The sequence below is a fragment of the Rhizophagus irregularis genome, chromosome 13 (genome assembly GCF_026210795.1).
Source record: "Rhizophagus irregularis chromosome 13, complete sequence".
Taxonomy (NCBI): domain Eukaryota; kingdom Fungi; phylum Glomeromycota; class Glomeromycetes; order Glomerales; family Glomeraceae; genus Rhizophagus; species Rhizophagus irregularis.
In genome coordinates this window covers 4,028,741-4,172,919 of record NC_089441.1, presented here as the reverse complement: position 1 = coordinate 4,172,919, position 144,179 = coordinate 4,028,741, and the positions used below count along the sequence as shown (strand labels likewise).

The following is a 144,179-nucleotide window of genomic DNA, read 5'->3' as shown; positions in this document are numbered from 1 at the left end:
TTTTTCAATTAAAAGATTTAATAAGTCACCACCAGGCATATATTCCAAAACTAAATATAAATGATCAGCATCTTGAAAAGAGTAAATTAATTTAACAATCCATTGAGCAGTTTCAGCGGCAGCAGTTAAAAGATCCCTTTCAGCTCTAACATGACCTTCTTGACCTTTCTTTAACATATCGGCTTTTCTCATAATTTTCATAGCATACACAACACCGGTTGAAATATCACGAACTAATTTAACGACACCGAAAGCTCCATGACCAACAGTTTTGATCATTTGAAACGAATTAACCGTAATTTTTTTACGTAATAAGCGCATATAATCAGATTCCAAATTAACCCATTCTTGTCTTATTTCTCTTTTATCTTGGTCGGAAATTTTCATATTCTCAAGTTCTGTCTCTAATTGCATACGACGTTTGGACCTTCCCGATGGTTTTTTTAGTATTCCATAAAAATAGTTTTCAAAATAAACTTTCGCAGCAACTGATTTTTCAATTGTGGCTAATGAAAGAACTATTTCTTGATCATTATCATTATTATTATTAAGGAATTCGGTTTTAACATTCTTTTTAATCACAACTGTTCCACTTTTATTTGTCTCAATATCAGGAACTAATGTTCCATCAAATTTCGAAAGAGTTTTATAATGTTTACGATTATCTAGAACAAAAAAAAAAAATGAATAAAAATTAAGTAAAATTCTTTTAAATGATTAAAAGAGTCTTATATTTTATTTCTTACCTGGATTTTGACCCCAGTTAATTAAAACTTCTTCAGCTTGTTCTCCACTTTCAGCATGAATAAGATGTCTATATGTGACGTAAGCAAAAAGAATTTTTTTTTTAAATTTAACCTAAATTGACTTAATACAATGAAAGTCAGCCATGATATCATTTAAAAATGTCCTTACTCAAAATCTTGAGGTGCTGATATATCATCTTTATTAAAGCGTTTTTTCATAAATGTGCCAAATTGTACTGGAACTTTATATTGAATGAAAAATGTATATTAGGTTATGTAATATAAAAAAAACTTCTTTATTTTCAAACCAATTTTCGAAATAATCATTTTTATTATCACTTTACCATTCATTCTATTAGCAACATAATCAAGAATTTCATAAAATCTTGGAGAATTTATCGAATTACGTTTATTTCCTCCGTTTGGAGATTTTGCTCTCCGTGTTGGAGAAGGAATATTCATAGCGGCTGACTTTCTTTTAAACATTATAAATCGTTAATTATTAAATTATATTATAGGTTGACGTTAATTAATTATCGTTAGAAAGCTCAACGTAACGTAATTAAATAAGAAAAAATTTTAAACATTTTGAATTAAGATAATGCTGTGCGACTCATATATGTAATAGGGGAATTAAGGGGATAAAAAAAAACAAAAATATGAAATCACAACGGATTCTGAGATCCGAGGGGGAAGCTTTTTTTACCGTGATAATCGGACATTGGATTTGGCTTATTACAGACTTTCATTATGGTAATGTTACCGAAAATGATAAAAATGATAGCATACGAAGGAGTTGGACCCCTTTTTTGTCCGTCATGTACACGTTAACTATGCATACATACTTAATGTTGGGGATTTATTACAAATTCACATTATAAATTTGGTCATGTGTCAGACTTATTTATTTTTAGAAAATCATGGTGACACAAAATTTGACACAAATTGATTTTATTTCCCAAGAAACCCCAACGCTAAATACTTTTATTTATAAATAAAAAAAAATTTTTATATTACAAAAGGAATAATTAAATAAAGGGAAATATTAAATGGTGTACAAAGAAAGAGTTTATGAAATGAATTAATTTAAGAGAAAAAAAGAAAATTATGTAAATAAATAAATTAATTATGAAACAAGTTCGATTTGCCACTGTATAACAAAAAAAAATTAGTTTAATATAAAAAATTTCCAAAAACAATTTCAATTTTTCATTACCTGATGAAGATCTTCTTGTCCATCACCATGTATAATGACTTCTTGATGCCCAGCGGAATTTTTAAATTCATGACTTTTTAAAGTCATTTTATTAAGATTATGACGTAAATTAATTATATCACAATCCATAACGTAACCCGGACTATCATAATATAAAGTACTATGACGTTGGATGATCCAATTAGTCCTTGGATCTGTTAATGTCCAAACCCATGCTGAAGAAAATTTAGTGTAAATTTTTAATTAATTCCTCCTGCAAATAATAATTTAATTCATGATCCATTTTACTCACCTCCCGATAAATTTAACTGACCTTCATCACCAAACAATGATTCTCGTGTTACTTCATGAACTAGTTGAATCATAGAATTTGATGAAATAGGATCCCCGGGTGCTTTATTCTGTCCATAAGCAGCTGTGATTACCCAAACATCATTACCACCTCGTTTCCAACCACTACAAAATACCTATTATTAAAGATAAATTTTTTTAGAATATTTTTTTTTAAAAAAAAATTACATTAAATTAATTAATTAGTTACCTCAGATAAATTTGATCTTAGTATATCAGGTTTATGTTTGTTTCCGTGTGATAAATATTGTCCAGTAACAACATGTTTTAATGCTATCCTTGATCCATATCTAATTTGACCTTTATGTTCTATCATAGTATCATGAAAAATTTCAATAATTTCATGCATGGAAGTTTTTTTTTTAATTTTATTCCTAAAAACATTCCTAGAAATATCATCGGGACAAGCTTGAATTAAACAAGTTTTTTGATCTTGAACATTTAAAACGAGAGAATTATCACAAAGTGAAAGAAATTTCGCAATAAATTCCACTACACTCATTTCTGTATCATATTTAATATTCTTTAATTCTTCAAATGCTACTTTACATTGTAAGGTATAAGTTATATGATCTTTTAAATGGTCCGATAATTCAGCGAATGAAGATATACCTTCTTCAGGTATAGGAATTGTATTATCGATTTTTAACATTGCTAATTCTAACATGGTATGTTCATCATGAATCCCACGAAGTAAACAGAAAAAGCGAAATTCTTTTAACCATTCTTCAGGATTTTGTGTCCCATTATATTTCGATGGACAGTCCATTTAAATAAAAAAAAAAACCAAAAACAAAGAAAAAGGAAAGAAAATAAATATTAGAAAAATAAAAAAAATTAAAAAAAAACAAATGATTAAAAAAGGTATGAGTTAAGCTTTTTTTTTATATGCAAATTCATTAGCCATTAAACAGGTATGATCTGGTAAAAGAAGTGACATTATTGACTTTGTACTCGAACACAAAAATTTATTATTGGTATCTCATTAATCTCCCAATAGTTTACAAATATTTTCACCCTTAAAGTAAACAGTTTCAAAATTTCGTATTGACCTACAAAAATAATTTTTTAAATAAAAGAACATTAAGTCTTCATTATAATTATAATAAATATTTTTAAAATCTTCGAAAAGAATTTCGAATATTTAAATTTTTCATAATTTTTCATTTTAAAAATATAATGAAAAATATACTCTTTATTTAAACTCGGTTATCCGGTTTGTACAACTGATTGGCCAACAAAGCATTTTGTTTATTTATTCTTGCATTCTTGCAGATTGAAGTAAATAATAAATATAATAAATTTTGAATTTTACTTTACCAAAGTTAGAAAAAATCTTTAAAAGTATGAATTATTTTTTTTCACAAAAACTATTTTGGGCACTTAATGCTTAATAAATATCCTATTTTGGATATTTACAATACTTAATAATAAAATATTTTTAGCTCAAATTAAATAAATAATTGCCGTTCTTATTATTAGACGGGATCTCTTAATCGTAACTTTATTATACAATTAAGTATTAAATATTACTTAAGCATTTAAGATTATTCCAAGCTAATGCTAATTGGAATTTTCATCGGATACCAGAATATTTAGAATATTTGTAGAATCGTTGTGTGCAAGTTAAACTGTACTGTACTGTCAGCTGATCAAAAAACTTGTACAGTACAGTAACATTATTGTACTTTGTATTGTGCTGAATATGCATAATAATTACGTGTTTAACTCAATTTTATTGGCTAAATTTTGCCACACTGACTGGAGACAGTAGCATCAAGGACACAAATACTAGAGAATGTATGAACCTGTAAAGAGAAAATCGGAAGTAAAAACTATATTATTGGATAATAACAATAATTACATTTGAACAAAAAAAATTATAAAAGTTAACATTATTGTAGTAATGAGTAGAAAATGAGTAAAATTATAGTTGAAAAAAGATTTAAAAAGGAAAATTAAAAAATTAATATTAATTATTAGTTATATCATTATGAAAAATTAGCTATAAATAGAATAGAAAACTTTATTGAATAAAGGTAATTTGAATAGCAATTACAAATAATTTTTATAGAAAAAATAAATTTATTAAATATCAACTAAATATATAAAAGTATAAATATAAATACTAAGAATTAAAATGAAAATAATTAGATACTGCAAAAATCATTTTAAATATAGCTATATTTTAATTTTTAAATGCATCAATATTTATTAATATCAAATTTTTATTACATTTAATTGGTTTAATAAAAAGAATTAAATAGTATAATAAAATTTATTAAAATCTAATTATTAAATAAAGTTTTGCAATCAATAATTTTTATAAATATTTTAATTTCTATTATATAATTATTTTAATATAAATATTTTTCTAGCTTTTAAATTTATAATATACTGGTTAAAATAATATTAATAGGAATAAAAATCAGATAATTTGATTTGATTTTTATTTTATTGGTATTTTATTTTTATTTTTATTTCAGTTATTTATTAATTAAAAAATTTAATTATTAAAAAATATTGTACAAAAAATACAATTAAAATGCCCATTTTAAATACAATCAAATTATATTATATTTTTACTTGCTAATATATTAACTATTACCTTATTTTTTCAAAATTAAGTATTTTTTCTTACAAGAATTTTAAATGAAAAGTTTAGGAGAATGTTTAATTTTAAAAGTTTTTTATTAGTATCTCATTTTTAAAATAAATATATATCTGTATAATATTTAAATCTTACATTTTATAACAAAAAAACAACATATAACTTTTTTTAAAATTTGTATAATATAATTGGGATCTTTGCAATAGAAAGGTACGAAACTCAAAAAAAAAATTTAATTTTACTTTATATGCTAATTATGTTTTTTTTACCGAAATAAATGCAAATTTAATATTAATTCAATTTTTAATTTTTTTTGAGTTTCATACCTTTCTATTACAAAGATCCCATATGTATTTTTGCATTAAAAATGGTTTTAAATATCATTTTTAATTTATTTGATATATATGTGACCCAAATTATTTTGGACTGCCGTAATTATAAATAAAATCTCAAATTCAATTATGGCATCCCAAATTATTTTGATACTTTATATAGTAAATTATATATAAACTGAATGAATTACGGCATCTCAAATTATAATTATGGCATCCCAAAATAATTTGAGCAGCATGTATAATTTTTATATTAGTATTTTTCTCATCATTAGTAATATTATTGCAAATTAATAATTTACATTTTTTTGTAATTCAATAATTAAAAATAAAGTTATTAAATATTAAAAAGAATATGTATTATTACGTTTAATTAATTCAAAAGTCTATACATCAATTAATACTTTAAGATTTACAAGATGCTTATATATCATAAATCTATTTGTAAGAAAATAGGGATGCTCACAAATCTAATTTTTAATGTTTGTATTATAAATATTTAAATTACTAGTTTTACAAAGTAATACCGTATATAGCGGGTCACAGTACCCCGGGTATCTTGCAAAAATCGGGAGTTTGACCCTGTACCCCCGGGTACTAAACAAAGCCTAAAAATTCTGTTTTTTGCGAATATCTCACGATCTACCAGTCCAATTTGAACGATTATTTTTTTATTTTGAAGAGCTCAATGAGAGTTATCAAACAAAAAAAGATGGCTCAAATCTGATTACTAGATCACGAGATAATTGTAAAATATCCCCCTGGGTACTATACAATTCTATGAAATTTTTCAAGGAGATATGATAGTACTATGGCCCGTAATATACAGTAATTTTTTCTATTTAGTTTTAATTGATTTCTACCACTTTAATGTTTTCCAACCAAAAAGTATTTGTTGAAATTTGCATTACTGTAAAGGAATAAGTTTTTCTAAAATAATAGATCTAAACAGGAATGGAAAAACTTATATAAAAATTTCTGTTTTATATACATGCTACCCAAATTATTTTAAAATGCCATAATTATAATTTGAAATACCATAATTCATTTAGTTTATATATAATTTACTATGTAAAGTGCCAAAATAATTTGGAATGCCATAATTGAATTTGGAATTTTACTTATAATTATGGCAGTTTAAAATAATTTGGGTAATATATATACTGTTTTAGCACTTTTTAGTGATCTAATATTATTGTTTTTAAATAAATAAAATACTACAAGCTAATCATATTCAAAGAATTCAATGATCTTTACAATACTATTTCTGCTATAGATATGACTACATTCATACAAGTAAATTTTTTTTACAATAGAAATACATTTTAAAAACTGCATTTTTTCAGATTTTATAAGTAGTTATATATAAGAGAATTAAAGAGTATTGATACATATATTTATTCATTAAATTTCATATTTTCTCATGGTGTTCTTTTGAATAAAATCTTATTGCTTTGTATATATTATTAAAAAGATTGAAGTTAATATTAATAAATAAAAATTTATAATTTGCTGCAATTGGTTCATAATTGTCACGTTAATTTTTCTAACCTGTATACACATTTTGATGGTCTTCTCAAGGATATGAAAAAAAAGAGTATTAGTGAAACAAAATCTACAAATGGATTATCAACAGATGAAATTCGTCATATCATTCAACATGAAACCTTGAATCCTAATATCCCTTTAGGTTTGCTAAAGTGGGTTTTCTTTTAGATTTGTATATTAGATGTGCCAAGGGGTGGTGAACATGTTAATTTGCGTGCTTCCCAGTTAGTTGATACTCTAAATGGAATTATTTTCAAAAAAGGATAACAAAAAAATGATTAAGGTGGTATTGATGGCAATTAATTTGATTTAATTATTCCTTTTCCTTCTGATCCTACCGGGATTGCTGGTCTAAATCATGATATCAAAAAATACCTTTCCCTTCGATCGACCTTAAAAAGGAAAATGCCTATACTTTTATTTATCAGTTAGCCGAAATGTTAATGGTATTTATTACTTTTATATATTTTACGTGTATTAATTTTATTAATTTTTAAACATTAATAATATTGTATTTATTAGCTATAGTTCAAGAAAAATGGTATGCTGACAAGCAATTGTCTGATCGTACTATTCGTTCAATATTTAAAAACATATGTGTTGAATGTGAAATTGATATAAAAGGAAGAAATATTTGCAATCACTCTGAAAGAAAAACATGTATTTTTGAATTGTTTGATCTTGGAATTCCTGAAAATACTGGTATGGCAATTACTGGATATAACTTTATTGGCGGATATCGTGCATATGCCATGCCAAACCAAATAATAATCATAAAAGAGAGGCACTTTCTGAAATTGTTAATCGACTTGAGGGACTTCCTTTATTACCATCTTCTTCCAATACAATTGTAAATTATTTTTTTATATTCTGATATATTGTTTAGATGTACAATATCATATTAACTAATTTTGTATTTAGAAACGAAAAAATTCAATTGCTTCTCAATCTTCTTTAATGTCTGACAGTAATTCAAATTTTGATGTAGAAAATGAACTTCAGGTAATAATATTAAAATTATTAATATTGTTTGTTAGATACTTTTATGCAATAATTTTTTTTATAGGGAAATTCTGTTTTGGGCTTTTGCACTGCTAAGGAAATTATGCAAAAAGATAATTATTTGCAAAGTAATCGTAACTCTGCTGAACTTGATGAAGATTATACTTTCAAGAAAAGAAAAAACTACAAATACAAGAGGATAAAAATAGTCAAGAAATACTATAAAAATTGTACTTTTAATAAATAAACTAGTTATTAATATAAATAAAAATAATGATATCTAGTAATAAATAATAATTGCATAGTAACTAAATAAATTGCATAGTAACTAGTTGTACACGCATAAATCATCGATAGTAAATTACTGATAAATTTATATACGTGATAATGAGTATTTCTAATCATCTCAAAATACTATATTTGATTCAATTATCCTGTCAGTTGGCCAGTGATCTTAGCAAAGTCCAAATTTCAGCTAAAATAATTAGTTTATCTTTGCTATCAAAACTTTTGTTAGTCAAAGTAGATTGCTTCTTGTTTTAAAAAGACATCTCCTTCTTATTCTGTTTACCATCATCCTTCTATGTAACTTTCAGATTCTTGTTTTGATTTTGCTTCTAAGTAAAATCTGTCTTTTTTGATGATCTATTTTTAGGCTAATTCAAGGTAGGCAAAAAGTATTTAATCCAAATACTTTTAAATTCTTCAAAGTTAAATTTCATATTGAGTGCTTTATCCAAACTTGCCCAGATATTGAAATACATAATTAACTTTTTTTGCCTATAATCTTGAATGATTTTAAAAGTTAAAGCATCATCTAGTTATAATAGCATGAATTGGATAAGACTCTCTATATTGTAAACAACATTGTTAATAACAGATTTAGATATATTTATTACAACAGCTTGAAATCTCTCACGTTCTTTACACTACTTCAAAGTTCAAGATGCAGGGAACTATCATACAAACATTCTTTCAAATAGAGCAATTTAGACTCCATTATTCTAATTCAATAAAGCTCACTTATTGAAGTTAATAAACATAGTTACAGTTAAATACTTTATTTATATTTTGATTTTAAATGCAATTACTTAACCCCTATTTCCTTAAGTTTGTAAGTTGTGATATGGTAAAGGGAATATCATAAATAACTATTTTGCAAATATTGGTTATATTTCCTGACATATATCTGATCATAATAGTCAATATAGTTTTTCTAATATAAACTTAGACTTCTTTATCTTTTGCTATTATAATGTTTTAGTTGTACTACTCTTTTTAAAAATTTATTGAGTATTCCATTTATTCTTAGAAGATGATGACCTATCTTTTGTTAATAATACAAAAATACGTAGATATTTGTCAATCTTATTGAAATTTGATAGATCTACTTTTTAAGATTCATTTTTGATTGCTATAAGATTATGAATATATGCTAGATCTGTTAATTTCATCTTTTGCAATACCCTTATAATTTTAATATGTATTCTATTTATTTAAATAACTTTTCAAATTTTAATAAATAGTTTTATTTAATTGGTGAATTCATCTGATAATCATAATAGAACTTTAATAAGATTATAAAGAATGCTGGATATTTAAAGAATTTGTGCATAATGATTAACTGTATATCGATCTGAATGATTTCGTTAAAAAATTTACTGTATAAATAGAAGAGTTTATTCAACTCTTCAGTTGTAAAGAATGGCATTGGGATGAAAGTGGTTTTGTTATAAGAAAAACCTAATGGATTATTATTATTCAACAAATCTACGATTTTAAAGATACTTATATAAATATAAGTTATATTTTTGAAATAGAGTAACTAACCTGAAGAAATCACTTGATGCATTGTAAAAATCCTTAGATTCAAATATATATTGGAATTGATCTACTAGAAAATACAAATGATCTTTAAGTTCATTCAAATATTTGTTAAAATATAATTTGCCAACAGTTTCTTTAAAAAGATAACGTAACAAATAATGGAAAAATTTAGCTCGTGCTTTATACTGAAGTATATATCCTTTTATATTTATCATGTCAAATGCATAACATTTAAGTGATGATCACATAGTATCTTTCAAATGCAATTAGGAAAGACGTTTTTTCTACTTTGATATGGACTATATATTACAAATAGTGTTCTGAACGGGTCAGGTTAGATCGGGTAATCTGTCTTACCTGATCTGACAAAAAAAATCAGGTCAGATTGGGTCAGGTAACCCATCTTACCTGATTTGACCCATTTGACCTGTTTGACCCATGTATCAAAAATGACTAAAAAATAAAAAAAAACCTGGTTTTTTAATTGAAAACATCAAACCCAACATTTTTAGTTAAAGAAAAGTTTTTTTTAATGAAAAATGTTAAATCTGACATTTTTTAGTTAAAAAAAAATAAAAAAATGCCAAACTTGACATTTTTCTGTTAAAAAAGTAATGTTTTAGCATTTTTTTAATAATATAAAAAAATGCTGAAACATTTTTTCTTAATAATTAATACAAAAAAAAAATGGTTTGACATTTTTTTTGATATTATTATATGAAAAAATGCCAAAATGTTTTTTCTTAACAACTAATACAAAAAAAATATTTTCAGCATTTTTTTTTTAATATAATTTACCAAAACGTTTTTTCTTAATAATTAATATAAAAAAAACGGTTTGCATTTTTTTTTTAAATTTTATATAAAAAAACGCTGAAACGTTTTTTCTTAATAATAATGCAAATAAAAAACATTTTACATTTTTTTTTAATAATTTTATATGAAAAAACGCTGAAACGTTCTTTCTATAATAATTAATACAAAAAAAATGTTTCAGCGTTTTTTTTCTAATATTATTGTATGAAAAAATGCCAAAACGATTTTTTAATAGTAATGCAATAAAAAACGTTTCAGCATTTTTTTTCTAATAATTTTATATGAAAAAATGCTAAAAAATTTTTTTTAATAATAATGCAAAAAAACGGTTCGCATTTTTTTTTAATAATTTTATATGAAAAATGCCAAAACGTTTTTTCTATAATAATTAATACAAAAAAAAACGTTTCAGCATTTTTTTTCTAATAATTTTATATGAAAAAATGCCAAAATATTTTTTCTTAATAATACAATAAAAAAACGTTTTCAGAGTTTTTTTTACATATTTGATCCATCTGACCAGAAATATTATGTCAGGTTAAACAGGTTAACGGGTCGGATCACCTGAATTGATCTGACCCATTCAGAACACTAATTACAAATGATTTTTCTTCATGAATTTTAATATTTACTGTATTGAATATTTCTTGTTCATATATTGGAAAAACTAGCCTACTACTAAAATGAAATCAGTCTTTCAGTTAATATAAATGAATTATTAAATTTTCTCTTTCTAAATAATTTTTGATTTAATTGTGTATAATAAAAAAAATATGATAGGTTATGTATCAATGTATCATATTTAAATTTACCAATCATTACTAAGGTTGCTTGCCAAAACCTAGGGGTTTAGGCAAGATGGCGTTTTGACGAAAAGTGAAATTTTGCTGAAACTATATTAAAGTTATATTAAAAAACTGGCGAAACTTTGGAGAAAGGTGAAACTGCCAAAACTTATTATAAATGCTGAAACTGCCAAAACTCTGCCAAAACTATAATAAATCTATAGTAAAATTTTGATGAAACTAATCGTAAGATTTTAAAGAGGTTTAGACAAGCAACCTTAATTATTACAGTGCAAAAGCTTATCTGAATATTCATCTAAATTGAATTAAAAGAATTATGATGTGTCATGACCAATTATTACAGCATAAAGTTGATTTAACACATAGGCACTTTGCAGTAAAAAGAGACGAAATTACTAAAACAAATAAAAAATGAGTTAATATAAAATCTGAACAAATTATAATATTTAGAATATTTTTGATATATAAAAGAAAATTTGAATTTTTTTAGTAGTTTCATCCTTTTTTACTGCAAAGTATTCATATATCCTTAAATATTTAGCTTTAATCTCCACAAGTCGAAAAGTGAAAAATCAGGCAACCAATTAGTGACTGATTGGCATTTTTGCCAAATACTATCATCAATCAGTAACCTGACAATCATCTTCTAATTCCTGGACAAAAACGCATCTTTGTTTTTGATATATATATATAAAAGAAGTTTTATATCCTGTTCCAGCAAAATTCCATTCATTTTTATTAGATTTTCCAATTCCCAATACCCATATATTTAATTTTCCTAAAGAAAATATAAAAGCACGAAATGGTAAATCTTTTAGCAGTACTTCAGAAATAACTGGTATATCAAACCCATTACTGCAGGTCCTGAATATTTGGCATTTGTGTGAAAAATTTTTTTGTATACGCTATTAACTGCAGCAGTAAGTGATTCACAAAGTTCACCCTGAATACCATCACATTTGCAAATATATCCAGGTATTTGACCATAATTTGAAAAGATTTTAACAACCTCAATAATAAAATCTTGGCCTTTTAAAGTAACCAGAGTTTTCATATTTAATCTAATAGGGTGGAGAAATATCAGATTTTCACGTTTTTCAGAAGGTCTAGAAATCCACCAACTATAACAAGAAGGTCCATAATGTAAAGTGTCCACTATTAGACCTGGAGAAATAAGTGTAACTGCGTATTCCTTATGTTTAGGCATAAAGTTGAGAAATATAACAGAGAAGTGAAAGATTCTGAAACGCGCTATATTGTATAAGCTCAATTATCCCCAAATGTATATTGATTATCTACGGATTTTCACTGATCGACATCTGGATCACGAATTAATTTTTTAATGTGAATATATTGTGGTTTAGAGTATTTATCTATAGTACCTTTTTGAGCAAAATACAACAATCTATTTTCACTGATAATGTAAAATCTCAAAAATAGCTGATTTTCTTTCTATACCCTTTCCACCATCTTTTATTGTTTTTTGAAAAAATACAGAAACTTGATCGTGATTTTTTTTTTTCAATAGGAGCACATGAAAAAGCATTTAATTCAAATTTCTGATGTTATTCCATAAATTCAGGTAAATGGTAAACTAAAACATGCATGTAAGGTATTACATCTTTTGGACAATATAAACCTATTTTGAAAGTAATAGTATTGGGCTTATCTTAAAAGAAAGTAAAAAACAAATCTAACCATTACTTTGCCTGGTTTGCAAAGTGACTTGGATTAATATTTTGAGATTTCATATCATTATAAAGTTCATAAAAATTTCTTCATAATTGGTTGATTAAAAATGCATATTCTTTAGTAAAAACAACTCAAAAATTAAAGCTTTTTCCTTATCTCCTTCCATTAGAGATGTATAAGACCAATTTTGCGTTTTCTGTTTCTACCAAAAATTGAATGAAATTAAAATTCTACGCATTTTGGCAAGAATTTTTGCTCTTGCTAAATTATTAAATTGATTTTGTATTTTGAGTTCTTGTAGTACTAAATCCCATAACCTATCCCAAATTTGCAACATTATGTGTAACTCGTACGGAACATAGTGACTTAAAGGAATCATTTGAAGTAAAAAAGATTTAATATGTCCTGGTGGTAGTTTTAACTTAATTTGATCCATAGTTTTTTCAATAACACAAACTTTGTATTTATTTCCAATATTCTCTTTTGTACAAAAGCACCAAGGGCAAAAATGTTTTGAATTGAAAGCATTAAAACCAAGTACAATTCCATAAATTTCCAATCACTACTAAAATATGGATTGATTGTCCATATTGTATCATTTGAATCTCTTAATCCATTCAATACCAAATCATTTAATTCATTAGATATTAGTTCTATCATTCTTTGTAGTAATTCATAATTTTCAGTTTCTGAATATAAAATAATTGTATAATGATAATCAGATTTATGCAGGTTCACAATATCATTTAATATTACACATGTAATAATCACATGTTTAACTTTATGTCCTACGTTTCTCCCATCATCAGATATTTGTAAATTAATAATTGGATTATCAGAATTAATAACACGTCGATTTATAAGATCTGGAAGTATAAAAAGTAAAATATCTGTAATTTTGCGATATTCAGCTTTACCAATACAGTCGACTTTGGTTATAATGAACTTGTTTGTACTGAAACTTCGTTATACTGAATCATAATTTCCAGAACTGATTTTTTATAAATAATTTCACTGGATATAACGAACTTTTATAATAAAACACTATATAACGCATCTGAACTAAACTTAACCAGCCCCTATATATCAGCTATATAATAACTTTATACTTTCTATAACGAACAGTCATATGATTATATAGTAATCCAGATAGTGCTGGCCAGAATTACTAGTAATTTTTTTGAAAATTTATGTTAAAAGAAATTATAATTTTGGCCAGCATTACAAATTTGGCCTAAATTACCTATAAAGAAAACTAGTTCGGTATATTATATAACGAATTCACTATATACTGAACTAAACCTCCTGGAACGGAAGGTTTATTATATTCAGAGTTGACTGTATACTTCAAAACTTTCTCTACGATTTCTGGATCATTAATATCTGGATTTTCATTAATTGGAGTAGGAGATGGTTGGTTTGATATATTTAAAATTGATATAGGAATTGTATTATTCATTTCCTCATTAATTTTTTTTTTGTTTTGTAGATAGTAGTTTCACATGGTAATTCAGGCTATAATGCAGCTAAGTTTCGATATGAATCTTGTGCAATAGGTCCCTGATCTATTACTTTAGTAAATACCTCATTTCGTTAATTTTCTTTTTCTTTATTTTGATTTTCAAAATTAGCTTAAAAGTTTTTGTCTTGAACGGTAAAGCAAATTTTTTGAAGTATTGGACAATCATCAGAATAAAAATATTTAGCTGCTGTATTTGTGAAGTTAACTGCCAATTGTTCATTAAATATATATACTCTTTTAGTTTTTATAGAATTGCTCAACTTATCAAAAGGTTTAAGCATATAAGATTTACATTTTCTTTCACGCTCTCTTTCTAGCTTCTGACTATTAAAACAAAATACATGTATCCCAGAAAGACAAGCTTGAGTATTAGGTTTCTTTATCTATTTAAAAGTTAACATTAATTTAAATATAAAATAGCATCAATATATTTAATTTAATACAACTTGTAAATAAGCATTTGCTGCCTTTATTGCTAAATGTATGGATTCTACACTTGCTTGAAAATTTTCTCCAAATAAAATTTTAAAAACTGGTATTTTCTCTATATAAATAATTTCGCATTGTATTATATGTTTAGAAGAACTTCTGCCCCAATTTGTTTGTATTAAATAGTCGTTTAGAATCTTAAACTGTGTGTTATTACATGAACAAGCAGAAGTGTAATAAAGTATATCATTTTGAGGATAATATCTTTCTTTAATAATTGTATAAGTATATTTAGTACTATTTTGATTAAGTACAATAATATTAGAGGTAAGGTAAGTAGACATTTTAAGCTAGTTAAGTAGAAGAAGTGCGTGTAAATTTATTTACGTTATTATCGTAATTATTAAAGATATAGCGTACTATGTGATAATTTTATATGATCAGTATGGCTAATCGAAACACAAATTTTTTGTATAATATAAACTTTTGTAATACTTAACGCAAAGAGGTAAATTTTATATGAATAAAAAGGATAACATTTTACAATAAAATTTTATTAAATAAAAACTTTTTGAAAAAATATCGTATAAAGTTGCGAATGGATTTTTTTTTGTGAATGGGCAAATAGGAATTTTATTGGTTTCCTATTTACTGGCATTGACTCAATAAAAGAACTTGGTAACGCTTATAATAGTCTTATAATATATAATACTGTTTACTATATATAAACTTATTTTTCTTAGAAGTTTTTATTGTTAAGCTTTAGTTTATTTACATCAGGAAATTTGTTTAGGCGTAATTTAGTGTAATATTTCAGAGGTGGTGTAAAATTTCGAAATATTACACTAAAAACGTAATATTACAAAAGTTTACGCTTTTAAATTTAAATAATTATAGTAATTTAAGAATATCTCACTATCTACTGATCCAATCAAGACGATCTATAGCTCATTGGAATCAGCTCATCAAGACGATTTGAATGGTAGTAAAATCGCATTTCTACAGTTGATAGAACGCTTTATAGTATGCAATAAAGTTTTAAATTAATAGAAAGTCATCTATCAAACGTAGAGATATGATTTTACTACCATTCGAATCGTCTTAATGAGCTAATTCCAATGAGCTATAGATCATCATGATTGGATCAGTAGATAGCAAGATATTTATAAATTACTATAATTATTCAAATTTAAAAGCATAAACTTTTGTAATATTACGTTTTTAGTGTAATATTTCGAAATTTTACACCACCTCTGAAATACAGTCAACTCCCTCTATAGTCACTCCCGTTATAGTCACATTCTACTATATAGTCACACCAGTTGAATGTTCAAAACACTTTATTATTAAAATTTATCCTATATAGTCACAATCTATCTATAGTCACTATCACACCTATCCTCAAAAATCTTATATTAAAAAGAACCGTTTATAATCACAGTTATATAAAGAATATATTAAATAACTTGGCATCTAATAATCGTACAAAGATGTATCATAGCTTGTTAGAATCGTCTCACTGAGACGAATCGAATGGTGGTAGTTTTATCCTTTTCCGATCACTGGCTGACGAGTTATTCAACAAAATGTTGAACATCGGCATTATAATATTTCTTGATTTACGTTTACTGCGCCATTTAACATTTTGCTAGATTTCTCAGTACCTAGTGATTGTAAAAAGACGATTTATAGCTCGTTGGAATCGCCTCATCGAGACGAATCGAATGGTGGTAAGCTCATCTCTCTGTGATCAATATTGACGGAGTTATTACTTAAAACCCATTTAATATTTTTTAATTTCGGAAATTGATCTAGTGATTGGATTTCGATGTATCTTATACCATTAGAACCGTCTCATCAAGACGAATCGAATGGCGGTAAGATCATCTCTCTACGATTAATATTGGCAGAGTTATTACACAAAAACCATTAATATTTTTTTAATTTCGGAAATTAATCTAGTGATTGGATTTCGACATATTTTATACCATTAGAACCGTCTCATCAAGACGAATCGAATGGCGGTAAGATCATCTCTCTACGATTAATATTGGCGAAGTTATGATACAATAAAGTTTTAAGTATAATTCTGGCTAAAATTATGTTAATTTTTGGCAGGAATTATGATATACAAATATAAGAAATTTTTTATATAGTCACATCTCTTTATAATCACCAAATATGAGGATCATCGCAACTCTTTCCTGAATTTTTGAAAATACTAATAAAAATTTATTTTTGAAATTTTCGTTCGAAAATTTCTAAGTGCTCGTTCAAAATACTAATATTTCCACAGTTGCTTTCCTCTTTCTTTGCTGAAATCTTCAAATTTGCCACAATATTTTAATGATACATTTTCAACATCTTCACGACGACATCACGATTTTTTTGAAGATATCGCGACGATATAGTTATGATAGTCTTAACGATACCTTTCCAACATCTTCGCGATATTAAAATCGGTAACATTTTGATATCAGAACGATATCATATTGATTTCGTAATTTAATATCGCGAAGATGTTGGAAAGGTATCGTTAAGACTATCATAACTATATCGTCGCGATATCTTCAAAAAAATCGTGATGTCGTCGTGAAGATGTTACGATGATGTTGAAAATGTATCGTTATGATTATCAAACCGTATTGTTATGATATCATTTAAAAATCGTGATGTTATCGTGAAGATGTTGCGATGATGTTGAAAATGTATCGATATAATTATCAAACCGTATTGTTACGATATCATTTAAAAATCATGATGTTATCGTGAAGATGTTGCGATGATGTTGAAAATGTATCGATATAATTATCAAACCGTATTGTTACGATATCATTTAAAAATCGTGATGTTATCGTGAAGATGTTGCGATGATGTTGAAAATGTATCGATATAATTATCAAACCGTACTGTTACGATATCATTTAAAAATATTATTTCATTTAAAAATATTATTAAGATATCAGGACGACATTTACACAGTATCAAGATGATATTTGACAAGAATTTTGGGTCATGAAAAAATTGTGAACCGTAGGTACTAGTACATTCAATAATTTTTATTAATTGATAATGCCGTATATATTATTAATATGCAATTATGATGGTCAAAATGAAAAATAAAAACAACGTATCGATATCATTGTTATTACAGCTTGAAGTAGTCACGTTCCGTCATTATTGATTCACAATTGTTGAATTGATAAGTATTGCGAAGTTTAATCGTACTTGGTAAATTATGTAGGCGCATCCCTCTCTAGTAACATAAAACAATGCGACAATATCGGTATGACAATAATATTATAAATGTTGAATTGATGTAAGTTTCCTGATTACGACGCACCTGGTAAATTACTTCTCTCTCCGACGGTTAACATAAGACACTAATATTATACCAAATACTGAATTGACAAGAGTCTGTATTACATACAACGCAAGTTTCTGCGAAATTAAAGATAAGTACCTGGTAAATTAGACATCTCTCTCTCCAGATGGTTAACTGTTATGACACTAATATTGTATCGAAACTTTGTGACAATTGTTAAATTAATAAGTACGACGGATTATGGTGCAAGTTTCTGCGAAATTAAAGATACGATCGTACCTGGTAAATTAGACGCATCTCTCTCTCCCCGGATGGTTAACATAAACCAACGTGACAATATCGTTATAACATAATGGAGTAGTTACGCACAACATTATCGGATTTCGTCACAAATATTAAATACTACTAGGATTCACCTGTTAACTACATTAGCAGTTAATGGTTAAAACCTAAACTTGAAATAAAGTAAAAATTTAATTATTTAAATTTTTTCTTGATGTTATTCTTGAACATGCAACATATAGTTGTCCATGAGAAAATACAGGAGTTGAAGATACAAACCAACCTAATTAAATGATAGTTCTTAAGATTTATTAAAGTCATTGCAAATGCTGGTTGTTAATCCTAAAAAAGATGCGTAAATTAAAGTACTGCATTTATAGAAATCAAACGAAATTTTTTTTTAAAATAAAAATTGGTCTCGGATATCTTGACAAGATTTTCAACCTTAAGAATCAAAAAATGCAATAAGTGGGTTGAGCTCATCCGGCGGGGCCTACCTCATTAGAGTGTCCCTTAGGTCGTCAGCCATTAGCACCCAACTGCCTATGACCAATGATACATCACCACTACCTTCTGATACCACAAGATCCCAAGTATTACATAGGAGCACGGCGCTTTCGCTATGTGCATACCCTGCCTCCATGATACGGCCTACCATATAGAGGTCTTAAAAATGGTGCATTTCATCAGCGGCCAAAAAAAAACCCTCGAATGATCCCCCAAGTACAATAGTACCTTTTGTGAAAAAATTTCAGGATAATCTCTCTTTCTTTTCGTTCCTTTGTTTTCTCTTTTTCGTTTTTTCACAATGGTTTTTTTCTTTTTTCTTCTTCTTTCCCTTTATTCTTTTTCTTTGGGTATTGATATGAAAAAAAAATTATTATAAAAAGGTAAAAACTATTAAAACTGAATGCGTAATTATTTTTGACGCGTTATATAAATGTCAAAGATAGTTTAACATAACCCAGCGAGAGCAGAATATGTACCTGTCATACGCCGGAATAAAAATAGACGCGCATATACAGTGGTCTGACTGTAATTGTTAATATGAATATATTTTTTTGAATAAATTATACTGTTGATAACAAAAACTGTCAAAATGTTTTTCGGTATTAAAAAAAAATTTAAAAAAATTGAATAGAGAGATGTAGACGTAAACATAATCGTGCGAATGTTTAACATGTCTAACAAACAATGATTTGATTGGATAAAAATTGCAAAGTCACGTGCCTAATAAATTCATGAATACGATATCAAACGATATCGTAACGATATCGTTATCTTTATTTATTTAATAAATCACGTTATCATAAATAAATATACCGAAAAGAATCATTGTACTGCATAATAAAGCTATATAGCCGTAAAATAATAATTATTTTTTATCCACAAATCAATTTTCGTATCATAGACAAAGTGAACTTTCTGTACGTGGTCAATTATTGATATCGGGAAGATTCTTCTCCAGCGAATGTCTTGGCTTGTCTGAATGCGAAAAAGAGGACATTTCAATACGTTGTGAATTCTGTTAATATTGTCAAACCAATCAATAGTAATAAAGGCATAATATTTATCATCATTGCCTTTGTATTTGAAGATCCCTTTTATAATCGCATAACATTCACCACTGTCTTCCTCGTGTATTGTTACGACGTCACCAATATGAAGATGTACTTTGGAAAATACGCCATCGCTTTCTTCCATAGTGTATGTCGCCAATTCAAACCAGCTCATTTGAGAATATATAAGAGCTGACTTTTGTCCAATGTCCATAAATGAAAGAAGCAGCTCAGATTTGAAATTTGGCAAATTTTTCATGATATTTTCGCGATCCTGACGGGATAAGCTCCTCTTTAAGATAATATTTGTAATAAAATCCACTGGAGATGAAATCGCTATATAAAATAAAAATACGTTAATAATTGCGGAAATATTATTATTATAAAATTGTAATACAAACCTTCTTCATTTCCTTCCGGTTCTTGTTCATTTGATACCTTGTCTTCAGTAATATACCAATTAGTCAATAAATTTCTAAAATTTGAGGACATAGTAGCGAAACCTCTACAAGGTTGTGATAATCTTTGATCTGCGCCTCCATCTACTAAATGACGAATTGCAAAGAGCGTAGTATACCGCTTTAACAAGTCTAGCTCGACATTCTTGCAATTTGTTTGTGGTACCATTGCTTTAAAGATCCGATGCACCATCTCTTTGATACCAACTTGAGTGTTTATAAGAGTACCATAAGTCCTTGCATGCACCAGCAAGTGGATATTGATATGCAGGTTTGGTAAGTTAGCAAATTCAGGGAAAACCTAAAGCCACATTATTAAATAATATTTTATATATTGATAAATAAAAAATAAAAAATTATATAAGAATTATGAATAATTGTACCTTTGGAAGAATTTTCATTTCTTCTTCAAGGCATTTTTGTAATTCGTCATACGAATCTAATGTAAACTTGCTTTCAAAAACTATCCTCATTGTTTTTGTTACATATACCCAACAAGCAATTATTACATTTTTCGCCATGTTAATGCGTGATTCTTGAATTCGTCGCAGAATGCTTCTGGATTCATTTTCCTTTAAGCTTGATGATTCTAAAAAACTATTAAGTATAAAAGGCATTATCATAGCGAGGGCCTAAGATAGTCAGACATCATGAAACTAGCATTGTGGCTAATTGGATTTGGCAAACGAGACCATTTTTTTGGTTTCTCTAAGTTCTTCCAGGCTTTGATAAACTCGTCCTCTCCTTTTTGTGAAAATAATTCGCACCTGTGGAAATCAAAAAGCTTTATTAAAAGATTTTGTTCGTTACATATCTAGCTAAAGTTAATTAAATTCTAAGATCATACGTTAATTTAAGAAGTCGTCCAATCTTCCCAGCAGTTGCATGATATACATCTTGAGGTGTCTGTAGATGCCTTTCTCTTAGCAGCCTATCCAAAATGCTAGGCCTTGTTCTTAGTCCGAACTCAGTACAAAGTCGTCTTTGCCTTGTGGTAGCAGGTTCATCAAATATCTCTTTAAATTGATCGTCAGTGATGTGATGATATCTTGATGTTGCTGGTACATCCTGAGAGAAGTTGGTAAGTGATTCTCGAGAGGCTGTACAAGTGCGGCAACCTTTATTGGCATTATGTCGTAATACACCACACATGTCATTCCCTTGTGGTAAATCAGCAGTTACGACACCTAAACCGGCTATCACCCAAGCATCTTGGCCATTCACTTCCATTAATTTTCCTTGTTCGAATTCTTTCATTTCAGAAATGAATGGCAAATATGAATTCATTGAAATTACCACCGAAAGGAACAAACCCGAGAACAAAGTGATTTTTGAGCAACTTTCTTGACGGGCAGGCATATTTCCAAACTGCACATAAACACCTCCTAACGAATGATAAACATTCCTAAATGTTCCAAAATCATCGTAGTATATGTCCAAAAACAGCTTATAAACCGGAATTGTTGGAGATGGTGGCTGCCTTATGGAAATATATTCTGAAGGATGTTGATAAGAGAACGTTGCATCACGAATGCGCCAGTGTGTATGATGTTTATAAAGTATTTCGGTAATTCGTAGTGTATCTGCAGCAACCTTTTTGGAAATTTGTGATGTTGTTATTGTCAAGAATGGTTCATCTTGTAACCAAACTTCTCCAGAAAGAGAGCGATTTTGTCTTAATTCTCCCTTAAAATTTCCAGGCAAGTCACTATAATCTAGAACTTTTTGGATTCTCAGCCGATACTGTTGGTTCTCTTCATTTAATAATATCGCTCTCAATCTGCCAAGTTTTCGCTCATTATCGTAATAGTAAACAAAATCGCCGCATTGGTATATCTCTATTATATACATATGAAAAAAGTGTTAGTCTCTTGTACTTTATTGCTTCGCCTCTCTACCATCAGCTTGCATTTAATAAATAATTACCCCCTGATATCATTAATTGTTCGACCGAAAAGAGGCTGACTCTGCCCATAAGGTACATGTCAGTACTCGGATTTTGTTTTTGAATCGACACCAGCACCAAAATACATTTCCTTTAATAGTGATGGGTTGTTAAGAACATTCCAAATGATATCACTTATTGAAAGTTGATATGCCATCTTTGAATCCTTTAAAGTTGATGGTGTTTTTTTTGATGAAATTGAGATAGATTTTGCTGATATTGAGGGAAGAGGAAGACGCTCCCTCCATGATCGAAATCTCCGAATATTCTTTACAATATGATCTCTATTAAATTCTGGTCTCATGATAATGTCAACAAGATCTTCATATGCATTTGTTGAAATATTATGTTTATAAATCCAACAAAATAAGGCAGCAGTAGTTAAATTTTGAAAATATGGAGCAAAATCACCATCAAAAGATGGTAACTTATCTTTAGCCAATGCTTCATCAACGAATAGCTTTTCTTCTGAGATATCAGAATCATGTCTTTCTTCATTATCTGACGACATTGTTTCATAATCTTCATCACTTTCTAAGGACATTATATAATCGCTTTCTGTTTCATTCTCTGATGATGTTGAAATCATGTTGGTATCACCTTCTTCATTATTGCTTCGTTGTTCTAAATCATCATCATTATCGTTTCGTTGTTCTAAATGATCATTATCGCTTCGTTGTTCTAAATGATCATCATTGCTTCGTTGTTCTAAATCATCACCATTATCGCTTCGCTGTTCTATATGATCATCATCACTTCGTTGTTCTAAATCATCATCTCCGTCGCCATATTCATTATACTCTTCGCCACTAATATTATCATCTTCAAAATCTTTTTGTACCATTTTTTCATTGTCATCATTATCCGATAATAAAAATCTGTTGGGCAACCTTCTAAAATTATTACGGATACGAAAAGGTATTGCAGCAATATTCGCTTTTCGAGGTTTATTTTGTAACATGGCTATGACAATAATTATAATAAGGAATAATAAAATGAAATAAAATCATAAATTTAAAAAATGTCCATGCGCGTTTGTGTATTTAATTCATTAACTGCTTTTATAATATTTTCAATTGGATATCATAGTATCGTGACCATAGCACATAAACGGAAATTTTGGGTTAACAAATTTCTTAACGGTTACATTAGTTCCTTGTCCGTGGTGCATTAACGGAAATTTTGGGCAATGATCTGGTTACATGTAAAGAAATTTTGTATGAAATCGTGACCGCAGGACATAAACGGAAATTTATATTACGAATTTCACGAAATTTCGAGAAAAAAAAATGTCAATGGTTACATTAGTTCTTGGATCGCAGTACATTAATGGAAATCTTGGAGAAAATGATCTAAAATTGACGTGTTAACAACAGTTACATGCAAAGAAATTTTGTATGAATATCGTGCGCGACTGCAGAACATAAACGGAAATTTAGATTACTAATTTCTTAAATTTTGGGAAAATCGATCAGAAAAAAATGTCAATGGTTACATTCGTTAGTTCTTTGTCCACAGTACATTTTGGTAAAATGATCTAAAATTGACGTGCAAAGAAATTTTGTATGAATATTGTGACCGCGGGACATAAACGGAAATTTGAATTGATCGGGAAATTTTCTTAATGGCTACATTGGTTCTTTACTTACAATGCATTGACGAAATTTTGAGGCAATGATCTGATGAGTTGACTTCTTTAACGGTTATATATAAAGGAATTTATATGAATATTGTGACCGCAAGATATAAGCGGAAATTTAGATCATCAAATTTTGGGATAATTGATCGGAAAAAAAATTCGTTAATAGTTAGTTACATTAACTGTTAATGAATTATATAATGAACAACATCGTAACTATAGAAATTTGGGTTAACAAAGCTCTTGATTGATGTTTTGACGATTACATGTAAAGAAATTTATATAGGCTGCTGGACATAACGGAAATTGGGTTAACAAAGCTTTTCTGAAAAATTGACATTACATTTTAAGAATATCATGATCGCAGCACATTTAGACAAGACAAATGATCAGAAAAAAATTGTTAGCAATTCGTGTTCCGGTTTATATGAAATTTTGATTTTTATGATTTTAAATTATTACGATCAATTATTATGATAAAATCACTAGTGGTGAGCTTTACGGATATATACAATTATAAAATTACATAAGATTTATTTTTTTATTGAAATAAATTGAAAAGAAGGTGAATATAGTAATATTGTGCGGTATTGTAATGAGATATAACTTCATATAATGGCAATATCAATTCTAACAAATAATTTTAAAGTGTTAAATATTTCAAATTATCACAAAATATTAAAGAATCAAATGATCATACTTTTTTCACCATCTGAGCCCAGTCTTCCATGGTCTTCGTTCGGTTGTTACGAGACGGACGTTGCCGTTTCTTTTTAATGTTGGTTTGGCGAAGATCGTTCAATCGGGTTTGTTCTTTTATTAGATCGTCTAGCGAGATCAATATCGTATTATCTATATATGAAAGAAATTATATGAATATTATCATACGTTATTTAATGAATTAATATGAGGTATTTTTTTTTTATACCTGTTTCTTCTCTACTAGGTTTGGGAGAGGACATTTTCTTTCTAACTTTTTTTTATTAGAAATCTAAAAACTCTGATCTGAGATGTGGTATTTTTATATGTAACTGATAAGATATGGACAGTCAAACTTTAAAAAAATATCAATTGAATTCTTTGGGAAAAAAGTACAAAGTAATTTTTTTTATAATATTACGACTGTGATATCGTGACTGCACTACATAAAAGGAAATTTGGGTCAACAACTTGTAAAAGTTTTTTTTTAAAATAATTCCGAGATAGAGAATTAATGTAACAAATTCTGTCAATGCGCTGCAGATAAAAATCAATGTAATCATTAACAATTTTTTCCGATCAATTATTGATCTAAATTTCTATTTATTTATTGCGACCACGATATTCATGCCAAATTTTTCAGATCATTACCTAGATTCCACCAATGTGCTGCAGATAAAGATCTTTTGCAGATAAAGAATCAACAGAACTGTTGACAAAATTTTTTTCCGATCAGTTTTTTGATCTAAATTTCTGTTTATGTCCTGCGATCACCTTACATGTAACCGCAATTTTTCCATTGCCCAAAATTCATCAATTTACTGTATACATTGCACTAATATTGCACTGTTAAATATTTAATATAATATTTTTTCTATTAAGATTAAAAGAATAGTTAATAATTTATTATCAATCCTAATTATTAAAATAAATATATAATATATTAAACATATAAAAAATGTACTCTATTTAAGTATTAGGACAGCATAATATAGTACGTACAGTATAATTCTTCAACCCTGATTATGTAACCATTAACAAATTTTTTCTCCTGATCAATTATCCCGAAAATCCGTTTATGTCCTGCGATCACGATATTTCTGTCAAATTTTTCAGATTACCCCTGAATTCTATCAATGCGCTGCGATAAAAAATCAATGTAACCATTAATAATTTTTTCTGATCAATTATTGACCTAAAGTTCTATTTATTTATTGCGACTACGATATTCATGTCAAATTTTTCAGATCATTACCCTAGATTCCACCAATGTGCTGCAGATAAAGATCTTTTGCAGATAAAGAATCAACAGAACTGTTGACAAATATTTTTCTGATCAATTTTTTGATCTAAATTTCTGTTTATGTCCTGCGATCACGATATTTCTGTCAAATTTTTCAGATTACCCCTGAATTCTATCAATGCGCTGCAGATAAAAATCAATGTGTAACCATTAATAATTTTTATTATCCCCAAATCTGAATCTAAATTTCCTTTTATGTCCTGCGATCACCTTACATGTAACCGCAATTTTTCCATTGCCCATTAATATTGCACTGTTAAATATTTAATATAATATTTTTTCTATTAAGATTAAAAGAATAGTTAATAATTTATTATCAATCCTAATTATTAAAATAAATATATAATATATTAAACATATAAAAAATGTACTCTATTTAAGTATTAGGACAGCATAATATAGTACGTACAGTATACATGGCCTGGTAAATCATTGGCCAAAAACGTAATTCGTAATTCGAAATACGTAAATAATTACGTATTTCGTAAATAATTACGTTTACCGTAAATAATTACGTATTTCGTAAATAATTACGTTTACCGTAAATAATTACGTTTAACGTAATTATTTATGACTTCGTAATTAATCAAATGTACCCGTAAATAATTTACGTTTACCGTAATTATTTACGATGTACGTAATTACGTAATTGATCGGAATAGATTTGATTAGATTATCAATTCCAATCATTAAAAATGTACTCTTTTTTTTTAGATTGTATTTTTTTTATTTAATAAATAAATAAGTTTCGGCTTCCAGGAATCTGCGGGTAAGTATATGGAGGCGGGCTCTTTGAAATTTACTTTGAAGAAACGTACTAACGTTTCTTTCTTTTTATTTTTTGTAGATTTCGGTTTCTATAAAGAACACGGGTACGTGTATGCGCGGATTCTTTTGAAATTTACTTTGAAGAAACGTACTAACGTTTCTTTCTTTTTATTTTTTTGTAGATTTCGGTTTTTTATAACACGGGTACGTGTAGAGGGGCGGGTTCTTTTGAAATTTACTTTGAAGAAACGTACTAACGTTTTCTTTCTTTTTTATTTTTTGTAGATTTCGGTTTTTTATAACACAGGTACATATATAGGGACGAGTTCTTTTGAAATTTATTTTGAAGAAACGTACTAACGTTTCTTTTTTATTTTTTGTAGATTTCGGTTTCTAAGAACACGGGTACATATATAGGGGCGGGTTCTTTCGAAATTTACTTTGAAGAAACGTACTAACGTTTCTTTCTTTTTATTTTTTTGTAGATTTCGGTTTAGAACACAAGACACAAGTACGTGTATGCGGGATTCTTTCGAAATTTACTTTGAAGAAACGTCTAACGTTTCTTTCTTTTTATTTTTTTGTAGATTTCGGTTTCTAAGAACACGGGTACGTGTATAGGGGCGGGTTCTTTCGAAATTAACTTTGAAGAAACGTACTAACGTTTCTTTCCTTTTATTTTTTTGTAGATTTCGGTTTAGAACACAAGACACAAGTACGTGTATGCGGGATTCTTTCGAAATTTACTTTGAAGAAACGTCTAACGTTTCTTTCTTTTTATTTTTTTTTGTAGATTTCAGTTTCTAAGAACACGGGTACGTGTATAGGGGCGGGTTCTTTTGAAATTTATTTTGAAGAAACGCGGGTACGTGTATAGGGGCGGGTTCTTTTGAAATTTACTTTGAAGAAACGTACTAACGTTTCTTATTTTTTGTAGATTCGGTTTCTTAGAACACAAGTACGTGTATGAGAGCAGATTCTTTTGAAATTTGAAGAAACGTACGTTTCTTTCTTTTTATTTTTTTGTAGATTTCAGTTTCTGAAAATCTTAAGCATTATTAAAGTAAATTGTTAAATTAGATCATTAAATATTATTAATCTATTTCGTTAAGCATTAAATAAAAACTGTTAAACATTAGTAAAATTATACAAAATTGTTAAAAATAAATTAAATGAAATAATGTATTAAATTATTGTCTTTAAAATAAATTAAGAAGAAATTCTTCATGTTAGAACGCAAAATTGTTAGAAGCTTTTATTCAAAATTTTGAAAGAAATAAAACAAATCAAAATATACAACAAATGAATATGAGTTATGGACTATCTAAACGTTAACATCATCATCTTCACTAAATTGTTGGTCTAATAATTTCTCTATATCGAAATTTTCGTTACCGTGGTCAACAATATGATCAACATTTACGGGTTCAATAACTACTCGCGGCTCCCTGAAGTTTTAATAATTCCACTAGCTCCTTTGATACAAAATTAAAATAGTTTTCACTTTGTAAAACACTATCGTTACTTTTATGCCCAAATTTTTCATACTCTTCTATGTCAACAAGTTCGTCTTCTGTATCACCATAATCTTCGTCTTCATTATCTAATTCTTCCTCTCCAATTTCATCATTAATATTTTGATATATACCATTTCTTACCAATTGATAAAACTCTTCATCATTCTTGACATTCATATCTCTAGCCGTATACTTTAATTCAGTTTTCGCGTTTGAAACATAATATGTGTGAAGTTTCGTAAGATTTTGTAAATGATTCACACTTAATCTAATTGAAAGGAATTACTTAAAATTTAAAATTCAAAAAAAAAATTAATAACTAGCAACAATAAAATAAATATTTACCGTGTTCTCCTTTTATTCATATACCAACCCATCACGGAAAATATTCTCTCACATCCTGCATTGTGTGGAGTTATTGAAAATATTTTTAATGCAAGTTGTTGGATAAAATTTTCTTCTCCTTCATCTTGTTCTACATAACTCCACCAACGCTCAACTGTATAATATTTAGGAACAAATTCATCATTATAAGGAGGAAGATTATCACGAAAAGCAGCAATTTGCCCAATTAATTTGGAACTGGAATTTTCTCCGCCTCCCATTTTTATCCATATATTTTCAATTGCCCAATAAACTACTTTACGGCATACTTGATTTCGGAATCCTTTACCTATGATATTTTAATTAATTAATAATTAATTAATTGTTAAATAAGGTAAAAATCATCATTTTATTTTATCAAATACGTACCACGGTATAGTGGGTGAAGTAAATAGGCTAACATATATAACCTAAAATCGAACTGCATCCACCTTTTATTAAATGCTTTAATGCATTGTTGTCGAAAAGTAGTATGAGTTTCTGATAAGCTTTTGATTGAATATGACAATTTTATTAATTGTAAGAAACAATCTGCTAACGTTGCATTTTTCATTTCTAAATATTTGATGGCTTCTTTTATTGGCTTAAGAATTAATTGTAATTCTTCAATATCCATAAAAAAACGCCTCGTAATAATTTCTTTGATATTTTGCTTTAGGTAATTCGGGTTATTATTTGCTATCTAAAATTAGATAAATTTATTAAAATTAATTAAAAATAAATAATTAAAAATAATCAATAAATACCAACATTTTTTAGAGCTTCTTCGCATCTTAAAACTGAAGAAACACAATCACATGCAGTCATCCATCTCGTTTGACAATACCCCTTTAATTTACCACCTTTAACCATATTTTCCTTTATTTCATCTGTTAATTCTGCACCTGCCCGATGAGATGCTTTAAAAAAATGAACTAATTTCATACATTTTTTTAATATTGATTGGGCAAACTCTAATTTACAAATATCATTGGTTAATAGATTTATATGATGTGCAATGCACCGAATTGGCATTATAAATCCATATCGATCGTTAACTAGCTTTTTTGCCATGACCATTGTAGATGCATTATCTGATACTATTCCTGCAAATTTTGTAACTCCAACATTTTCAATTACCTCAATTATTTTATTTGCTAAAAACTCTCCCGTATGTGAATAGTTTGATAAATTTTGAACTGAGTGAATATATTCTTTTCTTTCACCAGTAATAATAACAAATGCATAAAGTGATTGTCCACTAGTACTCGTCCAACCATCTACTCCTTTAAAAATTAAGAAATTACAATTAATAATTTAATTTATTATATTTTATAATAAATTATTATTACGTACCCAATGTAAGATTTTTTTCATTATTTAATTTAAGATTTATTTCAGTAATAACATGTGAAATTTCCGCATTAAGCATATCTTCTGTAAGAGTTTGTCTACATGGTGGATTATATCCCGGACATAATGTACGAAGAAGATCAATGAAAAAAGGGTTTTCAATTATATGAAAAGGGATACCGCAGCAAGCAAAAAATTTTACAATAGCACGATTTGCCATTTCAATTTTAAGCTTGATCAATTTTGGTTGAATCAAATATCTCATCTATTTTTGGCTGATTGTGGCTAATTTTAATTTTTTTTATTATAACCGAGATGTCCATTATTTTTTACTTTTTCCAGGAATAAAGACTTTACTTCAGGTGATACCTTTAAACAATTTAAAGCAATATGTCCTTGCATTTCAATAGGCTGACCTACTTGTTGTTTCCAGCCACAAAAATTACATTCTGCTGAACAATGCCCTCTATTTCTTGGCCCTTCCTTAAAATAATCCCAAATATCAGTTTTTGGACGACCACGTTTTTTTTTATTTTGATTAATAATTGTATTTTGATTATCATTACTGTCATCCATATTTAAAATATCTTAAAAAGATTTAAAAGAAGTATATTATAACGCGAAAGAATTATAAATTCTTTTTTAAATGTTAAAAAAAAAATGAATGATTACTTTTTATAGTTTTTTTACTTAATAAATAAATTACTATTTATGGTTTAGATAGTTTTATTAATTTGGAAGTTGATCAAAATAATTTCGCACTATATTATCTATTAATTATATATATATATTTATATTAATTTAATTACGTCATATATAAATAATTACGTTATACGTAAATAATTACGTATTTACGTATTTTTCAAGTAATCTGGTAATTAATTACCAGGATTACGAATTACGTATTTATACGAAAATACTGAATTACCAGGCCATGTATAACGTACAGTATAATTCTTCAACCCTGATTATGTAACCATTAACAAATTTTTTCTCCTGATCAATTATCCCGAAAATCCGTTTATGTCCTGCGATCACGATATTCATATATAGCTTCTTTACTTGTAACCGTTAATATTGCTCGAAATTACCATTAATGTTCTGCGGACAAAGAGCTAATATACCCATTAAGGATTTTCCCGATCAATTATTCCAATAATTTGAAAATTTTGTTGGCCAAATTTCCGTTTATGTCCTACAGTTACGATACTCATATATAATTTCTTTACATGTAACCGTTAAGACATCAAATTTTCCCAAAATTTTCTTCATAAAGAATCGATGTAACCATTAACAAATTCTTCCGATCAACTATCCAAGATTTAATGTAACCATGAACATTTTTTTTAAGAATGCTAACCCAATTTCCTTTTATGTCTTTGCGGTCGCGATGTAATTTTTCTTAATATTAGGAGAAATCTCTATAAATAAATAAAGATAATGCTGTATTCGTTTCGTCAGGAATCACCTATTTCTTTACGTTGCTACTAGCACAATACCAATAAGTACCATCTTGTTTGTTTATCGTGACAAACGCAGAGGAGTAACAGGAAAAGGTAATAAAATTATATTTTTGATTTGAAATTTTATATAGTAATTGCGCCTAATACTATTATAATGATACCTAAAAGACAAGGCAACAAAAGCTGCAAAGACTACAAAAACTATTCGTACATATGTTGCCAACTCTTCACGTGATTATAATAAGGAAAGAGATGAAAGGAGAGAGGAAGGAAGTGAACATGAACAAGATAATTTACATGGACAAGATGTAGATATTGGAGAAGGTAATAATAGACAAGATGATGATATTGAAAGAATTATTTTGGGTAAATACCTTATAATAATTGTTTTATTATTCAATTGAAATGATATTTCTGCGAATTTATTTAAAAATAAATTTACTTCGTTATAATGAAGATATGCTTCCAGAGCAAGAAGAAAGAAATATTGAAAAAGAAAGAAGAGAAAATGAGAAGAAAGAGATGGAGAGGAGAGATAAAGAGAGAAGAGAAAAAGAAAAGAAAGAAAAGAAAGAAAGAAAGAAAAAGAAAGAAAGAAAGAAAAAGAAAAAGAAAGAAGAAAAAGAAAGAAGAGAGAAAGAAGAGAGGGAGAGAGATAGGAGAGAGCAAGATAAAGAACAAGAAGAAAATGAAAATGATGAAAGCGGTAAAACATAAAATCTGAACATAATTAATGAATATAATTTTATTCTCATTTAATATTACTTCTAGAGAGTGAAGAAGAAATTCCGGTTCAGTTTGGCGCAATGACCAATCAATTGCAAATTTGCAATTGGTTGGTCTTACATCCAAGTGTGCTACATTTGGCAAACAAAATGCTTGATGCCTCGACGAAGCAGCCATCAACAAATTTGCCACTAACCACCTCGACTTCGTCATCATCTGACAACGTAAAGTCCATTTCTTATTTTGGTTGTTACATTCTTACCAATTAAGAACAATCGTTATTACACAGCAGAATTACTGATGTATTATGTATTATTGATATTATTACTATTTAGGATAATTATCGTCTTATTGACGAAGAAATGAAATGTCTTTTTTTGCGAACTAGAAATCCGCCCGATCATGCGTTTGATAAAATAACACAAAAAATTTTTGGGCATGATGCTTATCAAAGCGTGGCGAAGTCAATTAACGAACGATATCGTAAATCATTTTCCGACTATCGATATCAATTGAAAAATGTACTTTCAACATTAGTAAAAGAATTTCGACAAATTGTAGAAAGGTGATCGATACGTTCATATCGTTATGTTGTTTTTACTACAATGATTTAATGATTTAAAATTTTTTTCTATTAAAGTGAATATACGGAAAGTTCAGATCCTACCGACGAGGAAGTAAACAACTTCATATCACGTGAGGTGGTTTTAAAGAGAATCTTAAGCCGATACGTTTCAGCCATCGATTTTACAAAATTATCGGAAACTTCACTAGATAAATTAATAGAATTCTCCAGAAAATGCTTCAAAATAGTCTGGGTTGAAACTGAAAGCGCAAATATCAAAGAAAAGGTTAAGGAGTTAGATGTTATTACAGAAGATCTAGAAATTCCTTCCCGTAGCGGAAGAAACATTGCTAGCTCTTTAAAACTCCATCTTTTTTCATAAATACAGTACATATCACATAAAAGACCGTGATAACATTGATATGTTTTTTATTCCTTTATTATAATAAAGATTACAATATATCATATTGTTTTAAAAGTTTATAGAATGTGACTTCACAAGTTAATAAGTTAATGTCGTAATAACTTCACTAACACAATTTGACGCTAAAATATAACTATTAATCTGTTATTTATGTCATTCTCTAAAAATTATTTTTTTATCGTAACCTTGACCTTATAATCATCAATTATCATAACTGTAATCGTTTTCTCATTTAATTTTTGATAAAAAAAAAATTAACAATCTCTTAACGCAGTAACAATTAACATGTATATATACATACATAACAGGTCTTACAGTGATCGTACAAACCTTATTAGGGAATAGCACAATCAATAATCCAGTAATTTAGTAATAAAGAGTAATCAATAAATATCCCTTAAACAGATAATCGCATGTGGTAGAGTAGTTTGAGATAGGAAATCCGCATCGCAGCGGGTCTCTGGTTCGATTACTATGTATACCTTATGGCGATTATTATCGTAGAGTTCTAGCGGGCGAAAATTTCCCCATATCCTCCTGATAGGCGAAAATTTCCCAGTTAAACCTTTACAAATATTTTTTTTTATTATTTACTGGCAAATAAAACATATTTTACACGATATATTATTAATACGAATTTGATTATTTTATGTATTTATTTCAATATTACAAAAATTTCTTTTATTTAAAAAAAATGAGAATAGTAAAAAAAAATAATGAACTACTAGATTTCTTTTACTAAAAAATGAGAACAATTCATTAATTATAAAAATAAAAATCATTAAAAATTGCACAATACCTAAAAAATTACTAACTTGATTATGTTTAAAGTACTCATCCATGCTTTTAAAAGATGTCGGTGACAATTGTGATGATGATGATGATGATGGTGGCTGTGGTGGAGATGACAGAGACGATGATGATTGTGCTAAATAACTCTTTAATTCAAGCTTATATATCTCTTCTTCCTGACTTGAGATTTGATTTGAAAAAATATCGATCCACTTCAATAGATTTGCGTTTTCACGCTCAGTTTTGTCTAGCTTGGAAATCACTTGTTCACCGGCTGTCTCAACAGCTTTTTGGAAATCCTGGAGCTGTATCTGGAGATCAGATATTTCAATTTCTTTTTGTTTAAATTTTTTATATTGTCGTTTTTTTTGTCTACGCCAGGCCGTTTTCCTAGAATGTAATGATGGTTTTCCCATTATTAAATGAAAAGAAAATTACCTTTTTTTTTTATCGAAAAAAGATGTTATTTATTATTGGGATTCAACAATTTTGGAAATTGTCCAATTGTACTGTCGTCAAAATTAGTTTAGTACAACGTAAAGATCTCGTGTATAATTCCTGTTTCAGTAACTACAGTAGTTCAGGGTTTTTTCCCTTCGGGAAAAAACCATCCCATGAAATTATACCCAGGAGCGTGTGACTTATGGCCACTGTATTATCACGTGTATGATTATTATTATTTAAAGACTACATAAAAATTTGATAAATCCATAGAAGCCGCAATATTATATCTCGAAGAGCTTGGAAAATCACAAGTAACTGTGAAAAGGCTTCCGTAAAATGAGAAAAATTTGTCGTGCGCATCTTATAAATTCTCAATACAATAAAACCCAAAGATGATGAGATTTTAAGTGCGCTCTTATTCTCCTCCGTTAGTATTTTCCTTAATTTGTCGATTCTTTAGATTTACATTCGGCTTAATCTTCTCTTTACTATTTTTATATTTAATGTACCTTTCTACTAATTTCTTCCAAAGGACGTTATGCAAATTATTATAAATTTGTAACACGTCAGCGTATCCTTAAAAAGAATTCATCGATCCACACAATTCAGGCAGCATTACTCAAGCTCAAATGGCACGTTTGCTTTTTGAGTCGTACAAATCACTACCGAAGTGGATTAGAAAGATAATTTTCGGCGAATTGAAGCCATTATTTAGGAACGATGTACTTGAACGATTCGTCAAATCAAATTTTGAAAAATGATCAAATTTCCAGATATTTTAATGGTAACGATAATCCAGCTTCAACAAGCTTTTTTCAATATCATCCCTAATAAATAAAATGTTAGCGTTTTTATGATATTAGGTACTATAATAAAAAAATTATCTTTTATCACATTTTATTTACATTGGAGTGAAGAAGCGCAATTATGCAAGACGGGTCACAATTTTTTTTTATGATAATAATAATATAATAAACTTATAATACACTATAATATAAAATAAAAAAAATATGCTATAAATTTTCGTATAAGTATTATACTTAAATTATTGAAGAATCAGATTTCCGATCATGTGTTCCAACATTCAGTTGCTAATATCAAAATAATATTTTGATGATCTTAAAAAAATTTTGTTAAAAAGACAATATACTTATTTTGGTCATGTAGAAAATAATCAAAATTATATAACGATTGTTACCATCATAAAAAGTTATTGTGGCGAAGCAAAATTATAATTATACTGTTTATTTCCACCTCCTGAATTTTCTACTAACATAGTAATTTCATCTGAAGGATTCATGTGTTAAAATCCATTTCAGTTTGTTGATCCCCAAAATTTAATTTTTCGTTCTCACTACTAAGCATATTTAGTATTCATGTCATATTAAGGTAAGTTGCGCTCTCTGTGTTTATGAGAGAGTTTAACTTTAGATGCTTGAGAGGGTTCAAAGGAACCCGTAGTGTTATTAGGAAACCAATATCAATACAATTTTTTTTTGCAAAAAAAAGTTTTTTGCTAATAGGTGTATAAACACGATATGGAATTTTATTCGATCACAAAGAAAAAAAAGAAAAATTGAAAAAAGATTCTACTCGATCATGATTTAATTACAATATCCGTAATCATATGATGAGATTAATTTCGAAAAAAAGAAAAGTCTAATTATTGACTCAATCTAATCTATTTAATTTCGAAAAAGAAAAAAAAAATTCTTTTTTCCATTGTTTTTATTGTACCGTATGATTTTTTTAAGGAAAAAAAGTAATATAATCACGATATGAAAAAATTACTTGTTCATGATTTAATCACAATATCCATCATTATATTAAATAATTAATCAGATTTTTTTTCCCTTAAAAAAATCTGTATTACACGATGTAATAGATCAATGGCAAAAAATAATTTTTATTTTCAAAATTAACCGTATTTTTACTCGATCATGATGTGGTAAGATTAAAATTATTTAAATAAAAAAAAAAATTCAATTGAAAAATTTTTGACCCACATTTTTTAACTCATAAACCATTATCAAAAAATGTCTTCTCAAGATCGTAATAAGCCTGTACAAGAAAAAGAAAGTCATAGACGGAGCTCTCTTATTAAGCATTGGGAACCTTCGCAACCGCCTTCGCAATCGCCTTCGCAATCGCAATCTCAACCTCAATGGTCACAACAATATTTATCTCAATCATCTCAACTTTTACCTTCCTTACGTTCGTCACAGCAACAGTATCCATATCCCTCTCAACGTTTTTCGTCACGGCAACATTCTCCATACCCCTTGTACCCATACCCCTCGTCACAACAACAGTCTCCATACCCCTCGTCACAACAACAGTCTCCATACCCCTCGTCACAACAACAGTCTCCATACCCCTCGTCACAACAACAGCTTCCATACCCCTCGTATTCCTCACAACACTTGCAGCATCCTTCAACACAATTACTTTCAGATGAAGAAATTGGTCTGTATTATTATAATATTCGGTATTTGAAGAAATCTTCAATAACAGAACAATAACTTGTAACGTTATTTCTATCATATAGATAATTTACTCGCTACACTATTTCTACAAATCGAGGACATCATGTCCACCAGCCGTTAATCCTGTTTATGTCCGACAATCTATTGCAGAACGCTTTGCCATGACGCTCCCTGAACATTTACATGATCAAATCGAGCAGATGATCCACAGAGGCAAGCGTTCTAGTGAAGAACGAAGCCGCACTTCCTCATCGTCTACACCTATTATGACAACCCCAACTCTCACACGGACGGATTCAATGTAATGAATATGATTTTTTCATATTTATAATCTTATAATCTTCATATTAACATAATGTTTTTTAAAATTAGGGATACCTTGGAAGAAATTCCTCTTATAACTCAAAGTAGTACTAGTACTTCTTCTCTTGGTATTGCTATACCTTCTGTTACATCTTCAACTCTCCCTCGGATGAATCCAATGTAACAAATATATTTTTTTCATATTTATCATCTTGTAATCTTCATATAACAATGTTTTCTTTAAAAATTAGGGATGATATGGAAGAAGAACTCTTAAGCTCAGGCTTACAGCTGCCAAAATTCTATCTCAAGAATCGAAGATATCCAACATCGATTCGCCCTTATGCAAATTCTCCTGAAAAGTTCACAGATCGTGATACAAATATATCATATAACCAGAAGAGAATTTCTAATATTATATCGTTGCAAAACTCTATCCCAAAGTGGTTAAGAATAATAGTGATTAACGAATTAAAATCATTATTCCTAAGAACAAGAAACTTAGATAAAAGCAACAATAATCAAATTATAGAAGATTTCTTAGCGTCATTGTTACCAACTTTTATGAACGATCATCCTGACATATTACATAATGTAGCAAAAAGTTTTCGTAAAACCTGGTCGTACTGGAGAAATACATTATGGGATAACATCAAGCTTAGATACGAAACTTATCAAAAACGTAAAGAAAAAGACGAAAGTCTTGATTTCAAGCCGTACTTAAAAGGTCGTCATATTGAAGAAATATTCAACCTTTGGTTGAAATTTTCGAACAAGCCGATATCTCAAGAAAATGAAAATTCGCTTAAAAATTTAATTCTTTTTGGATTCCACTGTTTAGAAATTTATAACAGTGATGCACGTGACCGTTTTTTTACTCACACCGGAAACCTTTATACGGTTAATAATATTTTTAACAATTTATCTGGATATAATATTGGTTCTTCGATTGATTTATCAAAGTATGAAATTGAAAATAATGATGATGATGATTCAAATTCCAGCTCCGAGGATGAACCAAAGCCGAAATCAAAGAAATCTACTAAAAAGCGAAAAAAATAATATATATTATGTAGATTTTTTTCAATTTAAATTTTTAGCGTAGAAAAGTAAAGTATCTGGTCGTGTGTTGAAGTTTGATGAGAGGTTCGTATGTAAATTTATAAAACAAATTTTTCTTTTTTTTTTAAAAAAAAAAATTCTATGTAAAAAACCATCATTTTAAAAACCAGGTCAAATAATTATAATTATCATTGTTACTACAACAATAATTTTTTTCTTTGTATCTATATATATATATATATATATATTTTTTTACTTTCACAATCTAAAAGAAGACGGGTAGATAGTATATTCTTTATCATTTTTATTTCTATTGTATAACATTATTGCCAAAATAAAACTTCAAATTTGCAACCAAAATTAACGAACATTCATTCGCATTCTTTAACTGAATTGAACACGGCGATATCATTTAGATTTTTTTTGGTACAATTATGAAACATCACGGCGATATCATTTAGATAATTTTTTTACAATTACAAACCGATATCACGAAGATATTATGCAGTGTTTTTTTAAAATAAATCAAATCATTTTTATTAGTATATTGGATTTTATAATACAATAATAAAATATTAAATTGAGTTAATCGTGAAGGTTATTTTTAAAAACAGCAACAGCAACATCAACATCAACTTCACTAACAACATCTACAACAACATCATCAGCAATATCAACGGCAACAACAATCCATTTATAAACCTCAATCACAATATTATCCTGAATTTGGACGTAATTACAGACCATTTCGATTGCAATATCCTTATGAGGATGAACAACTACCTCGTTTACAATATTGCCCAGGTGTCCACATTTTGAAGAGGAGACAACAATCTCAATCAACCAGACAAGCAGAAATCATTAATTTGGAAGAGGAGCAATGACGCAGCACATGAAAAATTTTTCTCGTTTAATGGAAGCCTCTACACAGTTAACTGCGATTTTCCAAGTACTTCTGGTTATAACGTCGCGACATCAATAAATTTATCAAAATACGACGTGATCTTTCAATATGTACTTCTGATGTTGATTCTGACATCACTGATCCATCAAATTACTGACTTCCATATTGAACAATTTTTTTTTATATTTTCTGCAATATGAATTTAACATTATCACCATATCAATTTGGCATTCAAGATGATATTCAAAAAATGTCCGTTAACTCTTTATTAGGTTGTAAAAATTGAAAAATATTTCATACAATAAAAGTATAAAAAAAAAAGTTCACCCTGCCACCACGGCCCAGATAAACTTTCGAAATTTGCCACTTTGCTACCAGCAAACTCATGGTAAATTTCGTAAGAAAAAAAAAATTTCAAAATTTTTTTTTAAAAAAAATAAACTATTTATAAATCAAAAAATTTACAATTTCTTCTGGAGAACGAAACTCTTCGTTGAACGGCACGACCTCCAGTTCATTTTTACATTCACTACTGTTGTGCCCAGCTTTCCAGCAGCGTATACAATAATTACCCCATCAAAACTGCGATTTTAAATTGGGGCAACTTTTTACAGAATGGCCAAAATACTTACAAATTTTACAGGCCTCTTTATACTGGATGGTTGTAAGGAATTAGCCAATTGTTGTTCGTCATAGATATTAACACATCTCTCGAAGAATATAATATTCTTGGTGAAGAAGGTGTTGACAGCGGGAGGTAGGGTATAATTTTCGTCACATTGCTTAAAGGCTAAAGCCAATAGTGTTACCGTACCGTTTAAATATAATCTCGTGTTATGCCTGTTCAAAATCCGGTTTATTTATTTTTGATTGGACTGATAAGTGACACGAAAAGTTTTTTTGTAATTAAGATGTGTAATTATGACGTATAGTGCAATATAATTGGGTTTGTGAAACTTGAGTATGACTAAAAAAAATATTTGATTTCACATGATGATTAACATTAACTGACCAATAAAATTTATCGAATTTTGCATTCGAATTACAATAAGAATGTGGGTTTCGTAAGATTTAGTAAACAAAGAAAAATGGGTAAGTAAATTTGCTTGCTATTCCGCTTTGTCACAAAGGCTGAATTAAAATATTCCTTTCGTCATGAAAGGCTAAATCCTTGGTTAAAATAATCGATATTCCTTTTGTCACGAAAGGCTAAAATAAGATTCCTTTTGTCACGAAAGGCTAAAATAAGATTCCTTTTGTCACGAAAGGCTAAAATAAGATTCCTTTCGTCACGAAAGGCTAAAATAAGATTCCTTTCGTCCCGAAAGGCTAAAATATGTTTCCTTTCATCTTTAACATTCCCATTCCTTTGTTAAAATATGATATTTAATATTCCTTTATTGAAATCAAATATATTATATGAAAAAGTATATATCAAGAATGAATCATTTTTCTTTTTTTTAATATAAAGTATTAATTTATTATTTTTAATTTTATTTAATAATAATATAGGTAAGAAAAGACATGAATGTTGTCGTGATCATAAATTATCAGTTTTCTTCGGTGGTAAGAACACGAAAGAGTTAAAAGGGATAAAATCGAAAGACGTTAAGGGATGGTTAAAGAATAGATTTTCTTACAATTTTGTACATATCAGAAAGGATCCTGATTGGGGGTAATGAAATAAAATAATTAATATATACAATTTTTAATTAATAATTTAATTAAATGAACATTTGTTATATTTAGGCATGGATTTGTGCACTTCGAAAATGATGATGATAAAACTAGATTTTACAATTATGTGAGAAACAAAAAATTTATCGGACCTCTAAGTAAAACAATCATGTTCGCAGAAGCACGTCAAAAGGAGGAGATGATGATGATTATGATGATGATGATGATGATGATGACGACGATGATGATGGACGATCTGTAAGCACTATTATTACATTAATGAAATATAAATTAATGAAGGAATTATTACTTATTAAAATTTTTTATAAAAAATTAGAATACACAAAACCAATCACTACAATCCCGGTACAGCCGTCCCTATCACAACCATCACCACAATCATCACCGTTACAACTCCCACCACCACAATCACCACAATCATCACCGGTACAACTCCCACCACCACAATCACCACAACCATCACAATCACAATTACCAGCTTACAATATTTTTGAAGTCGAAATTAATATCACAATTACCAGCTTACAATATTTTTGAAGTCGAAATTAATAGGTATTAATATTAGTTTATTTATATTAATATTAATTGTTTTTATTAATATTTTATTTACTTTTTTTTGGTAAAGCTGTTTAATTGTAGATATTTTTATTTTTAATGTGAAAAATCTCTCTGTTGATGTAAATATTAATAATACGAAACTCATATTTGTCAAATTTGAGTACGATTTGCCAAAAGATCCTGAGGGATCCAATTGCCTATTAAGAGAAGCAGTTTTTCCGGACAAGGAAGTTATTCTAAATCTGGAATTACCCAAAAGGCAAGTTTATATATTAAATTAGTAAAATTGTAATTTAATTTATAATTTAAAAACTAATAATTAATTTTTTTCGATCATGATGTGGTAAGATCAACGCAAAAAAAAAGGGATAAAAAAAATTTTTTTTTTTTATTCAATTAATTATTTCTTTTTTTTTTTATATTTAGATATTTGTTTTTTTTTGACTTGCATTTTTTAACTATCATTAAAATGTCTTCTCAAGATTTTGATAAAGAACAAGGAATTCGTAAAAAAGGCTCGCTTATTAAACATTGGCAGCCATCGCAACCGCAATATCAACAACCTCAGTCTCAACAACCGCAACAATCTCAACCCCAAACTCTATTTCAGTGGCCGCGACAACCTCAACAATTTCAACAATCTCAACCTCAACAATTTCAATGGCCGCAACCACCTCAATCTCAATGGCCTCAACAACCTCAACAACCTCAACAACCTTCAACGGTCGCAACAACTTCAACAATCTCAACCTTAATGGTCGCAACACCTCAATAGCTATAAGAGTATCAATCGTCGCCGCTACCTCAATCATCGCTCTATCGTCTATCATCGCCTCAAATTGGTCAAGAAGAAATAGGTGACTTATAGTTGATATTCAGTATTCTTTCTTTTTATGATATGAATAATTCACTTACCTTGATATCTATCTAATAATTGTAGACGAAATATTAAAAAAGAAAGAATTGAGAACATAACGAGTAAAGCGTCAGATCATCTTGCAATTAAGTAGTCGGTTTGGGCTTGTTTTCCTGAATACGTCAATATGGTTGCCGGAAGGCAATATAAGAAAAGCCAAAGTCCTATATTATCAACAACTCCGATGGAATCTTCTCCGGCTAGTTCTCCATATTGTTCTCCGCGTTTGAAAAATGCACAAACACGTACTCCCAAGGTAAATATATTTACGTATCATTATAATAAATCTGTAATATTTATAATTCATATATTTCGAACCTATTTTAATTTTTATTATAGAGACGAATTTGAACAACTACTATTAATTAATAATTGGAGTTACTTTGTTAAAGACCGTCACTACCCAGAAGTCCTTCCCAAGAGCAAAGATCTAGTGAATAAAGTCAGAAATAGATGAGCGAATTATTAGAAAGCAACGTTATAGTTCCCTCCCAAATGGGGATCGAAACATCATATACGTTGAATTAAGAGCATTATTTTTTCGTACAGCATCTTGACCATTCTGCTAGGAATTTAAGAGGAGTGAATTGTGGCCGAATATAGGTAGCGCGTATCAAAATAGTAGTAGTATTGGCGCTAATTTTCGCAATCTTCCCCTTGAAGTTTTGGCTATATTTCGTCGGTGGTTAACGTGTGTTTCAAATGAATTACCTGAAGAAATGAAAAAAGCTCTTCGAAATGTTGTTGGATTATATGTTTAATTAAAAAAAAGACGATAAGACAGCTCGTAGCTGAAAAAATAAATGTTGCAAGATCATTGGACTTATCTCGCTATTACATAGGCGCTGACGTTCCGTTGATAATGAAGAGAGTAGTAATGATGAAAGAAAATCACGATTGCGAAATAAGGTATATTGTGTATTATATGTTTTTATTATTATATATATTTATACACGTGGAATTATCAGTTTTCACATCGTAACAATTTTTTAATATCTATAATTTTTCTGAAAAATCTTTTTTGAACGTAGGAGGGAAAGCAAAAAAAAAAACCATGGGGATGTCTTCGTGATATACCGCTTCGATATTAGCGATATCAAGATTTTTTTTGATTAATTGTAAGTTTGTATCACGTGAAGTTCAATATTCAAGGAAATTTTGTAATATACCACATGATGCTTTTAGTAATAAAATAAACAAAAGTCTAATTTTTTGCAAATTAATTTTTTTTTGTTATAATTAAGGATGACGGTTATGATATTGCGAACATTACGAATTATGATGTCTAAATTTTCGCAATTTCGCAACCGCATTTATTCTGCAACGTTACAATTATTCCGCAATACCATAATTAATCACAGTTAATTTGCAATATCGTGATTAATTAAACTGGAGGTAATCACCAAATAAAAGCAAAGACAAAATTACGAACATACATCAATTCAAAATTTTAACAAAAAAAACAACAAATTGGAAAAGAGATATTTTGATGCTATTGACCGTTCGGTTACTAAAGCTTTTGATATGAGTATTGAGTAGCATCCCATTTAGTGTTATTGAAAACGCCTTGGTTTATTGATATGATTAAAACTTTACAACCAGCGTACAACCTACTACCAACTCGACAAATTTTAAGTGGAACGTTATTACAAGCTGAATTGGCTCGTGTAAATTTACGAATCTATAATGAATTAGCTAAGGAAACTAATTGTACGATTGGTAAATTTCATTATTATTTCTTTATTAATATTCTGATTTTAATTTTGTTTCTTCTATTTGTTATCTATTCTAAGATTCACATGATCATTTTATCAGCTCTATGGGACCACACCGCCGAATTATCTCTCAAAATCATCCATCAATTCTCGATATACGGTGCATTGCGCGTTGCGTTAATTTAATCAGTTCTGACATGATTAAATGCGCAAATGTAATCTCACAAGATTTTTCAAAAATTCGGCTATAGGCGCGGCATTACTTAAAGCGCTATTCAATTAAAAAATATACAAGGAGGAGGTCTAAAATCGTACGTGGAGACAAGGTGGATGACGGTGTATGAATGCACAAGCTCAATCTGGCGTTAAAAGATGCTTTGCAACATTGTATTCTCTAAGTCTATTAAGAAGAAGTTACTTTTTGAGATAACTAATGTATATTACTTAAAAATATTACTTAATTGAATTCTAGATAATCACAAATAAAATTAATATTGAGAAATCATGGATTTTTTGACGATATTCGTATGTTTTAAGGATGCAATGTTAAAATTAGAAGGTAAAATGCAACTCTATCAGTAATAGCTTCTCAAAATCGCATAAAATATCAGAATTTTATTTTATTAATATGACAGCACGTTATACATTTAAAAGTTTTTTATTAATTTGTAAAAAAATAAAGTTTAATATTTACGGTATTGCGGATGAGTTGCGATACCACAAATGAGTTGCGGCAATGAAGTGACAATATCAAATCAATATCGTAAATACTTTTTTTTTTTATTTGAAATTACCGACATCGTAATGATATCAAGACTGTGCCGATTAGATATTTTTGAATAGATATTGTCATGATATCTCGGCGATAAATTGGGGGATGAAGTGACGATATCAAATCAATATCGCAAATACTACATCTTTTTTTTTTGAAATTACTGACATCGTAATGATATCAAGACTGTGCCGATTTGATATTCTTTTGAATAGATATCGTCACGATATTTTCGCGATAAATTATGGTGATAATGTGACGATATCATATCAATATCGTAAATACATCTTTTTTCTCCCTGAAATTAACAATATCGTAACGATATCAAGACTATACCGATCAGATATTCTTTTAAATAAATGTTGTCCCGATATTTTCGCGATAAATTATGGTGATGAAGTGACGATATCAAATCAATATCGAAAATACTACATCTTTTTTTTTTGAAATTACTGACATCGTAATGATATCAAGACTGTGCCGATTTGATATTCTTTTAAATAGATATCGCCACGATATTTTCGCGATAAATTATGGTGATGAAGTAACGATATCGAATCAACATTATAACAATATCATCACGGAAATTGATACCATTATGACATGAAATTTATATCGTATCCATATCAATTCAACATCGCTCAAATTTTCAAGGTTTCTGTAAAGTTACTGAGCTTTATACTATGACTACACCTCCAGCTCCTTCTGTTATAAACCCGGATATTCCGCCGCCACCGCGTCCTATTATTTCTACTCCTTCTGGAGACTGACCTTTGTCTCCTACGACTACCGCTGGCGCGCCTAACAAACGTTCACATATTGTCACTGATGATGCTATGAATGTTGATATAACTTCGCCCTCAGCTCCTGCTCCCACCTTTACTTCTACCGTTCCTTCTGATCTTCCTGTCAACAAAGTCCACGTGATTACTTCTCCTCAAAATACTACCACTTCTGTTGAAACTATTGACGCTTCTATCCATGCTCCCTCTAACACCAGTGGTAAAGGCAAAGCTGTCGTCTTTGATGTCCCAGAACGACGACCATCTCCCGATGGTAATGCTGCTGCTATCAGATCTGCACCCTCTCGTTATCATGCTGCGGCCTATCTACGCGACGCGCCTGACGCGTTCAAAGCTAAATTCACCACCAATCGTTCTATGTGTGACGAGGTGGATTGTTCACTCTCCCGTTATTCCTCTTATGGTGCTCGCGCACGATGCGATGGATCAGGCGATAACAAGAAAATCCTTGTCTTCTTTAATAATCATGATGATTATACCGATTGTATCACCTCTCCACGTGCCGATCTCCTCGATTTGGCCTTCAGTCATTACTCCCCTGCAGACGCCAAGCTCAGTGACGAGATGAAGTCCTTATTCGTCACTGATATCCCACTTTTTCTAACTGAGACTCAAGTCCGTCAGGCATTTTCCCGATATGGTACTGTAATCAAGTGCAAACTTACTCCTAGGAAACATTACTATAATGGACATATCCAGTTTTCCTCCGCGGATGCAGTTACCCAATTTAATGATATCTGGGCGATCATTTGCCTTGGTAATTCTTTACGTGTCTGCCCGGCATCTTTCTCGAAAACCCAACGCGACAGCCGTAGAGAACATGTCGCCATCCTTGCTGGCATCCCAAAGAATATTAAAGAAGCTGATCTGTTGGAAATTGCTACTCAAGTTAACGCTAAAGCCCTTAACGTTCCTCTATCTATCAGCTCCTACAAGCCTAAACCCTACGTATATTTGAACTTCTCCTCATTTGAATCTCTTGAAGCTGCCAAAGAAATGACCGTGGCTTTCCGCGGCAAAGGTTTAACTTGACACCCTCCTAATGAAGCTCACACTTTATGTCATGTCTGTGGACGTTCGGGTTGCTCTCCTTCTGTATGTAGCCCTCGCCCCACACGAAAAGTGGACGATCGCCTTAACAAACTTTACTCTCACTTCAATGCTGGCCCTAGACGTGGCTAAGGTGCGTTTGTCTAAACCTCTTTAAAATCATACGATTAGTTTCGTCAAAATTTTACTATAGATTTATTATAGTTTTGGCAGAGTTTCGGCAGTTTTGGCATTTATAATAAGTTTCGGCAGTTTCACCTTTCTCCAAAGTTTCGCCAGTTTTTTAATATAACTTTAATATAGTTTCGGCAGAATTTCACTTTTCGGCGAAACGCCATCTTGCCTAAACCCCTAGGTTTCGGCAAGCAACCTTAGACGTGGCCGTCAGGATTCACGACAATCACGTGACAATTCTAATTCCCGTTCTAGATCGCGTTCCAATTCTCGATCTCGCAATAATAATTCCTCTTCATCCCGCTCTAACAACAGCAATAATAAGTCTAACACTTCTCGTCCCAATACTCCTCGAAGTAGTAACCGGACTAACAATAATAATATTAATCCCAGGAACAATGGAAATTCTTCCGGACCTACTCAACTTCCGCACAGACCTCATCCTATTATTTCTACAACTCCTACTTCTTCATCTGACAATCTTGCCCCTACGCTTCCTCAACATATTATTGATGAACTAAAGGCGCAGATTAAAGAGATCGCTAACACCCTCCATACTCTCGAGGAAACTGTCTCTTGGATGAATGATACTATCACGTCCCATGAATATAGGCTATCTGAGCTTGAATTAATGATGAATTATGATAACCCTGGTGACTCTGATTTGTATCCGCCTCGTGATGATCATGAAAATCAAAATTATTCTTATGATAATGGTGGATGGGATGATGCTCCAACACATGACACGAATTCTGGTTTCAATCTTCCTCCCCATACTTCCTCTTCTCTGATGGACGTTTCTCCTGATGCTTCCTTCTTAGCTTTGGATCCTAGCTCCATCCTATCAAAACGACATCCCTTACCTGTTTCCCGACTTACTAATATCACCCCCGACGCTAACACTTCCCGTTTGCAATCAGAAATTTTTAATGTTACTACTACACAAAAGAATCTTTCTGCCCAACTTGGTTCGATTATGGAAAAATTGGACTCTTTCTCTCCTTCAAAACACTCCCCTTCTAATGATTGAACACCAACTTGTATCGGGTGTCTCGCAGGGATTTCACCCCCCTGATAGTGCGATACCTAATTTTAATAGTCCTAATAATCCCCCTTCTCCTCCTTTTTCTTCCCCTCTTATTAACTTTGGACAAATCAATGTTAATGGATTATGTTCCCCTGTACGACAATTGCATTTGTTAAATTATTTCCTTCATTCTTCTTTTGGCGTTTTATCTTTAAATGATACTCGTCTTACTTCTTCCAGTGCTAAATTTATTTATCAAAATGAACACTCTCAATCCAATTTTAAATCTTATTGGGCTCCTTCCCCCTCTAATTCGCGACCACATGATGGTGTTGGTCTTTTACTTCGCCATCCTTTACACAAACATGTTCAGAAGATTGATCCCTGGAAAGGTCGTCTTTTAAAATTAGATCTTTTTTTTCATCAGACAAAAATTTTTATTATTTCTGTTTATATTCCTCCTTATCATTCTATTCATTATAAAGAACGTGATGCTATTCTTGTTCAACTTAATTTATGGCTTGATAAAGCCCGTTCCAATAACTATCACGTAGTTATCCTTGGTGATTTTAATGCAGATGAAATTTCACATTCACATCTCCCTCAACATCATTTAAAAATTTTACGATCACTCTCTTCTCAATATTTTACGGATCATCAATCCCATATTTCCTCAATTTCAGGTCCTAGTCCTACCTTTTATTATCAAAATGGTTCTTCAAAACTTGATTATATCTGGTCATCCCCTGGATTTCCTGCTCCCGGTCTTTTCTCTCAAGTTGCAACTTGTCCTATGCTGAATGATAATCAATTTACTGATCATCGTGTGCTTATAACGGCCTTTGATTTTAGCTCATGTTTCGCTATTTTATCCAAAGCTCGATTAAAGCAGAAAAGCGAACAACGCACCATCTTTCTTTACAAAAATTTGAAAGATGACACTTGGGACAAATTTTCCAATGAAGTAAACTCACGTCTTGAGTTATACTTGACCATACACCACCCTTCAGTATCTTCACTTTCAGCCCTTTCATTGGACAAACTTTGGCACGCTCTTAAACGTTCTATTCTTGGTGGTGCCATTGATTCTCTACCATTCCAACATGTATCCAATACTCATCACCATAAATATCCTCCTGAACTTACCATGCTTATTGCTGTCAACAAATTCTTGGATAGATTATTGTTTAAATTGACCACATCTAGGCCTGGTCGTCCTGCTCAAATTTTACAAATGATTAATTCTTTACCAACCCAATTAATCCTCCTTAAGTCTCTTTTAACAGATTATACTATACCTTCTTATAGTACAACACCGCTTCCTACTTTTGTCAAATTTTTACGTTCACAAAAAGCTTTGGTCTCAGCTTATCTTTCCACACAATTCCATCAGCATCGTGTAGATTCCATTGAATATTATACTGCTCTTAGAGATGAACATTTCTCTACATCCCCGGGCTCTTTTATTTCTTTAGCCCTATCAGTGGAACATCGTTCTATTGTCCTTGATAGAGTTTTGGTTGTTATTGACTCCAAACCCACATTACTTACTGATCCTTCAGATATCAAACAAGCTGCTATTAAACACTTCCAATCGGTTGTCACTCCTCCTTTGGTCCAGTATTCTTCTACGGATTCATTTCCTCCACGATGGCAACGAGCTTATACTCCTCTTCTAGATATTGATTCGTCCTTATATAACTTGGTTATGTCTCCTATTCTGGCCGATGAATGGAAAAACACTCTCAATTCTATGCCTAATAATAAAGCCTCTGGTCCTTCCAAGATCTCTTATGCAGATGCTCAAACATTTAACTGGAGAAACTTTCAATTTGTCCCTTGTATTAGCCAATGCTTGTCTCATTCATGGAGATATTCCTGCCGATTGGCGTGAAGCGCTTGTTTATCCCATTCCAAAGCCTCATGAATTTGACGCCCAATTGAAGAATACGCGACCTATCACTCTATTGGAAACAGTACGAAAATGTGTGGTTAAGGTCGTTACAACTCGACTATCAAAAATCTTAGCCGACAATCAAGTGCTCCAAGGTGGTAATTTTGCCGGATTACCAGGCGGCTCCACCGACATTCCTATTAAGATGCTTGATGCTATTATTCATCAACGACGCTTTGATAAAAGCGATGACCAAGAACTATGGGTTGTTTCTCAGGACATTTCTAAGGCCTTTGACTCAATTGATTTGAACACGTTTAGACTGGCTTTTAATCCGTCTGCATATTCCGTCTTTATTGATCAAATTTATCATTAACCTTTTTTACGGCGTAATAACAAAATTATTACACATCATGGTGATACTTCGGATATAGAGTTAGAATTGGTATTGACCAAGGTGAAATCATCTCTCCACTATTATGGGTTATATACTTGGATCCATTACTTACCACACTTAATCGAGCTTGTGATCCCTTTATTTTGAAATCTTCTGCATTATTGGATTATTCTCCAATTGAATATGAACAACATAATCTTCCTGTTTCACATATTACATTCATGGATGACTCTACTTTGATTGCTTCATCTAAACAAGGAATTGAAGATCGCCTTTCCATCACTGCTGAATTTTACACTTTAAATAATACTCAAGCAAATTCAGCAAAATATATCCTTCTTTCTTCTGAACAATTTTCTCAAATTATTGTATTTGATCTATTCCCATCTTCTCTAAATACGATTCATACCCTTACTTTAAAGGTGTTAGCCTTATCTACATCCTTCCGTTTTTTAGGTGTTTGGTTTAATCTTTCAGCTTCTTCTCGTTTTGTTCACAACCAAACTACTTCCATGGTTAAAGACATGGCTGCTTTACTCAGTCCTAAAAAACTTTTAGCACAACATATAGCTTATCTTTATAACGTTGTCCTACTTCCGAGGCTAGAATTTCGCCTACAAACCACATTATTTGCAGAATCCACCATTAATCGCATGGTTTCTCCAATGCTTTCTCTTATTCGTCAGAAGGCTGGTTTGGCCTCAGTCACTCCTCTTTCCACACTCTTCACACTGTTGCCTTTCTCTATTCAACAAGCGTTTGGTCGATTTCTATCATCTCATGTGGCTTCATGGCAGAAAATTTTTTCTCACCCTTCATATAAGCTCTTTGCTAATTATATGATTACTTATCTCCAAGGCTTTTTGGACTGTGATGTCTGCCCTTCTACTATTGACCTGGAACCATGATCCCACACCTTTTCTTTGCGAACACATTCTTTATTTAATTCTCTATTGTTCTCTTCTCGTTTAAATATCACGTGGTCTTTACTGTTCCGACCTCCGAGGAAAGATTTACGTCCGGCGATTCCACTCCGGTCTATTTTACCAAAAGATTTATTTACTTCCATGAAAAATGTTCGGAAAAATTTCTGCACTCATTTTCTTGCTCAATTGATTACACCGTGTGGCTCTCGACTTCTCTCATGGAAAGATTTACGTTTTTTTAAACGAGTATCGAACAAAGGATCTGTGCCTGCTTGGTTTAATTATTTGTTCAATCTTATTGTTATTCCTAATTCACCTTCTTTTTTTATTTTACAACAATTTAGAATTCCTAGTTCTCATACCGTAGCTTCTATTTCTTTTATAGATATTAATCGAAATTATTGGTTTAACCCTCAATGGGCTATTTCTTTTAATCGCAATACTAACTCTTTCCTCGTTGGCCGTGTGATTACTACCTATCCTGCTCCACGTAATGAAGCTCTTATTTCACATTGGATTGCGCCATCGGTTGATGATTTACTTTCTGAATTTACTGCATGCCAAGGTTGTGCCTCTGCTATTCCACGATCCTCTACCTCTAAGACTTTGATTAAACGATGTCCCTCTGAAGGATGTTTCTCATATGTTCCGTTATCAAGTTTGATCCGTTATCCTACGAAACCTCGTACTTATATACATGCGGATACTCGTTCGGTTTCACTTTCTGCCTCGTTAGGCTATGCCAAATCTCTTTTACTATTTCATCTTTTTGCTCCGGTTCGCTTACCTCCTACGAATGAACTAGTGCTTAGGATTTCTGATATCCAACTTCCTTCTTCGGTGTTTACCCTTTATATTGATGGTTCCTTCCTTTCTCCTTCTAGTCATCTGGCATCTTCGATGGCTTATGCATGGACTGCTATAGATCCTGATGGATTTATTTTGGAATCCCATTATAATATCATCTCTTCCATTTTTCCTTCTGCTTTACGTTCAGAAGTTTTTGCTTTATTGCATGGATTGGACTCCCTTCCTTGGAATTCAAAGATTACTGTCGCCACTGATTGTGCTCAATTACTTTCTTTATGGTCTTTGTATGTGGATGCTCCTTTTATTCCCAGAATGCTTAAAGAATTCAACCACCTTTTGTGGTCCTCCATACGCACTATTATGTTGCAAAAGAATCTGGATGTTACCTTGATCAAGGTTCCTGCTCATGCTGACGACCCTTTGAATAATCATGTGGATGCATTAGCCAAAGCCGCTCATAATGACTCATATCTTTCTTCTCGTCCATCATCAAAATTGCTGGCTCCTTGCATTTTACAATTTAATTCCTTACCTGTGGATATAAATATCCAGAAATTTATTAGAGATATTTTTGACGCTAAAAGTCTTTTAACTCTTGCTGTATTACCAAGATTTAATTCCTATTCTTCAACTTCTGATATTGATTGGGCTTGCACCAAATTTTGTCTCAATAACAATAAGCTTTTTGTCTCTCATCGGAATGGCCGTTCCGAATTTTGTGGTTTCCGTATCAAGCTACTTTTAGATATGCTTCCAACGCTTACAACTCTTCGAACGAAAGCCTCATCTTTATAATCCAAGTTGGCTTTGTCCTCAATGTAATTCCTTTCCTGAGACTTTAGACCACTTGTAGACTTGTCCTTATATTTTACCGGAATTTAGCCCTTTACAAACTTTTAAAACATTACTATTGGCTCTTCGGACTACTTATCTTGATAATTTCCTTTCCGCGTCATCTTTAATCCCTTTACCGGACTCTTTTGCTGCTGAATTTATGGCTCTTAATTGTTGGGATTGTGACTCTCCTTCAATTTCCTGCCTGCGACTCACGAGAGGACTTATACCGATATCTTTGACAGAATTTCTTGGAATTTATTTTTCTTCATCTACCATATGGTCTATCTTAGATACACCTTTGCACGACTTTCATTTTGACCTTTATGTTCAAATCTGGTTGTGCCGATCCATTTTCTTTCATCATTGGGAATTAGCTCAAGGCATTACAAAAAAAATGAAATCGTCAGCTCTTGGGCCTTCTTCTATTCTTCGACCTTCCTCTAACATTCCTCTTGACTCTTCGACACCTTCCTTGGCGACAGCTTCCTTGGATTCCTGGGTTTCTTGGGTTTCCTCTTCTATAATCCGTGGGGGATCTTGGATTTCGCATTTGGATTTTTGGCGCCGCTTAACAGTTCAGCCTCTACTTAGGATTTCTTTTTGGTAACGGATTGGATCTTAGGACATGCTGGATAGTTGACTCACACTGGCCTTCGGGTAAAGATGGGGCATGCGTTTCTGTAATAGTTTAGTTTTTCTTTACTTAAATTTATTTTGTTTAGATTTCTTTACTTGTATGAATCGTGAAGCTTGTTCTTTTTATTTTTTATGTTTATTTTCTATATTTGATATTTGTAATATTGTTCGATCTGTTTATTGTACTTTTCGTTTAAATTTAATAATAAAAGATAAAGTCATAAGACTGTTTGCTCATAATCACCAAATATGAGGATCATCGCAACTCTTTCCTGAATTTGAAAATACTAATAAAATTTATTTTTGAAATTTTCGTTCGAAAATTTCTAAGTGCTCGTTCATAAATACTAATATTTCCACACAGTTGCTTTCCTCTTTCTGAGCTTTATACTATGACTACACCTCCAGCTCCTTCTGTTATTAACCCAGATATTCCGCCAACACCACGTCCTGTTGTTTCTACTCCCTCTGGAGATTGACCTTTATCTCCCACTAGTACCGCCGGCGCACCTAATAAACGTACACGTACCTGTCTCTACGACGTCGATGAATGTTGATATAACTTCGCCCTCTCGCTCCCGCTCCCAACCTTATTTCTACCGTTCCTTCTGGTCTTCCTGTCAACAAAGTCCAAGTGATCACCTCTCCTCATACTATTACTACTCCTGTTGAAACTGTTGACGCTTCTATCTATGCTCCCTCTAACGCTGATGGTAAAGGCAAAACTGTTGCCTTCGATATACCTGAACGTCGACCATCCCCCGATGGTAATGCTGCTGCTATCAAATCCGCACCCACTCGTTATCATGCTGCGGCTTATCTACGTGACGCGCCTAACGCGTTCAAAACTAAATTTACCGCCAATCGCCCTCCGCGCTGACAAGTGATTGTTCACTCTTCCGATATCCCTCTTATGGTGCCCGCGCACGCTGTGAAGGATCAGGTGATAATAAAAAGATCCTTGTCTTCTTTAATGATCAGCATGATTATACCGATTGTGTCAGCTCTCCACGTGCAGATCTTCTTAATTTAGTCTTTACTCATTATTCCCCTGCAGATGCCAAACTCAATGACGAAGCGAAGTCTTTGTTTGTCACCGACATCCCACTTTTCCTAAATGAGACGCAAGTCCGCCAGGCGTTTTCCCGATATGGCACTGTGATTAAGTGCAAACTCACTCCTAAAAAACATTATTACAACGGCCATATCCAATTTTCCTCTGCTGATGCAATTGCCCAATTTAATAATATCTGGGCGATTATCTGCCTAGGCAATTCTTTACATATCTGCCCGGCATCTTTTTCAAAATCCCAACGTGATAGCCACAGAGAACATGTTGCTATCCTCGCCGGTATTCCAAAAAATATCAAAGAAGCTGACCTTCTCGAAATCGCTACCAAGTGAACGCGAAAGCTCTTAACGTACCTCTTTCTGTCAATTCTTACAAGCCCAAACCTTATGTTTATTTAAATTTCTCCTCGTTTGATACCCTTGAGGCTGCTAAAGAATTATCCGTGGCTTTCTGAGGCAAAGGTTTGACATGGCACCCTCCCAACGAAGCACATACCTTGTGTCATGTATGCGGACGTCAAGGTTGCTCCCCTTCTGTATGCAGCCTTCGTCCTACACGTAAAGTGGATGATCGCCTTAATAAACTTTATTCACGCTTCAATGCTGGCCCTAAGCGTGGTCGTCAGGACTCACGCCAATCACGTGACTCTTCTAATTCTCGTTCAAGATCGCGATCTATATATATATATATATATATATATATATATAAGTTTGAAATGCCCTTTATCGTTTTGATATTTGATCCCAATTGATCTCGATCTGGTTCTAAATTTGCCAATAATGTACCAGATAAATGTTTAGCCGCCTCCGTTATATCTTTTCCTTCACAAACATCATATCCAATTCGAACATATCTTCTAATTGAATGAGCAATCTAAAGATAAATATGATTTTAATGTGTAATTTATTACACAGCAATAAGCAATAGAATACTTACTGCAGCATGATGGGAATCAATAATTGTTTTAGCTTCGCCTGGTTCAAGAAACTGCCAATCACGAACTTCAATTTGGTACCATTTATTCCAATGTGCAATTATAACTATAAGTTCTGATGAATGATAATGTGCTCCATTGTCTGACATTATTCTGATCCATTTTGGTTTATGTTTTATTGTTTCAAAAACAGCTTCAAATGAAGAGGCGGTAAACCAAGCATCTTGCTTAGTATCAGTTGACCAGTGATCATAAACTCTTATCTCTAATTCTTCACAATTTTCTTTTTTTCTAAACATTAAGATCGTATGAAGGGCCCATCCTCTTTTACCAAAAAACTCTGTCTTTGTTTCTCAAGCAGATCTTGGCAAAATTCTCATCTTGTAATCGGCAACAAATAATGCACCATTCTCATCAAGATTTGCCAAAGTAGCTTTAAATTGAGAATTTAAATATATCTTTCGTGTTGAATGGGCCAAATAATACTGTAAGTGTTTTTTAGTTTCTTCTAAAGTAGCTATTTGATCTTCTTTTATATGTAGATGTATGAATTCAAAAAATTCAAAAAATTGGTCACATTCTGAGCATTGTGAGTTATGATTTTCAAGACAATTTCCAAAAGCATATGGCAAATAATAAGAAATACAAGAATTATGTTTTGTTGTACCATCAGCATTAACTACTAATTCTCTTTTATAACCACGATGCAGATGATGTTTCAAAGCATCAATTTTTTGTAATACACTATTCTAATGATGTGATAAATAGGTAAATTATGATTATTATGTATTTTATTACAATAATATATTTATCAAAGAATATTTTTTTACTTACTAGTTGATCTTTTTGTAAAAATATATTGCGTGCAATAACTATTAAGGATTCAAATGGAATATAGCCATAATCATTACAGGTAAGATAAAGTCCACCTATATCATCTCAATATTTAATATTACTGCAGTTTGCTAATCGACCCATAAATGATGTTTTTTTCATTCCATTAGGAAAAGTTTCTTTGAATTTTTTTCACAATTTAATTTTTTGATTACACATATATAATATTGGTAATCCATTTTTATCAACCCGGTAAGAACTTTGTGTAACTATACTTCAATCTTAAAAAACATTAAAAATTGTTTTTCTTTAACTTCTGACATACGTTTAACAGTTCTTTTTGTTTTTACTAAGGTTGGTACTCCTGGACCATATACAGTTAAAGCTCGTTATAGTGAACTTTCGGTTCCATCCAATTTTGTTTACTATAACGAATATTCACAAAAACGGGAGATTTCTTTATAGTGAATTTTATATGAATAAAAAAAAAAGTTTCTTATAACACGAATTTTTTAAACTTTATTATTTTCTTGAATATTTAATGTTGCATAAAACTATCTAATGTGGTTTGTTTTGCATTATCTTGAATTTGCTTGTTAATTTTTGATTTTAAAGCATTAAGAGTTTTTAACTCTGTATAATCAACCAAAATATTATCAGGTGGATTTTTAAAATACTGAACCACTTTCTCTAAACTACTCAAAGCTTCTTTATTAGAAATACTAATATTTGTTTCTGATTCATCGTCCTCTTCTATGTCATCATTTTCAGGTCTTGAAATTATTGCAGCAATAATTTCTTCATCGGATAATAGTTCTATTAGTATTTTATCATCAATATGAATAAATCTTTCAGCTGTAATAGAATCTTGTAAATTTAATTCATCAATCATTTCTTGTAATTCTAAAGTAATTCTGTTAATATCATCATTAATATTTTAATTCCAATCGGAATTATTTTCTTCAGGATTATTTCCTTCAAAATCAGGTAAAATACCTGTTTTTTCCAACAGTGTTCAATTGTACTTGATTTTACAATGTTCCATGCTTCACTAACAAATGTTATAGCATCAAGAATATCAACTGGTGTTATATTAGAACCGCTTTTTTGAGCTAAATCGTACGTTTCTACTCTATTTGCAACTAATAATTTTCTATATTGAGCCTAAAATTATAAATATATGAATAAATATTAAAGGAAATTTAAATTATAAGTAACGAAATATTAATAGAAAAAATTCAATAATTGGGTTTACCTTAAAGCTATTGATAATACCGGCATCTAATGGTTGTAAATGAGCAGTTGTATTAGGAGGAAGAAAATATACTTTAATATTTGATAATTGAATAGTTTCGTCTAATAAATGTGTAGGCGCATTATCTGCCAATAATAATATTTTACAATTTTGCCGTTTCATTAATTGGTTAAGTTTATTTAAATAATCACGTCACACTGATACTTGCATCCATGCAGTACGATTCCAATAGTACCAAACAGGAAGATCATCTTTTTTAATTCCTTTTAAAACACGTGAAGTTTGCCACTTATGTATTACTAATGCAGGTAATTTATGGCTACCATCGGCATTACAAGTTAAAACAACTGTAATACGATTCTTTGATTTTTTAGTACCAGAAATATAATGATCTGAAAGCGTTTTTGATGGTTCTAAATTCCAAAATAAAGCTGATGTATGTACATAAAATTAGTTAATAAAATTATAAATTTGCACTAAATTTAACCTGTTTTTACCTGTTTCATCAACATTATAAACATTACAAGGATCATATTGTTTAATAATTTCTTGCAAAATTTTGCGCTCTTCTTCCAGTATTTCTAAAGGTGCACTATTCGCTTCACCAGCTCTATTAATTTGCCTTACATTATATCATTTTTTAAATTTTGTTAACCATCCATCTGAAGCGGTAAAAGATGTTATTTGTAGCCTAGTTGCAAAATTCAAAGCTTTAGATTTTAATATATCTCCTGTAATAGTTAGATTTGATGCTAATGTTTGCTGCATTCACAAATACAATGCAGATTCAATTTCTGGATACTTGGCACCTCTATCCCATTTTTGATCTTTAAATTCCTTATTTGAAATATCGATGGATATTCATTTATCTTTTTCTTTTAATATTTTACAAACTTGTGGCTTTGATATACCAAACTTTTTAGCAAGATTTTCCTGATTATATGATGGATTATCTCTTTTCCACTCGCATAATTCTTTTTTTTCTGCAAAAGATAAACTTTTCCTTTTACTGGTTCCTTCCGCTACTTTTCTTTTCCCTTTTCTATCGGGTGGCATCTTGAGAACAAAGAAAAAAAAGTGTTAATGGTTACAATAGATGGGCGTTTAAATTAACTAAAAATGATATTGTATTACAGAACAAATATTAATATCACGTGATATTCACTATAACGAGTATAAATTTATAATATATGTTCTATATTTAAATTTTTATTAAATTTACTATATCTAATATCGAGATTTAATTAAGAAATTCACTATAACAGATATAATTTTATATAGAATGAACTGGGGAAATAAAAAAAGTTCACTAAAAGCCAAATTTACTATAATGGAATTAAGGTTGCTTGTCTAAACCTTTTCAAAATCTTACGATTAGTTTCATCAAAATTTTACTATAGATTTATTATAGTTTCGGCAGAGTTTCGGCAGTTTCAGCATTTATAATAAGTTTTGGCAGTTTCGCCTTTCTCTAAAGTTTCACCAGTTTTTTAATATAACTTTAATATAGTTTCAGCAGAATTTCGCTTTTTGGCGAAACGCCATCTTGCCTAAACTCCTAGGTTCAGCAAGCAACCTTAAACAGGATTCACTATAACGAACTTTGACTGTAGTCTTACGTGTTTTTGTGCAGAATTAACTATATCATTTTCTACCTGATGAAAATAAAGATTTGAAAATCAATGATGAAGAATTGGGATTGATAACAAAGAAAAATTAGTGATTAATGATGATGAAGAAATTGGAAATTAGTGACAAAGAAAATCTGAAGATTGGTGACGTGACAAAGAAGAATTGGTAATGAAGAAGAAATTGGAGATTGGTGACGAAGAAGAATTGAAGGTTGGTGACGAAGAAGAAATTGAAGATTTGTAATGAAAAAGAATTGAAGGTTAGTGACAAAGAAGAAATTGGAAATTGATGGTAAAAAGATTTTACCTTAAGCTTTTCTTTGAGTTTTTTTATATGTAAAATTTTCAGCAATAATTGAAAGAATTCTTATTTTTCCATCAATTCCTCTTACATTTGCCTTTAAAGCTTCTTGCAGACTTTTCTAAAGTATTTTACCTTCACTATTAAGCTGAAAAGAAGATTTCTTTTCTACCAACAATAACATTCCTGATTTAAAAAGATTTGCTAAATTGTCTCTATCAGATAAAAGATCTGGTGCTTTTGTCCAAAATTCAATTATGTGTTGTTTTTTTGTAAATGGAGTAATATTAATACAACCAGAGGCACGAAATATTGCTCGCCATGCACCTAATTCTTTTTCTTGAAACTGATAATTAGCTGGATAGATTTGAAATAAAATATTAGGAAATTGAATTATTGTATTATTTTGTTCGTACTAATTCTTAAATAATTTTGACCAATCTGAAAATGGACTGGCAATTTTACGAGTTTTTATTTGTTGTCTAAATATAAGATTTAACTTATCAATATCATTCCAATCATTGCTCGTACATGTGATTGAATTATTTCTTAACTTGTCCAATTCTTGTTAAATATATGAATTGGTAATTCCAAATAAAGCTGCTCCATCAAACTTGTTAAGAATATTAATAGACTTCCAAATTTCATCAGGAGTAATTCCTTCATTATGGTATTGATTAATATCGCCATCATAAACATCTAAATTACAATTATCTTCTATAGATTGTATAAAAAGTGATTGTTTGCCCTTATATTTTGTTATAAGTGTAGAAAGAAATTCTAGACCAGCACCGTAATAACCTTTATGAGATGAAATACCAATTTGACTAACCACAATTAAAATTCGATCTATTACGAATAAAAATTGGAATAAATAAAATATCAGACAATAATTCATTAGTAATTATTTCATCCTCAAATCCTATAACAACCATTTCCGAATACTCTGTCTTATTCTTTCTAAAAACTTGTTTATACGTATTGTTAATAGCTGTAGAAGTCGATTGTTGAATTCCAGAATCTTTGCCATTATAAAAACAATGAAAACTTGGCTTGTGTGTTTGTTTATTATCAAGAATTGTTATTGCAAGTTCTCATCATTTAAACAGCAATTAATAGACATAAACATTCAATAAGGTATTGCTTTAATACAGATTTGATTAGACTTAACGCTAGTTTCGCTAGTTTGGTTAAATTTGTATGGTTTCCACCAATATCGTGTATGAATACCATAATGTAAGTCTTGTATAATATCTCCCCTTGGCTAGAAGAGTTATTGTATACTGTTTTTTTTTTACTCATTAGAAAAATTTTAATATAAAGAACAGAACATTCCAAAAAATGGTTTTTTTATTAATACAAAGCCTGTAAAATTAATTATAGATTGCTGATCATTTTATCCTAATGAGTGATGATTTATCCCTTAAATTAAATCAGTATAAATCAGTTTAAATCAGCTTAACAATACAAAACATTTCTTTCTTGTAATTAAACTTTTTTTATTCTTTGAATTTTTTTTTTATAATTCTAAAAGTCAATATGTCTAATAGACATCATCTTTTTTAACCAGAAATCTTATTAATATCCTCAATTTTAAATAAGAGCATCTACACTACTTTACTAAAAATGGACAATTTTTTGAAATAATTTTGTAATAATTTTAAAATATTACAAAAATACATTTAACATATCAAAATATTTTTATTAAATTTTGTTATTATTTTGTAATTATATTGTATCTAGGTCTATAAAAATAACTCAAAATAATATTACAATAATTTTTTAATGTTTTTGTTATTATTTTATTATTATAATATAATTAACTTTGATATTATTTTAATATTTTAATCTCAAAATACCTCAAATATATCTTGATATATTTTAAAAATTTTACAAAATAATTGCACAATTGTTTTGAAAGCCATTGTATCTAGGTCTATAAAAATATTTCAAAAAATTGGCTATTTTTAATAAAGTATGATCTAGCTAAGTATCTAAAGATAACTATCAAATAATTATAATTAATAAGATGATCAAAAAATGAAAATAATACTTTGGGATGAAAAAATTATCAAGATGATTATGATTTTGAGTAAACAAAAAATGAGTTTGAACAAAAAAATGGTAATTTTGAAAATCTTATTCAAAAGTTAACGAATTATATTTTAATTTATAAAACTCAAGAACTACCATGAAACATTACCATTATTAATGGAAACAAAGTCATAAAATACCAGTCAACATTAACGAATCTCCTACTACCAAAGAAATAATTTAAGTTTATTTTGAACATCTTAAACGAATATTGCAAATCCTATTATTGATATATGGAGCCAGGAGTTTACAATAAATATGTGAAGAATTTTGGCAAGAAGATCTGATTACGGGATATCCGGAAGTTAATCATAGTGCCAGTGGAAAATTTGTAATGCTGGCCAGTACCAAAAATCATGTGACTTCACATTTGAATTTTTTAACTGATAATTGATAATGGATTGTCTGACAGATTAATCCATAATGGATGATGTATCCAGAAAATCATCCGCTATCTGGCTTTGGATTAGATGAGATCACATCTCTACATAAATAATTTAATCATGTTATACAAAGAGATTTAACAACTATTTTCTTCTGATACTATTTTTAATAGTAGTCACTTGATTCTAATATTACTCATATGCAACAAGGTACAGAATTAGGGTCGTGATCTCCCAGTCCTTTGGATCCATATTTCCATGATCAACATCATAATGATTCAGAGTTTTAAATAAATGGTAAATAAATTTTTAGCAAAAAAATCACAATTATTTAGAGATAATATTGTTTAATTTAAGTGTTCTGATATATACTTACAATCCAAATGGCGTATTGAAGCTGCTGGATTTATTTCTTCCAATCCCTATAAAAATGACCTCTCAGGTGATGCTATGCAAGTTTATTCTTCATATTGTTCAATGGAACAAGCTTTATTATCAACTCACGTCAATTTTTATAATTTTGCATCTTATACTTTTCAAGAAGAAAATGGTGATTATCAAAAAAATTAACATTTGCGTTGGTGATGTGGTTGGAATTGCTTCAGTAAAAGTTGAAAGCTTTGCAGGTGTTAGAGCAATCCTCAAACTCCATGGAAATAATGGGCAATATTATATTTTTACATATTGCCTGTTTGAAAATGTTTCAAGGTAAGGTGAGATTAATTACTTTCATGTCCAACATACCAATTACAAAAAGATACTAATGATTCTTGGTATCGAATTTATCAGTAGATTATCATAAAACTTCAAATTTTGAATATATCTGTAATAATTTTTTATTTTCGGCAATATAATAATAATTACAGGTGAAATATTTTAGTTGAAATAAATGTAATGTTAAATTAGTTATATTGTTATTAAAAAATACCTTTTTATGTCTTTTATTGTTATTACAAATGTCTTTTATTGTGATTATAAATGTTGTATACTAGCCTAATATTATTATTGCAAAAAAGCCTGAAATTAGACTATTCCGTTCCTAAAATATTTATTTACAATTTTCTTACTAGCACTATTAACGAGCTTGATGATAGGGCTGATTTATTGCTATTACTAGCACACGAAAATACTTTTATTAGCCTTATATTAAATCTGTGGTTTTTTGTAAAGTTTATATGATACGATCATATAGTTCTATCAAGAAGACTGGTCGTACAATATCCTCTCGAACAAGAAATTTAATATATTGTATCACTAAATTTAATCATCTTGCTACAGATCTTAATAAACAGCAATCTCCGAACCATACTTTTGCGTTATTAATGGTCTAGTCTATATTTGGACGCACAAGAAATTGATTATATTTAGTCTATATTGGACGCACAAGAAATTGATTGGTAACGACTATATTTAGTCTATATTTGGTCGCGCAAGAAATTCGACAGTTTTCGGAAAAGCCGACAAATACCGACAACAATTTTTTGAATTCTCAAAATCGGTAAAATTAGAATAGATTTTAGTGGCTTACATCACTGGTTTCCGTACCGGGAAATCCAATTATAGTTTTGTGATTAAGTACGAATGTTCGACCAAATTAATGAATTGTTATTTTATTATTCATGTGGTTCGAACAAAGCAAATGAAAACTTGACCAACCAGAAATAACACTAATTCCGGCAACCCTTTTTTTTATATAAAATGAAGGTTTATCCAGTGTATTTTCCACATCCTCCACATCCTCCACATCCTCTACATACATTCTTTAAATTACCATATCCCTAAACTTACCTTATTATCATCCTCTATACCGAATCCTTAAATACAAACATGAATCGCAAATTGTTCTCAATTATTCTGCTCTTTTGTATTCTGGCGCAAACTATCGATGCTCATCGTCATCGTCATCATCATCATTATTTTAACAATCGTTGCACTGTTACTGAAACTAGTTCTGAAACCGCAACCGTTACCCAATGCAGTGAATCACAAACACCCACACCCACCCCCACCCCCGCTCGCAAACGTCACTATAATCATCACGATAATCACCATCACTGTAATCATCACGATAATCACCATCACTATAATCATCATCACCATAATCACGAATGTAACCATCATAAACCAACGAAAACTGTAACTATTACACCAACCGTTACAGTTTGCCCAGACTGCTGTGAACGTGGTGGTACTGGATTCCAGAATCGGGTTAGACCTGGTGGTAATGCAGTCCTTACAAATGATACAACACCGGAAGGTTGTTGTAGATCATGTTTGGCTGATCCAGGTTGCGCACAATGGGCATTTGCAATAGGTGGTGTTTGTTCACACAATAAGGGAACCACATGTGTTTCGCCAACTTTGATTACTTTCAATGATAGTGGCATTATTCGTTGCACTGGTGAGGGTTGCTTAGCTGGTGAAGCTGTTCAATTAACTCAAATTAATAGTGATGCAGGTGCAGGAACATTCCCTATTAAAGACTAATTTAGCTATGATTTTTTCAACACAATTCTTGCATTTGTACAATTCTGATCTTACATTAATATTTAGTGATATATTTTATAGAAATAATGCTCACTTATTTGATTATGTGTCATTAATTGTTCTTTATCGCATGTCATTTTACTTAATAAATATTTTTATTTAGAATTTAGTGTTAGAATTTAGAATGTTTAATCGAAAGTTTGTCATACTCTTTTTCATTATCAATCTTTAGTAATATAAAATTGTTGTTTTCTGAACACGTATGTCTGTTTAAAGCTCCGCATGAGCCGAGCTGGCTCACGAGCTGTTTCTAGAGCTCCGAACAGGTCAGCCAAATTCAGGTAACCTGATTGACCTGTTGACCTGAAACTATTGATTCTACTATATAATAAAAGTGAGTTGCAGTATTGCGATTCACTTTTTTATATTGATTTTATATAATAAAAGTGAGTTGCAGTATTGCGATTCACTTTTTTATATTGATTTTATATAATAAAAGTGAGTTGCAGTATTGCGATTCACTTTTTTATATTAATTTTATATAATAAAAGTGAGTTGAAATATTGCGATTCACTTTTTTATATGATTTTAATATAAAAATGTTGAATCGCAATATTTCGAGAAAAAACGTTGCGAAAACGTTTTTTTCATAATATTATATTAAAAAAATGTTTCGTAATGTTTTTTTTTTTGATATTTCAATAATAACGTTGCGAAAACATTTTTTTCATAATGTTATATTAAAAAAAACGTTTTGCAATATTTTTTTTTCAATATTTTAATAAAAAACGTTGCAAAAACGTTTTTTTTTCATAATATTATATTAAAAAAAAAAAGTTTTGTACCATTTTTTTCAATACTTTAATAAAATAGTCCTGAAATTTTTCAGGTTTCAGGTCAGGTCAGGTCAAACAGACAACCTGATATAACCTGTCCTGACCTGACCTATAGCTGTTTCAATCTGAGTCGAGCTGAGCTACAATTAAATTGGCTCATTGGATCACAAGCCAGCTTGAAAAGAGCTCAAGCCGGTAATGGGCTCGACTCAAAAAGCTCAAACCAGTAGTAGGCTTGGCTCAAAAAGCTCGAGCTGGCTTGAGTTATCATACAAAAAACGTTGTGAAAACATTTTTTGTATAATATTATATTAAAAAAGAATGATTCGCAACATTTTGCAACATTTTTTGTTAATTCTTTAGTAAAAAAATGTTGTGAAAATATTTTTTTTCACTATATTATATTAGAAAAAAATGTTTCGCAACGTTTATTTCAATGCTTTAATAAAAAATGTTGCGAAACATTTTTCTGAAGATAAAGCTCGAACTTCAAGCCAGCTCATGCAGAGCTTTATATTTACTTAAAAAAATATTAATTGGTGATACAAGATCATCATGATAAGAAGTTAACTGGAGTTAACTGGTAGCTTTACGTCAAAGTTTAAATTTCTGAAATATGAATGTTTTTAAGTTTAACCCAAAGATTTGTTTAATAACAAAAAGATACATATTCGGTCACAGTGGTAATACATTAATTTTCACACATTTATTCTCGTCTCATTCAAGAAAATGCCAAATACTTTTTACAATGACAATCGCAAAATAAGGCTGTAAAATGACAGTTCTCATCGATAATATAGTTCAGATTTTATATAATATAAAATTTTTAAACTATAAAATAAATGAGCAGGCAGAGTTATATATACTGTACTTTAAATCAAACTTCTCAAATCTTCATGTAGTAGTCTGCCAGTTTAAAGACCCAAATAATATCGATATATCAGTATCCGGATTTTGTAGAGTTACTTTAAAAATGGACAAATCGGGTTAATATAGCAAATTTATATATCAATATTTATGATGGAGAAGTATGGAAAACATTTCCATCTTCCTTAGATAATCCAGATACTCAATTTTTTACAAATGAGACAGCCGATTCTAATCTTGGGATCATGATTAATTTAGACTGGTTCCAACCATTTAATTCGTCAACTTACAGTTCTGGTGTTATCTATGGAGTCACATGTAATCTTTCCTGTGATATTAGATTTAAACGAAAAAACATACTATATCTTGGACTTCTACTAGGAATGGAAGAAGTAAAATTACACAAGATAAATCATTATCTTAGTCCAATTGTTGACAAATTGTTAGAATTTTGGAATAGTGTTGATTTACCTTCTACCGATTTGCATTCAACTGGTAAAAAAATCTGGATGGCGGTAATTTGCTGCAGCAATGACATATTGACTGCTAGAAAATTATGCAATCATATTTCAGCATTAGTTGGCTGCCATTGATACTATAAAATAGCTAACATCAGCAGAAGAAAGCTTAATTACAGAGGGTTTGATGACATGATCGAGTAGTTTGTACAAAAAAATCTAAATGAATATCGATGCAATGCTAAACGTTAGCGGTTGTGTAAATCTAAGTACAAAAGAAAAAATATGTTTTTGAAACTCACGTACGTTGGTCAGAGTTGTTAAGATTGCTGTATTTCAACCCGATTAGATTTCTTGTGGTTGATCTAATGCATAATTTATTTTTGGAAATCGTGCATTAAATCGTGAAAAGGTAGTGGATAGATGGCGGGAAAATAACAAAAACCCATCTTAAATTGATGGAAAAAAAAGCAAAAAAGATCCAAATTCTGGTTGATTTAGAAAGGATACCTTCTAAAATAGCAATCGGAAAAGGATTTTCTGGATGGTGGATATATAGCTGATCAATAGAAGTCGTTTATTATGATTTATGCAATACCGATTATGTGGGATCTTTTGGACGAGGCTGATCAAAAAATTTTAGCAAATTTTGTAAGAGCCTGTACTTTGCTTGTTTATCGAATTGTTAACAAAAGCGCACTGCTTGAAGCTCATTACCAACTGCATCAAGTAGTTCATTTAATTAAGAAAAATTACGGACAGGAGAAAATAACTTCAAATATCCATTTATTTTTCCACATTGTTGAATGTTGCCAAGATTATGGACCGCTTTATTTGTTCTGGTGTTATTCGTTTGAACGAATGAATGGCGTATTAGGTAAAATATGTTGATTGTTAAAAATCAAAATTTCTAATTGGCAAATTGGTAACAGATAAACTTATTGTTTAAATAGGTTCCCTTCCTAATAGTAAACGTACTATTGAATTAGAATTGTTGCGAATTATTGTGTAAAATTCGTGGTTAGACAGCTTAATATCCACTAATTAGATAATGCAAAATTGATGAATGCATTACCTTTAGTTCAATTTCGATTAACAACTGGAAGTTTGGCAGCTTATGATGGGTTTGATTTTAATGAACTTTACCATTTTATGTAAAATTTTCATCAAAATATCGATAACACAATTACTACTGGTAGCGAAAAATTTCTGAAAGAGATGCTTACTCCAAGAAATCGGGTATCATTACCAAATGCCACATATAACTATTGGTGAAATATTATAATGATATATACAATTGGAATTTTACATCAATTGCTGATTTAGCTTCGAGTAATTTATCATCAAGAGATTCCAATTAATCAATTGTTGTATTACCAATCGTAATCCAATTTGGTCGTATTCAGATTGCTGCCAAAATTTTTGGGTCAAAAAGTACACCTTGATATCAAAGAAGTTCATATATTCTAGCCAAATTTATACAGGATGATGAGTCCATAGACATTTACCCTGGTCATGTTCAGTATTATTTTGAGCATATAGTTCAGCTGCCAATCGGTCCTAAGACGCATTGGCTCGTTTTTGTCAACTGGTATTTATGGGCACCAAATGAAAAAACAAGATTTCATTGCAGAATCGGCAATTGGGATGATAAAAGTTGCAACGTTGAATTGTGGAAATATGATTTCCACGAATTATCTAGAGATGCCATCATGCCGATTCATAACATATACAGTTGATTCTTACCTAGAAAATTTACAGTTGGCACATAAAATCCAACTACTTATATGGCAGTCATACCAATTAATAGACAATTTCATTTGTAATAAAACAGAGTCCATTTATGTTTAAAATAAGTTATCTGATAAATAAATTTATAATTTACTAATAATCGGATTACAATTTGTTTTAAATTTATAAATTACTAATAATCGGTCACTATTTGTTTTAAAGAAAGCAATCGGTAAATTTAAACTAAAAGATAGTTATCAATCGGGTATTAATCTGATTAATATTTGATTGAAGTGTATACCAATTTCTAACTATTGAATAAATTAGGTGACTGATCAAAAAAAAAGTTACCAATTAGGTAGGTACCTGATTGGTCAGCGTTTTACCTGTGGAATATCCCATTTTCTTTGTTTATTAAGTTATACAACCTTTTTAGATGTGTGAGTGTGAAAATGTGAACATTTATAAGTACGTCTTTTAATCTGTGCAGCTTTTTTTTCATCTGTAAAATTGTTCATTTCTGTTTGACTCATATAATATTCAAGCCTTGTTTTTTTGTAAGAAAACCCTTCTTGAAAAGCGTAAATATTAAGGTGGATTTCTAATTCTTCCCACAACTGAAATTGCATACCAGAACATAGTGTAATTTCTACATTAGTATCATGATATTCAATACTTTTGTCACTATATAATATAGGATCATTTTTATCACTTTCAACCATAGGATTATCTTCAGGGTTTTCGTATTCCATTTTATAATATAGGGAAAGAAAAGAAAAGAAACTAAAAAAGGGAAATGTGGAAATTAGTATAAATAGTAGTCTAATTTTAATTAACTATTAAATGATGTCATATTATATTAATCATGTGATTTGAGTTAAGTGATATCACTTACGGTTATACTTAGTTAATTTCTTAATAATATAGAATAAAAAAATTATATAATAAATAAAAAAATAATTGTGATGTTGAACACCAGTGGTGTGATTTATAATTTTTGTAAATTATTACCACAAATGGCATTTTTTTAATTTTATTTTTTTTTAATAAACTAGAGTTTTTATTTTATATATATATATTATTACTTATTAGTGCTGAATATATCACAGAAACCTGTAAAATTTTCAAAAGCAATTTTTTCAAAAAAAAAAATCATGGAGAGGCGTAAAATGAACACGTGATTATCTTAATTCCAGTCAGAATCGACGAAGTTTTAATTCTGGCCAAAATCGAAATTTTTGGTCAGAAAGAAATTTTCACTTTAAAATTTTACGGGTCTTTGATATATCATAACAATTCCACCTATAATTACTATTGCTAATTTTAGTATCAATTTATATCAAGTTCAGCAGGAAGTGTTAGAAACACTGAGTATTGTTATAGACTTGTAGTAATATACTAATATATGAAAATTTTTTAGATAAGTATAAACTTGCAATATGATTATATGATTAATATGATTTTAAAAATCTATTTGTCACAAATTATACGTCACGCGTTGGGTTTAAAGTTAGAATTTAGGTTATTATTTTTAAGAAAAATTCATCGATGATGGTTGTGACATAAATATTTATATTTAGTATTTATAATTAGTATTTTTATTTTTTTCTGGCAACTGAAGTTTGATGTTACAAAAGAAACATTTAAAATTCCATTTTAGAGAAATTTTGTCTCTGATTTGCTAAAAGCATATTTATTAAATTAGATTTTACGTGGGTTGAATTAACCCATGGTAATTCGGCAATATAATTATGGCAAAATTGCCGAATCGCCGTAAGGCCGGTAAAGGTGTACTTCACTATATCAATTCGGCAATTTGACATTGCGACGGTTCGGTAATGTTTCGGCACTGCCTACCCCTGCTTTGCTGCGTCTTATGTATTGTGTAACGAATGCATCATAACTAAGAATGCTATTTTAAAATTTAATTAATTAACAAAGAAAATCGTGCATATTTAATGTTCTTTATGGAAAGAATAAAGATTATAATGGAAATTTATTCTATTCTTTATTTAGACCAATGGAGCTATAAAATACTAATATTAATTTTGTTGTCACACGCACACATCGTATGAACAAAAAAAAAAGTTAGTAGTTTCTTTAGGTAAAAAAATGTGACTCAATATCGGGGTTAAATCATACATGTATTTCATTTATTCATTATGAAAATGATGTTAAACATAATGAAAGATTTAATAACCAATAATAAACTAGTATTACCATAAATGTGTTGGTAATTCCCAGAATTCATTATTCCAAATTAATCGATTTGGAGAATTACTATCTAAATTAGGATATTTAATATAAATTTATCATACATTGTTTTTCCAAAAATAATTGACAACAAAAAATTTAATAATTCGATAACCGTATACGAAAGATATCCAAATATGGAACATTGATCGTTCAAATTTTCAACTAATATTAAATGCATTAAATATAATTTTATTAATCAATAAGTTACCAAAACATTGTTTATTTGTCTATGTAGTCTCTATGTATCAAATAATCTTTTAATATGTTATTAAATTTTAGTGGAGACTGCAGAAAAATTTTATATTTATTTTTAATTTTATATCGAAATACCGTACTTCTATTATTTCACGATTCTGGTAGTGTTATGTAGAAATAATTTTTTTTAATTCTTGGCTAATTTCTAAAAACAATTAATTACATTAATTACATCATCATTTGATAGAACAATCAATTTGTCGACTATATTATTAATATTTTGTCATTAATTAATTATATTTTCTTGTAACAATTTTTTCTCAATTGCATACTACGAGAATCTCTCGATGTTTGAATTACGACCTGAATTTTATCAATCAATAATTAACAATTAATCTATGCCAAACTTAATCTCTCTATAGACTATAATCAAGTAACTTGTTCCAAATTTATGAAGGTAAAACTTTCTACAAAACTTGAAAAATGAAAGACTATATAATCTTAGGAATCACATGATATTTACGTTAAAACTTACGATGTGATTATTATCTATTACTTTGCATTACGCGATATCCTAGTTTTCAAATACCTTATTTTTATAAGATTCAGAAATATGAAGTTCTTTTTTATTTTCAATGATTTAAATTTTGATATTTAAATATTAGCTTGGAAGAATTTATACATAATAATAATACCTTAATAAAGATCGTTCCATGCTGTATATATACAATATACATTATATGCTTATTAAAAAAAAAAAGTTATTCACAGTGAAATTCGATATAATGGAACCATCTGTTCCATTAGTAAAATTTGTCAAAAATCTGTTATATCAAGAATTCCGAATTCCGTTATTATCGAGGGTAAATTAATTATACGCTATGATAATCCCAATTCCGATATAAAGTATCAAGATTTTGCTCATGATCCGTTATATCGAGGTTCCGGTATATCGAATTTCACTGTATATGCTGTTATAAGCAATAAATATATGTTAAGATACAATGATTTGGTAAATTTAAAGGAAGGTTTATTATAAGCTATACTTATTCTTAACAGATTGATATCCACATTAATCGATTGTCGATTCGCTACTATCGTATTAGTCTTACACTTATGACTTAAGTAGGAGACCGATATTTTACTCATTTATAAAATAATTGATTACACTATTCAATCATGAACGTAGCGATATCTAATTTATTCTTATATCTCGATATACCGAAGATATTTGTATTTTATTAATATTTTATACAATCGTTTAAACTTTAAAATATGATCGTTTCTTAAAAATAACTTCTTTAAAAGAACAAGAAAAATAATCATCATTGAATTATAGTAATTTTTTAAAGACAAAATTTGAAATAAAAAGACAAATTTCGAAACGAAATTTTTACGACCTCGTACATTGAGAATAAAAAAAGGATATGAGAAATCTTTTAGAGTTTGTATTCCTAAACATTTTAGCCTAACCTAATCTTAACCTTTAAAATTAAATGTGAAGTAAATAAATAATAATTTATATGTCATTACGTAAAAATAATAATTAAAAGCATTAAAAAAAATGCTAAATACGTGAATGACTCAGCGTATCACAACTGGTTGAGCTAAGCAATCTGGCTTTTTCCATTTTTTTACAATTAAAATTCCGTGATTATTGCTACTTACATTTATGGAATCTAAATTTACGGGGTTAGAGATACCTTTAACAGTTTTAAAATGACTAATGTACCAAAAAAGACCAATTATGATCGTTATAATTGTCACAATGTTCAAAGTACAGAATATGTAGAACGTTTCTATAACTACACTCCCACAAAATTTTATAAAAAATTACAGAGAAAAACATACGTCATAAGACTACATTTTAATGAATGGGGGCGATTCCGATATGATTATTGTTGATTGTTGAATTTATGTATATAACATATACAGTTTCAGAGTTTCGACCGTATGCACGTTAGATAGATTCTCCATTAGCCACATGATAACTAATTTAGGATAGGGTCTTAATTACAGTTATCTTTTATTAATTAATTCCCTTGATCTTTTTTTTATCCTGAATATCATATATTTGCAGAATCTTTGATACTACTCTATACGGGGTTTTTCGTATTTAATATGTGCTAGATTAGATATTCTATGCGCAAAATCAATTTGACAAACATTAATTAAATTATTCGTTTCAGAAGTTGACAATCACTTACGTTATTTAGGGATAATCCATGTGTACATGTGTTCATTTTTTGTATTTTGAAACAGGGTAATTTTAATTATAAAAAACAAAAAAAAAATTAGTATTTGTAAATAATTTTTATCATAATATTCTAATATTATGTTCGATAATGTTATTAATATTAATAGCAAATAATATGGGTACAAAAAAAAAATATGTAATTAAATTTTGATTAAAAGAAATTTTCTTTTTTTTTCTTTGTTCTTTTTTTATTGTTATAATTCGAATCGTTAGTCTTAATTTCGAGTGAGAACATTTTTACACAATAGCTTTTATTAAGGTATAGTTTTATTATCTTTAATCGGTTTGTTGAAAAGCTCAACGCCGAGATCTGTGTAATAATTCTATTTATAACAAATGTATTCATTATAATTAATAGAACAATTTAAAATCTTCCTTTGTTATAAAAATTAAAGTAATTTAATCGATTCTATATAAAGAATTTCTTTTTTTTTTTACTGGATCGGACAACGAATCGACTGTTTATTTTTTTGTCATTTACAATTACGAAATATAAAAAGAAAGAAATTTCTGATGGTTACACAAAATTGATTATTACAATAACATATATGCATATTTATCATTTAAGGTTAATTGTTTATAAAAACATCGCGTAGTAAACGATAAATCGTAAATTTTAAGAAAAAAAAAACAAAAGAAAATAATTATCAAATAATTTTAATTTTAAAAATTATTATTTTATTTATTTTAAAATATATATAGTAAAAAAAACAAAATCGTCTAAAATTCCAGACTATATATTATTTATTATACATTGGCGAAAAAAAAAAATAAAAAGTAAAAAAAATTTGATTATATCTAAATTCGCATTTATTATATTATAACACTTTGTAAATTACAAAAAGAAGAAAAGCCCAAAAATTAATTAAATTACTAATTTTTATTTAATCTTATCTAAAGAATTAAAATAAAACTAAATATACTAAAATAATAAAGAAAAAATTAATTGATATTTTGTAAATTCATTTATTTTTTAGACTTGCCAAAAAATTTTTTAGAAAATTTACAAATCTGTCTATTAAAAAAATGCACTATTAACTAAAATTTGGGCAGGTTATACCTTTTTTAGTTATTTACTTTCATTATTTTAAATGACATTAATTCTAATGCAGTCGTCTTGAGCACCTCTTTGAGCAACTGGCATAACGACGGGCTGATGAGAATTTGAAGAGTTCATCGTGCAAATACGATATTGACCTTTTTGAGGAAGTCCTTTTTCAACAAGTACACTCAATACACCATTAACAGCTGCATCATTTAACCCTTTGAAGAACGCAAACACTTGAGGATCGAGAAGATTATTTCCATTAAGTTTTTGAATTGTAATATGACTATGTCCTTGAATTACACCATTACCATCAAGAGTTTGTTGAATTTGATAATAATCTACAGCTGGATCAGAAAAGAATCCAGTAGCTAAATTTGAAATTTTTGTATCAACTTTGAATGCTGTATTTCGTTTAATTGCTTGGCCATTCCTTGGATTGACGATTAAAGCCGAGACCATCTTATCGACAGCGGGAATTTGACCAATCTCGAGACTGACACAACTAGGTTGCTTGAGTTGAGTACCATCAGCAGGAGTAAGTTTACTGGCTTTACAAAAATTACTTGGTGCTAAAGGTTTTATAGTGTCAACTGCATTTGCGACAGAAACAATAGCTAATAAAAGGGTAACAGCGAAAGTAAATTTCATTTTGTTGATTTAAAAAGGTGTTAAAAAAAGGAAAATGCGATTTAAATGTGTAATGAAGGAAAGAATTGCACTTTTTATCAAAAAAAAATGATAAATTCCACTTTTTATCAAAAAAAATGAATGTATTTTTTATTTTGGACCTAAAGGAACTGAAGAATTTTTTACAAAGGCAGAACAATTCTGGTGTTTATATAAGTAAAAATTCGTAAGTTATGTATAACAAACAAATGATTAATTGAGATAATTTTGCTATTGTGGTTACATCGTTTCAACTTTTTACCAAATTTTAATTAATACAAATACTTTGACCAACAAGGTAGGATAGATCGGCACAAAATTCGTCGTGTAACATCTTATTTAATTTACTACGAATCAAAATTTACTCTTTTAAGTTAATAGATGTAATCAAAGTAAAACTTCTAGTAACAAACATAGAAGTGCATTCATTTAACTCGTCGGGAAAAACAACGCAGTTTTAATAATAAGTTATCATTATTAATTATAAGAATTTATGCAAAAAAAAAGTTGAAAGAAATTTTTTTTTTTTCTTAAAACTGTCGCACGAAAAAAAATATATAAATGTTCTTTTTGTTTGGAATTGAGACTATCGATTCCATAAATTCGTGCTACCTTTAAATATAAATAATGTAAATAATGAGAAATATTAAAGATAAATTGGATTGCATTTTTGAATACTCCGTTGCATATTTTATTTATATTATCTGTTTATTAAGCAATAAAAAAATCATTAATTGTACCTTTTTTTTTTTATTGAAGTTTATAACAGAAATAAATGGAAAAAAATTTTTTCATAATTTTTCCTTAAAAGATACATATTTATTGTCTTATGGTTTTAGAAACATTCTTTATTCCGTATTATTACGATTATTCCGGAAATTAGCGTGGGTACTAAAATATTTGTACGTGGCCTCATAAAATGTAGGGGAAATTTTCGCATGTTGTTTCGGTAATTGAATTCGATTTCAATTCTCTTTTATTGGTTATCATGAACTAATTAAAGATTAAAATTTCGAAAAAAATTACTGGTTCTTTTACAATACCTTTGGCAAAGAAATTCGGTAGACGTAGGAATAAGTTCTTGACAAAAAAAATATAAGAATACCTACGAAAATTTTTTTTTTTTGTTGTAATATTGACTTATGTCTTTGAGAAAATTATCTCTAATTGATAAGAGAGATTTTTTTTTTAATTGGTTATCATAATAATGAAATCGGTATCTTCATTATTTGTAATAATTGATCGGATGGTTTGTTTAGAGTATTAAAAATCGTGATAATTTTAAAAAAATTTTACTTTTATTCTCACATTTTCAAATAATTATTTTAATTATTTTAATCCTGTTATGATGTACCTTAACCTAAATTAAGTGGCTCAAACAAATTTTGATATCTACGATGAACTATGAAACATTTTTATAGCCGATTAAAACTTGTCATTGGATGTTTCTTTTTCATTATTAATATTATCCCTGCAAATATTTATATTGATAAAAAAAAATTAAAAATAGATATCCTGATGAAAGTAAGCATCTGACCCTGATCATGCACGTATGCGGACTTGCGGAGTTTTACAAATTATGCCGAAACTTAGCCAATATACAATCGAGGCTCTGCTTGTTGGAAATCTGCTTACAAACTTGAAACAACTCATTTTTGTGCTCAGCAAGGGATGGCCCGCTATTAAACCATTAAAATATTTTGTGTTAATGTACTTTGAACGTATCCATATTAAATTTCTAGATATTTTTCATATAAGATTCATGTTAAAAAATAATGTGATTATATGAATAGAATCTTAACATAATCGTTGAAGTTGCGTCATTTGATGTAAATATGCTGTGCCTCGGGTGACGATTTAAGATTTCGATCGAAATAAATGCATAAGATCTATTAGTTACCCTTGCATATATATATAAATGATGATCAGTCGATGATTCGATCTAAATGTCTGATCATTTTGTGGATCAATGATTTTGACTAACAGTAAATCCTTAATATAACAACTGTACATTACTTTTTCCTGCATAAAACCCTACGACAAATCTTGATTATCAATTCTATGTGCAATAGTATTCAAAATTTATTACGTGTCAAAAAAAAAAAGTTGGTGAATGATTCAAAACAGATTCGTTTCGAATTTTTCGATTATCTCGATTTAGTAAAATCGATTTCAATCAGGGTGCCTAATAATGCTGACTAACCTACTTAATGAGTTATAGAAATACACTGCTTTAGATAGAAAATTTCGAAAATTTAAATCAGCCATAATTGCCATATAGCTTAGGTTTGTATTTTACGGTAACAAAAATTTTCTTAAGGCGATTCCATAATTTATTAATATTAAATAAGCTTACAATCATAAATAACAAATTTTAGCTATGTAATTAGATTATCAGATTTAACTCTGCAAAACTAAAATATTAATCGCAAAGTTCACGTTTAAATTTGTCACATTACAGATGAAGGGATAACTTGCCGGACAAATTAAGCATGATAAGTATATAAGAATATTGTGCTCAGTTCAGTGCAAAAAAATTAAAATTTGGCCGCGCCTTTTTCCATGTGTTTTCTGGAGGCTTGAACTTTGAAGGAGTTTTCCGGACCTACATTTCCGGCCCTACCTTGGAGAATTTCATATAAACTCTGATCCTTTTTTACAAGAAAAACTGTCTTTTTTTAAAACATAACTTTATTAATAAGGTGTTCGCGCCCCGCAATACAACCTTGTACGCGTCAAGCACCGGACTCGAAATGTGTTAAATCTAAATACATCATAAAAAAACACACAATAACGTCATAAGATACATACAAAAAAAAAAGAGTAAAAAAAGCTAACTACATATTATAATGAGTAAATGGCCTATCCAATCTCCACCTCGCTCGATACTAAATGGCCGCTCCCCTCGTAGTAGAAAAAAATTTTACTTTAAAATCATAAATATATCATTATATATAATCATAAATTATTATTGATTATGAAAATCATCCATAATTCAAGTTTAATTCACATAATTTGTTACTCAACCCTGATAGAAAAATTTATAACAAAAGAAATTTTTAAAATAGAAAATTATATATCCAAATTATTTTAATAATTATTTTTATATCTATAGCATAATAAAATAACTACGTAATTAAGTAATAATACAGTAAATAATCCTTCGATCGGCCCGCTGAGAATGTATGCGTAATTTATCCATTTTTTTTCCTTGTTCCCTATAAAAAAAAAATTTTTTTATCACATATCTGAGCTTTAAACTAGAATATAATTTTTTTTCGGAATTTTTCTATAGAGATTTTTCTTGAATAACATTATCTGTAATACGTCATTTATTGTAATTTTTCAAATAATAATCTACTACGTCTGAAGTAAATTTCTTCATTTCTTCTTCCATACCATTAAATAACATTCCCGAACAATAAGCTTCCATCATTTCTCCTAAATTACAATTAACACCAGCTTTATTATAACTCAACATCATTTTATCTAATTCACAAACTTTTGCCACTTCTGATAAAAATTTTCTTGTAACTAATACACCAGTAATTTTTACAAATTCCTTCCTAGTTGCATCTGGAAGTTTTAATTTTAATGCTCTTACTGCATAATAATTATATGCTTTGTCCCCATAAAAACGATAGAATCTATGACTATTACCAGGAACTGTAAAAATTGAGGCAAGAAGTTTTTCATCATTAATTTTTGGGAGAGTGATTGTTTTGGTGGAATCAGAAATTGAAAAAAGAAATCTCGGAAGATGTAATGGAAGTTGATTTTGTTTATATATTGACGAGACAAAAGCAATAGATTTTAGATTTTTTAAATTCTGTAAATTCTGTTGAAATCGTAACATGTCTTCGAAAATAATAAGTATATATCAAAATTGTTATAATTTAAATATTTATATTATGAGAAAGAAATAAACCAAAAATGTTTTATTTAAAGGTAAAAAAAAAAAAAAAAGTACGCATTAAATAACAAACTTCTCCGGATACTAAGGACCAAAATTTATCGGTAAATTACCTAAATTACCATTACCGCAGCTGTGGTCACACGTGATACCATTTCGTAATACTATAGACGATTGTGGCTATGAAATATTTTCATGTGAAAACAATGGTTTTACTAATACTGTAAAATATTAAACTTAGATTATAAGAATTATTTGAAAGTAAATTACCATAGAAAATGGAAATAGAGAATACTGTATAGCAAAAAATAGATCATTGTAAATAGAGCTTTTCAATACATAAATTATGAGAATTACTAATAAGATTTAAAGGTTTTACCCGCTGCCATTCCCTAAATGTCAATAATTTTAGAAATAGTGACGTTTAATTATGATAATTTCAATAATACAATTTTTACTATAAAAAATTTAATATCTTAGTTTATAAACCAAAAACAAAAAAAAAAGTTCGGCTTTCAATACCATAATAGATTATGAAAGTTTTAATGAGATTTAAGATTTTACCTGTTGCTATCCCCTAAATGTCAATAATTTTAGAGGTAATGACGTTTAATTATGGTAATTTAAATTAAAGCATGAACTTGAACGTGATTTTTGACAATTTTATCATGAAATTTTATATCTGAAAAGCCAATATCAGGTTATAAATGAAAACAAAAATAATTCTAGCAAAATAATATTATTTATTAATCGTTTATTTATTACTGCATTATTATCATTCGATTTGTGTTTCCACGTTGGATTTCTAAAATTTTCCGAAACGCATTTATTCGTAATATCGTTATGTGCCTTCCTGTCTTCTCGATGCTGTTCCTATTACATATATACGTAAATACCATAATTTATATAAGAAAATTATTCGTTAATCCCGGTAAAAAAAAATTGCATTGATTTTTGCTGGCTTCAACAGATCGTTCCTATTTTATATCCAATATTTCAAAGGGTCGTATTATTCGATAATATACTTACCGTCCTATAATTGTTCTATTTTATTACCTTATTACGAATTTGATTGGCTGAATAAGCCATGGTAAAGATACTGTATATAGCCGTAACGGGAAAAGCAGCCTCTGATTTGTGCCTCAGATACGAATAGCGGAATAGGGGGATATAAAGTATTTGATGTGTAAGTTTCTTGATGAATGAACTTAAATGATATTTATGTCTTAATAATTGTAATAGAAAAGGTTATCATATTATGAGAAGACAATACATGTAATTTTTTTTGATCTATTTCGAAATAATTAATTAATATCTAAAATTTGGGTCACATATTGTATACATAGATCCTTTACGTACAAAATATAGTTGGAGATAGAGAGTATTCACATACTTTTGACAATGAGAAAAACTAATAATCAAATATTCTAAGATACCGAAAAAATAAATTTATACATTATTTGCTGGCCCACCATTACATATACAATCAAAGAATCTAATTTTTTGTTTGTGAAAATTAGTTAAATAATAAAATTTAACCTCTGTTTTTAGTTACGGCCATACACAGTGAAAAGCACCGGAACCCGTCCGATCTCCGAAGTTAAGCCACTGATGGCCCAGTCAGTACTACGGTTGGGGACAACGTGGGAATACTGGGTGCTGTAACTTTTTTTTTTCCTACTTTTTAACTCCGAAAATATAGAAATATATTAAATTTCATCATGCATCAGGTATGTAATAAATTAGTATAATGATTAATTTTATTAATGACTGAAATAATATTCTTGCATTATATTACATTTTTAACCAATTGAATATAACTTATATTTAATATCCCTTTTAATAAAATTAATTTTATGCGAATTCAAAAAAAAACCCATTAATTACATATTACACCAATAATAATATTATATTAACTGCAAATATAATATTTATTATATTTTATTTATTTTAAAAAATGAAAATTATAAGACATACCATGGAACTTAACATATAGTTATATGATTTATGTATTTTTTATTTGTTACTTTAACTTTTTATTTTATATTATTAGTAAATTAGTATATAATACTATTAATACAGTAATTATATTTCACTTTACAGTATTTAATTCTACAGCATATACTTTATATTGATATATTTTTTTATTTTACAATAATTACATTCCACTTCTGTTATTCGTACCCCTCTGCAATAAAATCGTCATGTGATTGAGCATTTATTGTTTAATAAATTTATTGTGCCATTTGGAAAAAAAAATATTTTAGCAAAATGAAAAATTAATTTATATTAATGGAATCAAACATTGATTTTTATTTTGTAAATGGTTACATTTTTATAAGTGAATGCATCATTATTCTTTAAAAAAACAGGATATTATTCACTTTAATTTCTATTTAGTTGATAAGAACAAGAATTATGTCCAGGTTGATGGCAAACAGTACTCTTTGATCCATCAACTCAAATCCGAAAGGATCTCTCTTGGTTGAATTAAAAAAGAACAGTCAATTAGTTTTATGCCTTTATATTTTTTGTGTGTTTATTTAGTAAGATCCAAAGAGTTATATAAATACCATCTTGATCACAATATAAGATAATGTTTTCTTTTTTACTAATGCATAACCTTGAGAATTTGCAAATGTTTGAGCATTATGAAATAGTTCATTTGCACTATTGTATATAGCAGGAGGTGGTAAAAGCATCTTATATTTAAAAATAACAATTTTTTTTAAAAAAAATTGTTAAAACAAAGCATAATAAAATGTAAAAAAAATCCAGATTTATTGTGACTTGGTCTTAAAATAATTTATAAATCATTATTTCATATATTTTTTCTGAATAGTGCAGTAAAATTTATTAAACAATAAATATTCAATCACATGATAATTTTATTACAAGAGGATACGAATAATAATAGTAAAGGGTATGAATAACTATTGCTAAAAAAAATAATGCTAATTAAATCTTTTTTTTTAACTATTTTTAAGGGTGTTAAGCAATTTTAATTAGTATAGTAGTGGTTACCTATAAACCACACTAATATTATATGACTTCAAATTTTTATAAATTATAAATTAAATAGTAAAAAGAAAAAACTAAACTGATAAAATAATAGAGCAATATGTAGTAAACATTTCTATCAGATTATTTTATAGAATTTAATAAGAATTTTAATTAATATTATGGTTGAATAATTTTAATAAGTAGCAATAATAAAAACATTAAATTTCAGACTAGTTTTTATATAATTTTTATGGATTTTACAAAAATTCCATGGAAATTTACAAGAATTCCATGTAATATAGCAAAAAAAAATTTTGCCGCTTATGTAGCAATTATTATATTTTAACAATTACATAATATAAATAAATAAAATTTTAAATTTTGAACTTTGTTATATATAGATGACTATCACCATATAACTTATTTAATTTAGACTATAGTTTTTGAAAAAATGCATATTATAGCATTAAGTATTAATAGTATAATTTAGTAAAATTAGAAATTTTAATCAGTTTAAATAAATCTGATTAATTCCAAAAAAATTGCTAAGTTTTAAAATGATTTTTTTAAAAATATTATCAGTAAAATTTTATTTCAAGCTATTTTTAGAATAGGTTACTTATTGGCAATAAAAAATAAAATATTAATTGAAATTAAAAATGCTTAAATTTGAATCAATTCTATAGTTAATCTTAATATAGATCATAATTAGTTTTAAGCAAATTGCCAGTTTTTGAAATAATTTTTTTAAAAAATATTATTAAGACTGTATTTTTCTACTTATTAAAGTTAAATAATTATATTTTTCTAGAATTAGCAATTTGAAGAATCATATTGGATTGATTTTGAATCAATTAATTAGTTCTAATAAGACTAAGATCGATTAATATTTTTAAGTAAATTCATTAAAAAAAACTAGTAATAATTTGATTAATAAAAGTATTTATTTAAATATATATTATAGTTAATTCTTTATAAATAAATATATTTCTTTTAGAATTAAATATAAAGGTATACTTAGTTATTTACCTGTAAAAAAAATCTGATTTATTTTTATATTTTATCTTTTTTTATAAAAGGCTTATACTAGTAAAAAAAATAATCTATTCTACACATATCTTACACATATCAGGTACTCAAAATGTAGAAAATCTTATACAAATAATACACATATCATATATACATTGAGTACTTATATACAGTGGCTTTCAAAAGTAATTGACCAAAATTTAAAAAATGCGAAATCACGTGTTTGTCGATCAAAACAAATCCATTAATCTAATATTTTCATAAATAAACAATACAAATGTAGATCTTTAAAATAGTATAAAATAACCCTTGCTTGTACTACATCATTTAGCGATACGTCATCATTTTACTAAATTTTCCATGGCCAGTAATTTTTGTCACTTGAGAAGAAAAATTTATTTAGAAAAAAGGCATTTTTTATTTATAATTAATAATAAACATTAATAAAAAATACTAGTATACTTACACAATTTTGAACTTATACCTTTTTTTTCTTTTATATTTGAAGACCAAATTTACTACGAAACAAAGAGCACAGGCAATTTTGATGATTGAAAGAGGTTTTGCCTCAAGAGAGATTGCTGCTAAAATTGGTTGTAAAAGTCACGTAACAATTCTAAATTTTTAAAAAAAATATGAAGAAACCAGTAAAGTTGAAGATAAGCAACATTTAGGTCGGCCACGCAAGTTAAATGAGCGTAATGAACGTACTATTATAAGGCGCTTAATGACAAATGAATGTTCAAATGCTGTTCAATTAAAAAAATCCTTACAAATTAATGATGAGATCAATGTCAGCTCTAATACCGTACGAAGAGCATTGAAAAGAAATGGTTTATCGGCTAGAATTAAACGCAAGAAGCCACTTTTATCCAAAAACATCATGAAAATCGGCTTAAATTTGCTAAGAGATTTAAAAACTGGACAGTAAGTGATTGGAATAGAGTAGTGTGGTCTGACGAATCTAAATTTCAAATTTTTGGCTCGGGGACGACGTAAATATTGTTGGAAAGATAAGGAGAAACACTTAAAGACGCTCATATCAAACCTACTGTAAAGTTTCGTGCGATAGTTGATTTTGTAGTTGTTTTACTTCGTGATGTTGGTTTTTTGTGTAAAATTGATGGAGGACTGGATGTGAAGCTTTATCGTCAAATATTAAGTGAGGACTTTATGGAGACTTTGCGGTACTATGATTTAAGTGTTTCAGACATTATCTTTCAACAGGATAACGATCTAAAATACACTGCTTTACTTACCAAACAGTGGTTTGAGAACAATAATGTTGAAGTCTTGCCGTGACCACCACAATCTCTGGATCTAAATCCGATATAACATCTCTGAAACGATATTGACCGACGACTCAGGGCGTTAAATGTTACAATTAGAGGAAAAGATGCTTTATGGGAGCATGTTTCTCAGATTTGGAATGAAATAACATTAGAGACATGTATCAAATTGATAAAGTCAATGCTGGCAAGAATACAAGATGTTATTAATGCTAAGGGTCGTTATACGCGTTGGTAAATAATGTTTTTTATAATTTTTAACATATTTTTTAAATTTTTTTTTTTAAATTTATTATATAAAGTGAATATGACAAAAATCACTGACCATAGTTTTAATAAATATTGCGTAATTAAAACAAAATGGGTTTATTAAGTATTACTAAAATTAATACATTATGATGATCTTGGAGTATATTAAGGTTGCCTGCCGAAACCTATTTGGCCTAATGCTGAAAGGAGAAACTCCACATATAGTGCCGTAACTGCGAAACTGCGAAACTGCGAAACTGCGAAACTGCCGAAACTTGCAAAACTGCCAAAATTTGCGAAACCTTTATAACAAGTTTATCTGTAGTTTCGGCATAATAAATAATAATATTTTATATGAATTTTGGCATAATTACAGCATTCCTAATATTTTGTTTTTAATTTCAGTTTCTAATAAATTTACATGTAAATAAACAACGTTGTAATATTCTAATAATAATATTATTATTGAAAAATCCTAACAAATGCAACAGTCATAATTTTTTTTCTGGGAATTCTACATAAAAAAAAATAAATTAATTAAATTTATCAAAAAAAAAAAAATAACGAAACCCTTCTCCCAGTACTTTACCTTAATTACAAAAGTCCGGTCATATTTTTTCATCTGACAATCCTACAAAAAGAAAAAAAAATCAATTAAATTTATTAAAAAAAAATGATGAAAACACCTTCTCCGACCCTCCCTCACCTTAATTTTAAGAGTTCTGGCATGTTTTTCATAAATTATGAAAAAATTAACGAAAAACTTTCACCGGTCCTCCTTTACCTTAATTTATAAATCCGTACATGTTTTTCGTCCAGCAATACTACAAAAAGAAAAATAAATAAGAAATTTATTAAATAAAAAAACAACGAAAAACCTTCCTCAGCCCCTCTTTTACCTAAATTCCAAAGTCCGGTCATGTTTTTCGTCTGGAAACACTACAAAAAAGAAAAAAATAAATAAGTTAAATTTATTAAATAAAAAAACAACGAAAAACCTTTCCTCGGCTCCCTCTTTTACCTAAATTCTAAAGTCCGGTCATGTTTTTCGTCCGGCAACACTACAAAAAAGAAAAAAATAAATTAGTTAAATTTATTAAAATAAAAAACAACGAAAAATCTTTCCCTCAACCCTTCCTTACCTCATTTCCAAAGTCCAATCATGTTTTTCGTCCGAAAACACTACAAAAAAGAAAAAAATAAATAAGTTAAATTATTAAATAAAAAAACAACGAAAAACCTTTCTCAGCCCCCTCCTTTACCTAAATCCCAAAGTCTGGTCATGTTTTTCATCCGGAAACACTACAAAAAAGAAAAAAATAAATAAGTTAAATTTATTAAATAATAAAACAACGAAAAACCTTTCCTCAGCCCCTAAATTCCAAAGTCCGGTCATGTTTTTCGTCCGGCAACCCTACAAAACGAAAAATAAACTATTACATTTTTTAAATAAAAACTTCCTGTCCGGATCCTCCTTAGTTCTTTACCTCATAATTTTTGTCCGGAAACCTCAATACAAGAAAAAAGAGATCATCAGATGATTTGTACTATGCAATCTGTCTGATAATCTAACTTTCCTGTACCGGATTGGTGTAAATTATTGATAATTCGATAAATTCAGCAAATTTCGGCAATTACGTCTATATAAATTCAATACGGCTGAATACGGCATTGCGTCAAAAAAAAATCCATGCCGAAATTAATCATAATTCATAATGTTGCCAAAACTATATGTATATCATATGATGTACTATACCGAAACAGTTACGGCAGCTGAGACAGTTTCGGCAGGTTTTGGCAGTTACGGCATTTCAACATTTTAGACCAATTTTGCGAAACTAGTTTCGGCAGTTTCGCATACGCCATCTCGCCAAAACCTCCTAGTTTTGGCAAGCAACCTTAGAGTATATTATATATAAAATCAATATTGTATTCATATAATATCATATGACCAATAAACATGTGATTTTGCATTTAATAAACGTTTGGTCAGTTACTTTTGGAAGCCACTGTATATATCATACACATATCAGATATTTGATAGGTATATGATATATATAAGTACTTGATATATGTATGATATGTGTATTATTGTAAGATTTTCTACATTTTGAGTACCTGATATATATAAGATATATGTAAGATATATATAGGATAGATCATTTTTTTACCAGTGTTATATTTTTAAAATTAATAAATAAATAACCTTATATTTGGAGATGCGAAATATTTAGTCATTTAATGAAACTGAAATAGTTTAGACATTTAAAATTAAAAGACAAAATGCTGAAATTCAATATTCCATAATATTTCTATGAATTTTTCATAAATTTCCATAGATTTTTAATTATAATAATTACTTAAAAAATAAATTTTTATTAAAATATAATATTTTTTAAAAAAAATTTATAAAACTATTATAAATATGGATTAATTTTATATTCACCAGTGGTGAATTTACCTTTGGTGAAATTTATCAGTAATATGATAATTTTAGTTTTATAAGTTTTATATTAATTTTGTTTGTATTACGTTTTACAATTTCATATACGTAAATAAAAATTTTTTTATGAATTTTTTTAAACTGTAACTTTTTTTCCAAACATACTATTAAACCCATACAACTCAATTTCATAAATTAGAAATGAAATTTATAAAGAAATTTGTGTTTTTATAATACTACTAACTGTTTAACTCCTAAAGTTTTATATTTTTTATTTAATAACTTTAGAGTGTAATTTTACTACTTTAGTCAAATGAAATCAATTTCTTTTATTAATTAAAAGTTGTTCAACAGAGCTAAAACTACTTGTATATTATTTTTTATAAGTGTAGGTATAATACATATAAAAAAACTCATATTTTTCATAATGGTACTAACTTTCAAAATTGTTTTTTTATTTATTAACTTCAGAGCGTAATTTTACAACTTTAGTCAAATGAAATCGACTTTCTAAATTAATTGAAAATTGTTCAGCAAGGTCGAAACTACTTGTATATTAATTTTCATGGGTGTAGGTATAATATATATGGAGAAACCAACATTTTACATAATGGTACTAACTTTTGAATTTTTCTTTTTTCCGTTTACTAACTTTAGAGCGTAATTTCACCACTTTAGTCAAATGAAATCGACTTTCTAAATTAATTGAAAATTGTTCAGCAAGGTCGAAACTACTTGTATATTAATTTTCATGGGTGTATATATAATACATATGGAGAAATCTACATTTTTCATAACGGTACTAACTTTCAAATTTTTTTTTTCTGTTTATTAACTTCAGCACGTAATTTCACCACTTTAGTCAAATGAAATCGACTTTCTGAATTAATTGAAAATTATTCAGCAAGGTCGAAACTACTTGTATATTAATTTTTATGGGTGTAGATATAATACATATGGAGAAATCTACATTTTTCATAATAGTATTAACTTTTGAATTTTTTTTTCTGTTTATTAACTTCAGCGTGTAATTTCACCACTTTAGTCAAATGAAATTTACTTCCTTTATTAATTGAAAGTTGTTTAGCAATATAAAATCTACTTAATATTGTAGGATTTATTCATTTTTTATAATAATACTAACTTATGAATTATTGTATAATATATTATTATATTTAAACTATATATTTTATATAAATATTTTTATTAATAAAATTATTATTTTTTTCAAAACAAACAATTTAAATTTTAATAAATTATGTAATATAGGTGAACTTTACCTTGGGTGAATTTCACTACTGGTGAATTTACCCCTGGTGAATTTCACCACTGGTGAGCGTTAAAATCACCCTAAAATTATTATTTTTTTCAAAACAAACAATTTAAATTTTAATAAATTATGTAATATAGGTGAACTTTACCTTGGGTGAATTTCACTACTGGTGAATTTACCCCTGATGAATTTCACCATTGGTGAGCGTTAAAATCACCCTAAAATTATTATTTTTTTCAAAACAAACAATTTAAATTTTAATAAATTATGTAATATAGGTGAACTTTACTTTGGGTGAATTTCACTACTGGTGAATTTACCCCTGCTGGTGAATTTCACCACTGGTGAGCGTTAAAATCACCCTATAAATATAATTAATTTTATATATTTTTATAATAAAACTATAATTTTACATAATTAAAATTAAAATTAAAAATTATTATTATATAGTTAGTCAATAATAAAACTGAAACTAGTTGGTGATGAAACTGAAATTTTTGGTAAAAAGAGTTTAGGCAGGCATTACTACTTATATTATAAAATTTATTGAATTATTTACTGTAAAAAACATTTATAAAAATAATAGATAAAATTTTTTATAGAATTAAAAAAATATATATATTTATAGAGAAATATATTTTTTTATACCTGTGATATATTATATCTTTCTTTTTTAATAATTTTTATATATTAATTATATTGATTATTTTAATTATATAACTTTATTAAGATTTCCTATTTTTTAAAAAATTCTAGTAACATTTATTATATACTATAAAAAACTTTATATTATATGTATTTTTAACTTGTTCTACAAATTTTCTTAATATATCAAAAAGAATTTAAAATATTCAAAAAGAATTTAAATATTATTTTTGACTTTTATATATAATATAATATAGAAGTACAATATAACACAAATGTGATAAAAAATAAAACCAATAACTTTATAAGAATTTTTATAAAATAACATTTTTTACAAAGTAAAAATTATTACTATATTAATTTTAATACTTTTTAATATAATTAATTTTTACTTTAAGGGTGCTGTCAGATATTACCTAATATTTTAGGAGGAGGAAAGGTAACTAAAAATCTTAGGTTACATATAATACTATATAAGAAATTATATATATAACATATCTTACCTAGGGAAGGGGGGTAAGCTCTTATATTAAAGTGATATTAGGTAATATCTGACAGTGCCCTAATTATACATGGCCTGGTAAATCATTGGCCAAAAACGTAATTCGTAATTCGAAATACGTAAATAATTACGTATTTCGTAAATAATTACGTTTACCGTAAATAATTACGTATTTCGTAAATAATTACGTTTACCGTAAATAATTACGTTTAACGTAATTATTTATGACTTCGTAATTAATCAAATGTACCCGTAAATAATTTACGTTTACCGTAATTATTTACGATGTACGTAATTACGTAATTGATCGGAATAGATTTGATTAGATTATCAATTCCAATCATTAAAAATGTACTCTTTTTTTTTAGATTGTATTTTTTTTATTTAATAAATAAATAAGTTTCGGCTTCCAGGAATCTGCGGGTAAGTATATGGAGGCGGGCTCTTTTGAAATTTACTTTGAAGAAACGTACTAACGTTTCTTTCTTTTTATTTTTTGTAGATTTCGGTTTCTATAAAGAACACGGGTACGTGTATAGGGGCGGATTCTTTTGAAATTTACTTTGAAGAAACGTACTAACGTTTCTTTCTTTTTTATTTTTTTGTAGATTTCGGTTTTTTATAACACGGGTACGTGTAGAGGGGCGGGTTCTTTTGAAATTTACTTTGAAGAAACGTACTAACGTTTCTTTCTTTTTATTTTTTGTAGATTTCGGTTTTTTATAACACAGGTACATATATAGGGACGAGTTCTTTTGAAATTTATTTTGAAGAAACGTACTAACGTTTCTTTCTTTTTTATTTTTTGTAGATTTCGGTTTCTAAGAACACGGGTACATATATAGGGGCGGGTTCTTTTCGAAATTTACTTTGAAGAAACGTACTAACGTTTCTTTCTTTTTATTTTTTTGTAGATTTCGGTTTAGAACACAAGACACAAGTACGTGTATGCGGGATTCTTTCGAAATTTACTTTGAAGAAACGTCTAACGTTTCTTTCTTTTTATTTTTTTGTAGATTTCGGTTTCTAAGAACACGGGTACGTGTATAGGGGCGGGTTCTTTCGAAATTAACTTTGAAGAAACGTACTAACGTTTCTTTCCTTTTTATTTTTTTGTAGATTTCGGTTTAGAACACAAGACACAAGTACGTGTATGCGGGATTCTTTCGAAATTTACTTTGAAGAAACGTCTAACGTTTCTTTCTTTTTTATTTTTTTTATTTTTTTTTGTAGATTTCAGGGGTTTCTAAGAACACGGGTACGTGTATAGGGGCGGGTTCTTTTGAAATTTATTTCTTTGAAGCGGGTAAACGGTATAACGTTTCTTTTATTTTTTCCCTGAATAAACGATCAACGGTTTCTTATTTTTCTGATTCGGCTTTAGTAACACAAGTACGTACGAGAGCAGATTCTTTTGAAATTTGAAGAAACGTACGTTTCTTTCTTTTTATTTTTTTGTAGATTTCAGTTTCTGAAAATCTTAAGCATTATTAAAGTAAATTGTTAAATTAGATCATTAAATATTATTAATCTATTTCGTTAAGCATTAAATAAAAACTGTTAAACATTAGTAAAATTATACAAAATTGTTAAAAATAAATTAAATGAAATAATGTATTAAATTATTGTCTTTAAAATAAATTAAGAAGAAATTCTTCATGTTAGAACGCAAAATTGTTAGAAGCTTTTATTCAAAATTTTGAAAGAAATAAAACAAATCAAAATATACAACAAATGAATATGAGTTATGGACTATCTAAACGTTAACATCATCATCTTCACTAAATTGTTGGTCTAATAATTTCTCTATATCGAAATTTTCGTTACCGTGGTCAACAATATGATCAACATTTACGGGTTCAATAACTACTCGCGGCTCCTGAAGTTTTAATAATTCCACTAGCTCCTTTGATACAAAATTAAAATAGTTTTCACTTTGTAAAACACTATCGTTACTTTTATGCCCAAATTTTTCATACTCTTCTATGTCAACAAGTTCGTCTTCTGTATCACCATAATCTTCGTCTTCATTATCTAATTCTTCCTCTCCAATTTCATCATTAATATTTTGATATATACCATTTCTTACCAATTGATAAAACTCTTCATCATTCTTGACATTCATATCTCTAGCCGTATACTTTAATTCAGTTTTCGCGTTTGAAACATAATATGTGTGAAGTTTCGTAAGATTTTGTAAATGATTCACACTTAATCTAATTGAAAGGAATTACTTAAAATTTAAAATTCAAAAAAAAAATTAATAACTAGCAACAATAAAATAAATATTTACCGTGTTCTCCTTTTATTCATATACCAACCCATCACGGAAAATATTCTCTCACATCCTGCATTGTGTGGAGTTATTGAAAATATTTTTAATGCAAGTTGTTGGATAAAATTTTCTTCTCCTTCATCTTGTTCTACATAACTCCACCAACGCTCAACTGTATAATATTTAGGAACAAATTCATCATTATAAGGAGGAAGATTATCACGAAAAGCAGCAATTTGCCCAATTAATTTGGAACTGGAATTTTCTCCGCCTCCCATTTTTATCCATATATTTTCAATTGCCCAATAAACTACTTTACGGCATACTTGATTTCGGAATCCTTTACCTATGATATTTTAATTAATTAATAATTAATTAATTGTTAAATAAGGTAAAAATCATCATTTTATTTTATCAAATACGTACCACGGTATAGTGGGTGAAGTAAATAGGCTAACATATATAACCTAAAATCGAACTGCATCCACCTTTTATTAAATGCTTTAATGCATTGTTGTCGAAAAGTAGTATGAGTTTCTGATAAGCTTTTGATTGAATATGACAATTTTATTAATTGTAAGAAACAATCTGCTAACGTTGCATTTTTCATTTCTAAATATTTGATGGCTTCTTTTATTGGCTTAAGAATTAATTGTAATTCTTCAATATCCATAAAAAAACGCCTCGTAATAATTTCTTTGATATTTTGCTTTAGGTAATTCGGGTTATTATTTGCTATCTAAAATTAGATAAATTTATTAAAATTAATTAAAAATAAATAATTAAAAATAATCAATAAATACCAACATTTTTTAGAGCTTCTTCGCATCTTAAAACTGAAGAAACACAATCACATGCAGTCATCCATCTCGTTTGACAATACCCCTTTAATTTACCACCTTTAACCATATTTTCCTTTATTTCATCTGTTAATTCTGCACCTGCCCGATGAGATGCTTTAAAAAAATGAACTAATTTCATACATTTTTTTAATATTGATTGGGCAAACTCTAATTTACAAATATCATTGGTTAATAGATTTATATGATGTGCAATGCACCGAATTGGCATTATAAATCCATATCGATCGTTAACTAGCTTTTTTGCCATGACCATTGTAGATGCATTATCTGATACTATTCCTGCAAATTTTGTAACTCCAACATTTTCAATTACCTCAATTATTTTATTTGCTAAAAACTCTCCCGTATGTGAATAGTTTGATAAATTTTGAACTGAGTGAATATATTCTTTTCTTTCACCAGTAATAATAACAAATGCATAAAGTGATTGTCCACTAGTACTCGTCCAACCATCTACTCCTTTAAAAATTAAGAAATTACAATTAATAATTTAATTTATTATATTTTATAATAAATTATTATTACGTACCCAATGTAAGATTTTTTTCATTATTTAATTTAAGATTTATTTCAGTAATAACATGTGAAATTTCCGCATTAAGCATATCTTCTGTAAGAGTTTGTCTACATGGTGGATTATATCCCGGACATAATGTACGAAGAAGATCAATGAAAAAAGGGTTTTCAATTATATGAAAAGGGATACCGCAGCAAGCAAAAAATTTTACAATAGCACGATTTGCCATTTCAATTTTAGCTTGATCAATTTTGGTTGAATCAAATATCTCATCTATTTTTGGCTGATTGTGGCTAATTTTAATTTTTTTATTATAACCGAGATGTCCATTATTTTTTACTTTTTCCAGAATAAAGACTTTACTTCAGGTGATACCTTTAAACAATTTAAAGCAATATGTCCTTGCATTTCAATAGGCTGACCTACTTGTTGTTTCCAGCCACAAAAATTACATTCTGCTGAACAATCGCCTATTTCTTGGCCCTTCCTTAAAATAATCCCAAATATCAGTTTTTGGACGACCACGTTTTTTTTTATTTTGATTAATAATTGTATTTTGATTATCATTACTGTCATCCATATTTAAAATATCTTAAAAAGATTTAAAAGAAGTATATTATAACGCGAAAGAATTATAAATTCTTTTTTAAATGTTAAAAAAAAAATGAATGATTACTTTTTATAGTTTTTTTACTTAATAAATAAATTACTATTTATGGTTTAGATAGTTTTATTAATTTGGAAGTTGATCAAAATAATTTCGCACTATATTATCTATTAATTATATATATATATTTATATTAATTTAATTACGTCATATATAAATAATTACGTTATACGTAAATAATTACGTATTTACGTATTTTTCAAGTAATCTGGTAATTAATTACCAGGATTACGAATTACGTATTTATACGAAAATACTGAATTACCAGGCCATGTATAGCCCTAATATTATTATTTATTTTATTTATTTTATTTAAATATTTTATAGTTAATTTATTTGTAATTCATTTTGAAATTAGTAAAATATATTAATATATATTAGAAAATTATTATAATAGATCAATTATTTCTTAAATAATATTTCTATATAAATTTATTGAATTTTTTATTAAAATATTTAAAATACTTAAAAAAATTAATAAAATACTAATATAATTTCTATGAATATAGTATTTCTAAATAAATTTAGCATTTATATATATATTTTTAAGAATTAAAGACAAAATTTAGTATTATTAAAAAAAAAATTTTAATTAATAATATTATAGCAAAATATTATTATATTTAAATTTTCTTAATTTAAACTATTATTTACATTATCCTTTAGTTATAAATCTTTAAATAAATTTAATTAAATTCTAATTTCAAATTTAATTTAATTATAATTTATTAAATGTTTTACTTACTATTATTTAACTATTTTATAAAAATGAATTTATATAGTTTTTTGGAATTTTCTCATCATAATATATTAAATAATAGTAAATTTATATATCTATTATCAATATATAATTATTTGTATCAGGTTTATTAATATACTCTCATTGCACATCAGGGATTGGATGACTTATTTTTGTATATTATGATGTTATACATCTATTTTGTATGAATCCTGTGTTATAATTAATAAACTTTAAAATAAAAAAAAATTATCAATATATAATACAATAATTATTTGTAATTATTTAATATTTATATATGAAAATTTCAAAGTTTACACGGGGTGTTTAAATACAGGTCATGTGAAATATAATGACACCAATATTACACTCTTTTACTTTTTCTATACAATATATATATTTTTGACTGCTCTGCAAATTTACTTAAGGCATCAAAGAGGATTTTGAATACCATTTTTGAAGGATCCCGCCTACTACTAAGATATGTTACTGGTAGAAATTTCACTTTCATATGAAACCTTACCTTATGATTTGCTTAAATTCTATTGGTTAATTAACTAAAAAGGAAAAAAATCATAATAATGTAACATAAAATTTCCTTTTATAGTAGGATCTTCAAAGAGTTTTATATGTAAACCTTACCTTAGACTACAGGATATACATGCCACCCAAATTATTTTGGACTGCCGTAATTATAAGTAAAATCCCAAATTCAATTATAGCATCCCAAATTATTTTGGCACTTTACATAGTAAATTATATATAAACCGAATGAATTATGGCATCCCAAATTATAATTATGGCATCCCAAAATAATTTGGACAGCATGTCCTTATAAAAAGTATTATACTTAAAATATACTTAAAATATATTTAAAATATACTTAATTTAAAAATTGCAAAATACTTATAATATATTTTTAATATATCTAAAATATACTTAAAATTATCTTAAAATATATATCTAATATATTTAATTTTTGCCCATATACTTAAAATATATTTAAATTATATTTAAATTAAAATTTAAGTATATTATAAGATTATTATAAGTATATTTTTTACATACTTAAAATATACTTAAAATATATTATGAAATATATTATAAGAATATTTTAAGTATGTAAAAATATATCTATAATATACTTAAATTTTAATTTAAATATAATTTAAGTATATTTTAAGTATTTGGGCAAAAATTAAATATATTAGAAATATATTTTAAGATAATTTTAAATACATTTTAAGTATATTATAAGTGTTTCGCAATTTTTAAATTAAATATATTTTAAGTATATTTTAAATATATTTTAAAAAGTTTTTAATTATATTTTAAATATAAATACTTTTTATAGGGTGTATACTACAGGGTGACCTATCTTAATAGTAGGTGGGGTTCTGTTTTAACTAATATATGAAAAACTGTCTTTGCCGATTATTTCCTAAATTTTTTTAAGAGTGATCGGCAAAATCAATTATTCATAGGTAAAGTCAAAACTGACATTCAAAAGCACCTTTGATTTCTTAGATAAACTTGTAGAGCAGGCAAAAATCAATTTATCTACTAATTTTGAAGTTTATACTATTAGTCAAAATGGCAATAATCACATGACCCGGATTTAAACACTCCGTGTACAAATAGAAATTGCCTTTATATATTATTAATCAATTATACAGTATATATATCAATAGTAAAAATATGAATTTACTATCATTTAATATATCACAATAAGAAGATTTTAAAGAGTTATAATTTATCTTTATAAAATTATTAGAATAGTAAGTAGATATATTTTAAAAAATCAAATAAATCATAATGAATTTTTAATATAATTATTAAAAATTTATTAGCAATTTAAATTTAAATTAGATTATAACAGTAATTTTATAATTTAATGGTAATATTATAATCTAATAATAACTTTATGCCTTAAACAGTAAAACATTGCAGGCAAATTTGCCTGCAATTTTACAAATTCAGTTCTTATCTAATTTTATGAAAAATGAAGTTATTCTAATAAAATTTTTTTTTGCAAAGAGCTTAAATCATAATAATTTATATGACAATAAATATTATTTATTATTATAAGAATATAGATTTACTATTGATCAAAAGTTATATTTTTGAAAAATTTTGCATTCAACTTTAATGATCTCATTTAAATTTGATTATAGCTATATTAAAGTTTAATAAAATATGTAGATTTTACTATGGGGAACAACTTTTATTATTATGATTTTTAATGTTTAGCAGTAGCAATTTGACTTTACATAGAACCCTAAATAAAAAAAGAATTATTTTTGTGAAATATAAGTTTAAATTATGTTTTAAATATATTTATTTAAACTTATTTTAGTAAAATAATTTGTTTTATTAATTTTTTTAATTTTAATAAATCATAATAACTGAAAAATTAATTTTAAATGATATTTATATATTTTTTTGTTTCTAATAATAATAATATAAATCTTATTAAGATAGATATAAATTTAATAAATAATAATACATTTAAATAGTTTAATAATATAAATAAAATAATATCAGTTTTTTCTACTAAACATATATCAAAAATCAAAATGATGAAAATTAATCCAATTTAGAACTTTATTAATGAAAAATATAAAATTAATAATAAGTATTATTATATTTTTTACTAAAACAATATCATTAAGATTATCTTAATAATTCCATTTTGATATTATAATAATATGATCAAAATAATATTAAAATAATTTTATTACAATATTATTATCACTTATTATTATAATATAAATATAATATTATAATAACATTATTTTAATATTTTATAATAAATATTAAAATAAAATTATTAAAATAATCTTAATGATATTATTAATAATATTATAATAATATTATTAATTTGATATTGTTTAAAATATTATTTAAATAATATTATTTAAAATAATAAAATTTTTATAAAGAACTTTATCACAAAAAATATTCAAAAGAAATAGGAATTATTATTATTAAAGAATACTATTTTAAATGCAATTATTCAAATATATTTTATTGAACTTCACTTTACTAAAAATTGCCAATTTTTTGAAATATTTTTATAGACCTAGATACAATAGCTTTCAAAACAATTGTGCAATTATTTTGTAAAATTTTTAAAATATATCAAAATATATTTAAGGTATTTTTGAAATTAAAATATTAAAATAATATTAAAGTTAATTATATTATAATAATAAAATAATAATAAAAGCATTAAAAAATTATTGTGATATTACTTTGAGATATTTTTATAGATCTAGATACAATACAATTACAAAATAATAACTAAAGTATAATAAAAATATTTTAATATATTAAATGTATTTTAGTAGTATTTTAAAATTATTACAAATAAGGTTGCTTGCTGAAATCTAGGGGTTTAGGCAAGATGGCGTTTTGCTGAAAAGCGAAATTTTGCTGAAACTATATTAAAGTTATATTAAAAAACTGGCGAAACTTTAGAGAAAGACGAAACTGCTAAAACTTATTATAAATGCTGAAACTGCCGAAACTTTGCCGAAACTATAATAAATCTATAGTAAAATTTTGATGAAAATAATCGTAAAATTTTGAAGAGGTTTAGACAAGCAACCTTAATTACAAAATTATTTCAAAAAATTGGCCATTTTTAGTAAAATTTATAGAAAAAAGGATGAAAATAAAATTATATTTCTAATAAAACTTTTATTAGATGGATAATTATAAATTAACAAGTATTTTTAGTTATTGAAAATGCAGATTTTATATATTTATTAAAGCATTGGATTAATAGTTTAAACTTTTAATAAAGTAAGTAATTTTTGAAAACATTTTAGATTTATATAATAATTATTAAAAGAAAATGCTATATACTTTATTAATTACAATGATAAATAAATTTGCAATTATAATTGACATATATATAGATTTTTTGTACAAATCTGAAGTATCTTACTAAGATTTTAAATAATATATAAATAGGTTAGTTACCAATTGGTTGGATTTTAATGAATTTTATATTATTAGATTTATCTTAATAAAAGGAATTTAATAATAGTAAAATTGCATTTTTAACACTGATATTAGCCAAATTATTAAAAATTAAAAATTTAACTATACGTATTTATTGAATTAAATAAAAAATATTTGAAGTCTTATTTTACTATCACTCTTTATTGGATTAATGAAGATTAAATTACATATCTATATCAAAAATTTTATTGAATATAATAGGATTCTGAATATCTTTCATATAACTCAAAGGTAATCGTTAAAGCTCTGAACAGGTCGGTTTGGTCCGGATTATAGACGGTTTGGATTAGAGCCGAAATCCGTAAGAACCGAACCGAAAAACCGGCAGTTCGGTTCAGTTTAATCCGATTTTTATAAAAATGCGAAAAATCGAATAGCCGGCCATCCATCTAGTGATCGTACAAAGTCGAGCCATATATCATTGGATTCATCTTGACGAGATGCATCGAATGGTGGTAAGATCATGTCTCTAGCATCGATAGATCACACGTTAACCCACGCTAAATGATTTATCAATAATTGGAATTAGCAAGCTATCTATCGGTGCTAGAGACATGATCTTAGCACCATTCGACGCGTTTCAGTGAGACGAATCCAATGAATATAAATTCGTTCATGTATGACCACTAGATGGCGAATAATATCAAGTTTTGCATTTTTTTAAAATTTTCGAGCGTTAAAAATTAAAAATTCTGATACATGAATTTATTCGTCGTCCAATGGTCATACAAATATGAATTAGGACTCATTGGATTCGTCTCGATGAGACGAGTCGAATGGTAGTGAGATTATGTCTCTAGCATTAATAGATCGTAAGTTAATTCACGCTAAATAATTTATAAAAAATTGGCATTAGCAAGCTATCTATCGATGCTAGAGACGTGATCTTACCACCATTCGACTCGTCTCATTGAGACGAATCCAATGAGTCCTAATTCATATTTGTACGACCATTAGACGACGAATAAATTCATGTATCGGAATTTTTAATTTTTAACGCTCAAAAATTTTAAAAAAATGCGAAACTTGATATTATTCGCCATCTAGTGGTCGTATATGAACGAATTTATATTCATTGGATTCATCTCACTGAGACGCGTCGAATGGTGCTAAGATCATGTCTCTAGCACCAATAGATAGCTTGCTAATTCCAATTATTATAAATCATTTAGCGTGGGTTAACGTGTGATCTATCGATGCTAAAGACATGATCTTACCACCATTCGACGCGTCTCGTCGAGAGGAATCCAATGATATATGGCTCGACTTTGTACGATCACTAGATGGCCGGCTATTCGATTTTTCGCATTTTTATAAAAAATCAGATTAAACTGAACTGAACCGCCAATTTTTCGGTTCTAATACCCGAACCGAACCGAACCGAATTTTGAGCCAGTTTTGGATCGGTTTCCCGGTTTAGTCTGAACTGTTCAGAGCTTTAGTAATCGTATAGTAAAATGCATTTTTAGCAATAATTTGGTTAATATTAATACTAAAAATGCGATTTTACTATCATTAGATTTGCTTTATCAAAATGAATCTAATAAGACCAAATTTGTTAAAATCTAATTACTGAATCGTTTAAAAACAGGATATGTATGATAAGAAAATTTAAAAATACTTTTGAAATACGTAATTCTGGCTAAAATTAACATATAAACTCTATGCAAACTTTAATGTGAATTGTATGAGAGATGTTTGGAGTTCTGATATAATATATAATATACTAAAATTATATTACTAAAAAAATGTTTAAAATAATTAATTATTATAATATAAAAATAACAGATAAATGCTAGTAATATAATTGTATTTCAACTTAAATATGATAATACTAATTTTGAATAAATTTATTATACAGTCAATCCTTGTTATAATAAATTCTAGGTTCCAGACCTCAACTTTGCTATAGGGCTATAGTGAAGATTTTAAGAGATTTGATTGGTTAATTTGTTATAGCAAGAGGAAATTTATTATAGTTGTCTGAAAAATTTACTATATTAAGGGATCGCTATATTAAGGTTTGACTGTATACTAATATATTAAATTTTACAGTTAGTAATAGAATATGAGTTATTGCAATTTAATTATTATATTTACTGGCTGATTACAATTTATTTTTTGAAGAATTTAAAAAAATTTTGAAATGAAAGTACTTTTCTTTTTTGTACTTAATTTAGATATGCCAATTTAGTAGTATATAATAATTGAAAAAATATATTAAATATGAAAAATAATTAATATTTTTATAAGAATCTTACTAATTTGCTCTCCGGATGAATATCACCCAAGTGATTTCACTTATAAATAATTTGCTAAAATCAGGTGATTTTACACGTATAATAAATTTAATGGCAAATCTTATTACATAATTTTTTATATTATATGACAATTATTATATAGTTTATTTCGTTTATTTCCTAATAAAAGAGCTTGTACATGCTATAAAAAAAACTAATATAATTTAGTTACCAATTTATTAAGCATTTGGACATTGTGAAGCATAATGATCTGATTGATTGCATTTTTTACAATGCTTTTCTCTTTTTTTACCAACTTGACTTTCTACAACTTCTTCATAATTTTTATTGGTAATGTTAATTATGTTTCGAATATACTTTGATTTTTTTCTTTGGGGTTCACCACATGACTTGTATCTATTAGGTTGTCTACCTTTATGTTGTACTCGTAATGGATCACCAATATGCATAGAAGTCAAATTTTCCTGTTGTTTGGATAATTCTGCTTTTGTATTCTCAATAAAATATTTTACTTGACCAACAAATTCATCAATCTTATCAGTTTGAACAGCCAAATCAAGAGCTTTTTTAGCATATCCCATGCCAAATCCATATTTTTGTTTAGGATCCTGCAATTGTACAACATTAGGTGTTTGCCTAAAATTCATAAGATGTTGAAATGAGGGTTGTTCTGACTCGTCAGCTAGAATATTTTCTTCATTATGAAATAATACTATATTTTTCTTACGCTGTTCAATATTATACTTATTATTGTTATACCAATGGTGTGAAATAAGTGATATATGAAATTGTGCATTAGTTGAATAAGACATAACACGGAAAAAGTGTCTACATATAATCCCTTTGTTAATAAGCCAAAGACAAGTACATAAATGTGAACCATCATTAAGAAGAATAATATATTGTAGTTCTGAATTTTGTCCACAATGTCTTGTTACTTTCCACACTTGTAGAATATTATTATAAGGTATATTCTCTACTAATAAAGAAAATAAAGATTGAGGTTGGTCATAGTTATCCTCTCTAGCTATTTCTTGTTGATAAGAATCATCCATGATCTAAAGAAAAAAAGAAAATATTTTAATTGTTAATAACTATCTTTAACTTTCATTTCTTATTAACTATTAAACTTACTTCTAAAAGCAGTTGCTGATCTTTAATTAATACAGTATCATAGCATAATGACTGAGCCATTTGATCGCGTTGCTTTTGAAGAATTTGAGGTGTTAAGTATTCACGTAAAATTTTATCAAGATTTGGAAAGTATTCATCCATTATAAAAGGTATTCTTCTTGTTGGAATTTCATTTTTACATTTACTTAATATTGCTCTTTTTGATTGTTGGTCAAATATCCTTTGAATTTCTCCAACAACATCTGTTAAATATGAAGACCTATTTAATTTTTCTTTAATAATTCTATTAGTTACTTCTACTTGTTGTGTGCTCTGAATTCCAGCAGTAAAATTTCGGTTAATAGCGAAACGTACACAACTTTTTTTACAAGGATATAAAACTCTTGTAAGATATTGTTCGCAAGCTGAAAATTCATTAATAAGCTCTTCCCATCCTGTTTCAAACTTTTTAGAACATAAAGAATTACGCATTGCTAAAAATTTAGCATGAAAGGGTTCAAATTGGTCTTGCAATTTTCCCTTAAGTTTCTTTCTTAAATTCAGTTCTATATAAAAGATACAATGAAAATGATGTATTTCTGGATAGTTCTTTTTTACGACTGATATCAAGGTCGGATCAGCATCAGAATACAAGATAATTGGTATAACATCACAAGAATTTTTTAATTCTTGTAGAGTCCACGAAAAAGTTACTTCTGTTTCATCTTCCAAAATAGCCGCTGCTACTATTAAATTTTTAAAATTATTGTCAACAACTATAACTAACATCAATATCATATCAAATTGATTAGTCCTTAATGTTGTATCAATAATTACAATATCATGATATTTTCCATAAGCATTAACTTGGTCTGGAGACATCCAAAACAGCGAATTTAATCTTCTTTCTCCAAGACTCCAACATTAAAGTGTGGTTTTATAATCCATCTTGGATCATCATTTTTTTTAAGATATAATTCGGTAAGCATTTGACATGCATCATTTTTACTAGGTTTTACTTGTTTTTTAAATTGTTGAATAGCATTACTTAAGTCTTTTTTATTAATTACTTTATCTGGAAACAAGGCTACTAAAAGGTTATATTACGTTGATATACCTATTTTTTCTTGAATTGTCCAAAATTTTACTTTTTCAAGCATTTTGTCAATTAGCTTTCAAAATCTTGGTGCTATTTCAGAAATATGGGGGTTCATCTCATGGTTATGTTTACCAATTATACTATTAATCTGAACTCCATTTGAAAATTTGGAAAATGCGAGATTAATGTGCCAAGGACATCCGATCATTTCAGAATCTCTATCCCTTCTATTTTCTGCTAAAATAGCCTTTTGAGCTTCATGAGTTTAGCCATATGTGCATTCATATGTTCAGCGTCTAACAATTGTATTATTATTTGGATCTAATACACGTCTTATTTTACGAAATTAAAATCCATTTTGCTTTGCATATTCATCAAAGTATGATTCGGCAAGTTCCTATGTTTCAAATTTCATTCCTTTATTTAACTTTAATAATCCATCTTCTTCTTTTTCATACTCGCTGTCATCATCATATTCTTTGCTGCAATAATCTTCTGAATAATCTTTCACTTCCATTTGAATTTCATTATCTGTTTATGATTTTTAAAGAATAGATCAAAAGGTTATGTTAGAATCATATCAGATCAGGAGAATTATACAATAAGAGACAAATAACAGGTTAGAATCAAATGATCATAACATTCAATTTTCTTTCTGATGATCGCTTTGATAATCTATAATATCTATCATACTTTTATTTACTATTTGAACGTTGCTATCTATTTATAATTTTTAAGAAATAAATTAGAAGAACACGTGAGAATTAACTATCAAATTAGAGGAATTATCTGAATAAAAGGTCAGATTCATTTGATCACAATACTCACTATTTTCTTTCTGATGATTTTTCACCATACATTCATTTTCTATTTGGATTCTATTATCTTTTTCATAATTTTCAAGGAATAGGTCAGAAAAATCATATGAAAAATCAAGCATCAGATTAAAAAAATCGTATAAAGAGTTATGATAAGAGTTGAATGATTAGTCAGAATCATTATATGAAGAATTATAATAAGCGTTGAATAACAAGTCAGAATTATCATTATATAAAGAATTATAAGGAAAGGTTGTAGTATCTTTCATTGTAAAGTTTTGCATTAAAGTCTATGTAAGTAATACACTAGAAGCAATGAGTGATATTAATTTTATCTCGCAAACAATTTTTTAGAAACGCGAAACAAGCGAAGTTTTTTAACGAAAACAGAAAAAGTAGCGTTTGGGAGAGAATTTTTAAAATGGGTGGCTTTGATTACATCATTCATAATAATAATGGGAACGATCAAATGTAAACAATTATATCATCGTGTAAAATTAATGTAATCAGGTGATATCGCCTGAATTAAATTTATTCGTATCAAAATTATTAATAAAATTATAGGTGATTTCACCTAAGTTAAATCACCCATATCAAATTTATTAAATTATAATAAAATTAATAGGTGATATCACCTGAGTTATATCACCTCTGATTAAAATTAGTTATAATCTAAAATAATAATAATAAAATAATTTTTTATAAAGTTTTTTTAAATATTTTTAATATTTTTTTTATTTTTTTTTCTTTATCCTTGTGTATTTTAATATTTGTATACTGTATAGTATAATGTGATATTTATCTGAGTATTCAAAAATTTGATATGTATACTTAGCAAAAAATACTGAGTTTTGCTGTTCATAATTTTGCGAAATCAGACCAAAATTACTCTATACTGAACTCAGCTAACAATATACTAAACTCAGCTAGGCAAGTAGAAAAATAACTTTTAAATTTGTAAACTTAAAATTTAAATTAAAAACTAATTTCATAAATTAGTTAAAAAAAATAATTATTTTAAATATATAAAATTAATTTTAATTTAAGGTAATTTAATTTAACCTGGATAATTTAATCTATTAATAAATTTTATATAATCATATAGGCTGATTTGTCAAAGAGTTATTGATTGATTTTCATAATTTTTGTTACTTAAAATTGTTTTGTAATACCAAAAAATCATCTGATTGATGATCACTTGACTAAATAATAAGTTGAACAAAAATTTACATTTGCGAAACTTAAATTATTAAATGTAAAAGAGCTGTGAAAAAACCCATTTCACTAATAAAAAACCCATTTCTCATATATATGGAATTTTTAACATATATTATTAAAAAGTAAGTATATTTTAATAAAATATAAAGTAAAATAAAAATTTATATAGCCTTAGTAGCTATAAATGTTTATAAAAGTATAATAAAAATATCATATAAAAGATGGTACACAGGCAATCTCGATAAATCGGATCAGTTGGTTCCAGTAAAAATATCTGATATATCAAAACATCCGATATATCGAAAAAATCTCGCCAAACCAGATTTATATAAAAATATATGAAAAATCCGAAATACCAAGAAATCACGTGATTTTTCGTTCAAAATTTTCAAAATTTTATTCAAAAATGAATATAATTTTATTATTATAAAAGAACTATCTGTCATACATTAAAATCAAAATATTCATTTAGTTTACTTTGCCTTTTTTCATTTATATTATCAAAAAAGATCCTTTTTTTCAATTTAATTAAATTTTTCATTTCTAAATTACCAATTTCTAAATCTTTTTGTTGAATATATTTAATTACATTTTCAATGCTATTTAACGCAACTATTGTAGAGATTTCATCTTGCTCCTCTTCCTCTTCAATTTCCCTTTCATTTGTTCCCTTTACAACGTCAACAATTTCTTGTAATGATAATTCCTCTTCAGCAGATGCTCTATTATCAATATTAATATAGTCATTCACAGCTAAAGGATCTACGAATCCTAACTCATCAATTAATGATTGTAATTCATGTCCGATATTATCTTCTTCATAATCGGAATTGTCTGAACATTCAGAATCTTCCATATTATTATTGGGAAGGATTCCAGCTTTAGCCCAACTGTTAAGAATTGTTTTTTTAGATACTTTTTTCCAGGCATCAGCAATTAAATTGATTGAATCAAAAATATCAATTGGGGGTGGAATGGGGTCTCCTCTTCATAAAAATCATAAGCTTGAATACGATTTTGACATAGCAATTTGCGATATTGTGCTTTTAAACTATAAATAATGCCTTGATCTAATGGTTGAAGAAATGATGTTGTATTTGGTGGTAAAAAATGAACCTTAACATTTGAAAGACTATTGATGTTCTCAGATTCATGACATCTAGCATTATCTATTAGTAAAATAATATGCCGATTTTCTCTAAGCATTTTGGAATTTAATCTTTCAAGATAATGTTTGAAAATACTTCTTTGCATCCAAGCTTTAGAGTTCCAATAATACCAAACAGGAGAGATCTTTTTTCAATTCCCTTTAATGCACGTGGTGTTTCATATTTATGAATAAAAACTAAAGGCAATCTTTCATCACCAGAAGCATTACAAGTTGCCAAAATACTAACACGTTTTTTAGGACGTTTTTTACCAAGTACAGGATCATGTGCTATTGTTTTGGATGGTTCTAAACGCCAAAAAAGAGCAGTTTCATCACAGTTCCAGATATCTTTTAGTTCATATGCTTGAAGAATTTCTCGTAATTCAGCTCTCATTTGTGGAAGTTCATCAATAGGAGCACTGCCAGCTTCTTTTTTTTTTTATATGTATGCAAATTATTTCTCTGTTTAAAGTTCGCTTAACCATCCTGCAGATGCTGAAAAGTTGGTGATATCAAGTAAGTTAGCACACTCTACTGCTTTTTGTTGGATAATAGGCCCATTTATAGTTAAATTTCTTGAAATTTGTTGATCAACCCAAATGCTTATTACTTCTTCTAGTTGTGGATAAACACTAGATTTTTCACGAAAATTATTTGCATTTGGTAAAGTGGTATCAATGGAAAGCCAATGTTCTGATCTTTTTAAAATATCGGAAACTGTGCTAGTGGAAATTCCATATTGTGCTGCTAATTGAACACCACTAAGTTTTTGATCTCTTTGTTTTTCGCAGAGTTCTTTCTTTTGAGCTAATGTTAAAGATTTCTTCTTTTTATTATTCGTATCTTTGTTTTCTCTCATGCTAAAGTATATTTTGAAAAAAAAACAGTGAGAAAAATTGTTTGCCTAATTAATAAATGATTGACATAATTATTTCGGACTCTGAAAAAATTAATACGTCATATCAAGATTTTTTAACTATAGTTGATCTAGAATAAAATCCGATTTACGAAATATCGAGATTTTACTAATAAAGTCCGATATATCAAGACTGTTTTAATATAGATGATTTGGTTCCAGAAGAAAAATCCGAAATAGTGCCAAATCCGGTTTATCGAGGATCTGATTTATCGAGATTGCCTGTGTATCATAATAAATATTTTCAAACAATAAAAATAATTATTTTATGTCAGAGTTTGTATTACCATCTTTAAACGTAAATATATCAAGATTCACTAATCCGTTTTCTATAATTTTAGGCTCGTTGGAAAGCTCTTGTTCTGGACTTTATAGGCGAAAAAAGAGCTCGCCGATTGAATCATTAGATCCGGAGATATTTACATTTAAAGTTGAGGTACGAACTTTTTAACATGCTTAAATGCAAATATCTTGGGATCCACTAATCCATTTTTTATAAATTTAGGCTCTTTGGAAAGCCTTTGATCTGGTCTATATGAACGAAAAAAGAGCTTGCCAATTGGATCACTGGATCTGAAGATATTTACGTTTTAAGTTAAGATATAAATTTTTAACATATATAGTAAGTGCTAAGAATTATATTAATTTAAAAGAAATATTTACCAAATTATAGTATAATAACATTAAATAAAAATTTTTTAATACTCATTTCCAATTTACTGTATATTATATAGTATTTTGTATAATAAAAATGTAATAAAATCAATATTTTAATTAAAGGTAGACAAATCAGCCCATATGTTATATAATTTTGCTTAATTTTCAAAAAAAAATGTAAATTATAGTTAAAGGGACGGATATTGCTAAAAATATAAGAAAACTTGGTTATTATGCTTCATAATGCTTAAATTTATATAAAGTAAAATAAATAATAATATATAAATAATTTATTTTTTGAAAAATTTCAAAAAAAATGATTGGCAAAAAATTACATAAACTATAAAATATAAATTTTTAGAAAAGTGTTTTAATTCAAGTTATTTAACTTAGAGGTAACTAAAATTAGCAAAACTTTTATTTTAAATATTTAAAAAAATTAAAATTACAATAATACTTTTTTCATTTTTTAAATATATATTCTTTTTAAGTAACCAATTTTAAAATATATGTATTTAAGGAGGTATTAAAGTATTATAAAAGTTATTAAATAATTAAAATTTAGAGAAATAATGAAATTTAAATTTTAGGATTTTTGATTTTCCTTTTTATATCATTATTTATTTTAAAAAATGCAAAATTAAAACATAATTCTGGCCAGAATTATACTAACTACAAGTGTCTAAAAATGGAAAATATGTAACATTGTTATGGTTTTAACCCTTCTTCTTTCCTTAAGAAATGATGTCATTTCTGTTTATCTTTTTACTGTAAAAATTTAAATTGTTTTTATTAATTAATTTTGCTTTAAATTTTAACTTTTTAAATATTAAATTTTTTTTAAAAAAAAAATTTATTTGAAATTATTAATATTAATTGTAGAAAAATATTTTACTATTATTTAGTGATTTATTATAATAAAATAAATCAAATAATTGTAAATTTATAATTTATAAAATATTTTTATTATTTTATTTTGTAAATTTAAATAAAATTTTTTTATTTATTTAAATATAAAAAAAGCAATTTATTTGTTTATAAAAGAGTGTATATTTGATTAAAGTAATAAATTATACTTTAAAAGTTATATAATATATAAATTTATAATATATATTAAAAAAAAGGTTTAATTTAAAAGTTTATTATATAAAAAAATTTTTATAAATATAATATAAAATCAAGGTAAAATTTTTTACTTCATATTAATATTATAATAATTATATTCCAATATACAATATTTAATCAATTAATATACTTTGCATATATTTTTATAAGTTTTTAAAATTTTTTTTTTTAGGTTATAATTTTTATGAAATTGTATAATATAATTTTAAATACTAGTGGATATTATCATTTTTTTTTAAAATTAAAATTTTTTCAATTTATTGTAATAAAGATATTATTTTTTATAATAATATTAGTTGATTAATAAATATTATATAATAATAATTAAATATTTTTCCGGTATAATAATTAAATATTAATATAACTATATAAGTATTATATATTTATCGGTATCCGATCAAAATCTCACAGTCACTTGCACGACTAACATAAGATCGACAACAAATTTTTTTAACAATCCAAATCTCGACAATCCAAAATCCCGAGATGTGTGTTCTAACAAAATAATTTGTTGCAATATGTAATATTTAGTTTAAATGTGGTAAATTTTATAAAATTGTCAGGATGTCGGTATAATGATTTGTCGGGATTTTGTAGTAAAACTAGCAAAAAAAGGATATTATTATTTTTAGAAAAATATATTTATTTTTATTAAAACTGAAATTATTATTATTGGTTAAAAAACTAATGCAAGTTAAAAACGGATAAAATTTATATTTTTCTTATTATATTGCAGTTTGAAAAATATGATAATAAAATATATTAATATAAATACATAATTGTTCACGATATTGGATCTAAATTTGTGAATAATTATTTAATTAAATTATTATTATAAGCATAATTATTGCAACATATTGTATACGATATACCCAACCATATTGCTGGACTTACATTTGTACCGCATAATTTGTAATTTAATTACTGTAGATCTTCATCGCCATGTCTTATCCATGTTAACATCTCTTAACAATCACTGATCTGTAAGTGGCAGAAAATCTTTCTATTTCATACATTAATTTAATTGGCTTATATAATCCTATTAATTGACGCTAGGAGACGAAACGATTGTCTATATATAATGTAATAATAAAATTTTTGCATAAACGTTAATTTTGATAAATGCAAAATTATTTGTTAGAATTATGACACTAGTAAATCATCATAAGAAATGCCAATTTGTTATTTGATTATAATAATAATTACATACATATCAATTACATAATTAAGATTAGCTGTCAATCAGCGAAACTATCAAGATGATCTGGTGATCCCCATGTTAAATTCGATTACCTAAACGGTTCAACGCGAAGCTTAATATGAATTTAAGCTTAAAACAAGCTAAACTATTGTGTGAGCTTAATGTATTAGTTAAACACTAAATTAGGATTAATTATAAAGAATGAATGAACCAATTTGGTAGATTAAAAAAGATTTAAATTAAACATTCTTAAAACTAATAAATTACTTTTTGAAACATAATTGAAGCTCAGCTCATGCCAAAAAAAAGTCTAAAAACAACCCGATGAATAAATCTCAGTTTAAGGATACAATTCAACATCCCTAATTTTTAATGTATTTTGAAGAAAAACTAGATGGATTAATCACATGTTTTCATTTTAATTCAATTAAGCTGAAACAACAATAATCTTTTTGCATGTGAGAATATGAGCGTAATAAAAGAAAATCATTCGACTAAAGTGGTTGGTCGGATCTTTGCTGGGTCAGATCTTGGTCGATCCCCTGTCAATAAAGAGAATATCATTTTATTTAGTAAATTTCTGATTCCGCAGTAAATTCTATTTATAGTTAATATATAAAATTGATTGTACGGTATTATTGTATGCCGTGTATCATCTTTCGGGCAGACGGAAAGAGGATTATTACAACTATTTTGCATTACCATTATTTCCGAATTTTGATCATTTGTGCAGGAGAAAAATTTTCGTTATTTGTTGTAAATAAAATTTTATTTATTCCGTGGATCTTTTTTATTATGTTCTTTTATGGTAAGCAACATATCATTACATAATAATTCAAAGATTATTACGGCGCAGAAATGTATCACGTGTAGTAAAATATTGATCTCCAAAATGGATGGAACCCATTATAAGCCCGAAATAGTAATTTTTGTATGCAAAAAAAGCAAAGAAAATCTTAATTTCTCAAATATTTGTTGGTGAAACTTTTTGACAAAAAGATTAATTTTAATTCGTAATTTAAAATGATTAATTGTAATGGATAATTCTTTAGATTCCATGTGATATGAATTTTTACACGTGGATTTCGTGGATTTCGTGTGTTTTCGTCTGTTTTCATGTATTTTTGTATATTTGTATCCAATAATATTTACTCAAGTATTACTATGAATGCTAAAAAATCTCCTAAATCTTTGCCACATTAAACTAACTTATCATACAAGAAATAGTTTCTTTCTTTAAGGATATTTCTAGACTATATTTACTTTTTATGATAATTTTAATGGTAACGGCCGAATTCTTCACTATAAAATATTTATTACAATGCCAAAATTGGACATCATTTAAGTGTAACACAAAAAAATAAATCCTCAGCCTATTAAAATTCTCCTTTGAGAAAGGTGCCGCTTGTCCTCTAGACCTAGAACAGTAAGTAATTCATTCTTCTTGTTTGGTAACGTTTCCGATCAAATATGAAAAAAAAAAATTTCTGGAGCCGTGATTCGTGACACCACATTAACAATACATATAAGCATGGAACCATAATTCAACTTTATTTGTAATTTTAGAAAAGGCTATTTTCATGTTCTTTCATATTTCAACAAAATTCTCTCCTTACGAAAAGTTTAATTAACCCTCTTTTATAGGTACTAATAACAAAAATTACTTAACTCATTTTAAACTTCAAACTTTTCCTATTTCTTAATTAGTTCTCCACCCTCCCTCTTTTTTTTATTTTATCGTTTTCTAAAACTTTTTCACTAACGTTTACAGTAAACGAAAAAATAAAATCGCTTGTAAAAAAATTTCTCCCTCCCATTTTAATTAATAAGTTAAATAAATTTAAAGGAAAATACTTTGTCAAATATTGTCCCTCAAAAATTCTTCATTTAAAAGAAGTGTATATAACCACTAAAAAAATCCCCTCTGTTGAAATATGATAACAAAAGATTCATCTAAACTTAAAAAATTAGTTGAATTTGCCGAAAAAGGTTTTTATATTAAATTAATTTTGCATTTTTTTATCATTTCTTAAAAATAAAAAAAATAAATAAATGCTCTTGATTATAGGCGGTATTGGAACATGTGTAGCTAGTCAAGATATAAGTGCAAAGTCTGAAGCAGATTTAATGTTTTATACTGGTAAAATCTCATTAATTATGTTTAAAAAAGCTACTTTTTAAAAAATCTTTAATCATATCTAATTATTAATAATATATCTTGACATTTTTATAGGAGAAGTTATAACTGTCTTGAAACATATTAAAGATGATATATATCTTGTAAGTTTCTTAAATATTCATATTTTCATTAAAGAAACAATTTTTTTTTTGATTTATATGTACCATTTTAATTAGGGATATTGTGAAGGGGTTATAGGGACATTTAAAGGTAAAACGGTTAAATTTAACGGATCTTTAAAAAATCCTAAATCAATGAAATCAGAAAAAAATATATCACCACCAAGTCAAAGTTCATCATCTGAAAATAATTATGATCAAAGCTCCCCCAAAAAGTCAAATTCTATTCAATCTTCAGATTCTGTAGATAAAAATTTAGGATTTTTAGGTATGTTTAATATTTAATTATAATTCAAGAAAATAAATAAATCTTTTTCTAAATGAAATTTTAATTAATTTAAATTTTTTAATTAAAAAAAAAAAAATTTAGATATAGAAAATAAATCACAATCACAGCCTATAATTAATATAATACCAGATCCTAGTGAAGATGTTAAAATAATTATTCCATCACGACGGTCATCATCTATAGCATCCGGACGTTCTACACCAGTGTCACCTCGTAAACTAAATACAATGCCACAGTTACAATCCAATCCAGAACCTATCATACCACAACGTCGAAATAATACTGTTCCAATAATATCTATAAGCCATGAAGAAGTAAATTCAAATCAACAGAATGATCAAATCATAAATGCTAATCCCAAAAATTTACCTCCCCAACAATCTCCGGTAAATAGTCAAAATCAAATTAAATATAGTGATCCATCATTTTCAAGGAATAATGATCAAATAGTTACTAGAGAACGTCAAAATTCTACTTCAGCAGTACCAGACAATAGACAAAATAACTTGCAAAATTCTCCAATAGGAAGACCTCGAGGTCGTAGTATGGTTAATGAACCAAAAGGTCGCCAAATTCCAGGAATATCAAATGCTTCAGTTCCTCGTCGTATAGAAACATCAAATCTACAGCGAAATGAACACCGTCGTTCAAGAAGCATTCCAAACATTAATCGTTCTTATGATTCACCATCAAGTTCCCCTATATCATCACCAAAATCTTTATATAATAAAAGACATTCTCAGACATTTGATTCACCAACTTCAATTACACCAAATCCTTTTCAATACAAGCCACGCGATCAAGCATTTAATGAAACTTTTACGGTTAATGGTAAAAGTATTCCATTAAGTTTACAACCTCGTTCATCTCCTGGTATGAAACAATCTTATAATGGTTATCCTAATAAAGTTAATGGTCAAAATTCACAAAAATATTCGATGGGAATCAATAAAGGCATTAATCAAAAATCTGTAATTGGTCATTATTCACCTTCAACTACACCTTTACCTTCACCAAAAATGCCACAAATAAAAGTTCTTCAAGAAGAAAATGTTGTTTTAAATAATCAGGATTCACCATCAACTACACCTTTACCTTCACCACGTTTCGCTCCTAGGAACATTCCTAATAATAATTTGAATTATGAAGGTCGTGTAACTGCTGCAAATACTCCAGCTCCGACACCTGTTATAATAACCCCTAAAATTACAATTGAAGATAGCGATTTGGATGATAGTGATCTTGACCAAGAAGAATCCTTAATTTCGTATAGATCATTTCGTAATAATTCAGCAAAATCATCATCATCATCATCATCATCATCTGATCCATCAAAACCTGCAGAAGCTCCTACTCTTAGAGTTGATTATTTTAGATCTGATACACCCGATACACCTTCGGAACAGCTGAGCGCAAATGAAAGCGAAGACATTAGTTCTGAAGATGAATATGAAAATAAAATTGAAGTAAAGGATGATTGTGAATCTGAAGCATCACAGCCTAGTAGATCTGCTAACAAGAAAAAGGATCAAATTCTTGCGATTGATGAATATGGGTTCGTTTATGACATTGCCGAAGAGGATATTCCTCCAGGAGCTGATAGAATTCAAAGAATGTTTGTATCTCAACATAAATATGTAAATTTATTTTTTGAGTCGGAAATTTTTTATTAATATTTATTTATTTTAGTATTCAAGCGCCGGGCGCAGAAGAGAAAACTACGCGTACAATCCGGTTATATCGTGAACGTGAAGCGAAATGGGTCGCTCTCCTTGGAAGCATGGATCCTGTTTTGTCCAGAGACTCTAGAAAGGTACAACCTAATTTTTTTTAAAAATTCCTATATCATTTTTTTTTCTTATTGTGAAATATTTTTCATTTTAAAGATCAAGAAACTGGTTCGTAGTGGAATTCCAGAATCAGTTCGTGGTAAAGCGTGGCAATTTATGGCTTGTGCGGACAGATACAGGAAACCTGGAGTTTTTGATGTAATTAATCACTTCTTAATTTCATTCTTTTAGTTATTGAAACGTTATTAAATTTACTTTATTAATTAAAGGATTTACGAAATAGAGAAAGACTTCCTATTTATGATGATATTGAAAGAGACATTAATCGGTGCTATCCAGATCATATTCATTTTCTTGGAGAGTCTAGTTTTGGGTATGTTAAAACAATTTTCTCCCTTCCTTGCCTTTCACTCTCTCTCTCTCTTACAAATTTATATTATCTAGGCAAGATGATCTTCATAATGTCTTAAAAGCTTATGCTCATTACAATCAAGCAGTAGGATATTGCCAAGGAATGGGACGTTTAGTTGGTATGATGTTGATGCAGATGCCAGCTGAAGATTCTTTTTGGTTGCTTGTTGCAACTATTGAAGAATATATGGTCGGATATTTCACTCCAACCTTATCTCAAGTTAAAATTGATTCGATAGTTTTTGAAAAATTGTTATTTGAGCATGATTCCAGGTTGGCACAACATTTGGTAATTATATCAAATTTGAATTTTTTTTTTTTTAAAAAAAAAAATGGTTTTCGGGAAAAAGGAATAATAATGAATATTTATTTATCAATAATTTAGGCCTCTAATGGTGTTGTTCCAATTATGTATATGACTCAATGGTTTATGACAATTTTTACTATGGCTTTACCATGGGCTTCAGTTTTACGAGTTTGGGATATATTTTATTTTGAAGGTTTGATATCATAATCATAATATTTTATGTACTTAAAAAGGCTAGGTTATTTACCTTATTTCTGCTTTTAGGGGTAAAATTATTTTTTAGGATTGGATTAGCTATTTTGGATTGTACAAAAGAACATTTACTTAAAAATTGTCCAACAAATGCGGAGTTACTTGGATTTTTATTACATATACCACATGAATTATTAACGCCAGATTTATTATTAGAAACAGCATTCAAAATTCGATTAAAGCGTAGTGCAATTAGAAGATTAACTAAAAGAGCTAACGCAATGGAAAAGAATAATGAAGGGTCAGATGCTTCCGCTACTGCTGCAGGTAGTATTAGAGAGACAAGAAGGGGATTAATGAAGAAATCTAAAAGTGTTGATAAGTTAAAGATTGATGGAATTGAATTTAAATTAGTTGGAGAATAAAGTTTTATTATATTTGTAACATTTTATCAAAAATCATTTTTAACCATTTTTTTTTATTTTCGAATATCTCATCCCTTCCTTATATTTTATATATTATTAACAATAACCCAATGTATAGCTTATCCATAGTTTAAAATAGAAAGGATGACGATATTTGAAGATTAGGAAATAGATCGAAAGAGAATGATTGGTTAGAAAAAAATTTTTTTGTGTTTAATATATTATATAATCATGTTGTGATGTACATAAAAAATTTTTTTGGGGCAATTCGGGGAGGGGACATATTATTATATTATGAATAAATATTTTTTATTTAATTTATTTATCACTTATTTTGGTACTAAAAGAATATATGAACACGGGAAATTTTTTTTTTTAATTGGCATAATTTCACTTCCTATTGAATAAATAAATTAATTTTTGATTGGAAACCATTAAAACTATTAAATGAATTATATAAATAAGAAGAACAATAAATTTAAAACGGAACTAAAATATTCCGCCACAAATATCATAAAATAGATGAATGGATTATGGATTAATAGATGAAACTTTATCCATCCCATCCATTCCAGGAGAAATAATCCCGAAGTCAAAACTAAAAAAATGGTAAATAACGTGTTTTTAATACAGTTTTTTGAAAGAAACGTAAAAGAAATGAAATCGAAAAGGATTGATATATAAAATTTCGTGTTTTAATTATTATTGATCACGATAATTCGATTAAATTTTTCATCCGGAACGATGACACCTTTGAATTCGTCGCGTTATAAATTTTCAATAAATTTCAATATTATTCATAAATTATTCGTGTTTTAAAAAATCTATTCATCAATTTTTGTATAAATTAAGTATTTACAGATGTAACCATGATTTTTTTTTAAACTCTTTCCTGATTTCAAACTTTTAAGTAAATAATGAGTGGATTAAATGATTGTAATATAATTCTTGGTAAGATTATTTTAAAAAAATATATAATAATAATAATAACACTTATGACGTTTTTTTTTTTTCACTTTAAATATTATAATTTGAGTTAGTTGAAAATATACCTTATGATACGAGCGAAACAAAGTTGAAAGAAATTTTTCAACAAGTGGGTCCTATAGTATCTTTTCGGTTTGTTGAAAATTTTTTATTATTATAAAATATACAGTATAAACAAATTTTATTTTTTTTTACGATATATATAAACAATTTTTTTACGAAATTCTACAGAAATTTTTTTTTTTTTTAGTGTATTTTTTTTTTATTTCTTTCTTTTATATTTATTTATATATGATATTATTAATTATTATTAAGTGATTAACTTTGATGATTTGATCTCGATTTTTTTATTAAGTCTTGTTTTTGATAAAGAAAATAAAAGATCTACAGGATATTGTTACTGCGAATATCACGGTAATTTATCTTTAACCATGCGAATTAATATAATCAGATATTGATAAATTATTATTTCTATTTTTATTTTAAAAAAAAAACCGATCAATTAAAAAAAAAAAAGATCCTGCTACTTCTGCAAGTGCTATAAGAAATTTAAATAATGTAGAAATGGAAGGACAAAAATTAAAAGTTGGATACGCTGATAATAAATCATCAACAATAACAAATGAAGTTTATAGATTAAATCCTTCTTTTAAATCGTCAGCCCAACAACTTTCTCAACAACAACAGAAATTATTACAACAATCATCCAATTCTGATTCTGATAAATCTGAATGTTCATCATCATCATCAAGATCATCCGGAATGAATGAAGAGCAACTTCTTGATGTTTTATTAACTTTACAAGTAAATTTATTATTATTATTATAATCATCATCATCATCATCATTATTATTATTAATTAGTTAATTAATTAATTAATTAATTAATTAATTATAATTTCCTCTTTTTCTAACCTCTCCATCGGCGGTGGAATTTAAAAAAAAAAAATCTTTATTCCCCCAGTTGTATTCTCAATCTACTAATGAAAATCAAGCTGGAGAATTATTATTACAAAATCCTCTATTAGCATATGATTTATTTAGAATTTTGTTTCAACTTGATCTAGTTGATGAGAACATTTTAAAGGTTAATTAAAAATTGATTTGTTATCATTATTATAAACATACATGAATATCATAAATATATAATTTTTTATCTCTTATTTGCGTTAATAGAAAATAGTATCTGAAAAACAACCAGAACGAACTTCTAATACAACAACAGTTCCCATAAACATGAATTGTCAAGACCTTACTCCAGAAATTTATAAACAACATCAAATACAACAATATCAATTATCTCAACAACAACAACAAATTCTGCAGCAGCAATATCAACAATTTTCACAACAATCACAGCAATATCAACAACAAGTTCAATTACAACATCAAAATATGTTCACACCATCACCAAATGTTATTGCTCAGCCTATTCAACAGCCCATACAACCAATTCAACCTTTGCCAGTCGGAACGAACTTGAATAACCCTTTTGTGGGTAAGATATTTTTTATTTATATATATACACTTAACAAATAATATCACAATATAAAGAATTTTCATATTTCAATTAGGTGAATTGCAAATTCAAGAACAAAATGCTGTAAGTATTTTAAACAACTTAATAAATTAAGTATTATAAATAAACATGTATCGCTTAAATTGTTATTTCTTTAGGCACTTATTTTACAACTTCTTAATCTCACACCTCAACAAATTGATATGTTTCCTCCTGATCAACGCAATCGTATTTTAACTTTGGTAAGTTAAATAAAAAAAGTAAATATATATTTTTTTTTAAAGAAAAATATTTAACCAAAATTTAATAATAAAAATAATAGCAACAGCAAATTTTTCTTCACGCTAGAAGAATTTAACTGTATTTGTCCTATACATCTATAAATGCAAAAAATCGTGATCTGCGTTAATAGAAGTTGTTATTCTATTCAAATAAAAAAAATTCAGCTAAGAATTTACATTAATAATTTCATAATAAATAATTTTAATTTACCTTTTCTACGGATTAATAATTTTTGATCATGCCTTTTGGTTTAAATAATTATCAGACAATAATTCTCTTCGAATCAATAAAATATATAATTCAAAATAACTATTTTTTTAAATTATTCTCTCTTGTACTGTATATGATTTTCCATGAAAACTTACAATCATTTATTTCAAATTCTTTCAAATTCTCCTTCATTTTCTCTAATTAATTTTTCATAGGATTTATTACATTGCCAATTACCTTTGTTAAATAAAATTAATTTTAGATTTGATCCAAAATATGGAACCAATTATGTTCGATTGCAAACTTCTCTTCGATTACTTTACTAAAATGAGATTTTCTAGATAGTTTCAAAAGAGAATATAAAACTCTCTTTTGGACAAATTGCCATGTATCCAGATGTTCAATGCAATGAATTAGATCCTTCAAGAATTTCGTTACGAGCAACTGTGATATTAGTCATCACAATTTTTATAAAAAGTTTGCTTCAAATCCATTTCTTTAAATTGATGGGATTACTTTCATATTGTTTCTCCGTTAATCCTATTTAGTAATTAGAAAGATGGAATCAATGCGTGATGTCTATTCTTATATTTGAATGAAAATAATCAAAGGAATTTTAAAAAATTGATGATTTCAATACAAAACTGGTTGATTTAAAAGCAATAAACTTGGTGGAATAATTTGTTTAATAATTGTTGAGGTGTTAGATACTGCAGGTCATGTGATTTAACATATAAATGAGTCAAAGTCAAAGTCATCCGAGTCATCAAACATCAGCAGTAGTTTTCGCTTATTGTGAATATAATATAAACAATAATTGTTCTATTATATGGCTACACCCTTTGTGTGTTAAACAGTTTCTATTGAAATTTACTAAAGATAATGGCTCAGTTAGGTTCTTTATAGCGTCAGAAATATAATCATCCAGTTTAGATATGATGTACAACATTTATATACGGTTTTGATTAAATAATTATTCCTATGATTAGTTTATTATTTGACACGAAAGAATTAGGTGATAAAAAAGACTAGAATACAATAGAGAATCAGAAGAGAAAGAAAGTCTAGAAGACAATAGAAAGTCAGAAGAGAAAGAAAGTCTAGAAGATAATAAAGAATCAGGGGAGAAAGAAAATCTAGAAGATAAATAGAGAATCAGAAGTGAAAAAAAAATCTAGAAGATCCAAGCAGGATAAATTTGGAAAATTCGATCTCCATCTAGGTAAATATTTATGCGTTTTTTTTAATTCATTGTCTTTTTGTTCAATATTTTTAACTATTCATTTTTCTTTAATTAATTCCTATATTTTTTTTTTATTTTGAGTTTGTTAGCATCATGCTTTTTTATCCTTTTTTTTTAATAATACATTTAATGATTAATTTTAATACAAACATTGAATCAACATTTCCTAAAATCAATTCCACAATATATCCAGATATTACGAATATTTCAACTGATTTTTATGATGCGGTAATAACTATCGGATGGTAGATTATCAATATTTCAAATAATTGATCAAAGAAAAATTTACGACAATCAACTTCTGGTATGGAATGTAGACTAGATAACGATGATAAAAGAGTTATTGTAAATATACTTAATAGTACTTTTAGTAAGTCAGAGGGAAATTATTTTATTAAAAAATAGAATTTATGGAGAATCTTTATTAGGTAGAAGAGATTTGGAAATTCGTAACTGAGGATAAAAATATTTTTATACTATTACTCGTTCACAGCTGGCTTACTTCGATTTTACAATGTACAAATACATTACATTTCAACTAAAGGTAAATTCTTATCCAAGCATAGGGCAAAGTTAACAACAATTCTTCTCCAAAAAAAGTGTCCACGTGTGTTGGATTGGTCATCCTATTCTCCTGACCTTAACCCCATAGAAAATCTATGGGCAATAATAAAGAAAAAGGTAGAAAAGAGGGCAAATCACAAAAAAACCGGTTGGATTATATGATTTTTGTCAATTATTCAGTCAGAATGGGATAATCTTAATCCAGACCTTTTATCGAATTTATGTGCATGCATGAAAAAACGTTTAGAAGAAGTTATTGAAAGGAAGGACGTATAATTAATCATTAAAATTTAGTTTTATTAACATGTGGTATCATACTAAATGTCATTAAAGTTTTATGTAAATAAAACAAAAATTGGCCGAAAAATTCATAACTTTAAAATTATCATTATTTTCCGCCACTACTGTAATTCCAGCTGAATGTCATAATGCTCAGCCATTTCGGGACATTTTTTCGTGGTTACGCTAGGAAGTCACAAAGAAATAATGTTGAAAACTTAATTTTTAATAAATCATTATACAAATAAAACAAATATAAAAATCTTACTTTCAAATTAAAGCGTAAATAGTTATATACGCATATTTTTTTAATTGTTAACAATTTTAAAAAGTTTGATCGTGACTTATTAATGTTTTTTTTCCTACGCACAATTTGAAAACCAACTACAAAATTCAGAACAATTACAAAATTCAGTTTTAGTTTATGAGTTAAATTTTGATATTATTTATCAAAAGATCATATATTGACCTATAATTGTTGTCCTTAGAATTGATAATAATACCAACGAAAAATAATTATTTTATTAAGTTGGTAACACTCACTTCGATTTACGATTATTATTTTGTGTAAGAAATTTATGTTATTATGAAAGGCGAAAAGAAGTGACAGGGACGGTTAACTTTATAGACTCATCTTGGCGTACCCTATATATAATGACGTCATCATCTAAAAATCTACTATAATAGTACTATGGGTAATGGGTTTAGTTTATTGACTAGTTTATTGACGCGTTTTTTTAAAGCTTTTACAGTATCTCTATTTGTATAGGCGCACAAAGTATTGCGGCTAAAAATTACGTCACATAAAATGACTAATAATGAATTGGTGACTCTGTGTAACTTTTTTTTCGCGTAAATAGATTTTTTATATACCCCCAACTTTCGCCTTCTTTTTCCACACGTTCGTATCCTTATCCTCTTTCACTAGGAAGTCTCTGTGTACAAGAAAACTTCGTTCGATTATATTTATGCAACTCCTCCTTACTTACTCCTTTATTACCTATCTTCCTCCTATACCTATTTCGATCCTTCTTGTTATAGGAATTACTAGATTCCGCTAATGTAGCTTCCGGTTAAAGAAAAAAGAAAACATGAAAGAGAAGACAAGGAAAGTGAAATGTTAAAGAAAAGAGAAGACAATAAGGGAAGACATAAAAGAGACGACATGAAAGAGAAGACATGAAAGAAAAGACATGTCTGAGTGCAAAGTGGCTTATGAGACTTTAAAAAAGGTGTGTTTTTTTTTATTTTGCAAAGTGAGTAAACTCCTAAGCAAAGTAAAGAACGGATAACTCATTGAGTCGGGGAGTTCCTATGTTTGTCTTAGGAGATTACTGGAATTGTTTGCCTGGGTTGGTGAAGAGTGAATTAAATTTTTATTTTTCAAAGTGGGTAACTCCTAAGCAAAGTAAAGAACGGATAACTCATTGAGTCGGGGAGTTCCTATGTTTGTCTTAGGAGAATTATCTGATTTTTTATTATTCTTTTATTTTTTTTTATACTTTTATTTTTTTTATTCTTTTATTTTTTTTTACTTTTTTTATTCTTTTTTTTAATTCACTTATTAACCAACTTAAGCAAATATTCTAACTTTGTTATTGGTAAAGTCTGCTGGTTCTAGAAGAGGAATTGGCTATGTCTTCTTTACCATTAAATAAAAATTTGGCACACTATTAACAATTTCTTCTTTCTTATAATAGGTAAATACTGAAATTTACAACACTTGGAAATTTTTAAAATTATACTTAATTTTATTAGAAATACAGTATGTTAATATGATTTATATAATTTTTTGTTAAAATTTTGCTAATTTACCAGTAACTCCTTTGACAAATATTCATACACATTCAATATTTCTTGCAAATTATCTAATAGTAATTAAAGATATTGAATTTAAAACTTCTAGAATTGTTTTTTTACAAATTAAGTCTTGAATTAAAAAATAAATGGTCGTATCTAATAGTTTTTTACCTTCATAAAAATTCACCTAATTTTAAAATTAACAATAATAAAATTTTTTTACTTTAAATTTCTTTAAAATATAGTATAAACAAAAATAAAATAAAATCATGCCAAATTTTCTGAAAATTTAACCTTTACAACTTTTTATATATCAAGTTTTCTATAAATACAAGATCTATACATCCATACCATTAATATAAATGGTTGTTAAATAATTATTACAAACTGTGAGTTAACAATGTTTCAATATTTCAAAGATCCAATACAATTATAAAAATGATCAAAATAATCAGGTAGAACTCTGCTTACTTATAATAAAGGTCACCGTAAAAAATTAGCCCTTTACTAATAGTTTTTACCTTACTTTTTTCTTGAATTCTATTGGTTAATTAGTTAAAAAGAAAAAAAATCATAATAATGTAACATAAAATTTCCTTTTATAGTAGGATCTGCAAAGAATTTTATATAGGATTTTTACCTTAGGCCTGGGGGTGACCTATCTTATAAGTAAGCAGAGTCCTAATCAGGTATTGGTAAAATATTACGCAAATAAAATATGCATTTTGACTTAAAGCTTAAAATTTTAAAGTTCTTATTAGGCGGAGAATATAAACTTTTAGTGAATTTTATTAAAGTCAATATTATTAAATTTCAATAAAGTACCTATATACTGTAGTATAATTTTACTAACAAATAATATTTTGTACTTTCTGACTTTTTGAATACTTTATTGTTTTAACCTAAATATAAATAAATTTTGTTAATCGCTGCTATGTAATTGTAATACGTTTTAAAAAGCATCTTTTTTTTTAAAAAAAAAAAAATCTTTTTTATTCTATCTAGACATAAAATTGAAGTCACATTTCTTAATCCAATATAGAAGAATTTATACTTACTGATAATATAATTGAACAAATAAAAGATTTTGACCATAAGAATTTAACTGAAGAATAAAGTTTGTTAATTGATAAGAGGCATGCCAGAAATCAGCTGATTTGAAAGGGGGTGGGGGGAGTCAAACTTCAGATCAGGTATATATATATCACATGACATTTATATATTTAAATATAAATATAAGTAATTTAATTATTTTTATATAATTATTATAATGCAATTATCTTGACTTCTAGTAATCCAATTTTAATAAACTTTTTTTTAATTTATAGCTCTCATTTAGCTCTACAAATCTAGCTTTACAAAACAAAAAAAAGTTTATTCAAATTGAATTACTAGAAGCCAAGATATTTGTATTTACATTATAATAATTATTATAATGTAATTATCTTGACTTCTAGTGATCTAATTTTAATAAACTTTTTTTTAATTTATAGCTCTCATTTAGTTCTATTAATCTAGCATTACAAAACAAAAAAAAGTTTGTTCAAATTGAATCACTAGAAGCCAAGATAATTATATAATACTAATTATTATATATAATCATATTTAATATTTAATAGTAATAATTTTTTTAGCCAATCAGATTCCAACCAGGTAGGGGTGGGGTTAGGGCTACTAATTGAGAGAAATCAGCTGATTTTTGACATGCCCCTAAGTTAATATTAAATAAAGAATTAAAAAAACTTTACTAAAAATGGCCAATTTTTTGAAATATTTTTATAGACTTAGATACAATGGCTTTCAAAACAATTGTGCAATTATTTTGTAAAATTTTTAAAATATATCAAGATATATTTAAGGTATTTTTGAGATTAAAATATTAAAATAATATCAAAGTTAATTATATTATAATAATAAAATAATAACAAAAATATTAAAAAATTATTGTGATATTATTTTGAGTTATTTTTATAGACCTAGATACAATACAATTACAAAATAATAGCAAAAATATAATAAAAACATTTTGATGTATTAAATGTATTTTTGTAGTATTTTAAAATTATTACAAAATCATTTCAAAAAATTGGCCATTTTTAGTAAAGAACATTATAAGTATTAAGTTTATGCAAAGAATTTAAGCAATCTAATATTTCTAATTATTGGTGTTGATGTAAATTTCAATAAAATTTCAAAAATTGGACTAGTGGAAATCATAAAGTTGATAAGTTTATTCAAAAAATATGACTTAAAGCTACATATCATTCAGAAATTTTAGAATGGATTGAATCTGATAGATTTGAAAATATTGAATACTTGATAAAAGGAGGATTTGGAACTATTTATAAAGCAATTTGGAAAGATGAATGGATAAAAAGTTGGGATTATGAAAATAATAAATGGATAAGAAGTAAATATTATTATAGTGAATATGAGAATTTTCCAGTTGTTTTAAAATGTTTACATAATTCTCAAAATATTACATCCGATTTTTTAAGAGAAGTATATTACTTATTTTGTATATAATTTTAAGATCATATTGTCCTATTATAAGGGGCGTGCCAGAAATCAGCTGATTTGAAAGGGGGTGGGGGGAGTCAAACTTCAGATCAGGTCTATATATATCACGTGACATTTATATATCTAAATATAAATATAAGTAATTTAATCATTTTATATATAATTACTATAATGCAATTATCTTGACTTCTAGTGATTTAATTTTAATAAACTTTTTTTAATTTATAGCTCTCATTTTAGCTCTACAAATCTAGCTTTACAAAACAAAAAAAAGTTTGTTTAAATTAAATTACTAGAAGCCAAGATAATTGTATTTATAATTTATATTATAATAATAGTAATTATTATAATGCAAGTATTTTAACTTCTAGTGATCCAATTTTAATAACCTTTTTTTTAATTTATAGCATTCATTTAGCTTTAAAATTCTAGCTTTACAAAGCAAAAAAAAGTTTGTTCAAATTGAATTACTAGAAACCAAAATAATTATATAATACTAATTATTATATATAATATTTAATTCGTGATCTGTCAGTGAACCATAAAATTTGACTATTAAAAGGCGGTGATAAGTTCATATATATTTTTATCAATAATTTAGAATTTGCGATTCTGGAAAAAAAATATGGGATACTCGCCTTCTATTGGTCATAGAGATATAAAATCATTACCATTAAATACGTCCCGATGAGACGGATCTGATGAACCAAATTTTATTTTCTTACGACCACTAGATGATGAGTTATCTTTAAAATTTTAAAATACTAAATTTTTCTTTTTTTCAAATTCAAATTTTCAGCTCTTATAAAAGTGTCTTTTGGTGCTTAAAATTTTTACCGGTCTTTTATTATTAAGATAGCCAAATGCATATTTTTATGCCTATAATATTAGTTTTCATATAATATTTTAGTAATTTGTACTTTGCATTGGCAGAACTGTAGATTCCGTGCTATTAGTAAATATATATATAACTTTTACCGGAATTTAATAGCCAAGTTTTATGGTTTACTAGCAGATTACGAATTAATATTTAATAGTAATAATTTTTTTAACCAATCAGATTTCAATCAGGTGAGGGTGGTGGTTAAAGCTACTAATTAAGAGAAATTAGCTAATTTCTGGTATGCCCCTAAATGTTAAATTATCTATTAATAATTATTATTATAGATTCTTTTTTTTTAGATTGAAATCCATAAAATGTTATTTTCAGAATATGTAGATAATATATTATAGTATTATGGTATTACTAAAGATCCAGAATCTAGAAATTTTATGATAGTAATGGGATATACAATAGATAGGATCCCGGATATCTCTTATAGAACTCACAACTGACTTTTTGCCAAAAAAGACCCAATTTGGGAATTTGCTCTTTTTTTATTTTCCGTTTTTTGCGATTATCTTGGTGTCCAGTGATCTGATTCATGCAGATTTTTTTTATTTTGTAGAGCTCGATAAGAGCTACAAAACCAAAAAAGGTTTGTATAAATTGGACCACTGAATGTCGAAATAATTGCAAAAAACTGATTTTTTTTTTGTGTAATTTAGGTCAATCTGCGAAAAAGTTGCCACTGAGTTGTATATGTAATGTTCGGGATTCTCAATAGATGGTAGTTTAAGACAACATTTAAATAATAGTTTTAATTCAACAAAATAGGAAAAAAAGTTGAAGATTTTACGAAATATTGTATAAGACCTTACTTGTATTCATTAAGAAAGATTAATCATCGTGATATTCATTGTAGTAATATATTAAAATTTAAAAGGCAGCAGACTTACTTTAATTACTGATTTAGGATTATATTAACCAGTAAATGTAAAACCATTCCAAGATGAATGTAAAGAACTATATGAAGTATTACTCTATGTAGCATTAGAATTCAGAAGTTTTAAGAGGAAAAGGATACATTCAAGACAATGATATTTATGGATTTGGAATTATTGCATAATGAAGTCTGTACAGGGCTTTCTCCTTATCATGATATTACTCATAATAAATTCTTAGCTATTAGCATTTGTCAAGAACTTAGGCCAAAATCAAATTATAAAATTTCCAATTAATTTTAAACATAATTAGTAAACAATGTTGGATCCTTTAAAATGACTTAAAGCTAATGAATTATATGATTTATTACAGGCTTATATTCTTCAAGTACATATAATAGTGATTATAAAATCAGTAAACAAATTGAAAAAGCAGATAAAATTAATGAGAAGTTAACTTTTTCTTCATTATTATATACTGAACCTACTCTTTCGTATACTACATATCCTCAAGCATTTTACGCAAGTAGGCTTTTAGATTTTAAAAATCTTTCAGAGCCAAAAAATGCTATTATTAACAAGGATGATTTAGAGAATATTCAGGTAATTAATTTCCTAATTTGCTTTACAAAAGCATTTTTTTGTATATAATTTTTTTTTTATTATAGAATCAATAGAAGCAATAAATTTTACTAAACTAGGCCTAGGTATTTATATTTATTAACCTTTTATATGATTTATTTTATTAATATTATTTAATAATTTATTTTTCACTTATAGATAAAAGCAGCTGAATAAAGAAAGGAAGGGTATAAATTTCTTTAATCATAATTATTAAATAAAGTATAAATTATATGAAAAATAAATAGAATGAATTGTATGTAATATGTTATAAAATTGCAACAAAATAAAAAATTACATTGTATTTTATGCTAATCTTTAAATATTGTAAAGTTATCCAACTCAAAGGGAGGTCAAAACCCCATTATGATCTGGTCCAGATTTTTAGTTCGGTCAGAAAAAATCTAAATCTAAATCATTAGAAAATGATATAATGAAACGTTGTGAGTATATTAATGTTAATTTCCATTGATTTTGTTAATGAAACAATTATCAAATAAATTTATGGTTAAAAATTGATTTTTTCCAATTAGAAAACAACTTTTAAATATAATGGAATATTTATAAGTGGCTTTTTGTATTATACTGTATATTGGATAAAAAAATAAAAAATAATTACTTTTGCTACATGTGAGTTAAATACATTAAATATAAATTTTAATAAAAGAGTAAAGTGTATGTAACCTTACATAATATTTATGAAATTTGATGGTTTCTCATTACAAGTATAATTTACACCACGTATAATTTGCCTTTTTTAACTATATATTAATCTTCAAAGCTATGTTAATACTACAAATCATCAATATACGGAAAAACAAAGTGACAGCATCGTGGAATCTTCAAGTAAAGAAGAGTGGATGTGATTAATAAACATAGGAGTGGAGTTGAGGAAGTAGTAGTTCCATTAACGGTAATGAGTAAGAAATTACAAAAAGACAACATTACCACAGATGAAGTCATGAAAAGCATTAACGACCACAGAAAGGTACAACGAAAAGAAATCAAGAAAGTTCCTTATAAGAAGTTCGAATCACCACCATTGTCTTCTCCATTAAATCAAAGGAAGGCTATTGTGGATTCAAAGTATGAGGAACTAAGGGAGATTTTTGAAAAGTGTGGAGAAGAGATGGAGTGGGAGAAAATAGAAAGAGTTTTGAAAATATTATGCAGGCAAAAGAAATTTATAACCTCTTCAATTTAAGAGTCATTCAGGCGGCGGAGTCACATGATGTGATACAAAGATATATAATGACTTTACAAAGCGAGTTAAAGAAAAGAATTGTGAGACGGATACGAAGAATATAAATGAAAAGAGGTGACTAAAAGTCCTATGGGTAAGGAATATTCGAAAAAGTGGGGAGTAGATCGGATTTATGATAATTACTCACGATATGTATAATTAATGTCTTCTTTATTTTTTTTCCTATAAATGATTAACATTAAAAAACAATAAATACAAGTTCTTATATTCTGAACTCTTAACATTTGATTATACGCTTTTTATAGTTTCGCAGAAAAAATAGCAGATAATTGCAAGATTTCAAAGAAACAAGTATTCTCCTAGCACCCATAAATAAAAGAATTTATTTATTATTTTATTTTATTTGGCTTTTTTTATAGTAGTCTAAAATCGGCATTATGAGTATAGTATGATATTATAAAATTTCAAATCTACATTGTATAGATAAAAATAACCATACCATACATACAACGGAAGTCATATCATACTCAATATCGTTATACTGATAAGTAAACTGTTGAACATGGACTATTTGGTGGTATGTCCAATTTTCCATACAATAATTAATTGTTATATTAAATCTCCATTATATCAACATTCTTTCATAATGATCTTAAAAAAAAGTATTCAAATCCATCGTTTTTCGTCTTCATACTTTTTATAGACGTTCTTAGAAAAATCATATGGATGCTTGGGATCATATTCATCCGACGGAGAGTAATTAACTAAAAATAAATTATTATGATTTTTAAATAAAGGACCAATTATTTTAAACATGATCATAAGACTTACTATGTTTTTGCAGCTCCTCTAAGCCCTCGAAAAATATAGAATTTTGAAACAGATGTACTGCAGCAGCGCAAGGTAGGATTAATGTCAAACTTGTAAGGAAAAGGGCCATACCTATTTGAACATATTTAAATTTTAAAATTTGAATAAAAGCACTAATAAAAAATGATCCATTGACCCATTGACTGAAAGTATACAAACCAAGCAACAAAATTAGATAGAAAATTTTTGGTTGAATAACTTTGGCAAGTGTATAATAGTTATAAATTCTACAAAAACAGTATAATATTTGTAATATGCTAACGAAATAGTGAAGGAATAGGCATATTTTCGATGCTGTTCGCGACTTTTTAAGTGTAAAAATTAGATTGATATAACACATAAAAAGAATAATATATGTATGTATTTAGTCTACTTACTCCTTTAAGCATCGTAAATATATTTATTGTTGGTAACAGCAATGACCAAGGTATAGAATAAATAAGCAACCATTCATCCACATGATAAATTTCAAAAGCCCACCAAAAACACCATTCAATGATAAGGAGATCACAAATCAACAGATTAAGGTGGCTACAAAGCAATATCATCCTATAGTATTTATGTCCAACTATAAAGAAGCGCAAAATTTGAATTTAATATATAGTGTCACGTGTTAAGACAAAATGAAAAGTTTGGCTTACGTATTAATTTATCATTCCCTTTGTTAGCTACGAGAATATATTTATTAAATTTTTTTCTGTAAACTTTAAAATGATCGAGAAATGTTTCCTTTTCTTCTCTATCGCTCTTTTCTACTATGCTAATGAAAATTTCGCGGTCTTTACTATCTCCATTGAGTCCATTGTCAATTTCGCGGTCTTTACAATCTCCATTGATTCTAATGCGTATTTTAATGTCTATGTGTCGCTCTGTTATACCATCAAAGTATAAATAAAGTATAATTAAAGAAACTACAATATCAATTATAACAATGCCAAAGAAAAATGGTCTAAAGTCGAAGTTCAAACTCGGTAGAATGTTCCATTGATTCTTAAGGATATTGGGGTGAAAGTATTTTCTGACGAAATGATAAAGTAAAATATATGCAGAAAATTTAGAGGAATTGCTGACAAGAAATAAAAGGAAAATGTGGTAGGATTCGAACACCATCTAAAAAAAAATAGAAAAAATAATAAGGATTTAATCAAAATAATCCAATTTGATAGTTAAGATCATTAAAAATACTTACAGCCATCCTTGCAGACATATTAACAATTATAAAAATTATGATAGCATCAATTGTAAATAAAACCACTCCTTCATGTGTCATAATTACAAGTAATGCGAAAGCAGCCAAAAATAAAGCGAACTCAAAAAAAACATAACCTATACTTAAATAAACGCGATATTCTTCGAAAATTTTTTTTAGAAAGTTTGAATCTTTCACGTCTTTATCCATATTAATATCACGAAACTAATTAAGAAATTAAAAATAAATGTTTTGAAAAACGCCCAATCCGTATTAAAATAATATATTTATAGTGGCTTAGCTGGTCAAAAAACTGTGAGGCGGCTTCTATAAGTGAATGAAAGCTGTGCAAAGTTGACGGGACAACAACTTAATTTCTTTTTTTTTTTTTGTTTGAGAAACGTTATACTAACATTTCTATCCCTTTTTTTTTGTAGGCTAAGTGTTTCGGCCTTGTGAAATTCGAAATGGCAAAAATGGCGAATTTCGAAACGGTAAGTTTCGAGACGTTTTGTTTTGTTGCAAAACTAAAAAAAAAAATTTTTTTTTTCTTTGAGAAACATTATACTAACATTTCTCTTTTTTTTTGTAGATTCGTTTCGGCAACAAATTGGTTCGAATTGAAAACAAGAAGTGGAAGAACTCCTTATAAAATTTTATCTAAATTCCGTGAAAATGAGCCTTTCATGAAAGAAACATGGAATATAAAACACGGATCAACTTTTTTTGTAGACTTAGATAGCCAAGAAATTTTGGTTAAACCGGTTGTGGTATCCAAATTAATTTTTTGCAAAAATAATTTGGGTAACACATGATTTAAACCGGTTTTCAAAATGAAACCTCTTTCCAATAGAGAATGAATGATTTGACCGCATAATCAAAGCCAAAATATTCTTTTTGATCAGAGTTTTAAAATTCCAATAAGATGCATATAATTCTGAATGGGTAAAAAATGCAAGAACATTTTAATTTTTGTCTAACAAGGAAGTTGCAATAGAATCTGTTGAATCTGAACTGCAAAACAGGCCAATATACGCAAGCAAGCTACTTTAAATAACTTACACATCTTTTTACAAAACAAGACCAGGAAGAGTTAAAAATTATCATTAGCTCGTGCATTTTGCAGTGGTAACAATAGCAAATCTAAACAATAAATGATGAAAATTATTGAAATATGTTTTCTCTTATGATTTAGAAATTGCGCGATTGTCAATAGTTATATAAAGAATCATTTCAGGTATTGAGTCTAATAGTATATTCGATATAACGGATATTCAGTTTACCGGAACTAGCCTAGGACCCGAGCTATACATAAAAAGGTCAGGGCAGGTTATTTGGTTATTTGCGTAGAATAAATGTTAAATATTTGAGCCCAAAATCATGTAGATCATGTCCTATTTGGATAAAGCCGACCAGAATTACATAGTGCCGGCCCTGAAGAGCTAATAGTAAAATTTTTTTAACTGCACCTGGCCTCTATATATATAGCTCGGGTCTTACTAGCCTTAAACTGGAACTTGCCAATAATAGCAATAAAATTACAACGAGCAAATAAGATCGATGCAATAAATATTAATTTCGGGCGGAACTATAAAATCTTAATTCTGGGTAAAATTTACAGATATAATTATTAACTTAAAATAAAAATGGAAAGTTTAAACAGAATAGATTAGTTATTATATTTTTTGTAAATTTCGATATAATGGATTTTCATATGATTTTATATGAATTCCGTTATATCGAAAATATTCGCTATATAACCGGGAAGTAACAGATATTGAATGATGGTATATACACTGGTTACCTCATACCGTCGAAGAGGCTTGTTAAATATACCACTTGTCTTCTTTTGGTATCACAAGGTATAGATGTTTGGAGGAAATGAATACGATAGTCCTCAACACAAAAGCGGTTGGTAGTTGCACTTTAAGGTGTTAGACCGTGAGCTACTCTGAGGTTGGGTTCAATTCCCAATCGACTTTGGCGTTATGGCATGCAGTCTTATTTCAAGTTGACCTGAGCTATAGGAATAATAGGATGCTCCTGTTTAAGTACTTGTCCTGGTAACAAATTATTGGGTAATTAACGAACTGTAATGGTGGCTGTGGGGACCAGCGACCCATGCAATCTAAGTGGTGGCTTAAATATTATTGCGAGAGGTTGGTTTAGTTATAGAGCTGCGACCCGTTACCCGAAAACCTGGTACCGGGTCATGGAATAGTGGAAGATCAAGTTGATTTGAGAATATTACAGATTTTTATATAAATTAACACCTAGAGTATCAACTAAACTGTTTCTTTTTCTCTTTATTATAAGTCATATTCAATTTGACAAGATGTTTGGTTTTCCAAGAGAACCATTTCTTTTCAGAATAATTAGAGGGATATTCCTAGTGGCGTTCGCCACTGCGTTTATATTTTATACCATAAATATTTTCTATAAACAACGAAAAAATTTTGATCAATCAAACTTAACCATTTCCACTTACGAAACTATTAGTGACATTCCAGGTATATGACATATATATACTTCTCAAATTTAATTCATTATTTATATTTACAGTATTAATTAATATTATTACCAGATTTTTCATTATGCTACACAGGTATCGTTTTTTTAATTTAAAGTTACAAAATGCCCAAATAAATCTACTAATACACATAAATCTAAATAGATCCAATGCAATTTCCTCCCATTGCCTCAAATAATATCACCACTGATTTTAATATCAATACTGATATTACTTGCAGGATAAGAAATGAAAAATGTGATGCGACTGATGCGTGTTTGTGTGAAGATTATTTTGGCCGGATATCTAATGAAAGCTGGACAGATAATTGTTGGACTTTTTCACCATTTAAATCATTCGATCCTACTAAACGAAATGAAAAAAAAGAAATATCTTACCTTGATAGTGTAAATGGGTCAATTATTTTAACTATTGCGAACAGATTACCCCCTACTGGTAATTATTTTGCAATCAAGTTTAATTATGCCTTCACAAATGACTCGACTCTACAATATATGACTCCCAATCTGTACCCATTCAACCGAGGAAATTTAATTTTAATTGAGTTTGGTATTAAAATAAGAAAGCGCTATGACAATCTTTTCTCGAAAGCATATGGGTTTAAATCTAAACTCATAAATGCAACTGCTAATGTTGTAATCAGGGAACTCCAACAACAAGCAGAAAATTCTACCATTTTAATAATTAAACCAAAGGATAATTTAGTATACACTGAGGAAGAAACTTTTCAATATACTAGTAAATATATTTGTTATTTATTAACTTTTTAATTCATCCATTTATTTACGTGATAAAATCATTTTCTCTTATAGTTGGTTATATTATTTCAAGTTTGGGTGGTTTCTATAGTGCAATATACGGAATTTATGTTTTATTTTTTGGGCCTGGAAAACAATCTCCTTGGTAAGATTAATCAAGCCAACATATATATATCACAAACCGTATGATTCATTGTTCTGTTACTTTAATTATAGGGGCCTCACACAAAAATATATGTGTTGCTGGGATATTCGCCGAGAGTATGAAAGAAAACTGGCTAAACGATATGTTTCTGAAGCCAATATTCCTTTGGTTGATCCTTTTCCCTATAAAGACACAGACGAAAACAGACTAGGAACAATTACAAAAGATAGAATTGAGAGACTAGAAACTATGTTGGAAGAATGTTATCTTGATGCAAGTTATTTTAAAACATTAAAAGGTGTGGTTAAAGCAAATGAAGCTTATAAAAAAGAATATGGACTGAAATAAAATAGATTATTTTTGACTTGTTAGTTGTTAACGCTTACATAATTTATATAAGTATGATTTTAATACAACATCTGAAAATAAAATTCCAACGTAAATTTCCCAAGAAAATGAAAAATGCACATTATTTCTGATATGTACTTAAAATTGCTTGTTTCCTGTGTTAAATAGATCAGTTAATCTGCTTTAACCTGTTTTGTCATTTCTTGATTTTCATTTATTACATAATATGACTCCATGAGCGAATTCTAACAATTGAGATACGCTCTGTGTATCTAGCTACATTAACGTATAGAATACTTAGGTCATCATATTATGTATTTCTCATTATTACTAAATATGGTATAATTTAACTTATAAACATTTACCTAATTTTTACATTCAAACCACACCCTTAAACCGACAGTATAATTCTATATATATGCATATTCTAGAACTCGGAAAATTACATATAATAATATAACATAATTTGCCTTGCCCTACAACTTGAAGTGCAAAAGAAGTTTTAATAACCATTACTTACAGTATAAGCAAATGTTTATATATACTGTATCGAATTCCATTTATTAACCTATGAATTTTTATAAATTGTTTTTTCCAATAGTTATCCTAAAGTCATATTTTCAGAGTGCGAAAATCAAAAATCATGTTTTTGGTCAAATTTAATTTTTTCGATCAAACTGAATTTATAAGAATTTGATTTATTATTTATTTACTTACAAAAACCAATATTTCATAAAATCATTTAAAATTTAAATACTTGCCTTTTAAACTTAAGTAACTTTTTCTTATAAAAAATCCCAAAATTATTTTTATTTAAGAATTATAAGTTATTTATTTTTTTAATAGTAATGGTTTTGGTTAAACATTAACTTTTTCACTGCAAAAGAATTATTTTTATGTCTATAATTTTGAAATAACAAAAATAAATGATGTCTTTACGGTTATCTTTATGTATGAAATAGTTTCAACAGTCACGTAATTGATATTTTCTCTTTATTCCACGGATAGCATGCATATTCTGCACAAATCTGAGTTATGTAAAGAGAAAAATGATGAAAAATGATGAAAAACAATATAATGTAATGTCATTAGTATTTTCGGAGGGTTAACAACAAAAAATAGAGATGTAACATGATGACAAAATACATCCGTAAAATAAATCTACAGAATGCTTATGACCTGTATCCTAAACAAAATAACCCATCACCGGGGACAGTGGTGGCAGAAGTGGTAACGAACCAAAATATTACACCTTGAACGTCGAAGTCATCACTTCAGATCCTTTGGGTCGAATATCATATAACTTAATTCTGGTGTTGCGAAAGTGTAATTCTGGCCAGATAAGCATAATTTCGGCTTAATTTATAGTAAAAAAATTTTAAAACGCGGGTGTACAGTGGGAGTGTATGATATTAACGTACAAACTGGCCCGAATTTAGGAGTTATGCATTTGCACGTGATAGCATTAGCATTAACCCCGGCCAGTTTGTACATTAATATCATACACCCTACTGTACATTAAGGAATCTCATCATTCCATTTCAAAGTTTTCTCTTTTTATTCATTGTATATTGCATTGAAGGACTTCTTTTCTTTTTGAGACTTGTTCTATCTTCATCTGTGTATTTCTTAATACATTGCTTAACACACTATCTGCAAGTTTTTGGGTCATTACTTTTTTCTTTTCTCTTTTGTTTTTCAATTTATATTTTATGCTTAGTTTTACTAATATTTCCATTTAGATCAGTAAATGTTGGCACCTTAGTACTACAATCTTCACATGTACCCATTGCTAAATAGTGGTTTTCTCTAATTTCTTCCATTTCTTATTATCATCAAATAGATCTATTTCAGTAACTTTCTTGCATTTAGAACAACTTTACAGAAACTTAACATTTTTAATCAATATAAAATTGATATCATTAAGTTTATCTTAATGGTATTGTTTTGACATTATTTTGATTCAATATCAATTTAATATCGATATGATATCAAATAAAGTATTATCATTTTGATATCATATTAATATTGAATTGATATTAAATTAATATCAAAATGATATCAAAAAAATAATTGAAATGACATCAAATAACATCTTTAAGTTAAACTTAAATATATTGTTTTGATATCATTTCAATTATCATTTTGATACTATTCGATATTATTTTGATATTGAAATAATAATATTTTATTTCGATATCATATTGATATTAAATCGATATTGAATCAATATCAAAATAATATTAAAATAATATCATTTGAAAACTTGAAGTTTCTGTAAAAAATATGGCATTTTTTTGCTAGTTTTAAACATATAAGTAGTTAATAATACAAATTTTAGGTAATTATTATGACTGTCTGATTATTATAAGTTATTTTTACTCTTAAAAATACCATATGAATCATTAAAAAATAAGAAATATGCAAATTTACATGTTAAACTTAAAAAGAAAAAAATTAATTCAAAAAGAATTAATTGCTAAACAATAAGAACTATATCTATTTTCTGATTTAATAATAAAGAAATAAATAACTTTGCACATACAGTCAACTTTTGTTATAACGAATTCTAGATTCCAGACCTCAACTTCCACACGTCAAATGACCAAAAACAGGCAAAAAAAATGGCTAGAATTGCATAAACTATTCGCAAATTTATATAAACTATTTACAAATAGTATAGGTTAATTCGCAAATAGCCAAAAATAGCCAAAATTAGCCAAAATTAGCCACTGCTTTTCGCGCTATTTTTTTTACCAATTTTTAGCATTTCGACCTGTGTTCGCTATAGGGCTATAGTGAAGATTTTAAGAGATTTGATTGGTTAATTCATTATAGCAAGGGGAAATTTATTATAGTTGTCTAAAAAATTCACTATATCAAGGGTTCGCTATATCAAGGTTTGACTGTATACTATATGTATTAAAATTTAGCACCTTATATAATTAATACTTTATTTCAAAGAAGTTAATGTTTAAATTAAAATTGCATTAAACACCTATGGGTTTTAAAACTTAGAAAAATAATATTAAAAGATAATGGACTTTTCTTTGATTCTAATTTGCAATCATTAATTTTATGAAAGTAGTAAAACTAAGTAATAATCAACAAGTATTAAATATTGTAATGCTTGATTCCCTTTACTTTATACAAAAATAATTTGGATGAACATAATGATGAGCATATAAATTATAATGAAGATTATTCTAAAAATTTGTCTAATGAAGATATAAAGAATGAAAAATGTAATAATTTTAAAATATTTAAATATTATTTAAAATATTTTGCTATATAGTTAATATTAAACTATTTAAATATTTATAGATTTGTCTAAATTACAAAAAACTGAATTACCTATAATTAAAAAACTCAAGATATTCAAAAAACTCCATTACAAGAAATTTGGGTTTCACCATTTTAAAAAACTCCAGTACAAGGAATTTAAGTTTTACAATTTAAGAAACTTTAGATCAAGTTCTTGCAATTCAAAAAATTAGAAGCTCAAGTCAAATATTAAAAAGTTATAAATCTATAATAGTATCTTTTAAGCCATTTTGTTATTCTGATTTTCCAATAATTGCTTATTACAAAAAAAAAAACTATTATCTATCATCAATAAAGCTAATAAATTAAAACTAATATTATTATTAAACTTCTTACAAAATTATAATCTAAATATTAATTTAAAATTTAATCTATAATCAATTTTGAGATTAATGAAAATTTGTGTATTTTAATTATAAAAGTAATAAAAATTTATGTATTTTAAATATAAAGTAATAAAAATGTATATATTACATGATATTGAATAATATATACAAAAAATATTTAGTACTTACGAGTAGTATTATACATTTTTGATGTCTGCAGCTTTTTTTGGTTATCCCAAACATGTCTACACTCCATTTGTACTCTTTTGTAACTTAAAATTCCCTACAAAAATTATATTTATTTATGCATAATTGGATGCTAAATATTTTTGCTAAGTATTGAACAATGTTATCATAGAAAAATTTTGAGGGGTTATCATTTCTTTTTTATGTAACATGTCCTGGACATTGTCCCATGACAACACTGCTTACGGGACCCTGTCTACTATAAAATAGATTACTTTGTAGTCTAAAGTAAGGTTTATATATAAAACTCTTTAAAAATTCTATTATAAAAAGAAATTTTATGTTATATTTAAGGTTGCTTGCCGAAACTGTCAAAACTGCCGAAACTAAGTTTCGGTAAGCAACCAAAAATGCCGAAACGCTGAAACTACTGAAACTGCCAAAATGCCAAAACAGTTTTGGCATTTCGGCATGGTTTCGGCATTATAAACATTAATATTCAAATATAGTTTTGGCATTATTTCATTTTTTTCTAATAGTGTAATGAACTAACGATATAAAATCCAAGCTACCACATGATCACAAGTCTACAGCCAATCATATTTGAACACATCAAATCAATATCAAAGATAATCATAAAGGTTACTTTCGTCCCTTTTTTTATCTGTCTTTAAGACTTTAACTCCCAACCGTTGTATCTTTAGAAAACTATATACCCTGTAATCCACTCAAGTCATATGATATTATCCGTCATGTTTTATAAATATTTTCATGTTCATTTCGCATTACTTTCTTTATTTAAATACATATAAAAATAAACACATTTCAATATGACCAGCACTTTAGACTTAGGAAAAATTAAAAACAAAGGAGGAAGGCCACCCAGTTCCATTTGGGAGGACATTACTAGAGGAAATCACGTTGGTTCAGGAAAATATCATGCCACCTGTAAATATTGTAATTTTTCCTGGTCGCGAGACGATGTCACAAAACTTGAGGAGCACCTTGCAAATCATTGTTCAGAAGCTCCAGCGCTCACTGTCAGAAAATATTTGACCAAAGTATTAGAACGTGAAGACAAAATCAATAAAAAAAGAAAGATTGTAGGAAACAATCAATTAACTATGACGGACTATCATGATTCCACAAAGATTCCTGATGCTAGAATAACTAGAATTAATCGTGCCTTGGCCAAATTTTTTGTTGCATGTGGTATTTCATTCCGAGTAGTGAAACATCCTTTTTTTATTAACTTCGTAAAGGAGCTTAATTCTTCATACGAGCTACCAACTAGAGAATTTTTGTCAGATCAATTACTTGAACGGGAATTAGCGATAGTAAACTCAACTGTTGCATCCGTCATTGAAAATGGAACTAATTTAACATTAGGTTTGTCTGCACTTTTTTTTAAACGATATTCTTAACTGTTAATGCGTATTTAATTAAATAATATTATATAATTTAGCATTTGACGGATGGACGTCACCTACACACAGGTCTATCTGGAATTTTGTTATTATGACTCCCTCAAGGGAAGAGTATTTGTTTAAACTTCAAGATTTGTCTGACTATTCGCATACAGGCAATTACGTAGCTGAAGTAATTGGAGAAGTAATTGATAAGATTGGACCAAACAAAATATCAGCTGTTGTGTCGGATAACACCTCAAACGTTCGAAATGCACGCAAATAATCGAAGAAAAATACCCTAATATTGAAAATGTTCGATGTATAGCTCATGCAATCAATCTTATTGCATGTGATATTCTTAAAGAAAGTTTTGGTGATCGTTTATTGCGAAAGGTTAATACATTAGGTTCATTTTTTAAAAATTCTCATCAAGCTGGCGCAAGACTTACACAATTAATCAAAGAAAATAGTATTCACAGAGGAGGAATGAAACTTTATTGCAAGACACGTTGGACAACTGCCAGTGAATCGGTAGATTCAATAATTAGATTAGAACCAGTACTAGAACAAATTGCTACTAATAACAGTAATTTGTTGAACGATAAGGTCAAACGTGTTATCCAAACACGAAATTTTTTTTCCAATTTACGAATCCTTTTGTTCGTTTTGAGTCCACTGAGAAAAGCTGTCTTGGCTTTAGAATCCTGATCAGCGACGCTTGAGGACTGTTTTTTAAGTTTAATACAACTATCAGCAGTTTTGAAAAAATTACCCAGATCATTTAATCAAAACTTCCGTAATCATTGTTTCACTGTGATGAATGAAAGATTCAAAGAATTTGACGATGACAAATATATTACTTGCTTTTTTCTAGATCCCCGATTTAGGAATAGGCCTCTCAAAGACAAAGCTTATTCGAGAATTGTAAGGTGCGCCACTACAATCGGTAAAAAATTAGGATTTGATCTCAGAGAATCCAGGGCCCTATGTGAACAAATTAAAGATTACCGTGATAATAAACCGCCCTTTGATCTTGATGAATCTTGCTCTCTAGATGATCCTCTAAATTGGTGGAATTTGATTGATACCAATCTACAATCGAATAGTCTCCCAAGAATCGCGCGCCATCTATTAGCTATTTGTCCAAATTCTGCAAGCTGCGAGAGAGGTTTTTCAACTCTTGGCTGGCTATTTAATGATCGGCGTTTAAATTTAAATATAAATCGATTAGAATCCATGGGTAAAATGATCATGCATTGGAAGTCCAATGCTAAAAAAAACTTGGTTTTTACGGTATAGAAAAAAATAATACTCGTATTAGTGAAACTGAAATGAACATTCAGATTGCGGAGGCTCTAGCAGAAACTAATGATGATGATGATGAATGTGATGTTTTATTGAATGAAAGTTTACCTAATCAAATTACAATTCCTCCAGATAATTGTATTGTCTTAATAGAACATATATCACAGGTCGAAAAGTGTCAAATCAGTCACCAATTAGTCACCAATCGAGTGCCTGATTGATACCTGATTGATGCCTGATTTTACCAATCTGATACCAATCGGGCTGCCCGATTGATACCTGATTTCCGCCAAAATCTGACACCAATCAGTCACCTATCAGGCTGCCTGATTGTTGACAGATAGGTGACAGATTTATGACAGATTGGTAACCGATTGGTGACAGATTTATGACAGATTGGTAACCGATTGGTGACAGATTGGTGACAGATTGGTGACCAATTGGTGACCAATTGGTGATGAATAATAGTTAATTTTATGGTCAATCGATGGTCAATTTATAGTCGATCAATGGTAAATTAATGGTCAATTAATGGTCAATTTATGGTCAATTTATGGTCAATTTATGGTCAATTTATGGTCAATTTATGGTCAATTTTATGGTCAATTTTATGGTCAATTTATGGTCAATTTATAGGTCAATTTATGGTCAAATAACCAATTGGTAAAATTTTCTAGTAGTAATCATATAACCAATAATAAAATTTATTACAGCACATAATAATATTTATTAAAATTATAAACTCTACAAACAATAAAATACATAGTGTCTTTATTTATTTATATTAATAAGTAGTGTAAATAAACATAAATAATTAATATTTAAAATAAAAACCATTCATAATCTTTTTTAAAAACAGATGTTAGTATATAACTGATAAAGTTAGTAATATTTAATAAATAGTAAAGAGTAAATATAAAAAGTTAGTAATCGTAGTAAAGTACAAATAAATAATAAATACAGTTAGTATTATGAAGAGTTTAATAAAATATATAAAAAAAAAGAAAAATACATGATGATGTTAGTAAAAATAAAGAAATATAACATTACATTAGTAATATTAAAAAGTGATAAAGTTAATATTATAAAATAAAATATAGTCAGTACAATAAATTTAATGACAAAAATACAATAATTAATATACCTGTAAAATGTAAAGAGAATAAGAAAAAAACAAACAGAAAAGAAAGAGCGTGTATATTTTTTGAAAAATAAACAAACTCGAGTTTGGTAATTTATATGCATGTTAAGATCAGGTCACGTGCATAAAGATCAGACCGAATTTTAATTGGTTAATAATAGATAAATATCGCATCTCCAGAAAAAATTTCAATTTTTACCGTCTCTCACTTTTAAATTTGTATTAAAATTTACCTTAGACTTTCGGAGACCTAAATTTTTTTAAAATTGTTTAATTTATTTTATGTAAATTTAATAAAAAGTATATTGTTTTTTAATTAATGTTACGAATTCTAAAAAATTCTCTATTAAAAATATCTCATACAAATTCTTATAAAATTTCAAAAAAAAATTCTCTATTTCCTATACGAATCTTAGAAAATCTTAAAAAAAAAAAAAATTTCCATCAAAAACACCCTAAAAAATTTTACAAAAAAGAAATCTCTATCAATCAAAGATATCCCATACGAACCCTTCCTATATGAACTCTTAGAAAATCTCTTAAAAAATTTTCTATCAAGGAATCTCATACGAATTCTTCCTATACAAACTCTTAGAAAATCTTTATCAAAATATTCCATACGAACTCTTCCCATACAAACACGTAGAAATCTCAAAAAAAAAAACTCTATTTATCAAAAATATCCTATACGAATCTTAGGAAATTTCTCAAAAAAAATTTTCTATCAGATATCCCATACGAACTCTTAGAAAATCTCTTAAAAAATTTTCTATCAAAGAATCTCATACGAATTCTTCCTATACAACTCTTAGAAAATCTTTATCAAAATATTCCATATGAACTCTTCCCATACAAACACGTAGAAATCTCAAAAAAAAAAAAATCTCTATTTATCAAAAATATCCTATACGAATCTTAGAAAATTTCCCAAAAAAAATTTTCTATCAGATATCCCATACGAACCCTTCCCATATGAACTATTAGAAAATCTCTTAAAAAAATTTTCTATCAAAGAATCTCATACGAATTCTTCCTATACAAACTCTTAGAAAATCTTTATCAAAATATTCCATACGAACTCTTTCCATACAAACACGTGGAAATCTCAAAAAAAAAAAAAAATCTCTATTTATCAACATATCCTATACGAATCTCAGAAAATTTCTCAAAAAAATTTCTATCAGATATCCCATACGAACCCTTCCCATATGAACTCTTAGAAAATCTCTTAAAAAAATTTTCTGTCAGATATCCCATACGAACCCTTCCCATATGAACTCTTAGAAAAACTCTTAAAAATATTTTCTATCAGATATTTCATACGAACCCTTCCCATACAACCTCTTAGAAAATCTCTTAAAAAAATTTTCTATCAAAAAATCTCATACGAATTCTTCCCATATGAATCTACGAATCTAGTGTATAGTTAAAATAAATTGGTCAAATAAGAAAGTGAAAAAGAGAGAAATATATTACCATATTTGAAATTAACAGAGAAAAAATTTTTTTAATTTTTTTTTTATCAATCCTTTTTTATACTGTATGCTGCATTAGTATCACGAAAAATTTTCCGATTTTTGATGATCTTTACATAGTTCTTAGAAAATCTCAAAAAAATTTTCTTTCAGATATCCCATACGAACCCTTCCCATACGAACTCTTAGAAAATCTCTTAAAAAATTTTCTATCAAAGAATCTCATACGAATTCTTCCTATACAAACTCTTAGAAAATCTTTATCAAAATATTCTATACGAACTCTTTCCATACAAACACGTGGAAATCTCAAAAAAAAAAAAATCTCTATTTATCAAAATATCCTATACGAATCTTAGGAAATTTCTCAAAAAAATTTTCTATCAGATATCCCATACGAACCCTTTCCATATGAACTCTTAAAATCTCTTAAAAAATTTTCTATCGATATCCCATACGAACCCTTCCCATACGAACTCTTAAAAACTCTTAAAAATATTTTCTATCGGATATCCCATACGAACCCTTCCCATACGACCTCTTAGAAAATTTCTTAAAAAAAATTTTCTATCAAAGAATCTTATACGAATTCTTCCCATATGAATCTACGAATCTAATGTATAGTTAAAATAAATTGGTCAAATAAGAAAGTCGAAAAAGAGAGAAATATATTACCATA

At 27.7% G+C, this 144,179-nt stretch overlaps 31 protein-coding genes across 31 annotated transcripts in view; 12 read left to right on the top strand and 19 right to left on the bottom strand.

The window, feature by feature from the left end:
* Window positions 1-1,232, bottom strand: part of OCT59_005526 (uncharacterized protein) — a gene marked incomplete at its 5' end in the record, with an annotated part of 2,784 nt that extends 1,552 nt beyond the window's left edge. Inside the window, 4 exons of the mRNA XM_025320916.2 lie at window positions 1-665; window positions 747-814; window positions 916-988; window positions 1,091-1,232. The exon at window positions 1-665 is cut by the window's left edge and continues 99 nt beyond it. Coding sequence (XP_025170180.1) covers window positions 1-665; window positions 747-814; window positions 916-988; window positions 1,091-1,232 — 948 coding nt within the window. The remainder of the gene's footprint in view (window positions 666-746; window positions 815-915; window positions 989-1,090) is intronic.
* A 471-nt stretch (window positions 1,233-1,703) lies between these two features.
* On the bottom strand, window positions 1,704-3,084 carry OCT59_005525 (uncharacterized protein). Its single transcript, XM_025320915.2, has 4 exons — window positions 2,504-3,084; window positions 2,255-2,429; window positions 1,963-2,177; window positions 1,704-1,896 (listed from the first exon to the last, which is right to left on the bottom strand). Exons 1-4 carry the CDS (start codon window positions 3,080-3,082, stop codon window positions 1,873-1,875), a joined length of 993 nt encoding a protein of 330 aa, XP_025170179.1. The 5' UTR covers window positions 3,083-3,084; the 3' UTR covers window positions 1,704-1,872.
* Window positions 3,085-6,840: 3,756 nt separating this feature from the next.
* Window positions 6,841-8,053, top strand: OCT59_005524 (uncharacterized protein; the record flags this gene model as incomplete). Its single annotated transcript, XM_066138419.1, has 6 exons — window positions 6,841-6,956; window positions 7,237-7,250; window positions 7,327-7,506; window positions 7,587-7,654; window positions 7,726-7,806; window positions 7,871-8,053. 6 exons carry the CDS (start codon window positions 6,841-6,843, stop codon window positions 8,051-8,053), a joined length of 642 nt encoding a protein of 213 aa, XP_065997555.1.
* Window positions 8,054-11,875: 3,822 nt separating this feature from the next.
* On the bottom strand, window positions 11,876-12,462 carry OCT59_005523 (uncharacterized protein; the record flags this gene model as incomplete). The annotated part of the gene is made up of 2 exons (XM_025327646.2): window positions 11,876-12,033; window positions 12,105-12,462. The coding sequence occupies 2 exons, from the start codon at window positions 12,460-12,462 to the stop codon at window positions 11,876-11,878; spliced, it is 516 nt and encodes a 171-aa protein (XP_025170177.2).
* Window positions 12,463-13,149: 687 nt separating this feature from the next.
* Window positions 13,150-13,383, bottom strand: OCT59_005522 (uncharacterized protein; the record flags this gene model as incomplete). The annotated part of the gene is made up of 1 exon (XM_025327645.2): window positions 13,150-13,383. One exon carries the CDS (start codon window positions 13,381-13,383, stop codon window positions 13,150-13,152), a length of 234 nt encoding a protein of 77 aa, XP_025170176.2.
* Window positions 13,384-14,202: 819 nt separating this feature from the next.
* Window positions 14,203-14,406, bottom strand: OCT59_005521 (uncharacterized protein; the record flags this gene model as incomplete). The annotated part of the gene is made up of 1 exon (XM_066138418.1): window positions 14,203-14,406. One exon carries the CDS (start codon window positions 14,404-14,406, stop codon window positions 14,203-14,205), a length of 204 nt encoding a protein of 67 aa, XP_065997554.1.
* A 173-nt stretch (window positions 14,407-14,579) lies between these two features.
* On the bottom strand, window positions 14,580-15,242 carry OCT59_005520 (uncharacterized protein; the record flags this gene model as incomplete). Its single annotated transcript, XM_025327644.1, has 2 exons — window positions 14,580-14,852; window positions 14,916-15,242. The coding sequence occupies 2 exons, from the start codon at window positions 15,240-15,242 to the stop codon at window positions 14,580-14,582; spliced, it is 600 nt and encodes a 199-aa protein (XP_025170175.1).
* Window positions 15,243-21,141: 5,899 nt separating this feature from the next.
* On the bottom strand, window positions 21,142-23,428 carry OCT59_005519 (uncharacterized protein; the record flags this gene model as incomplete). Its single annotated transcript, XM_066138417.1, has 3 exons — window positions 21,142-21,289; window positions 21,370-22,360; window positions 22,603-23,428. 3 exons carry the CDS (start codon window positions 23,426-23,428, stop codon window positions 21,142-21,144), a joined length of 1,965 nt encoding a protein of 654 aa, XP_065997553.1.
* A 6,972-nt stretch (window positions 23,429-30,400) lies between these two features.
* OCT59_005518 (uncharacterized protein) lies at window positions 30,401-30,685 on the bottom strand (the record flags this gene model as incomplete). The annotated part of the gene is made up of 1 exon (XM_066138416.1): window positions 30,401-30,685. One exon carries the CDS (start codon window positions 30,683-30,685, stop codon window positions 30,401-30,403), a length of 285 nt encoding a protein of 94 aa, XP_065997552.1.
* A 757-nt stretch (window positions 30,686-31,442) lies between these two features.
* On the top strand, window positions 31,443-33,245 carry OCT59_005517 (uncharacterized protein; the record flags this gene model as incomplete). The annotated part of the gene is made up of 7 exons (XM_066138415.1): window positions 31,443-31,501; window positions 31,571-31,665; window positions 31,741-31,938; window positions 32,030-32,278; window positions 32,344-32,522; window positions 32,634-32,863; window positions 32,939-33,245. 7 exons carry the CDS (start codon window positions 31,443-31,445, stop codon window positions 33,243-33,245), a joined length of 1,317 nt encoding a protein of 438 aa, XP_065997551.1.
* Window positions 33,246-34,022: 777 nt separating this feature from the next.
* OCT59_005516 (uncharacterized protein) lies at window positions 34,023-34,495 on the bottom strand (the record flags this gene model as incomplete). Its single annotated transcript, XM_066138414.1, has 2 exons — window positions 34,023-34,025; window positions 34,103-34,495. 2 exons carry the CDS (start codon window positions 34,493-34,495, stop codon window positions 34,023-34,025), a joined length of 396 nt encoding a protein of 131 aa, XP_065997550.1.
* Window positions 34,496-36,559: 2,064 nt separating this feature from the next.
* Window positions 36,560-38,374, top strand: OCT59_005515 (uncharacterized protein; the record flags this gene model as incomplete). The annotated part of the gene is made up of 4 exons (XM_066138412.1): window positions 36,560-36,989; window positions 37,124-37,310; window positions 37,382-37,492; window positions 37,564-38,374. 4 exons carry the CDS (start codon window positions 36,560-36,562, stop codon window positions 38,372-38,374), a joined length of 1,539 nt encoding a protein of 512 aa, XP_065997549.1.
* A 585-nt stretch (window positions 38,375-38,959) lies between these two features.
* Window positions 38,960-39,442, bottom strand: OCT59_005514 (uncharacterized protein; the record flags this gene model as incomplete). Its single annotated transcript, XM_066138411.1, has 2 exons — window positions 38,960-39,153; window positions 39,433-39,442. 2 exons carry the CDS (start codon window positions 39,440-39,442, stop codon window positions 38,960-38,962), a joined length of 204 nt encoding a protein of 67 aa, XP_065997548.1.
* A 924-nt stretch (window positions 39,443-40,366) lies between these two features.
* OCT59_005513 (uncharacterized protein) lies at window positions 40,367-41,513 on the top strand (the record flags this gene model as incomplete). The annotated part of the gene is made up of 3 exons (XM_066138410.1): window positions 40,367-40,370; window positions 40,791-40,953; window positions 41,135-41,513. The coding sequence occupies 3 exons, from the start codon at window positions 40,367-40,369 to the stop codon at window positions 41,511-41,513; spliced, it is 546 nt and encodes a 181-aa protein (XP_065997547.1).
* Window positions 41,514-42,003: 490 nt separating this feature from the next.
* Window positions 42,004-42,309, top strand: OCT59_005512 (uncharacterized protein; the record flags this gene model as incomplete). Its single annotated transcript, XM_066138409.1, has 1 exon — window positions 42,004-42,309. One exon carries the CDS (start codon window positions 42,004-42,006, stop codon window positions 42,307-42,309), a length of 306 nt encoding a protein of 101 aa, XP_065997546.1.
* A 268-nt stretch (window positions 42,310-42,577) lies between these two features.
* OCT59_005511 (uncharacterized protein) lies at window positions 42,578-43,211 on the top strand (the record flags this gene model as incomplete). Its single annotated transcript, XM_066138408.1, has 2 exons — window positions 42,578-42,706; window positions 43,020-43,211. 2 exons carry the CDS (start codon window positions 42,578-42,580, stop codon window positions 43,209-43,211), a joined length of 321 nt encoding a protein of 106 aa, XP_065997545.1.
* Window positions 43,212-55,469: 12,258 nt separating this feature from the next.
* Window positions 55,470-55,796, bottom strand: OCT59_005510 (uncharacterized protein; the record flags this gene model as incomplete). Its single annotated transcript, XM_066138407.1, has 1 exon — window positions 55,470-55,796. The coding sequence occupies one exon, from the start codon at window positions 55,794-55,796 to the stop codon at window positions 55,470-55,472; it is 327 nt and encodes a 108-aa protein (XP_065997544.1).
* A 54-nt stretch (window positions 55,797-55,850) lies between these two features.
* On the bottom strand, window positions 55,851-56,493 carry OCT59_005509 (uncharacterized protein; the record flags this gene model as incomplete). Its single annotated transcript, XM_066138406.1, has 3 exons — window positions 55,851-56,246; window positions 56,332-56,369; window positions 56,454-56,493. 3 exons carry the CDS (start codon window positions 56,491-56,493, stop codon window positions 55,851-55,853), a joined length of 474 nt encoding a protein of 157 aa, XP_065997543.1.
* A 3,593-nt stretch (window positions 56,494-60,086) lies between these two features.
* On the bottom strand, window positions 60,087-60,548 carry OCT59_005508 (uncharacterized protein; the record flags this gene model as incomplete). The annotated part of the gene is made up of 2 exons (XM_066138405.1): window positions 60,087-60,367; window positions 60,464-60,548. The coding sequence occupies 2 exons, from the start codon at window positions 60,546-60,548 to the stop codon at window positions 60,087-60,089; spliced, it is 366 nt and encodes a 121-aa protein (XP_065997542.1).
* A 3,274-nt stretch (window positions 60,549-63,822) lies between these two features.
* On the top strand, window positions 63,823-64,665 carry OCT59_005507 (uncharacterized protein; the record flags this gene model as incomplete). The annotated part of the gene is made up of 1 exon (XM_025322048.2): window positions 63,823-64,665. The coding sequence occupies one exon, from the start codon at window positions 63,823-63,825 to the stop codon at window positions 64,480-64,482; it is 660 nt and encodes a 219-aa protein (XP_025167295.1). The 3' UTR covers window positions 64,483-64,665.
* Window positions 64,666-68,793: 4,128 nt separating this feature from the next.
* On the bottom strand, window positions 68,794-69,126 carry OCT59_005506 (uncharacterized protein; the record flags this gene model as incomplete). The annotated part of the gene is made up of 1 exon (XM_025328281.1): window positions 68,794-69,126. The coding sequence occupies one exon, from the start codon at window positions 69,124-69,126 to the stop codon at window positions 68,794-68,796; it is 333 nt and encodes a 110-aa protein (XP_025167294.1).
* A 4,600-nt stretch (window positions 69,127-73,726) lies between these two features.
* Window positions 73,727-74,941, bottom strand: OCT59_005505 (uncharacterized protein). Its single transcript, XM_025322047.2, has one exon. It carries the CDS (start codon window positions 74,776-74,778, stop codon window positions 74,170-74,172), a length of 609 nt encoding a protein of 202 aa, XP_025167293.1. The 5' UTR covers window positions 74,779-74,941; the 3' UTR covers window positions 73,727-74,169.
* Window positions 74,942-78,124: 3,183 nt separating this feature from the next.
* On the bottom strand, window positions 78,125-78,652 carry OCT59_005504 (uncharacterized protein; the record flags this gene model as incomplete). The annotated part of the gene is made up of 1 exon (XM_025330866.2): window positions 78,125-78,652. The coding sequence occupies one exon, from the start codon at window positions 78,650-78,652 to the stop codon at window positions 78,125-78,127; it is 528 nt and encodes a 175-aa protein (XP_025167292.2).
* Window positions 78,653-100,711: 22,059 nt separating this feature from the next.
* Window positions 100,712-102,098, bottom strand: OCT59_005503 (uncharacterized protein; the record flags this gene model as incomplete). The annotated part of the gene is made up of 3 exons (XM_066138403.1): window positions 100,712-101,221; window positions 101,432-101,551; window positions 101,628-102,098. 3 exons carry the CDS (start codon window positions 102,096-102,098, stop codon window positions 100,712-100,714), a joined length of 1,101 nt encoding a protein of 366 aa, XP_065997541.1.
* Window positions 102,099-103,102: 1,004 nt separating this feature from the next.
* On the bottom strand, window positions 103,103-103,645 carry OCT59_005502 (uncharacterized protein; the record flags this gene model as incomplete). Its single annotated transcript, XM_066138402.1, has 3 exons — window positions 103,103-103,236; window positions 103,399-103,425; window positions 103,534-103,645. 3 exons carry the CDS (start codon window positions 103,643-103,645, stop codon window positions 103,103-103,105), a joined length of 273 nt encoding a protein of 90 aa, XP_065997540.1.
* Window positions 103,646-111,724: 8,079 nt separating this feature from the next.
* On the top strand, window positions 111,725-115,829 carry OCT59_005501 (uncharacterized protein; the record flags this gene model as incomplete). The annotated part of the gene is made up of 11 exons (XM_025322045.2): window positions 111,725-111,779; window positions 111,859-111,930; window positions 112,024-112,070; window positions 112,146-112,356; window positions 112,459-113,992; window positions 114,067-114,190; window positions 114,264-114,365; window positions 114,437-114,540; window positions 114,612-114,867; window positions 114,964-115,078; window positions 115,150-115,829. The coding sequence occupies 11 exons, from the start codon at window positions 111,725-111,727 to the stop codon at window positions 115,500-115,502; spliced, it is 2,973 nt and encodes a 990-aa protein (XP_025167287.2). The 3' UTR covers window positions 115,503-115,829.
* Window positions 115,830-116,419: 590 nt separating this feature from the next.
* Window positions 116,420-118,365, top strand: OCT59_005500 (uncharacterized protein; the record flags this gene model as incomplete). Its single annotated transcript, XM_025322044.2, has 9 exons — window positions 116,420-116,453; window positions 116,543-116,621; window positions 116,845-116,903; window positions 117,007-117,293; window positions 117,453-117,575; window positions 117,665-117,986; window positions 118,063-118,091; window positions 118,166-118,249; window positions 118,330-118,365. 9 exons carry the CDS (start codon window positions 116,420-116,422, stop codon window positions 118,363-118,365), a joined length of 1,053 nt encoding a protein of 350 aa, XP_025167286.2.
* An 8,457-nt stretch (window positions 118,366-126,822) lies between these two features.
* On the top strand, window positions 126,823-127,467 carry OCT59_005499 (uncharacterized protein; the record flags this gene model as incomplete). Its single annotated transcript, XM_066138401.1, has 3 exons — window positions 126,823-126,922; window positions 127,043-127,272; window positions 127,450-127,467. 3 exons carry the CDS (start codon window positions 126,823-126,825, stop codon window positions 127,465-127,467), a joined length of 348 nt encoding a protein of 115 aa, XP_065997539.1.
* Window positions 127,468-128,206: 739 nt separating this feature from the next.
* OCT59_005498 (uncharacterized protein) lies at window positions 128,207-128,494 on the top strand (the record flags this gene model as incomplete). Its single annotated transcript, XM_025322043.2, has 1 exon — window positions 128,207-128,494. The coding sequence occupies one exon, from the start codon at window positions 128,207-128,209 to the stop codon at window positions 128,492-128,494; it is 288 nt and encodes a 95-aa protein (XP_025167285.1).
* Window positions 128,495-128,897: 403 nt separating this feature from the next.
* Window positions 128,898-130,634, bottom strand: OCT59_005497 (uncharacterized protein; the record flags this gene model as incomplete). Its single annotated transcript, XM_025322042.2, has 6 exons — window positions 128,898-129,258; window positions 129,326-129,436; window positions 129,524-129,668; window positions 129,742-129,932; window positions 130,006-130,474; window positions 130,554-130,634. The coding sequence occupies 6 exons, from the start codon at window positions 130,632-130,634 to the stop codon at window positions 129,161-129,163; spliced, it is 1,095 nt and encodes a 364-aa protein (XP_025167284.2). The 3' UTR covers window positions 128,898-129,160.
* A 2,598-nt stretch (window positions 130,635-133,232) lies between these two features.
* On the top strand, window positions 133,233-134,334 carry OCT59_005496 (uncharacterized protein; the record flags this gene model as incomplete). The annotated part of the gene is made up of 3 exons (XM_025328279.1): window positions 133,233-133,821; window positions 133,896-133,986; window positions 134,058-134,334. 3 exons carry the CDS (start codon window positions 133,233-133,235, stop codon window positions 134,332-134,334), a joined length of 957 nt encoding a protein of 318 aa, XP_025167283.1.
* Window positions 134,335-144,179: the final 9,845 nt, after the last annotated feature.

What these genes read in the sequence shown, in the direction of transcription:
- OCT59_005525 (XM_025320915.2), bottom strand. Translation starts at nt 3,082, where the DNA reads ATGGACTGTCCATCGAAATATAATGGGACACAAAATCCTGAAGAATGG. An exon ending in TAAGATCAAATTTATCTGAG is followed by an intron (nt 2,430 to 2,503) that starts GTAACTAATTAA and finishes CTTTAATAATAG; the next exon opens with GTATTTTGTAGTGGTTGGAA. An exon ending in TCAGTTAAATTTATCGGGAG is followed by an intron (nt 2,178 to 2,254) that starts GTGAGTAAAATG and finishes AATTTTCTTCAG; the next exon opens with CATGGGTTTGGACATTAACA.
- OCT59_005505 (XM_025322047.2), bottom strand. Translation starts at nt 74,778, where the DNA reads ATGAAATTTACTTTCGCTGTTACCCTTTTATTAGCTATTGTTTCTGTC.